Consider the following 115,943-nt stretch of genomic DNA (forward strand, 5'->3'; position numbering starts at 1 on the left):
AGGTTGAGGTTGGACCATGGCGAACTGCAGAGATGGGTGACGGTAGCGTGGATCCTTACACAATCCCAACCGCTGCGCTGCCATCACGCCGCTTCGAGCGCAGCCGCTTACGCAACTTTCTGTGCTTTATGTCGTATCTTTGTCGACTATATGTAGTTTCCAGATGTCCCTCTGATAGTAGACAGATTGACAGTATACGACGATTCAGTAATTCTTAGCAGAGAATGCCTTTGGTACCTTGTCCTCTTGGAAATCGCGCATTTTATGGATGCGTATCTGCACAATTTGTACTATTCATGTTCATGCTTTTCAACTCAAAATCAAGGAATTCTAGAATAAACTTTATGGTAAGTGAACCATGCTAAAATGCAACAAGTGCATAAGTTTGTACTTTTACTGCTAATGTCAGTCATTCTCAATCTATTTTTATCTTCCATTAACGTTGTCAAAGTAAAAGCAAAGTACATTCTCATCAAGAAAACAATTATTTCTGCTGAAATTCGTTTGAACAGTGCTATCTGGTTTTCTTACGATGCGCTACTGCTCAGAATGGTGTGATTTTCAGCTGTAGAAGTTCTGGACGCAAGGTCCCGTAGCAAGGCGTATGAGAAGCGGGTGCGCTGGATAGGCATGGGCCCAAGGAACTCATCCAGAATTACTCGAGAGAGGAAGTGTTAAAAACAGCGTATCAGGAAACTTACTTAGTGTGGACAACTGATAAAGAACATAGAGTTCAAGGTGTAGGTTACGAATATGAACGTAGCCCCACTCAAATCCCACTAGTCGTCCTGAGAAATGGAATGGGAGAGGGTGTTTGTTTCTACGACGTTGAAATTTTGCCGTTCTTTTGCACGCGCCGCATACACGAGCGAGCGGTTGGGGATCAATGAGGTCTCCTCAGCAGCCTATTCAAGTATAACCAATAATTGCTGATTGGCTGCTGAATGAACATGGACATGTGCAAAGGTGGTGCGTTCTAACGTATTAAAGTAGGAACGTATCAAAGTGGGGTCTTCACCCCATTTTTCAGGAATAGGAAGACGACCATGCAAATATTCGTAATCTACACCCCGAAATCTATATTTATCGTTCGGTTTCCACACTACGTCAATCCTCTGCTAAGCTGTTTTTCAGATTCAATAGGTATCCAGCTGTGAGTTTACTGATTCTTAATTTTAGATATGCAGCTGTAAATTTAGCAATTGACACATCACCGACAACGACCGCGTAGTATAAATGCACGTACGCAACGCCAGTGCGTGCATTTATACTACGCGGTCGTTGTTGGTGATAACCAAGCCTACGACGGCGATTTATGTTTTAGAACGTAACTGTTCAGTGCAATTCTTCGGATCTGTGTGATCAGGAAAAACGTGGAGTAGCCGGATCAATTGTGGTCCATTCTTCTTCGAAATCATGTTCATACTGCTACTTTTACTTTTAAATACCTTCGTAGGAGAGAACTCTTTGTAGAGTTGTAAGAATCCTTTAAGAAAAGGTTTTTTTAGACACCAGAGAGACGAAACTGGAAGCTACTTGGTTGTGTGGACACCATGATTCCAGCTTCATATTCTTTTCATTTCTTTACATACATTAGTTGTTTCCTAATTATTCCTATTCCCGCCTTTATGAAGCTATAAGTAGCTAGGTCCCGTGCTACCTTACTCACATTCACTCCTCCTTAATAAAGGGTCCCAGTGAATTTTTTCTCTAGTCGGGTCAAAATGACATGACACTCGGTGCAGTTGCGGAAGCGGCTGCGCTGGAAGCGGTTACGGTGGAGCATAGGGGCTAGAATCGACATGGGACCCTTGATAGCACCACTTATCAATGCAATTCGCGATTGTCCCACATCGATCTTAATCGCAAGCTTCACCACGCCGCTTCGAGCGCAGCCGCTTACGCCACTGCGTCAAGTTTCATGTCGTTTTGACCTGACTGCTTCCATCCTATTCATTCTTTCCTTCCGCCTAACGATAGAGACAAAATGGAGAATTATCAAATCCAACTTCTTCGCCCTAATAATTTTATTCAGAGGATAACTGAATTTCTCATTAGTATGCTTGGCTTCACTAGCATTTAGTTGGTTTTCTGCATTTTTATGCGCCGTCTTCCTCAAACTCCTCCCTCGATGAGGAAATTTAACCAGTGGTTTTTGAAAAATGTGGCATGCTACAAAGAGTGAGGCAAACGCTACGCTTCTGCACTGTACTATTGGGAGAAGCCGGACCGGAAGTGGGTCCCTTCGAAAATCGTCCAAAAGTGAAAGGGGACAGAGCACCCGCTCCGACTACCGCATATTTGGTCAACGCGAAAAGCGAAGACCGTTACAACTTTTTTTCAAAGTAAGATGATAATAAAAATGTTCTTAAGAGTGAAAATCTAAATATAAATCTCAGCTGCTTAGATCTTTTTTTTTTGCAGCCTAGCCCTAAGAATTTACGTTCTCAGCACAACAATGAGAATCAAAATATATTCGAAACATATTTTAGAAGCAACTGAAGTCACATAAACGCAAATAAATAGCATGAAAAGTACCATAAGGTAAAAAAAACTGAATTAATCAAATTTTACATATTGTAAATGACTGAAACTGAATGAACGCCATTAGATCTTAAAGAATAGTTAGTTTTCATCAATTTTAGAACAAAAAAAAGTGAAATAATCAAATTTCTATGACTGAAACACGAACAATTAGCTAATTTAAAAGTTTTTTCTAGTTCTTCACCTATTTTTAATGTCAAATGGAGGTAAATTGGATGCAGGTGGAGCGATTGTAAAGACAGTAACTACAAATGGCTTTCTATTGAGCAAAAAAAGTTTTTTTTTTCAAGGAATGATAGTCATATAGAGAACCAATGCGCATGTCTTCAAAGTAGAAATAATGCACAATAAAAAATAACAAAAGTACAAAAGTGAAATGTAATTGGTGGGGGGGGAGGCACTCAGTGGCGCCCTTATTTCTCGAAGTAAATAATTAAATTATTCGGGGCCCTAAGGTCTAAGCATTCATCTTAGAAGAACTAAGACATGTAACCTAGTGTTATCAAGAGAAACATTAAGTTAGAGCATCGAACAAATAAGGGTCCCACTGGTACCTCCTCCATCCCTTCTTCGTTCCCTCTCCCCATCCCACAACTACAATTTCCCCCAAAAACGATCTGAATCTTTCCTTATTTCATCCAGAATGAGACTTAAATTCTACTGAGTGCTGATTTCAGTCTTTCAGTTAGCGCACGCGGCGAGATTTTTTCCTTTTTTTTTTGTTGAAAAAATCCAATCAGCTCAGGAAAGAAGTATATAGATTGTGCAATAACAAAGTTCTAGATTTAGCATGTTGTTAGAGGTGAAGAAAAATTCCCGTCACGATATGAATCCATGAATCAGAAAGAGTGAACGAAGTAACAGGTTCCTACGCCACTATGTCATTATGAACTATACGATGTGGACAGACTTCCGAAACTACACAGAGAATTCAATAGAGTCACTAATGCGTAAAGGCGACAGCGGCGGTACGGAGGTTTCGCCTCGCTTACGAGTCCACGAAGCACGGCGGTACGAGAGAGCACGAGATAAGCAGAGAAATCGCATGCATTCCCGTAAATGGAGCAAAAATAAACAGTGACGACGAGAAAAAAAAAACTTTCGCTTCCTTCCGAAATAGGAAAACATGTTACGTGTTCAAACATGTTAGTGTTGTGTTGTTTGTGTGGTTGTGTTCAAACATGTTAGTGAAGAATTAACGTGTTCCAACTTGTGATATCTTAGGAACTTCCAGAAAATTCGAAGGACGCTGATCTTCAACCACTGAGCTAATAAATAAGTCTTGAAAATCTTATTATACTAATATTCAGCTGTATTCTAAACTATCTTGTGTTCTATTCTTCTATTACAATATTAAACTATCATTGTCAAGGTTTTTCCTTTGAATAATCCAGAACGTTTGATTTTTGATTGATACCCATGGTATATCATGTGGTAGTTGTAGAGCATTCTCGAAGCTTCTCCGCGAAAGGCATATATACCCGGATCCCCATGGAAAGCTTCTAAACAAGGTCGTAGATTGCGGAAAGTCAGGTGGTTCCGCTCATCTCTCCGTAGTCACTATAAAAAAACGGTCCGGAAGACGCCGTTTTTTTTTACAACGACTTGCATTGCAACGCGCCACCCTTGCGCACGCGCCGCATCAACGAGCCAGCCTTGGAGGATTAATAAGGTTTCCCATCAGTCTATTCATGTTATCCTAATGAATAGGGTGCTGAAGGGAACGGAATGTGTATATAAAGGCGCGTTCTAACGTACATCGTAGGAACTAATGCGATTCCCATACCGTTTTTTAGGACGATCACGGAGAGATGAACGGAACTACGTAGTTTTCCGCAATCTACGACCTCGTATAGAAACTTTCCATGAGAAATCCATACTACGTCAGATTCATGCCTGCCTTTTGAGCACAATGTCTCGAGAGCAGCTTTGCGCCGTCATCTTTTATGAACGGTGTCGCGACTCGATTGGAACGACGACATCAGTACACAGCACAACGCAACGCAACAAAGGACTGGAGGAGGGCTGTCCACCGTTCGTTCGCCAACTCCGAGGGGCGAGACACAATCTTTGAAGGCAAGCCCCAGTCTGGACATCAACATACTGCGGAAGACTCCGTCATTCTCGACGCTAGGATTATATGATTTGACTACTAATTATAAGATTATTAGTAATATTACTAGCACTAGCATGTCTACAAGAAATCCGACGTTGTACTCCTCCAGTGTGGATTCCTGGGATACACACAGGAGTTAAATAACGAATAAATCTTCAAATAGATCCTCTTCGTGATCATTTATATATCTCGATGAGAAAAAGTACGAACACCATCTTTGCTCAACAAGGTTGTTTTGCGGAACCTACGTTACGATATACGTTACATAATATTCTCTGCAACAAGAAGTACTGTCTGCTATCACTGCTAGCGCATCCTTATTAGGCAACCAACCAAGACAAGAAAACACAGGCTAGCAGCTGCTGACCAATCTAATCTTTCTCTTACGACTCCTATTGAGAACAAAAACATCCAGAGTTGTGTGCACCTTAGGTAAGGCTAACTCATTCATAGTCACCACAATCAAGGTATTGGAGTCGTAAAAACGAGTTGAGAAGAGCCAGCGTGGGGACATTTTAAAGCGTTGTTGTTATAACGACGTTGAACTGGCAAACTAAATTTATTCAATTATCGTATTAATAATTCCTTTGAATTAATTAATTAAAATAATTTTTAATTCTAGCGATAATCTCCCTGTAAGTTGTTCATTGCTATTTGGTTTTTCTCCACTTTCATCAACTTCTCCACTTTGACATTCCATTAATACTAGTCAAAGAGGATAAGAAGGTTAGCACCCGTAGTCTTGCGATGAGACTCAGATGAACCCAACCGGCAATCCTCAATCTTCTCCAGACCCTCAATTACAGAAAGGTGCTGGTTCGATGAATCCTTCGTACTTTTACGGATGGAACGCGGTATACCGGGTATCAGTCTGTCACTCTTCCCTTCTCCGCTCGCATTGAAAGGAGTCTATGGAAGGCCTGGTTACAGGAGACGAGAATTAGGCACTCTATAATTCCGACTCAAATTGTGCAGTGTGGTTTCCTTGAGAAGAAGACCCGCCCACGCAAGCTAAATCGGACACGCACCCCAAGAAGGCCCTATCCTGCTGCTTCTGGGATTCGAGTAGAATGATGTACTACAAGCGGCTTCTGCAAGTACACACACGCATATGATCACAGGTGTCATCTACAGCCCTCAGCTCCAGAAGGTGTTTAAGAAAACCGGCCAAGACGAGCTTTGGTGCGAAGAGCTAGACTGGAAAACAGTACCCCGTATCTCCTACTCTCCTAATGTAGCCCCTCTGTCAGTTATTCGTGCTCTTAGAGCTTTCTTGGCTAAGAAAACCTTCACCAGGTTCGATGACATTAGTCGGGCAGTATCCGACTTCTTGGACTACCACTCTCTCCTTTTCTGGAAGAAGGAGACCGCAGATCTGTCCATTAGATGGAGCACCGCAGTGACTACCAATCATATTTTCATTATATTGTTGATTGTGCTCCGTTGTAAGCTGAATAAAAAGAAATAAAGAAGAAAATATACGAAACTGACCCCTCTCTTATTAATCCAATAAAAACTTAAATTCTTCACTGTGAGAGAAAAAAACTTCAGTAGACGTCTAAATTTGGTCACACCTTGTAAGCATCGTATCGCAAAATTGACGTAGCGTGGAAACCTGATGGAAAGAATAAAATTCGGGTGTAGAGAACAAATATGAGCGTGACCCCGCTCAATTTCCCCTAATCCTACTGCATGACCGCGCTTGTTCCCACTATGAACACTGGAATGCAGCACACCTATGCACGTGCCGCCTGCACGAGCGAGCGGTCAAAAATCAATGAGGTCTCCTCAACAGCCTTTTCAGTTGAAGTAAGTAGCAGCAGTATTTAGTAGGAACTGTGGAGAAACAGAAACATCTCTCCGCAATTGCTTCCTTCTTTAACTTGTTAAAATTGGTTCTTTTAAAGACGTAAAAATCTACGCTTTGTCTAATCAAAGATTTTCACGAAACACCAGATTAATGGCGACGAAAACTTCTACCTTCTCTTCAAAGTCCTTGATGGTCTTACGCCGCTCTTCTCTTTCCATTGTATTTATTTAAGTAATAAATTTTGCAGATACATATCTCCTTCTGCAGGTTTGATATTTGAAATGGTTGAGTAACGTAAATATATTTAATAGAAAGAAAGTAAGTAAAAATAAAAATAGACTAAGTGAAAATTAAACAAAAACTAAGTAATTATCTACTAAGTAGACAATTAACATTAATATGAAATCACAATTAAAGAATTAAATAAGAATAAATCATTAGAATCGCTGAAGTTAGTAGGATCATCGGTATCTGACTCTTTCAGATAAGCACGAATTTCTTCGTTGGGACATTGCAAGCAGCGATTCATGTTTTCTTTTCTGACTGTTTTTATTATTTTTCCTGAAACCTAACCGGAACACTCAATATACTATCTTGAGCATAACCGTCCATATAAGTGATGGGACCAAGTCTCCAAACTAAAATAATCACTGGTACATGCTGGTCCCATTCAAATTCATCTGAAAGTTCAGCTCCTTTCTGGCCCAGAATAGATCTTTTACGCAAAACAATTCCTTTCGGGTAACCGGGCAAAGATCTCGCAAATACTAATGGGACAAATTTGATCGTTAGTTTACAGAGCTGTTTTTTCTACGGGAGTTTTAGGTGGTCCAAAAAAAATATGACCCTAAAAATTACTATTTCTAAATCTTCACAATACTTGTAAGAGAATTGGATTAGAGAAATTATTTGAAACCGAAAAATGCATTGGAAGAATCCTAAGTAAAGTGAGGTAAGAAGAAGAAGAAGAAGAAGAAGAATTTTCAGTGGATTCTGATGCTAAGGAGACCGATGAGCTATGCTTTGGAAGCCCTTTTAATGAGTAAATCCAGAGGTCCTCCGTCAGCCTCTTGAAAAACAATGGTGAAAACCAACAATTGAACAGGCTGACGGCAAAACCTAAGGACAAAAGTAACTTTATGTGATAATGTGTCATAATGTGTCACTACCAAATAACATAGCTCGGTGAAATCTGGACTATACAAATAAAGAACTGGTACAAGATAGCACAGAAGGTAACTGAAGCAAATACGCAGTAAAACTAACAGAAATGACAGTTCTATTCAACGACAATAATTACACTGAATTCGTCGCGATTTGTGATGGTCCCCTGAAGATTACAGAAGGCAGGACATGCTTCTTAGGGGTGTGATCACCACGGACGGTAAAGCGTGCTCTGCAACGTGCTCCATGCTGGCAACAAGGTTGTTAGAGGCATCACCCCACGAATCTGAGGTGGTGCAAATTTCAGGTGGAGCATTCTTATAAGGGATAGTAGATTATGAAGAGGAGGGTGATTCCGTCCATTTCTTCCTAATTGCCGTAAAAAAACGGCCCGGAAGATGCGGCGCCGCATAAGGCTGGCGCGCTCCAGTCGAACTCCTTGTAGAAAAAAGTGCGCTAGAATGCCCGAAGCCGTATCTTCCGGGCCGTTTTTTACGGTAATAAGGAAGAAATTGACGGAATCACTCTCCTTCGCATAATCTACCATACCGTGTACGAATACTCCACCTGAAATCCGTACCACCTCAGATTCATGGAGTGATGCCTTTAAGGAGTTCCATCAGAACCCTGCTGTTGTGGAGCAAGCCACGTTTGGCAATGTAGTCACGCTGACCTCATGCCATGTGAAATCCAACATTCTGTGCACAACTGATAGACTTCTGGAGAACATTCTCCCCACTTCCATTCATTTCCACTGAGTTGTTAATATTAGGTTGATGCATAATTATGGAACGTTTTTTAAAAATATTTTTATTCAACAAAAACAATAACAATATTTAATCAAAACATGTTTAAATGATCATTCGAGAGCATAGTCACCATCCACTTCAAGAACTGCTTCCCATTTGCCTGGCAGTCGGTCGATTCCACGTGCGAAGAAGTCACGATTCTTGGAGGCAATCCACGCTTTGATATCAGCCACCAAGTCATCCAAGTCGTCGTAGACTTTGTAGACTTTTTGTTTGCCAGTTTTTCAAAGACCTCTTCCCTTTTTATCCTCCAAACTAGTGTCATCTGATTTAAAGCGAATGAACCACTTCCGTACTGCACTATCAGTAATTGTTCCTTTGACAAAATGTTCGTTGAGATCGCGAAATGACTGGGCTGCGATCCATCCTTTCTCGTAGTGGTAGAGCATAATATGGCGAATATGAGTGTGATTTTCGAGACGCATTTTTTTAAAATAAATATTGAGGATTATTTTTATGAAAATAAAATAAACAAAACGCCAATTTTTACTAAAGAAAAACGCGTTAATAAAAACGTTCCATAATTATGCATCAATCTAATATATATGTTATGTTATTTTACTTAACTCGTCCTCGAATTTTGCTCAAGCAATATACTTCCATCTAGACATGAGAGGATTAGCCTTGCTCTCCTGAAATGAACTCTCCGATGTGATCATGTCATGGTGGCTGGATATGTAACAACGAATGACCTTTGGTGAATGATTGAGATCCTTACGGATCTCATCTGCACATCTCATAAGCGATGAACACCAAAAAAAAGCGGTATAAATGTAAGTGGATGCGCTGGTGATTTATGTAATCGAAATGGTTGACTCTGAAGTAGGACGACATCAAATGACATCGTTTCCACTAGCGCTACGAAACAAAATATATTACACCGAATCTCATCCCGCAAGTCCAATTCCATTTTCGAGAGGAGTCATGTAAGAAGTGCTACGTGGATGTAGTCCTAGAGATAGAGGGACCGAGTTGAGAGATGTCCCGGTTATTATTCGAAGTTTCTCTTTGAGATTACTGTATTTTTGTGTACAAACCGCAACTATTATTCACTCATTAAATCGGATCATTTGGGAGGAGTCGAATCCGAATCACAACCCCAAAAAAGAGAAGAACTTTCATATCTGGAATTTCAGTTGGATTTTCATCAAATTCGGCAGAATTTTTTTTACTAACGAGAAATTCAATTCAAGGGAAATAATTTTAATAATTTTTCGTTATAGGAACGGTATTTGGAGAATTTCTTCATTATGTTCAGTTTCTTGTTTGAAACTGGATCCACACAGAAAAATCTGACGCCAAAGAGAAACGGTTGAGGTGGAAATATTTTATTTTTTTTGTTGACTTTTATTATTATCTTTTATTATTCTTTATTTTATTTGATGTTTGCTTTGAATACGACAAAACATTTCGTATAGTCCTTAGAAAACCCCTGTCATTTCCATATGTTTTTCTAGGATTACTATTTTTTCTTTTTTTTCTTTTAAGAAATCTCATACGCTCCCTTTTCCAGCGATTATTCATTGTAGTTAGAGAAAACCGAGCAAAGTATTGAAAAGTATCGATAAAGTTTTTCGTAGGCGGCAGGGAACGACAGATAGGCGCAACCGACTTTGCGATTGCCTGATAGTGTCCGCGTTTTTATCTAATTGGTTACCTTGGACATTTTTTTCCCGAGTTAGCAACATACACACATAACCGTTTCAAGGAAAACTGGTTTTACAGTGATTTCCCCGCTAGCGCTGAAGATTTTACATACATCAGCCGGGTTTCTGAGCCCATTTTCGTCCGTTTTTAAAGACATTTTACCGGCTGTAGCTCCAGAATCCAGAAATTCCAGAACTTTCAAGTCCTACTGTTCACTGTTTTTCTCGCTTGAACATTTCCTTATATCCTTTCCATTTGTTGATTCTCTTTTCTTCTCCATCGTTTTCACTTTTTTCATCCCTACCCGCAGAAAAACCTTATTTAGCTTTATAGATTGACTGTGACTAAAGAAATGAATATTTAGTAATTCCAGAACAAAACTTATCCAATCACTTTCTGTTTGAATGCTTCCGAGTTTAATTACCGTAATCAATTAGAACAATTTGTCGTTTCTGTGTGTCATAATTGTGTTTTTCTTTTATCTTTGTCTTTCTTTCTTTCCTATCTTTTTCTTATCTCTTCTTTTTTTCTTTTCCTCTTTTTTTTTTCTTCCGACAAATGCTAGGAAAACGAAGAGCTGCTATGTGGGAGCTAATAATACTCAGAAATCTCGCAAGCTACCAAAAATTCCGGATCTGACTAATTCTTTGTCTCCTGTCGTTGTCTGCAGTCCGATTGCAGCGAACAAAGGTCCCGTATCGATTGAAACCGCCGTCTCCACTGCCACACTTTGGGTGCAGCCGCAATTGCACCACGTTTTTTCATTATACAGTGGGACTCGAAAATCGGAGTTCTGCTGCGAATCAATCGATTATTTTCGCTGCAACTTATCTGGGAAATGTATAGTTTCATCTGGATATTTGGATGTTGATACGTCGTTAAAGTGACTTGAAACTTGGTGCGGTTGCGTATGCGGCTGGACTCGATACGGTAATGCTTGCGATCGAGGTGAGACTACAGCTAAGTCCACTCGACTGTTGAGCTTGCGAGGGTCCCATCTGGATCGCAACCGTTGGCTCAGCGAGCCGCTTTGAGCGCCGCCACTTGAGCAGCTTTAGCAGGCTTCATGTTTTTTTTTTATCTGACTATAGGTCTACGGGGCGGGTGTGGTGTAGCGGTTAGAGGTTCCGCTTCCTGCACCATCGATCGGAGGTTCGAATCCGCCCTAGTGCTCACCAAGCCCTTCATCCCTCCGGGGTCGATAAATTGGTACCAGACTTGTCTGGGAGGATAAAAACACTGACTTGACACATCGGCTAGCCACCGCAAGTCATTGTATAGGCCAGTTACACGTTCGTAAACCTCAAACGATTCTGAATTGAAGTGAACGTGGGGGCGCATCCCAAGCGGATTGATTAACGCCAGGAACTTTATCCTTTATCCTTTATAGGTCTACCTTTTTTATCATTTGACTTTGAAGGCTATCCTTATTTGAAGGAACACAAGGATATTTTCTATTGACTAAACTCACAATGATTAACTCGTGACGGTGTAGTACGAAAGGTATAGTACGGTCAAAATGACATGAAACACGGTGCAATTGCGTACACGTCCTCTCTCAAGGCGGTGCGGTGGAGCGTAGTGGTTAGAAGCGCACTGGGACCCTGCCTGGCATCACTAATCGCTGCAGGTTGCGATGGTCCCACCTCGGTCCCAACTGTTGCCTCCACCGGACTGTTTCAAGCGCGTACGCAAATGCAAAGTGCTTCATGTCGTTTTGACCCGACTATAGTTTAATCGAAAGCGCAGCCGAGTCAAAAACTCAGGATAGTTCCCACGCGTGCCATAGTGCGGAGCTACGGCAGATGCTTCTGGATTTGAACAAAAACGACCCAGCGTGTGCATCCTTTCTTCATTTCACCTTCTACTGGAATTCAGCCGCCGCCCACGCAAGTCACACGTTCTCATTCACCTCAACCGATTCAACCGACCTCATCGTGCATGCCACATTACCGTTTAGACGGTATTGCTGCGTAAATCACAATTCCCGACCAGAATTCTTCTTTAATCTCTTGTGCTACAATGCAATAAACGGGCCATTTTCTCGTTCACCACCCGATAAGATGCTTCCGTGAAGTCGTTATAGGGTGTGCAAGGTCCTCCTTTCTGCGAATAACGAAATGATAACGTATGAAGTGAATTAGTGGTGAAATTAGTCGTTGAGGGAACTTTTTAACCTATGTGAATGATGGAATTCGCATCACTTCGTTTCATCCCTCGTAGGGGTACAAAGTTGTTCCGTTGGGAAAACTTATAGCGGAGAGCTTCTGTTGTACTTGACTTCTGTACTTCCAAGAGATGTTTCGTTCCTTAAAAGTACAGAAGTATTTCCCCTGCACCTGCAAACGAGGTCGCAATCCTCGTATATTATTAGAGAGAACATAAGATTTCCGCTTAAAAGAAGTATTTATACGAAAAGATTCAAGCGACATAGCCAACCGTCATACAGCGTACTTCAACAACACACTAAGACTGTGTTAAAGGCAGCATCACCCCACGAATCTGTGGTGGTGCAGATTTCAGGTGGAGTATTCGTATACGGGATGGGAGACTACGGAGAAGGAGGTGATTCCGTCCATTTCTTGCTAATTGCCGTAAAAAACGGCCCGGAAGATGCGGCGCCGCACAAGACTGGCGCGCTCCAATCGAACCTCTTGTACAAAATGGTGCGCCAAAACGAATGAAGCCGTATCTTTCGAGGCGTTTTTTACGGCGATTAGGAAGAAATGGACGGAATCACCCCTCCCTCCGTAGTCTCCCATCCCGTATACGAATACTCCACCTGAAATCCGTACCACCTCAGATTCGTGGGGTGATGCCTTTAAGTGTTCCAGCTACAATGATCTACTCTCCTGAAATGACAATTTTGAACTGTTTTGTTGGTCGATAAGGAATTTCAAATGGGAGGGAGGAGAACGAGTGAAAGCTGCTCTAATCGAACTGTGCTTAGAAAACTCTTCAAACAAGTTTACTGAAAGCGAACAGCTAAGCCATATCGTAGAGTACTTTTAACCAGAGCTGAGAAACCGAAAATCCCCTGAGAAGTGGATTCTCGGTCTCTCAGCAATCCGAATTTAACAGTCAAGAACGGTTTTTGTGCCCTAAAAACGATTTTTGCATTCCAAGTGTATTTCGATTGGAGCAGTTTTGTCTACTCCCTTCTAAGTGCTTCCTTGTCGTTCTTTGAAGCTGTATTTTCTTTCTTTCTTCAAAATATTCTTCGGAGTATTTAAGAAGCTCTTCAAAGTAGTTGATTAAACCTTATATTTAGTCTCCCAATCTGCAGTAGATGGCATCGGATAAAATGTAGTTAGAGGGAGGGGAGTACTCGGTGGAGCCCTTATTTCTCGAAGTAAATAATCAAATCAATCCTCAGGGCCCTAAGGCCTAAGCATTAGTCTCGGAGGATCTATGAAATCTAAACCGAAGTTACTAAGAGAAAAAAGAGCGCAAGTTAGAGCGTCGGGAAATAATTTCTTAGAAGTAGATTCAAATTCCAGCAATGTCTACTCCCCTTTCTTCTTCCATTTGAAAGTCAATTTGTGTTTTTTCGGTTGAAAGCTGTTATTATGAGCTGTTTCAATCTCAACCACATACTTAATTCTTGTTGTTCGTAACTTAAACTGAAGTGTTTCTTTCGGTGCTTTACGGCTGCAAATCCACAAATCCTTTATCCGTCCCCTCAAACTTAGTAAATTAAATCCATGAAAACACCAAAATAATCAGCCAGAAACGCACAGAACACGAGCACAATTGGTCATGAGAGAAATAAAGATACAAACAATAAAATTATGAAGTGTATAAGATAGAAATATTAAATCTCCCCTGATTTTACATGTAAGAACGGCATCTTGCGCGATGACAACATGGATATTGCCAGAAAGATAGCGGAAAGATTCCTTTTCGCGACATAGACCGTTCTTTGACTTTCCTTTGTGTCATATACAGGTTTTTTTTACGTCTTCTATATGGTGTTCTTCAGTATGGTAGGATCAAAACGACATGAACCTCGCTGCGAGCTGCGTAAGCGGCTACGCTTGAAGCGCTGTGGTGGAGCGTAGCGGTTAGGATCGACGGGGACTCTCGCTAGGACCCTGTAGGTCGCGATGGTCCCACCTCGATTCTAACAGCTAACTCGGCAGCGGCTCTTATGCAACTGCACCGAGGTTCATGTCGTTTTCGCCCTATCATCCTACAAATCCTATAAAATCTATTAGGTCCACTAAACGAAATGAAATTCACCGTGGAAGGGGTGGAACACGAATTGCCATCATCACAGGAGAAAGAGGTGAGTCGCGTTGAGTCGTAACATCTTCTGGACACTTCCGTGAACCTCTTCTTTTGCTTTCAGTACGGCGACGCCTTCAGAGCGGCATGCGATGCGATGGGACGAGCATTGGAAATCATCCGCTCACCTGGTACCTCGATCGTTTTTCTTCAGATCTTCAGAAAAATCCATGATCGATGGGATTTAAGGTTTCTCTGACCGCTCCAAATGGAAGGTTGATTGCAGCAATGAGCATATAACAGTACATTACAAGGATATTGACGGACTTCGTTATTTTGCTGCAAAGGTTCGGACCACTTTTTTTGTCTATCCATTTTTTTTTATTTTTATTCACGGTAAGACTTCATTTTTTTCCCTAGTAGAAAATATTTCTCCTGTTCCAGCTATGGAGTAGTTGACCAGTCGACTAGCTCTTGTTGAGAAAATAAAAAAAAAGACTAGAAAAATAAAATAAGAAGTATTGCAGTAGTTTTTCTAGACTCTTACTCCTTCAATTTGTTTTAATTTCTTTTTCTGTTTCATTTCTGTTCTACCACAACACAACATCCCCAGTAATTCTCTTTTTTTTTATTCCTCTGCAAAAATTCCTCCTCTTCCTCCTCCTCCTATTGAACAGTCTATTAATTTGCAATTGCGCACTAGAACCGGCAGCGCAATAATTTATAGATAGAGCACTAAGAAATACAAAGAACGTTTACCACGGCATCGAATGAATGTAATTAAAGTAGACGCCTGAGGCAGCTAAAATTCACAAAAAAAAACACGACTAAAAGATCGATAGAAGGCTAAAGTAAAGTGTGTGTGTCTGACGTTAATCAATCCGCTTGGGATGCGCCCTCACGTTCACTTCAATTCAGAATCGTTTGAGGTTCACGAACGTGTATCTGGCCTATACAATGACTTGCGGGGCCAGCCGATATGTCAAGTCAGTGTTTTTATCCTCCCAGACAAGTCTGGTACCAATTTATAGACCCGGGATGGATGAAAGGCTTGGTGTGCACTAGGGCGGATTCGAACCTCTGATCGATCGTGCAGAAAGCGGGACCTCTAACCGACTGCGCTACACTCACCCTGATAGAAGGTTGCTATATCAAATCAGAATAGATAGAAGACTAAAAGAGAGATTAAAATATATGTTTTAATCTCTTTTACTCTCCGTATGATCCTGAATTAGGAGTTGTTGACGAGTTTCTGTCACGAGTCCCAGGAAATGTGGTTCCCGTTCTTGTGAAATGTTCTAGGCTCAAGAAAACCTGTACGGCCGTTAATACGACGCTCACGTTTTCTAATCATAAAAATGACTAGAAATTTTTCTTTTTACTTTCCACATCAAGCTGGATTCGGCAATAGTCAGAACAACATGTAGCTCGGCACCGTTGCGTAAAAGGCTGGGCTGGAAGCGGCGCGGTGGAACGTAGCGATTGGGATCGCGGTGGAACCATCTGCTAAATGCAGGGATAGGTGGTGCTGGCAAGAGTTCCACCACAATCCTGGTCGTTATGCCGGTTACGCAACTGCGCAACCGTGCTGCAAATATCGCTGCAGTTAACAATGATCCCACATCGATCCCGCCCACGCAACTGCACCGCGCACCACGTCTTTGACTGCGCCGCGTCCGTTCGATTGAACACACCCGATACGACTAGGTTTTGATCGAAGTGACGTGTATTCACGCTTTTGACTGAAATCAACTGGGATCTGGGTTTGATTCGACCGGTTGCGGTAGACTGTCTTGGGAGTTTATGGAATAACCGATAAACGAGTGTTGGCGGCACCTAAGATAACGACGCGATCTGGATGTCCACGAATTGTGGAGCATTTTTTTTCGCTCATAAAGCGACTATTATTCTTTTTGTAGGCGTCTTCTGGAGGCTTCTTCTGGAGACCGTACTCCGTTTTCTCTAGATCAGAGGATCATTTCCGCGTGGATCTAATCCGAGAATTGAATTGTGATATTTAAATAGCTTCCCTGAAGGCTATGGAAGGAGGTGAAGAAAGAGTGAAAATTGACAGAAGCATTCGAAGAAAAACCCGACATTTTAATAATTGACACTTGTACTTTTTCGTTAGATTTCGAGAGAAGTGAATTCTTTAAATAAAATCAAGAAAAAAATTCAATCAAGAAAAGAAAAAAGGAAAAAAAAAGAAAAAAGAACTCATTTATGGAAGCGTTAGAATTTGTTCTTTCAATGTCGTCGTCTCTTTCTGTAGATCTCCTTGACGTCACATGTTAAAGGCAGCATACCACGAGTCTGAGGTAGTGCGAATTTCAGGTGGTGGTTGTACACGGGATAGTAGATTATGGAGAGGGGAGTGATTCCATCCATTTCTTCCCAATTACCGTAAAAAACGGCCCAGAAGATGCGCGCGTGCACAAGGCTGGCGCGCTCCAATCGAACTCCTCGTGGAAAATAGTGCGCCGGAACGCTCGAAGCCATGTTTTCCGGCCCGTTTTTTACGGCAATTAGGAAGAAATAAACGGAATCACCTTTTTCTCAATAATCTACGCTCCCGTATACGAATACTCCACCGGAAACCCGGACCACTCCAGATTCGTGGGATGATGCCTTTAATTTCGGGCTGAAGAGAACAATAAAAAAAACAATGGGCTGCTAAGTAGCTTATGGTTTATATTTCAACCACTTCTAAGCAGTTTTTTTTTTCCCGCAAATTTCGCATCTGCAAATTCCAATTAGTTGGTCTTGCAAAGAAGAAAATTATTGTAATTTAGAGAGAAAAAGAAGGAGCAAGAGCGTGCATTTAGGCTTTGCACGTTCAAGGCATTGGCAGCGATGGATAGTGCGATGCAGAAAAACAAATCATTATTATTTTGCGCTTATTTTGTTTCTGTTTTTCTTCTACAAAAATCCAGTTTATGAAAGCTGAGTGCAGTGCTTGTATGACAGTAACCTTGACAGATATTTCATTTAAAAAAATCAAAACGAGTCTTCATTGCTGTATTTCAACCAAAATCTCAATCATTCGATTGTCTTTGTGAAGCGAGAGTCAAGATTGTTAACACTCCTTATTATGGCTAACGCTTCGATGTCGCTGCCTTCGTGAGCGCCTGGAAAAAGTCAACATCTCAGTTGAAAAGCTTCATATCCAGAACAAGTCATGATCCTCCAGGATATTACACCCGGAACCGAAAACTAAATGAACCAAACCGTTGTGTTTACTTAATTAGGCGCGTTGCCAGTGGAGCTACCAGACCTTCGAGTGGTCGCTCCGCTAATTCTAATTAAGATGTGACCGGCATATGACCCCCCGTAGATGAAAACCCGCAAAGATTTTGGGACAGAGCCAACTCGTTGGGATCACGGCTATGTACTCTTCCTTTCTATGAATTTTCGAACTTTCAAAATTCACCCAAAACGTCTTTAGAGTTCTGCGAGCCGCAGTTTCGGGTTCATACGAAAGGGTTGGCCCATCCTCACGGGGATTAAAGGCATCACCCCACGAATCTGAGGTGGTACGGATTTCAGGTGGAGTATTCGTATACGGGATCGTAGATTATGGGGAGGAGAATGATCCTGTCCATTTCTTCCTAATTGCCGTAAGAAAACGGCCCGGAAGATACGGCTTCGAGCGTTCCGGCGCACTGTTTTCTACAAGGAGTTTGATTGGAGCGCGCCAGCCGTGTGCACGCGCCGCATCTTCCGGGCCGTTTTTTTACGGGAATCAGGAAGAAATGGACGGAATCACCCCCCCTTCCCCCCCCCCTTCCATAATCTATTATCCCGTATACGAATACTCCACGTGAAATCAATACCACCTCAAATTCGTCGCGGGATGATGCCTTTAAAGCTTCCCATATCGTTTTTTCAAAGGAGGATAAGGGGGAATTGAGGTAAGGCCACGCTCGGACTTCTGATCTACTTCCTGAATTCTGTATTTGGTCACAGAAAACCAAATTTGTTCTGCTACTTTGCTCAACAGTTAGTAAATGTGCATTTCCACTATGAACATACCATCTCTTTCTATTTCCCGTAAAAAACTACCTGGAAGATACGGTTTCGGGCGTCCCGGCGCGCTATTTTCTACAACGAGTTCGATTGGAGCGCGCCAGCTGTGTGCACGCGCCGCATGAATATGACATATTCATGAATTCATGCCATATGAATATGGCATAGGCCACAAATGAATGTCATTTACCAGCTGATATTTTTAAAATCAAATATTTTCAGACCATAATTGCTGTGCCGGCATCTGTTCTCTTCAAATCACACTGGAATGATCTCGACAAAGTCAACGAGTACAACGATAACGTAAAATTCAGCCGGTGTTTACATAAGCTCACGGACAACATCGATGTTGCCAATGTGAGTTCTTTTTTTTTTGTTTTTGAAACTTTTGGTGCGTACAGTAATCGCTTAAAAGTGAATTCGGGTGTGGCTTTTCCAGTACGCGTCAAATGAGAAGTTCATGGTGAAAAGTCGTGAGTTTGTTGTCGCCAGAATGCACGTGAAGGTCGGCAACGGTATCGTTCTTGCCGCTAGATCATGCGACATTGACGGCTTCACGCCGGCCAAAGACGCTGTGAGGTGACTAGAACTTTTTCTTATAGTGCTTTATTCAAAATTAATTTTTTTCGCCCAGCGATTTGACCCTCTAATAAGTGTACATTTACTGAAGGTGTCAAAAAATATCGAAAAACTTCTTAGATCTCAGCGCCTTAAAGGCATCACCCAACGAATCTGAGGTGGTTCGGATTTCAGGTGGAGTATTGTTATACGGGATAGTAGATTATTGAGAGGAGGGTGATTCCGTCCTTTTCTTCCTAAATGCGGTAAAAAAAGGTCCGGAAGATGCGGCGCATGCACAAGGCTGGCGTGCTCCAATCGAACTCGTTGCAGAAAAGAGCGCGCCGGAACGCTCGAAGCCGTGTCTTCCGGCCCGTTTTCTACGGCAATTAAGAAGAAATGAACGGAATCACCTTCCTCCCCATAATCTATGAACCCGTATACGAATACTCCACCTGAAATCCGTACCACTTCAGATTCGTGGGATGATGCCTTTAAATTAAAAATATAACTTTTAAGGAAAATGATTGCACCAACAGCATGAGAGACCTTTTTTCGAATATTATCTTGACCTTTAGCGCTAAGTTGGGTCAAGGATGCAATGAATAATCGAAATGAATTCCCTGTTTAAAGGTGATCCTAGAATATCTAATAGAAATAGGAAGATTCGTTAGAAACTCAACACATTTCACTTTTCCAAATTACTCCAACTGTTTTGTGGTGGCAGTAGTTTATTAGTTTATGATAGTTTTCGGAAAAAAAAAATGCACAAAAAAAAACCTAAAAATTATCCTTCTACCAAATCTTAATAATATAAGATAATAAAAAAATAATACAAAATAAATATAATATAGAGATATAATATAAGATAAATATAATATCTATAAGAGAATTCTAGATTAGAGGAGTTATCTGAAACCAACAAAATTTGTAAAAAGATTCCAAAATTACCTTTTTCCTAGTGGATTCTGACTGTCTTAGTTTCATGCAGCATGACAAGAAGGTTAAATCATGCCACGAATTATTCCTTGTCAATATATTTTCGCTTAAAGGCATCACTCCACGAATCTGAGGTGGTGTGGATTTCAGGTGGAGTATTCGTATGCCGGATCGTAGATTATGGAGAATGGGTGATCCCGTCCATTTTTTCCTAATCCCCGTAAAAAACGGCTCGGAAGATACAGCTTCAAGCGTGCCGGCGCGCTATTTTCCACAACGGGTTCGATTGGAGCGCGCCAGCCTTATGCACGCCCTGCATCTTCCGGACCGTTTTTTACGGCAATTAAGAAGAAATAGACGGAATCACCTAGCTCTCCGTAATCTACGACCCCTATAGGAACTCTCCACCTGATATCCGTACCACCTCAGATTCGTGGGATGATGCCTATAAGTTTTGCACACAAGTGTAACTTCTTTGATGAGAAGGTAAACATTGTCAAGGAAGCTTGCGGTTGCGAGTTTCCCATTGTTTGTTATTTGCACAAGTTTGAGAGGTACAGCAGAAGAGGAAAAGAGGTGCTCTATTGAATTGGGCTTTACACAAGAACAGCATCGAAGCGAGAAGTGCGACCAGCTGCTGGAACACCCCATAAATCAGTGTTCCACCGAAAAAAAAACCGTAACCTATGATGACAAATGGACCTATTTCCGCAATCCTGACTTGTGAAACAAAAAGATTGACGCAGAACAGTTTCCGGAGCCTGTGTCGACGAGGAGAAGGTGAAGACCGAAGATTTTGTGCATTTGGTAGAAGTTTAAGCTGCCTATACAGTTGAATACAGGCCTATACAGTTCTGGACGACGTAGTGTAATCGCCGAACTGTACTCTGATCAGCTTCGGCAAGTAAGAAGCGTAACCTACGTACCTAACCTCTGGCAGTAGGAGTACGTTACTGAAGAAAAGTAATACTTGGCCTCGTCTACTACAGTCATTACTGTGCGTTCAACACAGAAGAAACTCAGTCGGAAAACAAATATGGATTGTCACCTAGTACTGCATTCTTCCCACATTTTCGTCTACAGTTTTTCTTTCCACGGGAAATTCTTCAGGAAGGGAATAGAATCTAGAATAAAAAAAAGAAAAAGGAAGCGATTAGAATCTAGAATCTAGAATTTTTCTTCAGGAATCTTCAGAAACCTTAGCGAGTCTGTGTTAGGAAGTTTTTCGCGTCGAAACTTTATCGGAGTAGTACAGACCTAGCATTTGAAATTTGGCTTTAAGAAGAATTGGGTTCCATAAATGCATCATAAAGCACATGTATTTTAAAGATTGACTCTGAGACCTTTTTTGTGTTTTGATAGAGGTTTTAGTCGAAAAAAAAATCTCATCAATTTTGACTTAGGGTAGTGGTAGGTTTTTTTATGATCGCAAATCTCTCACCCTCACTGAGAAATCCTGTTTTATCTTCTTCTTTTTTCTCCTGTTTTGTTTCCTTTTCTTGTTTTTTCAGCATTGAGCTTGAGAGAATATTCTTAAAATTACTACATGAGCTGCAGAAGGCACCAAATATTTTATACACGATGGTTCTTCTTCTTGTAAGTCGCTTGAATAAAATTGGTGGGTGTTGGTCTTAACGATCCATCTTTAAGAAGAATGCATGGAATGGGTTGGTACAATAAGGAATTCAAAAAAGACGCGTTGTCTACTTATGGGACCCATAAGTCGTATTAGGATGTTCGGATAAGAAAGTTTACGCCACTTTCAAAACATCACACAAAAGCAGCATCAACGTTTTCTTCCATGATATCTCCTATCAACAACACTTCGCCAACCTAAACTTAATTTTTAGTGAAAAATTTGTTTTGAATTCTTTGACGTCCACCTAAAGATTATACGTCAAAGTGTTCAAAACTACATTTTTACTAAAAACGAAACAAGGTAAACAAAAAAAAGCTGAATAAAATAAAAAATAGAATAATAAAAGCCCCTCTCCATAATCTACTATCCCGTATACGAATAAAATAAAATAAATTAAAATAGCAATAAAATGGTGAACAAAAAAGAAACACCCCACCTTATTCCGAAATGATTTCACGAAATTTCTTCCCAGGATTAAGTGCGAAGGTCCCATTTCTACCCGAACATCCATGCACAAAACGATTCATCGATCTCGCTTTTCGAGCGATGTAATCGAGTTAATTTCGAATATCCCTCACAAAAATTCGCTAATAACTCGTACACATTTCGTGCAATGTACACTTCGAGGGAAAGGGAGCCCTAGTGCACGAGTACATATCTATTTCACATTTCTTTCTAGTTTTAATTCTTTCTAATTTTTTCTCTCTAATTTCTTTCTAATTTCTAATTCCAGCTGAATTCTTAATTCTCGCGGTCCAAACCGTTCTCAGCACTTCTCCACTGGACGGAGAGAATTCGTTTCACTTCCCAGAAAAAAAATGTCAACGATAGTAACGGGAATATCCTAGTTCCACCGTTGTGTGCTGTGTCTTTTCCCCTTCCAGTTTTTCTCGTCAATTTTGCTCAACTCTCCAGAACAGGTTCGTTCACGAACTGCGTTCGAGAGTGTTCTCCTAGCACTTTTATTTGCAATGAGTGGGTGATTCACTTCAGGGACTCAAATTAGCTCGTGTGGTGGTGGTCGAAAAGAAAAGGTGGCATAAAAACAATCATCAGTCGATTTTAGAGGATTTGTTCATGTGGGAGCCGGTTGGTATTATCCGAATCCTGAGGATCCGGAAAACTCTTCAATTTATGACTACATTATGTGTATGGATTTGAAGGGAATGATAATAAAAACGGTTGCTAATCAGGTATACGTTTTTTTGTTTAAATTTTTTATACTATTTATTATTGTTATTTATTTTTATACTATTTATTGCTTATTTATTTTATAAATCATCCCAACTGCCGAAAATCCTTAATGTTTTAGGCGCTTGGGAAGTTGGTTCTTAGTGACGTGGAGAATAACCGGACATTCGCTCACAAACTTGCCATGCAGTATTCATAGAGAATTTTCATAGTATTCTGTTGGTGAAGGAACTAGTAAATGGATTTCTATTCATGTGAAATTTAAAAAAAATTCTAATATAATTCGGCTTCGGATCGAATCTGGCACACCACATTCCTCATCGTTGTTTCAAACTAGAAATAAAAATTTGTGATTTAAAAAAAAAGTACTGAAGTGAAACAACTTGCAAGATCGATTTTGCAGGATTTATATTTTCGAATTCGTGTTCAATTTTCAACTGCAGTAGCTATAACAACAAAACCTTACAAACACGACGACGACAACAACAACAACAACAACAACAACAACAACAACAACAACAAACTAATTACTTTGTACACATTCTCTAAACTCCTTTCTAGATTTTACCTTTTCAAAATTTTACTTAAATATAATGTTTATATAGAGCGCATGTCAAATATTTCAATACTTGCTTGTACGGTTTTATACAGTTTTATATAATAGAACTGTAATAAGAGTAATTTGAGTTCTTTACGGCTCTACGGCTTCCAAATTCTAGAAAATGCATAAATTCTAAAAAAAAAAACTACAAAAACACAGCTCTTAAAAATCTTTTCGCGTCGCAATGGTTGGGGGAAAAATTTTCGGCTGAAACGAGTGGAACGACCTTCTTTACTGGTTGATACCGCACGACAGTATGACGACAGTTTTCTTCGAAATGTTTCAATTTCATGTTCGTTTCTGGCTTCTTCCACAAATCCGTGCTCTCCGTATCCGTTATGAGTAAATAAATGAATAAATATTTTGAAGTCAAAAACTATTTTCTTTGCACTTTATTAGTAGGGATTAGACAACTACGCTATTATCCTAAAGTTTTATGCGTAGAAAATTTTCATCAGCAGAATTTTTTCTTGCTATTTCTTCTGTTATTATTATTCTACTCCTATTATTCTCTGTCTGATTTTTTTTCCACAAGGAATTGTTTTTTTCACGGTTTCTTCTCTTACCAAGCGTGAAATAATTAGTGCATCCATTTTTAGAGCTCAGGATGAGCTCGGGATGAGCCAATATATCAATTTACTGAATTGGCAATGTTGTACTTATCATTAGAGCATCTTCCTGGATGACGTGGATGGATGCCGCTAACGTCTAAACTTTTTTTATACTTCATTAAGTACACAACACTAAGAACTTAACCTCACTAAGCTACCTAAGTGTCTTCCCTAAGTCTAGGTGGAATTACCTAGGCTGGAATCGTACACGGAACTGATCCTTGCTCCTCCTGATATTCTTTTTCTGACCTTTCACTACCTATTCACTGCATTTGTTTTGTGTTTGTCCTTTCCTGACTTTCCAAATCCTTTTCAGCACGCCACTGATTGTAATAAATAAATCAATAAATATGTAAATAAACAAATACAGAAAATATAATATATAATATATAATATATAAAACAAATAAATATATAAATATAAGGCCCACTTTCCTTCAATTCTCTTGTTTTTATGACAGCGGATTGGATTTCGATAGATTTTCATGGACTTCCTGGATAGCTGAACAGATTAAGATGAGAGCTAAATGAAATTTCGGATCCTTTAGATTTCAATTAAGCAATTTTATGAACTGGCTGCATTTCTAGTCAAAAAAAATCTACTTATTAAACCGACACGTGTGTTTTTTTCTTCTCACCACTGCCTCGCAACATTGTGATAGGCTCTGAATAGCGCCGTATCCTTGTTCTAATGCATCGAAAGAGCATTTTTCCAAATTATTCCCTCAGACAATCTACTATCCAATGAATTGCTGTTTTTTGGACTTTAAAATATTTTATAGATGCTTTCGGAACCTCTTGAACCTATTTTTCGGGGATTTGTAGAAATAATAATAATAATTTCTCCAATAATAATAATTTTTAATACTTTAATAATAATAATAGTGATAGTATTCTTATAAATTCTTAAAATTTTTCTTTTTTTTATCCTTTTATTATTTATTATCATTGTTATTTATTTTATCCTTTTTTATCCTTTTATTCTTTTCTAAAACTGTTAAAAGCTAAGCTCTAAGCTTGTATATTTTTTCTTTTTTCCTTTTTTTTTATCCTTTCATCCTTTTTTAAAGCATATCAGACTTCCTAGAATTTTATGCAATGTTGTCAACACATGTGTTGCACCATTGTAAACAGATGAATAAATATGAGACTCATTTTCTTAGGGAATGATGTAAGGATGAAGAAGAAGCTATTGCTTCCGGAACGACGCTCGTGTCGCATCGCGATCTTTCATTAACAGCAAATATTCGTTGCGAGATGGAAGCATGTAGGCTAAATTTGCTCATTTCAGCTCAATTGACGATAAATGAGCTTTTATTTTGAAGCTCCTTCCAGACCATGCGTTCAGGAATGGGAATATATTGCTCTCTCCTTCTTCACGTCCAGTCAGCTTTTCTCTACTAAAAGTAGTTTATTCCAGAAATTTCTTGAGTATTACACAAATACATAAATATTTTTATGTATGTGTTTTATGTTATGTTACAATTGTCCTCTAGTAAAATTAAAGTTTAGTAAAAGTTAAAATTAAGTTAAAGTATAAGTCCTCTAATTAAATTATTACCTTGAAACTTTAACAATTATTATTTCTATCATTACTGCCATATTTTAGTAGAAATAAATTCCTATAAGAAATTAACTTGAATTTTTGAAATCAATTTTGAGTTGATTTCAAAAATAAATTGAAAATAAAATAAAAATCAGTTGAAATTTGAATTTTTGAAAAGAAAATTGCATTAGAAGGAGAGATTTCGCTGAGCTAGACTAGCTAAAATATGGTTGTCAACGAGTTCTTGATATTTCTGGAAATATTTCCGAAAACGCACCATTACATATGCATATTCATAGATATTTATTTGTATGTATATCTAGGTTACGGTAGTGGGTTACGGTAAGCTTTTAACTGAACGATTGTTTCTAGATGGTCCAAAAAAACTTAACCGGAGCAGATTGAATTTTTGAGAAATAAATTAAATTCACAAATTTTGATTTCTATAGCACTTTTCGTGCTCCACACAACTGCTTAATCGTAAAATTCTCCTAAAATTGCTGGAATTTTGCTTAGTTCCCTCAAGGGATCTTTGAACACCGAAGAAATCTATGGTCTTCTGCGATTCCTCGCAAGTTTTGCTTTCCTCTTCGAAAACTGGTTTCATTACATTCCATGAACTTCTTAGCTAGAGCTACAGTAGCTCTTAGATGAATTCTTAGACTTATGTCTGATCCTGAAATTTGTGTATATTTTTAGAGAGTTGTTTCTATTACCACGTAATTTTACACTAGGTTTACCTATGGATTTATTCCCTTTCCCTAATCGTGGATCACGTGATCCACGATTTGACGCCGACGCGATAAAAATTGGAGTATTTGCGTAGCCACTCGGACCGAAGTTTCAAGTGCTCGATAGATTGCAACAAAAAAAAGAGAGTATTTTTAATATAGCACTCGGAAATAGGAAAACACTAGCAGATTATTTCTGGAATAAGCCATCGAACGAAAACTGGAACCCTCTATTTATGGACATCAAGATTTTTAAGGCGAACTTTTCCTGTTATGCTGAAGAGTCCTGTTCTAGACGAAGATACGGTTGCATCGTCTCAGCAGGGGTTAGGTCTTGCCTTTCGAGAACAGCTAAGAAAAATCCGAATACTATTTCAAAGTAATTTGCGGATTTGAATGTTTCCTATTCATGTTCAATTTCAAATTATACAAAATATTGATTGGTTCGAACGTTCTCGTGTCTTGAAACCTCGACATACGTCTGTCTATGTTTTCTAGTAATGTCCCGATGCGATTTTTTGACGGAACCTCTATTTCCCTTACGTTTCAGCTTCCTCACCGTCTTTAGAGGCTCAAAGACATCCGCGGGAACACTACGTAAGACTATTTGAATGTATATGGGTTCCTTTTCACCACCTTAAACGATTATCGAAACAACAATGACCCGAGGTGATGTAACACTTGACGGAATAAAAGTAGCATTGTTCCTATCAACCACTGTGTACACTTCTGAAAATAGCTGAATGTGTACGCTTCTGAAAAAAAAGCCGAAACGTCAGGCAAATAAAAGTTGCATCTAAAAAACCTCGTAGGCGAACTATTAAAAAACATAAGATATTGATTATATTAAATATTATTATGTTACTATTATATTGAATACTATATCAGAAGGAAGGATAAAGTCACAGGCTTATCAATCCGCTTGGGATGTGCCCTTTATCGACCCCGGAGAGATGAAAGACATGGTTTGCATTAGGGCAGTTTCGAACCGTCGATCGTGTGGCTACAACGGACCTCTAACCGACTGCGCTACATCCGTCCCAATACTCTTTTACTAAATTGAATCATTAAAAAAAACATAAGATACTCTAGTATTAAATTATTAATATATAATTATTAACTCGAATGCTGAGCATGACCGCCCACACCGCACAAAACCCTACGAGGAAATTGACTATGCTGGGATCTATAAAGGAAGAAATAGTATTAGGGGCATAGATCACGAGTATAAGCGTGACAACGCTCAATTTCCTTAATCATCCTAAAAATCCTTGAAAATGAAGTCGAAGACTGCCTTCCTGAGCCAATTTTCCTACGAGACACCTTCTGACGCGATGTGTCTGTAGACGCGCCGCGTCTGCACGCAAGTGAGCGATAATCGGTGATGTTTCCCCTGGGATGGCCTATCTAAGAGAAGGATACGCCGCTGAAGGAAGAGGCGCATGTACAGAGGTGGTGTCATAAGGAACGTCGTAGGGAAATTCGTACAGAAGAGCGTTTTCTATCTCGGTTTTCAGGACAATTAGGGGAAGTGAACTTGATTTACACTTCTAGCCCTCTCCTTCTCTGGAGAGGTCTCAGCATCGTCAATTTCACGGTCTAGTACTTTTAAGTAGATTCCTGAGGTTTTTCTTCTGGAATTTTCATGAGAGTAGCTCTAGGAAAAACTCTCATTTCTTCAGCTGCTCCATCTCCTGCAATCACCCTTCCGGGTTAACAACCCTCAGGTAAGGAAGGCACTGCTGGTACTATCTAGAAATCAGCTGAATTTTCCTAACATATTCCGACTCTCATGGGTTTCTGACGCCTGCTGCGGCTTCGGGATTGTCTTCTGACTCATCCCTACTCTTTGTCATCGGACTAAAGTATTGCAGGAAAGTTCAAGACGAAAAAAAACTACTTTGCTAGATGAGATCCCCCCTGCCAACTCAGGCAGCCATAAATTCTCACACAACGGGCGTAGAGCAGGGATGAATCGAAAATTCCGTAATAAAGGATAAAAGGGGGAAAAAAGGGAATAAAAGGATAAAGTGCATCCATCAATTCCTTTGGGATGTACCAACACTTTCAACTTTAATTAAAAATCGTTTAAGCAGCCTTACAAATACGTGTGCAACGTATAAAATAACGTACAGGAAAAGGACAAACGGAGGCAGGTTACGCACAAAATTGATGGGTTTTTTTAATGTCCTCGGACACGTAAGGTATAAATCCATCCATATCGAGGGACTGAAACACTTGAGTGGATCCAGTGTATTTCCGAAACATCACAGTCGCTGCTGAATCTCCTCGCCACCGCTGTGCTGCATGTGCACTTGTTTCTAAATGATTTTATATCTAAATAATTAAATTTTCCAAATTTTTAAACTAACTTTCTAAATAATTTTATATCTAAATAATTAAATTTTCCAAATTTTTAAACTAACTTTCTAAATAATTTTATATCTAAATAATTAAATTTTCCAAATTTTTAAACTAACTGACGTGGTTTGGTTTCAAAGAAAGGCGAGAGTTGTTAGTACAATTCTTTTTAAATTAGTTTTTTTCTGAGTTTTTAAGTCTTTTTTGTTTTTTGAGCAATATAATGGATAGTTTTGAAGTTCTCGGAACGATTGGTTCCATCTACCAACAGCTGAAAACTTTCTGCATGACGTAGCCATAGAAATTTCACGGCATTAAATGGTTACGTAGAAAATAAGTATGTAACTAAGGAGTGCTCAAATTTTTGGAATATTTTTGGAGAATACACACGGACGTTCATCTTTTGGGAATTTTCAGGGAAAAATTGCTTCTCATCAAGTTTGACCGCGTACTTATACTGAATTAGTCACTCAAATTTCAGTCCCTCAGGAGAGTTAACCCAAACCATGTATCGGTACGTTTAAATCTATGAGAACCATCATTTTAAATATGTAAATATTAACTAATTACTTGCTTGGAATGCAATTAATTGTTCGAACAAAAGTTCGCTACATTCATATTTGACGCCTGAACGAGTTTACAGCGCTTTTTACCAAGTAATTTATTTAATTACGAGTCTGAACGTCCAGGCTACTAAAGCCGGACATTCAGACTTTTTATGGTGTTCGCTTCGCACGCCTTCATCGATCAATAAAAACTAATAGTGGTGACATTCTCTCTGAAATTAGAATTGCATTTTTCTAACAACACTTTCTTCTTTTTTTATTTCTCAAAAATTTAGGCATAGACGAAAGATTTCATAGTTTTCTTCCTAAATGGATCAGTTCTGCATTTGGAGAACATTCAAATATGATTTTACATTTATATTTCTTTGAAATTCCAGAAATTTCAAAATTAATTCAAAATAATATTAATAATATATATTAATATATGAATTTCCTCCGTTTTTTCCCAACAATTAGCACAGAATGATGTGTTGACGTGAAATTGACGTTCATTGCACCGCAACACACTAATCCAATTAGCCGCGGGACCCATACCACCCCCATTTTATCGCTTCGCGATGCCGGCGCACCAATTGCGACGCCGTGGGACCCATGTCAGCCAATATTATAGCTTTCTGGTAGTATTATAGCTGCAGCACGACGCCATGGGACCCAAGTCACTGCTTCTTTCTGGAATTTCGTATGACACACTGATACACACTTTCAGAATTTCTTATTAGTTTTGTCAGCAGAATATTAAGATAGAAAATAAAAAAATATTAATAAAATAGAAATATTAAAAGAAAATATCAAGCTATGTGGGCGGGTGTGGTGTAGCGGTTAGAGGTTCCACTTCCTACACGATCGATCGGAAGTTCGAATCCGCCCCAGTGCTCACCAAGCCCTTCATCCCTCCGGTGGTCCGGATAAATTGGTACCAAACTTGTCTGGGAGGATAAAAACGCTGACTTGACCCGTCGGCTAACTCCCGCGAGTCATTGTATGGGCCAGTTACACGTTCCTGAACCTCAAACGATTCTGAATTGATGTGAACGTGGGGGCGCATCCCAGGCGGATTGGTTAACGCCAAAAACTTTATCCTTTAACCTTTATAAAGCTATATTTTTCATTTTTCCATTAAACGCTCCCTCATTTTCACTCTCTCTCTCTCTCTCTCTCCGCTTCACACATGCTCTCCCTCTTCTCTATCATGCCCTAATCGAAGACGCATCACCACCGCTCGCTCGATTGACCCATTCGACGCAGAAAACAAATATGAATGAATCTCGTCACGCGAAGAGAAATGAATAGAAACTCGAGAACGTTCTGAACGGAACCGGTTTCAGAGCTTAGAAGTAGAATGATTGTGTAACTTCCTTGACGTCTTCGTGTGTCCTTACGACTTTTTCCTCAATAGTTCTTCGAACTTCATTTACGCTTCTCCTTGTTGATCACTAATCATTAAACTTGCAGCGGGTTTCACGTAGATTTCAGAAGAACTTTTAGAAACAAAAGTGTGACAATCACATTTAAAAAAAAACAGAGGAGAAGTGCTATCAAACAGGAAATTGTCTTAAGTGTGTTCTTGTCCTTATATAACCAATCCGAACAGATGACCAACCATCAACAATCCATCCGACGTGGTTTCCCGTCAATTTTCCGTAGTCACCTTAGGTTTCATTATAAATTATCAGAAAAAAATAAGATCTTTCAGCTTCTGCTCGCTCTAACTGGAAGTAGCGCCCTTCTGACTAGACTGTGATCGTTCCTTTTTGCTTTGTTTATACTTTACCGTCAATTTTCACCAATTTTTTTTTCAGGATTTACATCTTTCATCAGGATTTCATTAATAATTGTTAGAAAAATGAGATATTTCGATTCCAGCTGCACTTAACTCGTCTCTCTCATTACCTTAAACCTTAAAAGGTTACTACCTTAAACAAAGCAACGTCCACAAGATACGAGTTTATGGATAAATTGGACAAATTATAAAAAAAAAATTTGGAAGTAATTCGAGCTCCGAACCGTTTTGCAATTCCAGCGATTTTTTTCTTTTTGAATGTAGCCTCCATTGATAAAAAGTTAATTTAGAACCGAATTTTGCATTTGAAAAAAAATATGCGTATACCATAAATGTTTTTACATGTAGTTATATTGATTTAAAATAAAAAAAAATAAAATAAAAATAACCGTAATAAAATAATAATAAAGGTTAAAATATTGATTAGAGCAACATTATGGTCGTGTCCACGCCATTCAACATTAGTGCCCTTGACCCCACGTGGGCATCAATCATTTTCTGATGCTATGGTCTATCTTTTTGGAAACACTGTATCTGTATCTGTAATCTAAATTTTGTGGAAAAAAATGTAGATTTGGGTCCTCCACACAAATCCCAGAATTATTATTACATTTTTCTTTGGAATAGCAGTTGTTTTCTTCTTTTTTTTTTGAAATGTTGATAGAATCGCTTAGAAATAGACGGTTCATTCATATGTCCAAATCCCACCTTTCAAGGATATTTTAAAATAAAATAAAGGGCATCGAAAGAAGAAAAATGTGATAACAGTGGAAATTTTGGAAACCTTTTTTGGAAAAATTTTGGTATAAAATAAAAAAGAACTAACATAAGAAAAACGACCATAAGAAAAAATCTTACCATAAAATTAAGGGCATCGAAAGAAAAAATGAGATGAAAAATGACAACAATGAGAATTTTGACATTTTTTTTTTGGAAAAAAATCTTGCGACTTCATAAAATGCAACATTTCAAAGTGATTTTAATCTCCTAATAAAAGAAGTAAATAAAATATTGAAAAGTTAATACATATGTAGAGTATATAAAATATTCACTGAAATAGAAATCAACTGCATCTCATTCGACATTTTCCAAATAATCTTGAGAGAAAAATCCAGAAGCAATGTTAAGCAATATAAATTATTATTAATTTTTAATTTATATTACAAATAATTTTTTCAGGCTAATTTACTTACACTTCTATTCCTAATCTTAAGAAGAAAAGATGGAGAAATCTCCCCTACAGATCCTCTGCGCGATTTTCTCGAATCTTCTTCGTGGATAACAGCAGACTTGTTTTTTTTCTTGGAGTCTGACGGCGACGGGGGCTATTTTCGGATAAGTGTGCTAAGTGTCAAAGGGCGGCGAGTGTTTCCTGAGAGAGAAGAGAACGAGAAATTGCACTTTAAGCTGAACGAGAAAAACAAAAAAAAAGTGGGAAAAGTCCATTAATTATGTTGCTTTTTCCATAGAAATTGATCCACAAAATTTTTTCGGATAGACTCTTTTAATTTTGGAAATAATACTAATCAAATAATAGTAGAAATAATAGAAAACTTGCACTAACTTCTTCTTTGATTGCTTTTGACAGTTCTAGATTTTTTTCTGAAAGCTAAAAATCTTCTAATTTGATAGAATTATTGAAAAATCATTTGGGAATCCATGGCAGTGCGTTCTGAATGGTTCCCGCATTCCGGACTCAGTAGAAACATTCTGGAATTTGTTGTTATTTCTGAATTCTCAAAATCCACAATCCAAATCCATTGTGTAGAGAGAAATTTGTTTTTAAAAAAATGCACAAAATATCAAAATGAATCCTCCTCGAACAGGAATCAGGAATCGTGAAGCGTAAAGCTCCCACTCCATTCTTTTCCCATCCTCGCAATCCTCCTTCCGGTGTTTGTTTGTCTAATGAGGCTCAATCCGCTGTGTGACGGGTTATCCTTTTCCATTTTGGATTTCCCACGGCACTCAGTCCCACCGCCATTTTTCTCTGCTTAACCATAACCTCTCGCCCCCATGTTCCTAGTTGTGTTCTTTTCCAAAGGCAGCAAATTCTCACATCATCTCACGCGGGGCGGTTAGCACGTTACTGCTTTGAATGGAGAGAGCTTCTTGGATCCCGTAGCGTCGTCATGTGTTTTCGGTAGCGACCGACTGGATTTCCCGGCTTTTATGAAGCCGTCAAAAGAACTCCTCAGCCGAGCCGACAGCAGCAGCCGGCGGCAAACAAACGCTACGCTCAGCTGCTGCTGCTGTTGCTGCTGTTAGCCGTGAGTAAAAGTGACCACCTCAGTATGTTAGCTGGAGCGTCTTGCTGCTCCTCCTCATCGTCCTCCTCCTCTTTATGTATCTTGGCAATCTCCCTGGTGTTTACCGAGCACACGGTAGGTAGGAGACACCCGATTCAATTCGAACGAACGAACGAACGAACGAGAACTGCGATGATGATCGATTGAGTTCGAGTTGGCGTCTGTCATCGAAAACGATTTTACTCCTCCATGTACGTACGTACGTACGTACATACATCGTCGTCGTCGTCGTGACTTAGTCTCGATGACCGGTCCTTGTTGGTTCGCTGACTCATTCGTTCGATATCTAGCCTTGTCCTCTGTCTGTGACGGCGGCCGACTGCCTCCCCCCCTCCAACGAAGATCGCGCGATCAGAGTTTCCTACACACACTGATATCCTACAACAATTCGTCAGTTTCCAGAATTTCCGGCGGTGATTAGGTGAGGTTTGTCAGCGGCGATGCGAGTAACGATGTCTTCGCCTGATGAGCTTGTTGCTGCCAATTTCTTTGAAAACCCGCGTCCTCTACATAATTACATAGCAATTAAAGCGCACAGAAACGTTGATTTGTACACTCGTTGTAACATTCCACTCTCTCTCTCTCATCGCTTTTAGTTCTAAAAATGTTTTTGGATTCTTAAAAACTCCTTTCTCTCTCGAATTTCAATCTAAAACATCTAATACGTCCTCCATATAATATGTAGTTAAGACTGGAACTTGTTCCATGTTCTGAGGAATTGAGGAATGTGACGAACAATCTTAAAATTCTTTAAAACTCCTCTCTCTTTCTCGAATCTCAATCTAAAACATCTAATATGCCCTCCATCTAATATGTATTTAAAACTGGAACCTACATAGTTTTAAGTTCTGAGGATGTGGTTAAATCTGGAACTTTTTCCAATTACCTGAGGAAATTAGGCGGACACTTCTTAAAGCGCAGGAGTGCCTTTAAGACAGGCGGGTGGGTTTATTTGTACGGGGGCACCGACCGAGGTTTGCCAGAGGTCGTCCGACTCGGACTCGGACCCTCCGTACGCTGATCCTCCATCACCATTCACCGCCATTCATCCTCTCCATTGCTACTATCCTCACTCTCTCCGACAATACCTCTATTTCCGGCTTCGATTTGTCAAATTATTTTTATTCGCTCTTTAAACGGATTTATTTAGTGATCTGTACATATCGTTAACTCGTGAAGAACTATCAGATTTAAGTTAAAATAATATTCTTTGAATATCGGCGAATTTTTCCTATTATTTTCATTTTTCAAAATTCTCCTTGAATTTCCTACATATTGAATAAGCGCTAGGCTTCTCTTTTTTTTCGCGTAGCGCTGCAGAAGCTCGAATTTTATTCGAAAGCCTGGAGCCCTCTGGACTTCACTCATTCGTTTCACTAAATGGAACGCCCTTCATGATGTTTTTACTTAAATGGATGGCTTTACGCGATGAGTCCAATATCTCCAATTCCACCAATTTCCGAAAACATATCTTCACACGCCACCTCACCTTATCCGAACGATTTTTATTATAGCGTCATTTTCTTATTTTTTTCCCCCACAACACACATTTCTTTCCATTTCATACGACGATGATATTTCGTTAGGGAAAAAAATCGTCTTCCCACCGTCTAAATTCCTCCGAATCCAGTCAAGTACCTCTTTTGTGTCACTTCTATCCGATTCCGGTTTCACACGACCTCCTTTATTTCCTCATGAGAGTACCTTCTAGCAATCTCTTCCTTTTTTCTCTTTCTCCCTCTCCTCCTTCTTTTTTATCTTTTTCCTCGCAATTTCTAGCAATTTTTCACATCAACAATCTGCTTCACATTTGAACAGTGATTGAATACGTCGCCGGATGTAAAAGCGATCCGCTGCCGCAGATTCCGCAACGAGGAACAGGCGCTACACGAGGAGCGGTGAGGGAGGGAGATGGATTACATATCGAGTTCTTCTCACGAACCGATATGTTGTTCATGTTGTTATTCTCTCATTGAGGTCGATTCGGATGACTCGAAACCGGTCCGCAACAAATCGTTTTCATTGCGAATTTCGGTTCGTTTTTGAATTCTCCCCCTCCCCGCCGCACTCACTCGATTCGGTGCACCAACGGGTTCATCGCATTCATCGTTTTGTTGCGATTGCGAGCTGACGTCAATTGCTGTTTTCGGCTTTTCTTCACTGGCTAACGTTTCCACCTACCGCACGTGTCGTTGTACGTTGTTGGGTTCGTTCAGTGATTTGTACGGGACGTGACTGGGTATCGAGAGGACTGGTTTTCCACCGCCGCCGCCGCCGTCAAAGGATTTAGATTAAGGCGAACAAGTGGGAGAGTGGGTGATGTAGAGAGAGGTGATGTATTTGGTCACACCAGAACCGAATGTGTATGTATGTGCTCCCAATTAAGTGTGAATCGTCACCAGCTGCATCCAACCGACCATTACTCGGTTTTATGCGCGCCTGAATACGCAAATCCCATCGTGGCAATCGTGATAACTTCGTGCGATTCGCAACCAATCGTAAAAGTATTCCATAGATCCCATCAGAACCTTTTTGCAGCGTAGGCAGCGGAAAAAATTCGTTCCCCCGTGAAAAACTATGAGTTCTTGAGAATGGCGTGTTGAGTATTTAAGTCGACCGCAGTCAATTGCACCGGATAAATCAAGGGTCCCAAAGGAGTCGCTAATGTTTGCTGTACCCATTGTTGTTTGTTCATTGACCTTTTCTCGGAGCGCTACATCAATAGTAGCGTAGCCATACCCATTTACGACATTTCACAGACTTACGACGTACGTACCTACGCGTGTAATTTTACGTGACGTGCCACCAGAGAGTTGGTCGACCTTGACGGGAAACTCTTAGAGGTTGTGACATCATTTTGCTGAGTACGAAAAGCCCCGTCACACAAGTCCAACGTTATCGATTGATGTCGATGTTTCTCAACATCTGGCACCAGCACACTCAATTCTTACACACAGAAACCTCTTCTCGAATTACCTCGCTGATGACGGTGATAGGTTCCCGCGATGCCCTCCCTGAGAAAATAAGCATGGTGGAAGTTATGGATAGGTAACGTGGCGTAGGATTTACCCCCTAAGCTATTCAGAAGAAAGATTTCCGGAGAAGAAAAGTTCAAAAGTTCGACATGTGGTCAGGAAAAGCGCCACCATATCCCTTCCATATGACCTTTACGCTCGTTGAGGGGGTTTGGGGCGAACAGCCGCCGCCGCGTTTCAGCGGTTGCTGCTTCCCTACGCTAATATTTCCTCCGTCGACGACGAGATCATCACCGTTTAATTTGTTCGCTTGTTTTCCTGGTCCCTACACGCTTCCACGACGTCATTGTTTTCTTCCTGGAACCTACCTGGAAGTAATGACATGACCGAGAGAGAGGAGTCACTCTCCTCACTCACTCTCTCCCTCTCTCCCTCTCTCCCTACCTCTCTGTCAGCGGAGAAGCGTTCACCGGAAGAGCTGTAATGTTTTCCGGTCCATTGCTTGGCGCATTCGCATGTGTATATGCATGTAGCCATCATCACACTAATCGACGCAGGAGAAGAAAACTTCGTAATTCTTATCCGGACTGGAATAAAATCTCTAATCGTCGCTTAAACGCTTTTTTTTTCATTCTCATTTTCTCGTTTCACTTTCTTTTTTACACTTCCTGAGAATCACTAATTTCCAGATAGGATCAGTTGGAATTCTTTTCGCTGAAGTGTGTTCCTACTGATTCGCCAGAGCCACGCAAAACGTTCTTCTTCATTCCACTCACCATGACAGCTCTAAGCAATGGGCAATGTGGAACCAATGGATCACATCGATGGGATGATCACGTTCGTTTTTCTTGTGTTTTATTTCGCACGATATTAGCCGGAGGGAAGGAGGTGGTGTAGGCGTCCGAGCCGAACTTCTCCGAAGGATGTAAAAATAACCATAATCACATTACAATTTTACGATTACTGAGAACTTTGTGATTCACAAAAAAAAAACAAAGAGAAGGCTGGCACAAACTTTCTTCTCCTTCTTCTTTATGGGGAAAGTTCTTCTTGAGAACTCTTGTGTTTTTTTTTCTTTTCCAAGCTCTTTTGTCTCATTCAAGGAATTTCTGCGAGTTGGACTAGAAAGTTTAGCTAAAATAACAAGATTTAAATACCGGAGAAAATGGAAAAAATAGTTAAAGATGGATTTGATTCCTAGAAATAGACAATTTTTGAAGTATGTAACCAATGAAAGAATTTTTCTTGAAATTTTTGATTTAAAATAGTATCTTTGACATCTTTTAATATCCTTTAATATCCTTGACACTTAAAATCTGTGAAAAAAGTAAAAAATTAAAATTTAGGCCTAGATATCAATTGTTATTAGATTAATGCTCTTATTTTAACCATCTACTATCTGCAGAAGAGTTCGGTAACCAGTAAATTGAGCCAGTAAGATCAAAATTATGTTACGCCTCTTACTCATTTTTTTCTCTTTTTTTCAATATTTTTCTGAGTAATGATCTTCAATAAAGTGTCATTGAACGTGTTCGTCTTTTCTTTTTTCGTTTTCACTGATTCGCTTCCGCTTTCAAGTAGAAATAAGTAGTTTTCATTCTTTTCTAATAGAAAATTTCTTTACTCCTAAACTTTACTTTCGGTTGATTGAATCCATTGCTGTCTTCAGGATTTTTTTTTTTTGCTTTATTGCATGTGAACATGTAGTTAATTTGAGCTGTGGACAACTCGAGAACTAACAAATTTCAAGAATTTCATTTTTCAATTCACTTTCTTCAAGAAAGAGCAAGAATTTTCCAACAACAAAAAATAGAAGCATTTGAAGAATATCATTAAATTCTCTATAGAATTCGTAGATTTGACTATTTAATCATAGATTATTACTTATTATTCATTAATTAAAATCCCAAAAAAAAACGGAACGTTGGTGAAAACTTACCGGAAACCTTCACTCAAATCTAAATCTTGTCCTAGATGAAAACCGAAAAGTGCTTCCGATACATCCTACGCTTTAAACTCGAACTTTTCCTTCTTCTTTTTTTTGTGTGTGACCGTTCCGGCTTTCAATGAGTTTTTTTTTTTTGTTGGGAATTTTCCAGAATGGAAACTTAAGCAACTTGATGAATGTAACTGCAGCAAAAATAACTAAGAAAAAAATGATGAACGAATATAAGGGAAAATTCCACGACACTTCGAATTTGCAGTTCATCACTTTCCAAACATTAAAAGCATGAAAATTCAGCAAATTTCTGAACTTACGCTTATAAATCTTTAAATTTTCTAGGTAAAAGATAGGTTTTCCTTGTATCCACCTGCTCGAATAGACCGTTATCCTTGAATTCTTAGGTCTGGATGTGATTTTTCTGAAATTTTCATATTTTTATGTCTGAATCAACCGGAAAGTACCTACCTTTACAAGCCTCTGCCCTCATTCGAACCTCACTGGCTTTCACGATCCTTTTCATGATGGGAGTCTGTGCACTCTTTTTAAGCACTCCTAACTTTCCCCAAACTAATTAATTTCATTGAATATCGAAACATACGACAAATTGTGGAACACGAGAACAGATCCCTGCATACTGTGCGAGAACAGGCCCCTACTTCCAATTCCGTACTCATTTCTCCTGATATCCTATCTTGGATTATCTTCTCGCCCGATGTGATATCCTTATCCGCCGTCTACCGTTTCCGCCCCTTCATCACCGTTGTTGACACAGTGACGTTTTTGCCACTGAAATACATACACTTCTCTATACATAGTGAGATTTCTTGTATGATTCCTCTTCTGGGTTCCTTTTTTTTTCTTTTTGAAGAAAAAGGAAAGAAAAATAAGTATGGAATGAGGGACGGAACGAGTAATGCAGCAGAATTCACATTTGTAAATAATACGAGGAATTCGTGGAATAGGAATAGAATAAATGGGACCAGGTTCCAATTTATGTAGTCACCGTTTACCAAAAAAATGATCTATGAAATTCCACCCTATTCCTGAAAATTTTTCCCTTTTTCCTGCATTGCGCGTACTCGAGCGTATTCCATGATTTTAACGGATTCCTTATGAATCCAATCCATGTTCGTCCGCTGTCGCCTTTCAGACTTTTCCTGAACTGCTTCTCTTTTCCCTGCAACTTGCACTAGTTCGGGTCTTCTGGATGGTTAATTAATGGCTGATACGGTCCTGTACCGACATCAAATCTGAATTTTTCGATAGGTTCCGTGTCCATTCCAATAAATACTGCTTTACTGACTTGTTCTGTGGGCCGAACAGCAGTTTTTTTTCTTCCTGTCAGCCGACTACAAATTGTGTCACCTCACTGTATGAGTGTTGACAGTACGGTCATTAGTCGCCCTGATTAAATAGGCGCTAATTTGCACTGTTAATGAATCCTCAAAGAATAGTGTAGTACTGTTCTCAGCCGGCTAACATTTACAGTTAGGTAGTTGGACCGCACTAAGATGTTCGGTTAGTATGTCTGGTACGGACGAGACGTACAGTCGCGTCTCACAACGACCGACCTGTTTCCTTGCCAGAACAGGAATCGTCGTAATGGCAATGGCGGGGGGCTTTGTCTCGCTCCCTTCCTAATCAAACCACTTCTCCCCCCTCTCACTCCACTTCTGCTCTACGGAACCAATGTGACACGATTTCGTTCTCAGCCTCAGGGAGTGGGAAGCGCACTTTTTTTTCTCTTGGTTGACGACGATACAAGCGCTACGGTACGAGGTCGAGTCGAGGTGAAGCAGCAGGAGGTAAGTGGCTCGCGACGACGAGACACACCACACCACACACACACACTCTCGGTCCTCGGGTTAAGCGCGTTGCTCAGTCAACATCTAACGACGAGCTCTTGCGGCGCTGTGTAAAACATCGCAGCGTTCGTCCTCTGGCCCTCAATACGGCGTGACTCGTTGCATTTGTCTTTTCTTCCCGAACTCACGACACTGGCTATAGGTGTTCGGAGATGCTGATTAGATCATTGTCTCTTCCTCGCCTTCCCTGCCGGTTCTCAGCACCGTCACCGCCTGTCGCTGCCCTCCTCGTGGTCGCACGGCATGTCCACATATCTGTACACAAGTTCCCCAACAGCTTCGTTTCTGTTGAAGGTCGTCGTCGTCGTCGTCGTCGTCGCTGATAGTCATCGCTGGTGCGGACCGCTCTCGCGTTCCTCGCCGCCACCTTATCCGTGTCCCCATCTCCTCCTATCTCTATCTCTTCCACGTCTACGATCGGCCCCACCTGAATCCTACCCATTCGCCGCCGGTCCTCGGTCGTTCCCATCTCCAGCTCGCACGTGCTCAACTGCTCCTAACTATCCGTCCCCATCGAGTGATCGTCGTACTCGATCCGAGCGCTGTTTGCCTGCCGTTCACCACCATAATCCGTTTGCATTGAGTTCCGAGTGGGACGTACCTGCTACCGCGTGCAGTCATCTACCGACGATCAATCGATTCGATTTAATGAACGTCTGAGAAGTGTCGAATGCCTGCTGATGTTTTGTCCCGCGTCTGTGTGTGGCGTCAGGTGTTGATCCGGTCAGGATCAGAAAATTTCCAACAATTTATTGATGTACAGTACTGGACGTCTTGATAGATCTTGTACGTATTCGATTTCTCACGATTTCTCTTCATCATTAATCGATTAACGCAACTGTCAGACCATTTGACGATTGGTGCGTAACCGTATAAACTGATTCTCGGATGATGATTAGGACACTATTTCTCGATCTCTCCTCAAGAAATGCGTCCAAGGTCACTGATCGCTCTTTTTTTCAATTCAAGTCAAACTAGTGAACCCACTAAGTACCATCATTTTACCTCCGCCTCTCCGAGTTGATTCGATCTCCCAGTTTCTCATAGATTTTTCACGTGTATGCTTCATAAATTTTTATTTTCTGCGTTTACATACCGTATATTTATACCGTGTATTTACATTATGTTCACGCGTATTTCACGAATTTTCTTCTCTTGTCTCGGTTTTCGTTTTAAGAAGTATAAATTGATTCCACGTTCAGTCATTTAGATGCTCCAAAAGAAAATATGCCATGAAAATCTGTATATTTCCGCATTATTTTCCCCATTTTCATTTCTTCCAACGAATAATTTGCTAACTAGAACCATTCATTCATTCATTCAATCGTTCATTCATTCATAATCATCCCCTTTCTCACCTTAATTCTGACCTCGACTGTAAAAGAACGCGATACATAGCATCTATAGTTGGCGTGGAAAAGTCGTCATCATTGTTAAGAATTGAACTTTATTGATTAGTAGTCATAGGCAAGCGTTAAGACGTGCTAATTCCACCGAAACGCTAGATTCGCCTTATAGCGACGTCTTTTTTTATCTCGTTGATGAAATTAAATGTTTAGAAAGAGTAAATATTTAGAATGGAAACCATAAAGTGTTGGGATTTTGAATATGAGAGATAAATAAGTGAATAATTCACCACTAGTAGAAATGTGTCGTGCGCCCGGTGTGCACAGGAGAGGCGATGCAGCAGCCGGTCTCGGTTGTTGTTGGTCCCGTAACGGGGCGAGGGGGGAATGTGGTCGAGGTTTGCCGATAGATAAAAGGTTTCTATAGAGTAGTGTTTATTTAATATTTTTCACAGCTCGTGTAGAATTAATAATAAATAATAATAGTTAGGCTAACGTTTTTAACACTACCGTTGTTGTGCTATATAATATGTTGTGTCTTTCTCGCGTCGCTCGTGTGTGGTTGGCTGTGCTAACGTGGTCTGCTTTTCTTACAGAGTGGTGGCGGATCGAGATCTTCACTCACTCCTCCATCATCAACGGACGGCTATCAGCCGAGCATTGCTGCTCAAGGAATGACCGCCGACTCTGCTGCCGCCGCCCTACTACAGCAATCCCATCAGCACCACGCTAATGGTACCCACCTTACACGATATCGCTTCACTTATTAATCATTTCTTCTTCAACCAATTACACACACACACACACACATGCACACAAACATAAACACACATACACTGCACCACCACCTACTAATTTGCTTCTTTGCGCTGATCCAATTCAAGTGTTTTTTTTTTAATAGAAAAAAAAGCTTCATTCGGTAACGTATTTCCCCCGTTGTGCCTTTATTTCATCCGCTTCTAACACTGCAGGGGCGCAAAAGTTTCTCGTTTTTTTTTTCTGTGCTGTAACTGGTGATGTGGTAGTGGCTTGCAGTGGAGTAGCAAGCTGCATGCTCTCTTTCTTAGAACAACTAGCGCTAATCAATCTTCTGGAATGGGGATCATTATTGTTCGCTGATTTTTCTTCTTTTTTCCCATTTCTCTCTTCTAAGTGAGGAACCGTGAGCAGTTGTTAAGTGCTGTAGAGAACTAACTAAACGTTAGCTGTCCGTTAGAGAGCGTTAGAGGATTCTGATTAGAGCAAGACCTTGACGGTTTTACGTACGTAGTGTAGAGATAATTGATGTGATATCTTCGGACATCTCTCTTGCGTTGCGTTGAACGACGATAAATGGCGTTTCACATGATTTCACAGATCAATTTTTCTTTTTTTTTCTTTTGCGCTGCCGTAGATATAGGATTGTAAAGTTTTGAACTGTGCAAGGATGTAAGAAGCTTTGTGAGTGACGCGTCGTAAAAACGACGACTCGTCTCCAGACTGTGGCCGGCTGACTGGCTATCTGTCTATTAGGAGGAACAGGCGCGTAGCGAGATAGATACAGAGAGGGCACACCGTCGGTGTAATAACGAAAGCTGTGTACCCAGTTCGGGGTCACGTTGCCAGTGTTCCCTCCAGACTTCCATGACTGAGCACCTTAGCTCGAATCTGCTTATTCCAACTGCAGTAGGTAATATTTGCGCTCCTTTCCCCCTGTTATCGTCGGTGACGATCGAAACAATCACGTGGCTCTGCCGAGATATATTTCTAATCCAAGATTTGTTCAGGCTCCAGCGTTGCTACGGGTCAGCAGTATTCAGTAGAGTATTTGTCACAGTTGCTCAAGGACAAGAAACAATTATCCGCTTTTCCAAATGTCTTCCACCATCTGGAACGACTCGCAGATGAAGGTATGACACTTTGTTTCTTGCTTGATCCAAGTAAAATTTACTAAAATTCTCAACATTCTGTAGTTATTCCGATAGTTATGCGATTTTGAGCCCTTGTGCATCATTTCTATTTCAGAAATCAGCAAAGTACGGGTGGCTCTGTTCCAATTTGAGTTCACCAAGGAAGAGATGAGCCTTCCAGAACCAGAAGGAGATATTCAAATCACTACCGAAAAAGTTTTCGTTCCTGCGAAAGAACATCCCGATGTGAGTAGGATTCTTTAGATTTCTTCTATTCTGCTTTTTTGTTTTGAATTCGTATTTAACGACGTTAATACTGATGCTTTTTACTTTAGTATAATTTCGTCGGGCGAATACTTGGACCACGAGGGATGACAGCGAAGCAATTGGAACAGGAAACAGGTTGCAAAATAATGGTACGAGGGCGAGGATCAATGCGCGATAAAAAGAAGGTATTCGACAAAAAACCTTACATCCATCGTTCTCCGTTTTGACTTTAATCTTCGTTTTTTTCTCCTATAGGAAGAATTGAATCGCGGGAAACCAAATTGGGAGCATCTATCTGAAGATTTGCATGTGCTGATTCAATGCGAGGATACACCTAATCGAGCCCGGGTCAAGTTAGCTAGAGCTGTTGAAGAAGTCAAGAAACTCCTAGTACCAGCTGTAAGTTTGCCGATTTGCTAAGAATGGGCTGATTAGGAGAATAGTTTTCTCATTACATCTAACAAGCGCCTTTTTTCTTTTTTTGAGAAACTGTTACAACCTCGTACGAAGTGGTACGTATAGAAAGACTTAGATCTAGGACGGAGAGTGAAAGTGCGGCATGAATCTTGTGAGCCTTCGCAGACAGCTCCACTTTCCAAGAAAAAGTTTTTGAGTTACTTCGCCCCTGCACGTTCTTTTCTTCACTAGTCGCTACTAGTTCGTTAAGTTATTGCCCTCCTCCACGAACGCTGTAAACCAAACAAAAACGATAGATTCTTCGAGCAAATCAAGAAGAACTCTAGTAGCAGGAGTTACACACCAAAGTCTTTTTTTTTCTTTTTTTTTACTCTTTTCTTCATTGCTCCCGGTTGCGAGAAATTCCGGATCACGGTGCGCTCATCGCATAGGATACATATGTTAGCCTGACGATGGTTATCCATTAAAGATGAACGCAACGGAACTTTGCGTGGAAGCGGAGAGAACTTTAAACACTAGGTGTAACACAGAAATTCTCAGCTCATTATCGCAATTGCATGGGGAAATATCTCTGCGATCTTGGAACGCGCACTTACAAAGAATACACGGTGATCCAAACTTGAGCGGAACTAATTGCTTTTAGAATTTTCATTCAAGTTCAAAGATGTGCTTCTAAGCGGGAAGTGTTTTTCACTTTACTTACTTACTACTCTTAGTTACTAGTTTGGAAAGGCCCAAACTTATTTCTTGGAAGTAATACGTAGGAGTATTAAACACAGAGTAACACCTTGCCAAAGTTGATGTGGTATTAACTTATTTTATTGAAGGGTTTTTGTTCATCTAAAGAACTTTCATGGGCGGGTGTGGTGTAGCGGTTAGAGGTTCCGCTTCCTGCACGATCGATCGGAGGTTCGAATCCGCCCTAGTGCTCACCAAGCCTTTCATCCCTCCGGGGTCGATAAATTGGTACCAGACTTGTCTGGGAGGATAAAAGCACTGACTTGACACATCGGCTAGCCACCGCAAGTCATTGTATAGGCCAGATACACGTTCGTAAACCTCAAACGATTCTGAATTGAAGTGAACGTGGGGGCGCATCCCAAGCGGATTGATTAACGCCAGAAACTTTATCCTTTAACTTTAAAGAACTTTCATTTAATCGAGTACGTAATAAAACAAAAGTTACTTTCTAAGCTTTCGAATGAATTATCAATTTGTGGCATATGGATCCTATTTAGCAGTCGTGATATATGAAGTGTTGGTCCAAGTTTAGAGAACATTAATTCATATTACTTAGGTAAAGAGTGTACTTAGGTAAGATAATTGCTTTGCGTTCGATGATCCCGCTTTTGTAAAAGGATAATTGTTTCCACACATCACATCACGATTCACAGATTATTAACTTTTGTATGGTTTTTCTCTTCTTGTAATCATGTGGAAATAAGTCCCCAAATTCAAAAAAAAAACGAGCAATTGATCATTAACCTCTCAATACCACGTTTTCTTTCATCTGTTATTGAGTAAATGGAACAAATAATTCAGTAATAACATCAAACGGATCGGTGTTTTTCATATCTAACACTTCAGTTCGGGTGCATTCAATGTCTTTTTTTATCACCTTTTAATTTTTTTTGTATTAGTAAGGGATACGCTTTAGTTTTTGTGGTTTTTCTTTTTTCAAATATTTTCTGATGATTATTAAACATTCACGCAACAGTCAGAGGTACGAGGCTTCAAAGCGGTATTTGCTCCTCAATCGGGAGATGTGTGTATGTGCAGACAGAGCTCGGTTGGTACGCTCGTTGCTGGTTTCTTTTTTTGTTTATCGGTTACACAAAGTGAATCAAATTTGCAAACACGATTTCGCCACAGTAAATAGAAGCGATGTTTTAATTTTGCATCTAACTTTTTTCACTTCTGGTATTTCAAGGCGTTCTAACGTCAAATCCATACATGTTCTCATTCACAGTTCGTCGTGTAATTTAAAATGCGTAATTTAACACAAAGAAAATAGAACGGGGCGGGGTCTGTAAAGTGGTATAAGTGGTTTGATACATTATCCTACTGCATCATTATTAGTCTACGTTATCAGATAGCTGTAAATTGTTCCCTCGCTCATTTTGAGTATCTAAAGAAAAGGTTGATGAGTTTCTGAATTTCTGTCTAACAAATAAATCCTGGAGCACACACACATTTTCCGAAACCTTATTACTACAGCAATCATTAGAGTTTTACGATGCGATTTCTTTTTTCGCCAAAAACACAATTCTTCGTGTGCTGATCTAGTTGTGACATGGCTTGCAGTAGCAAATAAATAACTAATGGCTATCCTCCGACGTTATATTTTGTGAGGGTGACTAGTTATACAAGTTCCTTAAACCAGCGATACGTGTGTGGAACAAAAAAAATTATGCATAACAATATTCTGTATTCTCGATGTTAGTATTAAAAGTGCGAATCCAAAATAGTGAGATCTTAACGGTCATATTCTCATAAATATTAACTTTAGAGCTGATGTTGTAAATGTTGACATGAAAAACGCTTCAGAAGCACTCTTCATGTGTCTATAGCGCAATGAAAAACTTTTTTTTTTTTTTGAAAATATTCTTAAGAGGATAAATACCCTAGCAGGAAACGACGGCTGCCTATTTGCACATGTGTATTATACCGCATCAAAAATGTTAGCTCGAATTTCTCGACATTGAAGCACGCATTCGAAACTTTGAAATGTTAGAAGTACCTTATTTAACGTTTAGCGGTTCATGTTTTTAATATGCTTGTGTTTCTTATTCGGAAATATTTACTCGTGCTTATTGTGAAATAGTCATGAGTTGGCAGTTCCTTTTACCGAAAATTCTAGAATACTTAGAGCTGAGAACCTTGCGGACACCCTATGCAAACTGGTGTCATGTTGTTCATTGTAATTTCTTCTTGGAAATAATTGAGAGGAACAAACAGCGGGTTCGGAAGTCAACTTTTTGCAGTTGTCTGTGTGTCGGTTCAAATTTACTGTTTGCAAACTGACAGTTATTCAGGACAAGTATTAATGTTAAATTGTTTTAATTAGAAAAATTGCGTCAGTTTTTTTTTCTCCATTGATACAGATAGGTACAATATGGTTGATGTATAGTATGTCTTTCGTCGAAATATTGCGCAAATGTTTATTTTGAAACGTTGTTGCATAACTATATCACATTTAGCTATCGCTAACTGCAAAATATAAGTGCTGAGACAAGCAGCTTTATTAGATCATTAAATAAAGTTGCTATTTGATTTGGGTATTACGCAGGCATTGCAACCGTAGTTGTTCGCATAACATGGGTGCTGGTGTTAATAGCTGGCAATAATTCAGCTTTTTAACTTCAGCATTAATTTGATTAATCGTAAATAGGACCTAATTATTTAGCTCTCTTGATCGAGGTCCATTTGTCTTTCGTTTTATTCTTATCTTTATATTTATCATCATTTTTATTATCTATTTTTTTCTTTGTTTGTTATTTACTTGTGTCTCTGTATTTCTCTGAATCTGGCAATATAATTAGCATTAAAAAGTAATCCCGTCAACATCAATTGTGCTGATTGTGGCGGAATTTAATCGGTCATTCATCGCAAAAAAAGCGTTGTGGACTGGCTTTCTTTTCGAAAAACATACAGTAATTTAACCGATTGTTTTTATTTTCTTGTTTGATATTGGAAATGCGAATGCGATATGCGCAGAGACACAGAGTACTTAGTTCTAAGTTGATTGTACATGAGCTGTTTAAATTAGTCTTTGCCGAATCTACAAAAAAAAATTGGATGAGTTATGCTATATTACGACAGTGATAAGCTGCATTATTATCATCCAAGTAGAGGAGGATTCAAAATAGTCTCCACTGCTCTGTACTTAGTTGTGTAAGACTCATTCTATTCCAAAATTTGCTTCCCTAACAATTGGTACAAATGGTTAAAGGCAGTGTATGACGGAGTTTGACGCAGTGTGGAAACCTCATGGAAAATGTAGACTTTGGGATACAGCTATAGCTGTAGGTATAAGTAATACGAGCTTTGAGAATACGCGCCTTAAAACGCGCACAAGCTCCGATCTCGTCATTGGCCCTTTCAGTGGTTTTACTTGAATAGACTTGCAAGGATATTTCATTAATCGTCGACCGCTCGAACGTAAATGCGGCGCGTGCACAATAACGGTGCGTTCCAACTTATTTCGTGGGACAAACGTCGTTTTTAGGATCAGGGGAAACAGAACGGGGTCACGCTCATATTCGTTATCTACATCACGATCTCTATGCATTCCATCAGGTTTCCATACTGTGTCAGGTTTGTGGTACGCTGCCTTCAAAACCGCTGGAGAATGGCACAAAAAACTGGTATTTCCTTCTTGTGAAGTGGTAGACTAGGATGCTTTGAAACTCATTATCTCCATATAATTATAAGATAATTAGATAATTAGAATTAGATGAGATATAGTAGTTTCAATAAATGAAGTGCAGACTGCGTAATAGTCGCGTTCCAGGCAATAGATGGCTTCTCAAATGCCAGAATTTTTGAGTACCCTTTACAAGCACTGTTTTCTGTCTTAATTCAAAGGTACATCTTATTTCAAGATTTTATTTTCACCCTGGTATTGGTCTAGCAATTGGTGAAGTTCGAGATAAAATCGTGTTCATGTTATCTCCGTTTAGAATTATGTCATCTCTACAGTAGTGTCTAAAGTATTTCATTTGCATTTGCTATTGAGAATATTTGTATTTGGTATTGAGAAGCAATTCATATATAGGGTATGGTAGAGTGTTGTGTGTGGGGTACGGTGGAATGTGTTTGAGTATATTTGTCACACAAGATTTCAGTTGCTTGGCTAGTTTCATCCTCGTATTTGTGTTTATTTACAGCCGGAAGGTGAAGATGAGTTGAAACGAAAGCAGCTGATGGAGCTAGCAATCATTAACGGAACCTATCGTTCGGCAACCGAACAAGCAGCTGCGGCTGCAGCAGCGGCGCAACTCAAACAACCTCTGGCTGCAGCTCTTCGTGAGTTTCAGTTTCTGTCATTAATTATGGAACAGCAAAGAACGCTCAGTACAACTGTTCTTTAATGGTTTTCCCTATGTCATGCGGATAGGTTATGGATATGAAGATCCAAAAATGTTCGATAGTACCTTTATTACCGAAAAAAAGGAGAAGAACAGTGATATTAGATCTTTATACTGTTCCCATGTAGCCGAGAAGTCATTTCGAATAAGTTCAATTTCAGAAGCTGCCGCCCTATCTGCTCAAGCCCGAAGTGTTCTACCGATATTAGCCGCTAATAATCCGGCTTTAGCTAGGTCACCAACGATGGCGGTTGCCGGTGCACCCATAGTGATGAGCCCTGGACGAGGAGCTGCTGGACAGCAGACTCAGATGTTAGGTTTACAATCACAACTGGGCGCAGCCGTCGCAGTCAGCAGTAATGCCGCCGCTGTAGCAGCACAGCAAGCTGCAATATTGCAACAGCATCAGCAGCAAGCTGCCGAATACCAACAATTGCTTCTAAGGTACGTAAAGAAGGAACTTAAATCTTCATAGGATTTTCTTCTGCAGACCAACAAGGAATGACGAAAACAGAAGCGCAAAGTAAACGCGTGAAACATTTCGCAAGAAGATGTGGTGTTAACAGCGTCCATGTATCACATGTGAATTTGCTTTTTTTCCTGGATTCGTGCTGACACATATTCGATAGTAACTACCAAGATAGCAGATCTTGTAAGAAATCAGAAGGAAGATCTGTTTTTTTTTTTCATTTGTCGAATTATTTGACTCCTTTCTCCATCAGCTTCTCCTCTTGTGAGCACGTGTCATTACAGATGTTTTTTTAGTGTTATTTCTAAGTAGAACAAATGTGTCTCCTTGTTGTGATCTGCTGACCACACGGTTATTTCTTATTTGCTGTTTTGCAGTCAGGGTCTATCCTACGAGAACTTGGCAAATGTGGCCGCCTTGCAGCAGTTCCAGCAAGCCCAAGCACAACAAGCAGCCGCCCAACAACAGTACAGCTTGCTGGGGGGACAGTACTCAGATTACGCAGGTGTAGATATAGCCGCTGCTCAGACAGCTCCCGGTGGGTTTCTCGTTCGGAAGTGGGCCTAAGTCGCAATTTTCTGTATTATGAAAGAGGATCGATGAAGAAGTGTAAATAGTGAGATTAGCCCGATTTTTGCTCACTCAGTATTAGAAATCATATTCGGGATGCACGAGGTCATCATACCTATCGTCATTGTTTTTCTTTTCAACCTTTTATGTGATCGAAATATTGTAGTGCTATATCATCTTTTTTGCAATAATATTTCTGCTAGAAAAGCATTTTAAGTTGTATTTTGGCGTTTTCTGACATGTTGTGATTTTGAATCCAGATACGTGTACCAGATGTCTTCCTTGTTGCATATCGGTGACCGTGATATCTGCTGCAATTGTGATTACTTGCTTTTCTGAGTTTAACTTGATCTCGTCTGCATATTTTCCATCTCAACATCGCTTAACACTTTTTTAATTATAACATTATCTTATTTGAGCATATGGCTAGTGAATGCATGATACAAACACTAAGATTTCGATATGCTAACTTTAACCGATATGCTGCTGGTCGAGCTGCGCACTATTTAGCACTTAAGGTCAGAGAATAGTTGCTAAACAAAGGTTTTGTGTCTTATATAGACAGGGTTGAGTCGCTCAGCACATAAGTAGAACCAGAAACCACTGCTGATAACCTCTCACTAACCGAAAGTCAGTTATGGCTGAGAGAAACGCAGCCGATGTTGTGCTCTCTTCAGCAGTGGTTTTGGTAGAATCCATGCAACACTGTAACGTTCAATGTTGCTAACCGTGCTAACGTTCAGGTGCCATGATTAACCAACGTCGTGTCCTCGGCACTTCTCGTGACCATCCCTACAAGCAGTAGGCGAGACGAGCCAGCTTCTTCAGCTAGGGACATCCAATCGGATGGGGATCCGATCGATTCGTATTGGTTGGCTTATCAATCGGTTGTAGCTAACGCGTTGGGATCATAACTGACATCACCATAACCAGTTGCAGATCACTACAAGCCGGTGCTATCATCTTTTTTTTTCTCTCACTGTCCGTTTCTCATCTGTGGTTCGTTTAGTTTTTTTTGTCTCGTACTGCAGTCATTTTGCATAGTCATTTTTGGGGAAGATTTGCATCCTCGATTGCCTTAGTCAAAGTGTCCTCGGACTATATCCCAATTGTGCCTTGCTTTTCTTGAGTGTCTTTTCAGTTCCTTTCCCTACTCGTTTTCCTACTTGTTTTGTTGTTACATTATGTGCGTTCTTGCATTAACAAATCGAGTTAACTTTGTTATTCTTGGTAATGAGCAAGTTATGAACTTGTACGGCGCCTATAGAGTACATCCGTGCCCTCATCTACCTTTGCGCTACTACTTACCACACATGGGAATAGCTAGGCTATTCCCTTGTTAATGCATGAAATTCACCTCTTCTTTCGAGATTTCACGCTCACATTTTTATAGCTTGTTGCTGCTTTGCAATAGCATGCGTTATATTGCATATCTCTTAACGTTTGAAGCATAATTGAAAAGTTCTATTTCTTCCCAGAGATGTACATATACATATTTATTCTGAATGTTCAAAGATAATAAAATTTCTATTCGTCGTTATTTGTTGAGAAGGCTGCATCAAATTTAGGCTCGAATATACTGATAACCTCCTACGAAGTGCATTTGAAAGAGTATTTGATCTTAAAATACCACTGTTATGGGCTCCAAGTGCACGCCCGATGGAATCTTAAAGTTGGTTACCTGCATGAAATGTTTTCGTGAGATTCTGGTGGCTTTATCCTTTTGGATAAAGGCTTTATCCTTTTGAATCACCGCCAAAAGTCCAAAAATGAACGGGAAGGATGAGTGCATTGCGATCACAAACGAGCTATCCCCAAGACCAAGACCTGTGCGGGTTTTCATCTACGGGCCAGAATCTCAGGTCCCTATATAAAACCCTTGTGACTCGTAGTTGTGGTACGTGGTGGGCTGTTGCGTTACCAACTCTGGCTAATGATTTAAGCACTAGTCAATGTGTTGCTGTTTGAGTTTGCCTACCATTTGGATGCTTTCTGTAGGGTGATGAGGCGCTTGAGAGGATAAATCACTAATGACTTTGATTTTTCCAGGCTCCGACGAAGGTGATAACGCCGAAACGTTAGCTGTTAATAAGTATCAATACCAATCTTAGCCACAGCTCAAGCAAATCAATGAAAAGGCTTTATCTCTCACATGTCCCAGACAAAGTTCCTGCACCCTTTACCTTCATTCAAGTTTTTTTGGTTGCTTACTTTGGTTATTAATAAATAATAAAGTGCATGGCGTTAATCAATCCTTGTGGGGATACGCCTACGCGTTCGACTTCAACTCAGACTTCGGGTTAGGTTTATGAACGCGTGTGCAGCCTTACAATGATTTGCGGTAGCTAGCCGAAATGTCAAGTCAGGGTTTTTATGCTCCCAGACAAGTCTGGAACCAATTTGATCACGGAGGGATGAAAGGCTTTTTGAGCACTAGCGTGGTTTCGAACCCCCGATCGATTGTAGCCACAGCGGAACCCTTTACCGACTGCGCTACACCGCCTCAATACTATATCACTATAATGAATTATTACTTTTACATTGAATATTATTGTATTATTATTACATAGAGTGCTGACTTTATCAATAAGTTATTTGTTGTTTAGTTAAGCGCACCGAACGGTTGGCAACGAGTCACTTCCACAGAAATACGTTTCTTGGTATTTCGTTTTTCACTAACTATCTATGGATATGTGTGCAACCCAGTGTCACGGATTTGGGTCACTATTTCCCGTGTTTCATCACCACGAAAGTGACGTGGGTCGTTGAAATTGGGTCATTTTCGGGAATGATACGATAGTGAATACCGGCGGTTGTCGTTTACACTCGTTTCACGTTTTTATGGACAAGTTCTTCAGAAATCATCAACTTCGAGAGATTCTATCGTTTCTTTTCGTCGTAAATACTACTTTTTTTATTTAATTTTCTTTCATTCACGCGTTGAATTATACGAAAATACAATAGTTTGATCAAATCTAACTCCTCCATATTTGGGTTTAGAGCGACGTTAATCTCACTTCCCTAAGCAATGCCGGTGATAAAGGAGAAAGGCCGTTTTTCACCTTGACAGCCACCGTAAACACGGCGCGAATCAAACGCTAAGTGCACAGGTGCCGCCAACGCTACTGTAATTACTCATTTACCATCAAGCGTTATTACAAGGGGAGAAAAATTTGGAAATTTAGGAGAAAAAAAAGAAATATAATGCAACTTTTCTCGATAATTCTATTCTGTTCACATTCTTGCAATGTCTACTCGAAGCCAAGCAAGAAAGCAGCTCAAGGATTTTTTTTTTTTTTTGAAGCGTAAATGTAAATATGTATATGAATTTTGATCAAGGTCATGAATTTTTGGCGAAGGGGAAATTGCAACAAGAGAACGTTTCTCATTTCATTGATAAGGGTTAATTTCTTGAAGAGGGGTTTTTTCAAGCAGGTTTATTGCAGAACTATAGATGTTCCTTATGATGTGCACCATAGATATAAATGAATAAATATATAACTCACACTTAGCGACAATAATGTGTATCTATGTGATTTTTCCTGGAGTATACTTGATACTTATTTTTGTTTCTGTGATTCCTTTTGGTTTTCCAGATTGTGCACAGACTTTACGTCTACGATTACTGCGTAAGTTGAGCAAAAATAGGTCAAGGAATTTATTCCTGAGACGTATCCGAAATGAAAAACAGCTCAATTAGAAAAATTTAGGAGGACGAGGAAGCGCAGGCGACATAAAATTCTCTGTGAGCCATTATTAACTCGATTTCTATGTTTTTCCTACATTCGTCAACGGTCATTCATATAAAGAACAAGGATCAATCAATGATACATAGTCTTTTTTTGTTCGATGACCTTTTGCCATCTTTTGAGCGAGCTTCAAGATTCCTCGTTCTCTCTGGAAGAATCTGTCTTTATTGACGAAAAACTGAGTGAGGTGCTGCTGCTTTACAGCCTCATCTTAATTTAATGTTAAATAACGGAAGGATTTTTGAAGAGAGAAAAACGAATAGAAATTTGATGGTGCAAGATGAGGCGATAAAAGGATAAAGAACAATAAAGATAAATGATAAAGACAATAAAGGGATAGAAGGTAAAGGATAAAGAAAATAAAGATAAAGGATAGAGGACTGGCGTTATTCAATCGGCTCGGGATGCGCCATCACGTTCACTTGCGCCATACTGGTGATACTCCAATAATTCTCGACAGATGGTCAAATTTATGTGTGGTTCCGCGTTGTCGTGATGGAACAGAACTCCTCAAACACAAACTGTTGGAGCTTGGATGGGATGTGTGGCTACACCCGCCGTAATCGTCTGTGCTGCAGAGGTTGTGGAAAATCGAAATCGGACGAAATTTACAATGAAAATGCCCTTCAATAATGTCAACGCCATCCAGAAACGTCCAGACCTCGTTAATCATAAAGAAGTTGTGTTTCATCACGACGGGGCGAGGCAACACACAAGTTTGATCACTGGTCAAGAATTTCTGAGGCTTAGATGAGATGGGTCCCCCCACCCACCATACTTCTATGATCTTGCATCATTAAGCTCCCACTTGTTTCACTCTTTTCAATACTCCTTTCGTTTTATAAAATTATATTCAGACGAAGCTGTAAATCAGCACATTACTCATTTTTTCGCCGATAAAGACAATCCGATCCTTCTAGCCAGAACGAGGAACTATGAAGCTCACTGAAAAATGGAAAAAAAAGTCATCGAACAAAATGGGCAATATATCATTGACTAATTTTTGTTTTCTAAGCGAATAAATGACTTTTGAAAAACATAGCAAAAACACGTCATCCCTTTCTCGACATCTTAGTAATATAAAAAGTGGATCAATTGATTGACTGTGTAAGTAAAAATGCAAATAAAATTAAAGGCATCACCCCACGAATCTGAGGTGGTACGAATATCAGGTGGATTATTTGTATACGGGATCGTAGAGTATGGAGAGAAGGGTGATTCCGTCCATTTCTTCCTAATTGCGATACGATACGGCTTCGAGCGTTCTGGTGCGCTCCAATCGAACTCGTTGTAGAAAATAGCGCTCCGAAATGCTCGAACCTGTATCTTCTGGACCGTTTTTTTTAGGCAATTAGGAAGAAACAGACGGGATCACCCCTCTCTCCAAAATTTACGATCCCGTATACGAATAGTCCACCTGAAATCCGTACCACCTCAGATTCGTGGGGTGATGCCTTTAAATGCAAAGTATAATATGTATTATATGTATATATAGTACTTTGTTACTTATTCATGAACATTAGTGGCTTCAAATTATTACTTCAGATCTCGAACCTTTGAATCTTCAAGATTTTATGCACATCTTTTTTATTACATACAGTGCCGCGTCTCCTACAGAATCGTCGCGATTTGCGGGATTCGTGGGAAGGCCACAAAGTTGATGAGATAGCGCCGAGAGTAATTAGCTAATTTAACCAGCCTTGGTGATGGGTCTGCACTTAGCGCTTACTCTCCACTCCCTGTCTACGGCGATTGCCGCCGCTGGAGACGTCACGACTCCTTAAAAAAACGAAAGCTGGGTTGTGAAACGTTATCGAAGACATTGAGAAGACGAAGACTCAGCGAATAAACGGGAGACGAGACCGCTGAGCGAACAACACCGCTTTCTTTGCTGCATACGAGAATAAGATTTTTTTTTTTCGAAGAAGGTGCTGATCCACTGTGTCAACGACGATCACATCGATTTCACGTTTCACGGCGTGACTACTATTCCATAACAAAGAGGAGATCTTCTAGAATTGTATTTTTCTCGGTATTGTTTTAGTCGTTATGATAAACTCTGTCCGTTCGTTTATAACCCGTGGGTCCCAATATGTTCCCTAGAGGTCCAATTTCTGTTTCAAACAACAACAACGGCAAGGATGACATTGAAGAAGATATAATTTTCTCTGTTAAAGGCATCACCCCACGAATCTGAGGTGGTACGGATTTCGGATGGAATATTCGTATACGGGATCGTAGATATATGAGAGGGGGTGATTCCGTCCATTTCTTGCTAATTGGCGTAAAAAACGGCTCGGAAGATGCGGCGTGTGCACAAGACTGGCGCGCTACAGTCGAACTCCTTGTAGAAAATAGCGCACCAGAACGCTCGAAGCCTTATTTTCTGGGCCCTTTTTTACGTCAATTAGGAAGGAATGAACGGAACTACCCCCTCTTCATAATCTACGATCCCGTATACGAATACTCCACCTGAAATACTACCTACCCCAGATTCGTGGGGTGATGCCTTTAACCTATCTCGCCCCTAAGTCTTGCACACATAGTACAGTTTCTTTTAAAATTCCCGCCCATTCAGTCTCTTAGTGTTTTCGCTAATTGGAAGAGACTAGCTTGATTTGGAAGTGCGCTTAAGTGCTTACGGTTACGTAAACGTGTTTTTTTTTTGTTCTGGAATTACTCCGCAGCTCTTCATTTCTTTCCACATCAGAGTTTACCTTCTCTCATGAACTTCGTTACTCTAAACAAAGTATGGCCAAAACGACAGAAGCACGTACGCAATCGCGTACGCGGCTTCTCTCAAGGCGGTGCGGTGGAGCGTAGCGGTTAGGAGCGTACTGGTACTCTTGCTGGGGCCACCCATCGCTGCAGTTTACGAAGGTCCTCGGTTCCAACTACTGGCTCCACATCACCCTTTCGAGCGCGTACGCAAATACACCGTGCTTCATATCGTTTTGACCCGACTTTACTTGGTGTCCCCTCATCGTGTACATGCTATATTACCGGAATATTGTTGAGAGATTTATTATTTCAGAGTTTGCAGTCTCGTTATTTGCCTTCTGATCCATAAGTGTATGCTTCGTTTCCTTCAATTGTTGATAGTGGTCCACCTCGTGGAATGCTATGAAGAGCTCCCTGGGTACACATCAGGTGCCAGACCTGAACTCAATTACGATGGGAGGAAATTGAAATTTGGGATGGGTTCGATCAAAGATTCAGACGTTGCCGCTTCCTACATGCAGGTGATGCTTTGTACGTGAATCGGTCAACAAACATCTATGAGTGCAAATTTAGATTCCTGTAGGCGATGGTTCACATCTTCGCGTGCCGAAAGCATTTTATCATTACACGGAACGAGACGCAGGAGCAGATGCCGGCTGGGGAATTCCCAGCGACGGCCGACTCATGTCTCTGAATTCGATGGTCAAGAATAACAGGAAAGAAATCAATGGGATGTTCCTGCCGCTTCCAAATATGGACCCAATCAATCTTCACTTTATCACGCAGAGGTGGTTCCGACTCCGCTAGGTTATAGTGAATGAGTTACTATGAGCAAGGATGCGAGCTTTCTTGCAGAACTTTCGAGAAAGGGATCGACACTTCCGCTCACGACCAAGAAAGCACTCTCGAAGCGGCAAAACGGTACCAGAATATGTATCCAGCTGTATTTGAACGAAAAACAGCCTGATAAGAGGTCATTTCACTTTCGCATCTCATGACGATTACAACTTCCAGTGTATGCCTGACGTCATCCGAAATTGAATGCGAAAAAGCTCTTCTCCATTACCACCGAACGAAAGCGCAGTCCATTCGCGAACGAAGAAGGCCTTTATATCAACAACTGATGAACCTGGTGTGTCTCATTTACGTGCTTATAGGCGGGCTGAAACGACATGAAGCACGGACAGCTGCGTAAGCGGCTGCGCCAGAAGCGGCGCGGTTGGGATCGTGTAGGGATCCTCGCTACTGCCACCCATCTCTGCGGTTCGCCATTATCCCACCTCAACTCCAACCGCTGTCTCCACCGCACAGCTTCAAGCGCATCCGCTTACTCAACTTTCCGTGCTTCATGTCGTTTTGACCCAACTATACCTCAAGCAAAATTCCATTAACTTTTCTTTTAGGGTGATCTTACCTCCTATTCAACGTTGCGTGATCGAGAAGGTAAAGGAATGGGTGTTGTGGTTGGAGTACCCGGGTATGACCCGTTGTATGTTGGTGCTGCCCTGGATTCGAACAAGGATAGCAACTTAGGACTACGATTTTCACCACCGCAATAAGTTCCATGAGACAGCTAGAGAATATCGAAAGTAGTTTAATAATTGAGGACGTCGCTAATAATTATAGCTAGTAATAATTAATCATTGATAATAATTAGTGTTAATAAGATGTAATAAAGACTTGGTCGAAAAAATAGTAACGTTTTTCGTTTTTATGTTAATGTGCTCTCAGTTTCCGAACATATAGTATCGCCCTAACGCGATCCATCTTCGGCGGAGGTGACGTCTGCTATAGTAGAGTCAAAAAGACATGAAGCACGGTGCTGTTGCGTTCGCGATGGTCCCACTTCGACACCAAACACTATCTCTACCGCTTCAAGCGCAGCCGCTTACGTAACTGCATAATAATGCAAAACTCCATAATAATACTCCATAATGATGCAAATACTCCATAATGATGCAAAACTCTGCAGCCGTGATATGCCGAACCATCGCCACGCACGTGATAGGTGAGCACACTACCTCTTCACCATTGTCCAAAGCTAAGCAGAAACGTCTGTTGTGTTTGATAAGGCAAGTTAGTTTCTCTCATATGTTAGTGAGGGTAAATAAACTTTTATGTGAATGTATACTTCCAAATTTGCAAACTATCATCCTGTATAATAACGGGCGTAGTCTGTCACCTGTGTGCGTCTGTGTATGTGTGTATCTCAGTCAAGAAATCCCAAAATGAGAGGGAGACGGTTACCATGGCGTAGGTTTGATGCGCTGGAGCCCCAACGCGGTGAAATTGGGTTCGGTTTGGTGCGCTGGAGTCCCAACGCGGTAAAATTGGGTGAGACGGGTCCTACGGCGTCGAATTCGTGCCCTGGAGCCAGATAGCTGTAAAATGGGGTGGGACGGATCGCACAGGGTCGAAATGGTGCCAGGAAGCTAGAGAGTGGGGAGAGACGGGTTCCACTGCGCCGAATTGGTGCGCGGGAGCCCCAAGGCTGCAGAATGGGTTTCTGTGGTCCCTTCGCATATCTATTTCCCAACATGTCTCCTGATGCTGCTAACGGCTGATCAAATACAACACATAGTAGCTAACAGTTTACGCGATCTGACGTAGAACGTTATTTTTACCACTACGATAGTGATATTCACATGTTAGTCTTCATGTTAGCACATTATTCTTTGCTAATAACTGAGAACGGAGAAAACTCGAACTACTTCAAATAATGTTTCTAAATTGTGAAGGTTTGAGAGAAACATATTCTCCAAATATGGAACTGAGCGTTTAGGGAAAATCGTTCATCTATGCTTAAATTTTCGACTTAAAAAAATTGAAGGAAAAGTTGATCGAAAAAAGCAGCTCTAATTTTACAAAAATGTCGCTACTGTTATTTCTCATTGATCGATGAAGGCGAGCGAAGCGAACAGCAAAAAAACCTGAAGTCCGGCTTTAGTCGGACGTTCAGGATAGTTAATGCATTAAATCACCTATCAGCAAGTAATTCTAACTGCCATAAACCCAATAATTTTAACATTAGAAGAAACGTTAAAACTTAAAAAAGCGTCAAGTAACTACAACTGTACAAAAAAGCTGGCAGTTAAGCACATCCTGAGCACCTATTCATTGAACACACAATCAGAGTCGCTCCAGTGAAGAAAGAAAACGATGTACAATAGCGTAGTACTCTTTTGGATGTTTTCTGAAATGTTCCACATGGTCGGATTCGGTTAATCTCAGCACATCCACTTTGCGATCATCCTGTTTCACTGCCTCATGGAACTCTTGTATGGTCCTATAAAGAGCAAATGGTGGCGAATCTACGATGAATGGAAAATGTACTTGATGAAAATTTACAGACAAGAAAAATTCAGCTGCACTTCCGGCACATTTTACCTCTGGAATGCGAATTGGTTTAAGGCAACCGTTGACGCTCCATTTCATATTTGCAATCTGATGGATCATGCATTTAATCTTATCTATGGAGAGAAAAAGACAGTTCCAAACATCTTTTCAAGTATTTTCAGCTTCAGTTACATACGCTACAGTCGTTTGAATTTTCACACACATTAGGCGAAAAAAAACGCACGAAAATATGCTCTCAGGATCAGAAAATAAAGAGGATAAAAAGCTCAGATCTCGGGCGTATCAATCCGTTACGGATGCGCCAACGCGTTTCACTGCAACTCGGAAGCATTGTGGTTTTATGAACGTATGTTGTTGGCCTAAACGACTTCCGCGGCTTGCTAATGTCTCAAGTCATTGTTTTTATCCGCTCAGACAAGTCTGATACTAATTTATCGACCCCGGACGGATGAAAGGTTTTGTTGGCGCTAGAACGGTTTTCAACTATCGATCGATCGTAGAGTCACAGTTGGGCCTCTTTCCTACCTACGCTACAGCCGCCCTGACTAATTGTGTAATTGTGGACCTTCATCGATGGGAGCCACAATAATACCAGCTCCTATACCACATCAGAATTTTGAACAGAAAAGGACCTCACCTTGGAGGACAAATCGGATCCTTGTCAGAGTAGATGAAAGAAAGGTATCGAGGTAGTTGAGGATGATCAAGAAGAAAGTGATAAGGAGTAAAATTGGATAAACGAATATTCAGTAGAGTTCGAACAGCCTGCTGGAAAGAGATACAATGAAAAACCACAATATTTGACGAAGAAAATGAATTGAAAAAGAGTAAATCTTCAAAATTGCTTGCCTCTAAAATAAAAGCACGTATCCCAAATTGGAAATATGCTTTCCACAGGAAAAATTTGATTTTCTCAACGATAGATGCATTCTCCAATAGTTTTTTGGAAAGAGTATTCGCCAAATTGGTGAAGTTCTGGGGACTACTGGCATCGAAAAGTACTGGACAGCTGGAACGAATCAAATTATCCATAAAAGTGGCGATATTTCCTTGTTTACAAGAACTCAAAAAAAATTTGCTGGAGACATTTACAACTTTAGATTCCGCCAGAAGAAAAGAAATTGGTGAGCTCTGAAGTCGATTTTGTTACAACGGCTAAATATAAAGAGAAATGATAGGAACCAAAGCAAAACCGCGCTTTTGCACTTGAACAGATTCCAGAAACTAAAGCGGAAGTGTAGCAAATCATTTAACGTTGTGTGACTCAGTTCAAAACTTTTTCCGAAAAATCCTAGCACTGCTAGTGGCAACACAAATATAATCGCAGAACAAAAAAAAATGCTAATATTTTTAAATCAAGATATTGGAAATAGTAATAATTCGAAAGACTTTCTTTCCAAGTTTCAAAATACACAAAGAAATGAAGAAAATAGCAAAAATGTTTTATTAGAATAAATTTTTTTTGCTCCAGAAGATACAGAGCGTTTGAAGTTGTCTAAATTGTTCATTATTGTTAATTTAATTAAATTAACTAACTAATATCTAACTGTTTAGTTTTTTTTTTGTTTTTCATTGTTTCTTGCATTTAATTTTTGTATTGAAGTGAAGTGTTAAGTGGATAAAACCAATATTTTCGACAACCATTCACTCTTTGGGTTTAGTCGAAATGTTAAGGTTGCCGAAGCTGCTCGGAAAATTTGCGCTGTGCATGCAGGCGGTGAATGAAACAAAGAAAAAACTTCTAAGAAAAAAAAAGAAATGAACGAAATATGTGAAAGAATTATTTGAGGCAGCGAAAATTTTATTTCACGATGAGAAGAAGTCGCAAACGACAATAGATTTGGAAAAGTCCACGTGAAATATTTCTCAATCCAGTGCTCAACCAATGAGTTCGGTACCTGTCAAATATGATTCCATCTGTTCTTCTGAACACATCCAACTCTGGATATTGCAACGACAAAGCACAAAGCGTATATACACCGTTCATACTGAAAAGATGCAATGCAAGGCGAGAGTCAGGATGGACGAGCACCGATCTCAAATGAACAACGATACCGGAGACATCGCGACAATGCTGGAAATAAGATAAAGACTCTGCACATCACTGGTTGAAGGACGGTTTCTGGCAATGAATAAAAAAACTCACTTTTAAGCTTCGTTTGTGTCCTGTGAAAGGGCTCGTGAAGCGCAAAGTGGACAACCTGAGCAACAAAGGCAACAAGGTGTATCAAAAGCAGCATATGACGAACGTAGATTAAAGACATCACTCCACGAATCTGAGGTGGTACGGATTTCAGGTGGAGTGTTCGTATACGGGATCGTAGACTAAGGAGAGGGAGATGATTCCGTCCATTTCTTCCTAATTGCCGAAAAAAACGGGCCGGAAGATACGGCTTCGAGCGCTCCGGCGCGCTATTTTCTACAACGGGTTACGATTGGAGCGCGCCAGCTTTATGCACGCCCTGCATCTTCCGGGCCGTTTTTTACGGCAATTAGGATGAAATAAACGGAATCACCCCTTTCCTTAATCTACTATGCCGTACACGAATACTCCACCTGAAATCCGTACCACCTCAGATTCGTGGGAGGATGCCTTTAAGGAAACGAATGTTGCTCCGCTAATAATCGCGTAATCGTAGTCAAAAATGGTGTGGAAGACGACGCTCTTTGCTATGAAATCAGTTGAAATCGCGCCGCCCTCATGCACGAGTGAGGCCCAAGATTAATAAGATCCCCTCACCAGTCTACTCAAGTAGAACCAATAGATAGGCTGCTGAGAGGACCAAAGTGGGTACAAGTGTGTGCGTTCTAACGTGTCTCGTTGGGAACTAAAGCCGTCCCACACCACTTTTGAGGACGAATAGAAGAAATTGCGCAGGGTTACTCCTGTTTCCGTAATCTAAGACCCGAAATCTACGTTTTCCCTGTGATTTACGTAGCACGTCAATTTCCTGACAAGCTGCTTTTAAAAATAGCGAAATAGAATAGAGGAGACGACTTACCCTTCCTTTTCGTAAATTTCCGAGTATTTAGCGAGGTTCTCGTCTCGTGCTGTGGCCCAGCCTAATAACACCACCGTTGTCCTTTGTGAAACTTTTGGATATCTGGCAGTGAGTTGAGTATGACGTACGAGGGCGCTGGTGATCCTCTCTATGCCTTTCATATCTTAACAACAACGAAGATCATTGGATACGTAGGTCAACTGGTGAACTCTTAACCCCGAACAAAACGAGTAACACTTTACACATAAGCAGAGTCGAAGATAACTAGTTGGAGAGAACAACTGACTCTCGAATTAGGGTTTGAAAAGTTGTGAAAGAAGAGAGGTCTAGAATCTAGAGTTGACGACAAAGTCTTCCTCAATCATCATTACTTCTCACTTTATTCTCGTGGATTACTTGTAACTTGAAACCGTGTTAGTTACAGCAATCAATAGGATTCTGTAGCAATTGTTTGGAGATGGTGAGCATTGATAGGAGACTAAGTGGTGGGAACTTCTGCTGCGCGGCGCTTAGACTTCAGATGCTGCTACAGTCATTCCTTTCTTCTCGCTTGAGCGCGGATGGTTGCGCTAATACTTTCTTAGTGCATTGATTTCAAACCTTTCAGTTTCTGCATTTATCATCATTCTATCCATCCTCTCTTATATTCTTAACTTAACCACGTATTCATTCTCTGATGATCACTTATACTCTGAATCGTGGATCACTTACTGATATGCTCCCATAATATTCACTTGAACTCTGTTTTCCTTTGCTACTATCCGTACTTTCGCACTCTATGATACGTACGATTTAAAGGCATCACCCCACGAATCTGAGGTGGTGCAGATTTCAGGTGGAGTTTTCTTTTACAGGATGGGAGATTACGGAGAGGGGGGTGATTCCGTCCATTTCTTCCTAATTGCCGTAAAAAACGGCCCGGAAGATACGGCTTCATTCGTTTTGGCGCACCATTTTGTACAAGAGGTACGATTGGAGCGCGCCAGTCCTCTGCAGCGCCGCATCTTCCGGGCCGTTTTTTACGGCAATTAGCAGGAAATGGACGGAATCACCTTCCTCTCCGTAGTCTCCCATCCCGTATACGAATGCTCCACCTGAAATCTGCACCACCTCAGATTCGTGGGGTGATGCCTTTAAGCCTTAGCGACTTATATCTCAATTATTGGTGCTTTGGTCATGTGCTTTAATCACCAGTTTTGCGCTAACATTTAACCAGTGTTGTTATTTGTATTTATTATGGAGATAAAGGTTTAATTACCCAGGCTTTAAGTCTGAGGTAGCTTTTTGATTGATATGCATTCCCACGTGGCAACCTAGTGAGGTTAGGGCGAGCTATAAATCGCGTAGAAGACTATTTTAAGACTTTCATTTAAAAAAATTCAATCTTGAACTGAATTCTTAGGACAAGTAAAAAGTTCACATAGAAACAGAGACATTGCAAGTCCGTGGATAATTAAAAATCGTGTCCAATAAAACACACCAAAAACAAACGACAAAAGTTCATCATCAAATTCATTTCACGGTTGAGCTATATATTTACAAGGAATTCAATCAACAAGAATTTGTTCCGATCATAGATCTCAAATCCAACTCAAATTGGTGCCAGTTGTTCAAGATAACCACGGTAGAATCCAACTACCCTACTTTTTTTTTATTATTTTTTCCTATTATCTATGTATCTTATTTCTTTGTCTTCGAGCTCTTTCAAATGGATAGTGATGGACATTTTTGAAACTCTTTTGAAATAGTTTTTTGGGTACATGAATTCGCAATATGATATGATAACGAATCCATTCATTTTAAAGTTGATTCTATGCTGAAAATGTCTGCTAAATCGTACCAGCAAATCTGATCAAACTAAACTATTTCCTAAAGGACTTTTGATCGAAAACCGCATGTGATTAAGAAATCGCTGTCCAGCTACCGTATATCACCGCTTCGAAAGAGCACATTATTCACTCAAGATGAGTTAAAACGAAATGGTTAAAATTACTCAACTAACGCCACAAAAGCTTAAATTTATGATAGTTCTTGAGTACTTTCAAAATCTTGAGCTGGAAAATAATATTCAAATGGGAACATGGATAACTAATGTCTTTCTTCGTATCAACACTCGATTAAAGGCCACCATCACCCCACGAATCTGAGATGGTACGGATTTCAGGTGAAGTATTCGTATACGGGCTCGTAGATTATGGAGAGTAGGGTGATTCCGTCCATTTCTTCCTAATTGCCTTAAAAAAAACGTCCCAGAAGTTGTGCGTGCACAAAGCTGGCGCACTCCAATCGCACGCGTTGTAGAAAATAGCGCGTCAGCCCTGTGCGGCACAGCATCTTCCGGACCGTTTTTACGGCAATTAGGAAGAAATGGACGGAATCACCCCCTTCTCCATAATCTACGATCTCGTATACGAATACTCCACCTGAAATCCATACCACCTCAGATTCGTGTGGTGATGCCTTTAATGCCACTCATACCTGACTCCTGCGTCGAACTTGTACAAGATATTTTTTGCTTTTGTTTGTCACTGTAACTTTTGTTCTACAGATCAATTTCTCCTTTAAATTATATATTTCTTTAACATTACAATACACTTCCTAGTTCGAATGTGATGCCAAACAACAGAAAAGTTACGTATTCAATTTCGATCCGATCGCTCGACTTTCAGACTGTACCAATACAACAAAAAATGTATAGAACATTTGTGTTGCTTGACCAACGGTATTAAATGTCTGTGACTGATAGCTTGTTTTTTTTTAAATGTTAGTTGTAGTGATAATATAATGAGCAGTAATGTTAGTTTTTTTTTTTCAATTTGGCACTACATAGTACTTTCCTAAATTTCTGCACAAGTGTGGCATGTTTTCATGTACGTCGTAGGAATGAACGCCGTTTCCCATGCGGTTTTCAGGGCGATTAGAGGGAATCGAATGGGGCCACTTATGAATTCGTAATCTACACCCCGAACTCTATATTTGCCAACTCCAACATCGTCAGTTTCTTGATACCTGCCTTTGAGGGCAATCGTGTACTCTATAGCTTCGCATTCAAAGTTTTCGGCTCAACGTACCAACGGTGAATGCGCTTCTTCGAAAAAAAATAGCTAATCGCTGAGCGGTTAGACATTATTCCCCTCTAATCCTGTTATGTCTGGGAGGATAAAAACACCGAGTTGACACATCGGTTAGCCACCGCAAGTCGTTGTATAGGCCAGTTACACGTTCGCAAACCTCAAATGTTTTTGAATTGAAGTGAACGTGGTGGTGCGGGGTCCCAAGCGGATTGATTAACGACAGGCACACATACACTTCAATCCTAATATTTAGGAGAAAAATCTGATTACACTGACACAAAATGACTCCTTTGCATATATAGCACAGCATCCGATACGAAAAAAATGATTACTGTAGCATTTGCTGCAGATAAATAGATAGATACTGTAAAATAAATGAACAGACAATTCTAAAAGTAGTTCATTGCAAATAAACTTTGAATCAAATAAACTCCAGTATGAAAAAAGATAAATGAAACACATCAAAGCCACAGCGACACAAGGGGGATTACAGGATCGAATTTCTGGCCGACGCGATATGAAGACTAAAAGGCAGCATTCTGAGAGGAGATAAAAACTATATGCGAAGAAAGCTACAGAACAAAAAATGGTTCCACTCATATTTTCTTCAGCAAAAAAATTGAATATTTGAAAAATTCCCTAATTTGCGGCAATTTCTACATAAGCACCGGGTACGTGAAACTGAAGCAGTATCGAAGGTAAAAAGTGTAGAACGGCTGGTGGACATAATTTGTCGCCATACAAAGTGAAAGTTGTGCGACTTTACGTAGGTTCTGTTGCACACTAACAAGTACAGAAAGAAAATGCAAAGATTTCGATCATAGTTACACCACTAGAAGAAAATGTAGGATAAATGACTGGGCGTGAGCGATATCGAACACCTAAACAGAAGCAAATAGACTATTTGTTACGGTAAAGCTACTAAGAATGTTGGGAACACTTCCGTAAATCTATTCTTAAGCGAACTGAACGAAGATGCTGAAGTCTAGTTTTTGTCTAGACTCTAGTTACATCAAGTAAGGCCCGAAATTTGTTGTTCAATCGAAGAAGGCGATTCTGGGAAGGGAAGTGCTCTAAAGGGTAGGAATATTGCGAACGATATCACTATTTACTGACTTTTTTGCGCACTCATACAGAAGAGCTGTAAAATTTGCCTTAAAGTCTGTTGAAGGGATCGGAGCCCGTACAAGAGTGGTGCGTTCTAACGCACTCGTAGGAACAAACGGCGTTCCCACGCCTTTTTTCATGACGACTAGGGTAAACTGGGCTAACTAACTCTCATATCGTGATCTATGCTCCGAACTGTGTATTATCCATGATGTTTCCGAACTGCGTCATGGTACACTGGCTTTAGCTTATCTGACCGAACTCCCAAGACACCATCGCATAATTAGGACTTCAATTCAGAGACGCAAAAACAGCAAACGTTTCCCAAACTAACAAACTACGAGGAGATTTAGCGAATTATCCAGTTAATTATCCCACTTTTTATGGCGACGTGCACTGTTCTAAACCGCTCCAATGAAGGAAAAAGATGTTCTAATGAATCGGGCGAGTTTAAGAACGAGATTTCGGTCTTCTGCAGTAAACCTTCGACTACTGTTTTGTAGAAATGAATGGAACTACAAAGTAGCGAATGTTCCCAGAAAATGTGGGCAAATATTATTTTAAAGTAGTTTTGGGAAGTATGAACAAAGACCTATTTAAAGTACATATTTAAAGTGCATGAACCACCGATTATTGCAGAGGATCCTTATGTACACAGTGTCATCAAAGCACATACTGCACTACATGAACTGAAATTTCACATCTGGCATGGAGGTCGTGTCATTCCGATCACGATCAATGGGATAGAAGAGTGAAATTCATTCTCCATGTAGAGCGCTGCCTACATAACATGTTCACGACTTCAAATCCTCGATTTTACGCAGAAATTCCAAGCATGCGGAGCGATACTGTTCAGGGAACTTGCGGAAGTGTTGCACGTGTTCTGACCCCTCGAAAACAACTTCTTCGACGTCTTTGCCCAACTCTCTTTCGTGCTCCAAAAACCACTCCACGTATCTAAAAAAATTAAGAAATGAGAAATTTGTCGATTGCCGACTCGGAATGCTCCAATCCAAAATGATAGTATCTGTACGCAACTTGTAAAAAAGTTTTGGAATTTTTGCCAGAGCGCATACAAATGACACAATTGAACTTGAACAACGAGCTTGTCAGGATGTTTTTTTTTTATCAACCAAGGTTCCATGTGTTCCCGATTTTCTCAAAGCAGTTCGATTAATATGAGAAGTATTGTAGGGTCAAAACGGCATGAGCATGGTGCAGTTGCGTAAGCGGTTAGGTTCGAAGCGGCGTGGTGAATTTAGCGATTAGGATCGACCACAACTACGGGGTCATTGCGAACTGCAGCGATGAGAGATGCTAGCAAGGGTCCAATTCTCCATCTTGACTGCTACGCTCCACTGAGCCGCTTCGAGCACTACCAAATACGCAACTGTACCGTGCCTCACGCCTTTTTGATTCGACTATGCGTACAAACCTACCCTTAGCTGTCGCTTTTGATAAAACAATTTTCGCATGGAGCAGGTCGAACATGAGTATCCTCTCATATGCAGTGGTTTACACAGGGTCACATATACAAGTCTGATTATTACCTGCTCGGTCCTGCTTTAACTAAGCGCATACGAGCAACTGAGTAGACGCCTTGAGAGCGTATATAACCTGCACTGTTGTGTGGCACAAATTTCCCATTTCATTTTCTCTCGTAGGTAAGATGCCCAGAGAGAACCTGGAATCTTTGCCTACCAACATCAGTTTCGTAGCGCTGAAATGTCGATCGCTGTCGAGTGAACTCCAACAAGTTGCTCTCTCCAGACTGCTACGATATCTTCATGCGCACTTTGCTGCGCTGCAGGAAACGCGCATCGGAGACCTCCCGTAATCTGCATCAAAACTACACCTATACTCCGACAATGCTGATGATGAGAAACTAAGATTGTGAGGAACGACTATAACATCCTGGAGGACGAATGTGGAATGTAGCTCAACGTCGTCAAAATACGCATTTTTACGACTGCAGGGTCGCGGAGAACACAAACTCTGGATAGTAAGTGCTCATGCAACTAGACTGCTGGAGACTATCATCACAAGCATACTCTATATGATGAATTCAACACGATGATATCAGAGACACCCATCCAGTAGGCGGTTGTCGTCAGAATTGATGCGAACGCAAAAAATGGCTCTCGAAAAACAGTCCGATGTGCCTGGAAAATGGTGTTACCTCGCAAAGCAAACATCGGACAACGGTAATCGTCTAGTAGATCTTTGTGACAGACGAATCTCATCATTGCGTCCACATTTAAGAGGAATCAACGATGCCATCAGCTTACATGGCAAGGGACAAAGTCTTTAACAGCACAAGAGCAACACCAGACACTCCTTAAACTGCACCTCGACTACGTTTTTACAAAGAACTTCCCCTTGTCGGATATTCGAAAATCTAAAGATGTGTGGGACGTCGGATTCGATTCCGAACACCGCCCAGTTCTCCTCAGCTTGAAGATAGGGCTTCAAAAAAAGTTCAGGAGTTTTACCTCAACCGAGCATCGACATGCTGGTCTGAGGGACGAATGTAGAAAAGGAATTCCGCCAATGGATTTTGATGGACATTGGAGTGTAGAACGAGAAGAAGCTCGAAGACGCCGACTTTCTCATCATTTGTACTGAGGATGCTGCAGAGAGCACGCTCCAGTTTTTGATGCTGACAAAGAAGTTCGCCTTTGCATGTGCGGAGACTAGATCTGCTTCCTATTCTGAATGTGTCGCCCTCACTACTGGCGATCTGAGCCAGAAGTAACGTCCGAGGAGAACGCGTCGCGTCGTCAGCTGAAGCATGATCGCGAGAACGAATGGACATCAAGGGCGAGGGTGTTTGGATTCTAGATGTACGAAATGAGTCGTTGACCGGATTTTGATTTCATTAGTTACAAAAAACAATATATCACAAGAGGTCGTTTGAAACAAAATGCTGTATCAAATGTGCTGACTTAAAAAAATGAACGAAACACTCCCAAAAAAAAAAGCCTTGACGTTAATAAAAAAAACTAGGGTATAACGCTTCGGATGCTTTTTCTTCAGGGATTTAGAACCCACCTAGATTTCACGCATTTATCCTCGTGTGAATAGAGATAAAGCTGAAATTGGGGCAGATCCACACACTCCATTAAGTAATAATACATAGAAAGTTGAGAACGCAGAGGGGGATACAATGTTGAGAAAGAGTGCGCCTAAGGATAAAATCAAACTCGATGAAATCGTTGAATTCAACTTAAACTGCTGACTGGAAATCACTTACTGTCCCCTTCCTGATATGAAATGCCAACTTTATGAATTTCCGTCTCGTCTCTTTACTAACCCATTCCAATCCTTCAATAGGCGGCGTTGAGTCTACGACAGCATGCGAATCTGGACCAGCAGAAGTCCGTGCTGGTGCACTACAAACACGAGTTTCTAGATTAGAGCAATGCAACTGTTCAAAACAAATTCCGTTCGAAAGAAAGCGGATAGCTCAAACCTGTCGAAGATGATTCCTTTGATTCTCTTGCGAAGATACGTAACTTGTTCCGCTTCTGTCCACTTCCACATTGATATAAGCGAGCGAACACCATTCATCGAAAATATATGGCAGACCAATGGACTAAAAAAGAAAGTAATAAGCGCAACACAGGTCTAGGATAGCATTTACAAAATCATTTATGAAATGTGCAGCGAAATTATCAGCAGCACTTATTTCAATCCACTTAGGCGAACCGCGTATGCAGATGTGAAATTGTTCAGTAACTTATTCGGGACTTGATACCATGTCTATTTTTTTAATGATTGGCAGGCTTTGAATGCCAAGGATGGACATTCATTTATCTTCCATGAATGCGATATCCTCATCTCGATTTCTGACAACACACGCCATAGCTGAAGCGTCTAAAGCGCACCACACTTTTCGGATATTTCTCCTTACCAAGCTCGATTCTTAAATCCTACACGTAGCAGGAACAACTAATACAGGAGTAACGAATATCGCAGTAGTAACGAATCCAAGTAACCCCCAAACGCACAATTTCATTGGACATGTCTTTCATATTCACTTAAACAGCCTAGATAAATCACGGCTTCGCGACAATGTTTTAGATATTCGAAAGATATCGACTGCAAGCGACCACATATTCAGCATTTAGCTGCGATGAAGCGATTGTAGTTATTAAAGTCAACGCATCAGTGAGTTGGCGTAGTTGAGAAACTTGTCGAAAACTATGAAGTTACGGATGTAGACTACGAGAAAGAGTATAGCCCCGCTCAAGTCATCGTAATCGCTCTGAAAAATAGCGTCAGTAACGGTGTATGTTCCTACGAGATTCGTGAAAACGCTCCACCTTCGCGCACGCGCCGCATCCAAGTGTGAGCGATCAACGATCGATTATGCCTCCTTGCCAGCCTATTAACGTGAAAACAATGAATAGGTTGCTGAGGATACCGGAACGTGCACGTAGAGGTGCACTCTAACTTGTCTCGTATAAACAAACGCTCTTCCCACGTCGTTTTTCACGACGATTAAGAAAAAATGAGCGGAACCTCTCTCGTTCCATACTGTACTATCCGAATAATGTATCTACGCTTTCGCCATGGGTACCGCACCACGTCAAAATCGTGATACGCTGCTCTTAAACTGCAACAATCAGGAGAACTAGTAGAACTATGCAAAAGGACAAACTGACTTACCAGTGCCTGAAGCTCTCGAAATTGCCTGGTTTGGCATCAATACCTCGCAGAACTGGCGATAAATAAAAACCGCAACGCGCATTAGGTACGGTATAACGATAACAAGGTGCAATGAAAGCAATTGTCCGGTATCTGAAATAAAGATTCTAGATGTAAGAATGTTCTGATAGAATTTTCCAAAATATGTGAATCAGCAAGAAGATTCCCATTTACACTGGAAAAAAGAAATGCGGCTAGAAAGACTTGGCTAGGATCTGACAGTATGTTAATAGCAATTTAGAAGCGGACAAGTTTTGAAAATTCAGTAGGTGTGGGATTAATTCTGTGGAACACTTCTGTACGAAAGTAAACAGTAAAGAAAAAAGCAGACTTACCCTTGTTCATTATATATGCTGCTGTATTTTGCCAGGTGCTCATGCTCCGCTCCAGCCCATCCAATCAGTAGCACTACAGGCCTCCGATGATCAATCGGAAGAGGTTTCTCTGCATATCAAAATGATTAAAGACAAAAAACATCAAGAATTCATAAAAAGTCCTAGGTCAAAGAATGATTACCGAACAACCTATGTTTGAATTTACTCGTTTAATTGATTTAGTTTCATTTTATACCGTTATACCAGTTCTAATCTTCTTTTTTTAAAAAAAGACAAGGACTTCGTTAGAGTTTACCGTGATTATTAAACTTGGTGTGGCATCTGCTCACATCCAAATAGAGGACCTCGAATCAATCAACCAACACAGGATAACAGGGATAAAAGAAGTTCTGATTTTGCAAAAACCACGCGGCAACTTTAGATACGATCTTTATTTTTACAGATGCCGAAGTCACGGTGAGAACCTAGAACTAGTTGATTAATATATATATATATATATATATATATATATATATATATATATATATATATATATATATATATATATATATATATATATATATATATATATATATATATATATATATATGGAAGGGTTAAAAAGGCATGACGCACAGTCCAGTTGCGTAAGCAGATGCGCTCGAAGCTGCGCGGTGAAGTGTAGTGGTCAGGATCGAAGAAGGACCTTTGCTATGTAGGACCCTTGTTCCCTTCTCTGCTCCAACCGCTTTATCCACCTACTGTCTACGCAACTGTCTACGTTTCATGTCGCTTTGACCTCACTATATGTACACTACCGTGAGAATTCACTTTTCGGTGGTTGTGAGCTAGAAAGACCTGGAACTGGTGTTGTAAACGCTGGTTGAACAAAAAATATTGCAGTATTATAGGAATGGAACGATGAGTTTTCAAAAGAGTAGTTTTGATTGATGTGCAGTCAATATTCGGGGTTAGAATTTCGTTAGAACTCTAGAGCCATAGGATTATTTTTTAATCAAAGAAAGTGTAAAAAAAAGTCCGAATATGAAACAAATGGATGCTATCGTGAACAGCTTTCCATAACTGTTTGGATGAGGTCAGAAGTTTGTTGACAGCGCTAGCAGCCACCCAGCATCAAGCTGCAACTAACAACACTCCCTTATCAGAAACATAACGGCTTATACAGCCCGTCCTTTTCACATACACATATGAATCAATATATATCAAGATTTGGAACTTATTCACATTAACCAATACATTCATTGAAGGGAGAACTTGAATTTCTCATCCATTTATATTTGGCGAATATACAGAGGCGATGAAGTCTAGGAAGTCCCGTTCGCCGTATAAGCAGAATTTAGAGTCCTGCAAACACGTCAGTGTATAGTCGGTTCAGAACCACCTGAAGCTCTGTGCAGTTATGTAGGTGGGCGCGCTGGAAGCTGTGGGTGGAGCGTAGCGGCTAGGATTGAGAGGGGACCCTTGACATCACAACTCATCGTTGTAGTTCGCGGCCTTCCACTTCGACCCCATCCGCTGGCTTCTCCGCGACGTTTCGAGCGCAGCCGCTTACGCAATTGCACCCTGCTTCATATAGTTTTGATCCAATCGTAGCAGAGGGGAGAAGATGTTCTAGGTATCCCTTTACTACGTCTCTGTTCTCATTTGCAGTCTCCCCATCGATTGAACTTAAAGAATTTCGCAGTTCCCACAACTTTCGCAATAAAAATAACTTAAAAATATTTCACGTTTTTCATTCGCGCCTGGCCATGTTTAATTGCCCATCTGTTCTTGCTGATCAAAATCTATATATCGTCTCATAGTTTAAATAGGTACTGGAAGCTTAAAGAAGTACCTTAGATGGAAAAACCTAGAATGATACCTCCCGAAGATGGACTTTTCATTCAGAGCATAACATCACACGTTGCGGATTCCATGGCGAATTAAAAGACAATGTTAACATTACACACAAGACTAAAAAATTATTCAGGTAGGTTGAACGGATCGTATTAATTATGAAGCCTAATTTCTAACTGAATGTGTTTTACTGCACTCCCAAACTCGTCTAGTCCAGTATTTTTCGGAGCTAAATCGAGACATATTTTCCAGAAAAGTGACAGTGAATACCTCAAAATAATCCGTTCTTAAATTGTCTGCATACTTCTAGTACTGGACGTTGGAACTGACTTCAAGAAAAAACTGAGCATGCATGAAAAAAAGTTCGAACACAATAAAAGGCATACGAAGGTAGAAATGTAGAACTGACTATCTTTTCCCTCAGGTAATCTGACGATCAGGGGAGGTTCGTATACGTGTCGGGAAAGGAAACTTCTGATTTGCTCTATGCCGCCGAGGAGCGAACGACTGTTCTTCGTTAGCATTTTCCTAACAAAGCCAATTCATTAACAAAAAATTAATGAAATCAAAAAGACCAAAATTCATAGCATCGTAACAAACATCAGTGAGGCATTAAATTTAAACTTTACGTTAAGCTTAAGCTGATCATCTACACTTCTCAATGTGCATTTTCCCTCTTATAGCTATATCTGATAGCGCAAATGAAAAAAAGACTCATTGCCAACACAATATAAGTATAAAGATATAAAGTAATATCGATGCTAGAAAAGAACACATTCTCTCAAAGCTAAATGTCAGATTTGGCCACCAAATGATGGTTAGTTAAAGATCCAAAGTACGTAGATGAACAATTCTTGGAAGAATCCAGCTATTAATCTAACTTGAAAAAGAGCCATAGGACACCCCAACCAATTCTGTCCCCGTACTTCAGCGCTGACAACACCATTAGCAGCAGTGTTTCTTGCCAACCATCTGACGAGAAGACGTCTTCCGATGTCATGTCATCTGGTGTCAACTCATCCGTCGCAAACCCAACAATTCCAAAAGACAGACCTGCGACTCAACATTAATCGGGTACGTATTCCTTCATATTTGGCTGCTAACGTTACGATCGCCACTCGGTAATTCGGAGAACGGAGTATGTGAGAGGTTCTTTGTCTATACACCCTTACTTTCTGAAAGAACCTAAGCCACTCATCTTCGGGTTGTAGGTCGTTGACGAAATTGGCTCATTTGCACGTTTGGATCTCATATTTGTCTGAGTTTGAAATCTGGCAGAACTACCCAACAACTGTCTAAGATGATCGAGAATCTTAATCAATCGCACTAAATGGTCTAAAAAATCTATGCTTAAAGCTGGCACTATTAGTTCCCTACACAAGGTTTCTAAAATCCGTATCCTAGGGCCGACATTCATTCGGTGACAGAATGCTGTCGTTTTATGCATAGATGGCAAAATCGTCAGCAGCTAGTTCCCATCCTTGCAGAGAACGAAGCAGAACTAATGGCCGAAGTCACGCAACACCAACCATCCGGTACTATCAAAGTGCTTGTTGGTTACTTTACAAACTTTTTTTACTAACACGCATCACTACCTAACACCAGAAATCACTAGCAACAAGCATTCTTCTCCTCTTATCAGCTACTCAAGCAATAAAAGGTGGTATGTTGGTGCAGCTCGCAACGCAGCTCATAAGAATGAAACGACAACTGGGGTCAGACAATCCTTTGCTCGCTCACCGCACCCAAGTAGGTTTAGCACACTCGGTGTTGAAGTGTATCTGTTTTTCACTACGCAGATCTAGCGGTAAAACTATGAAAAGTGCCTTAGAAGACAAAATCCAGGACGTTATGACGAAGACCACATCCCACAACTAGAAGGATTCCGTTAAAACTGAATCAATAATGGAATACTAGGGGTGCAGGCAACATGTTAACCATGCATTTCAACTGCAGAACCCAGAACCAGGTCCTATAGATTGGCTGAGATTCTGTCGTTTTTATATAGCTTTTGATGCAGCAGCTAAATCACTTGCGTAGTGTAGCGGCTAGAAGTTCCGCCATCTGCACGATCGATCGGAGGTTCAAATCTGCCCTACTGCTCACCAAGTATTTAATCCCTCCGGTGTCGATAAACTGGCATCAGATTTTTCTGGGAGGATAAAAACACTGACTATACACATCGGCTAGCCAAGTCATTGTATAGGCCAGTTACACGTTCGTAAACCTCAAACGATTCTGAATTGAAGTGAACGTAGGGGCGCATCCCGAGCGGATTGATTGACGCCAGAAACTTTATCCTTTATTTCTTGCGCCACAAATTCGTAAGTAATCATAATTCGAAAATTCAAACTGCTACTCGACAACTCCAATATCTGATGAAGCTGAAGTAGAATTGAAAATTTTATCAGGAACTGGTGGAATTGATCTGCAGAAAGAAGTCCTTTCTCAACTTCGTTGTAGTAGATCCTCCACATGTGTGAAGGTAATTGAAGAGAAGTGCATTATCAGAGGATTCGGATTAAGAATCCAGCACAAAATAAGCTATTATCTGACCAGACTAACTCAAAAGAAAACAAAAAGAAGCTAATAATAATGCACTATTATTAGCTTTTTTGTTCTCTTTTGAATGGAGAGAGAACACGGTCTGTGGACAAGAGAATCATGGAATAGTACGCCGGACCTACCATGTATTCATCGAGCGAAAATAGAGTCCACTTGATGTCTCAATAGTACCACCAATGACTCTGAACCTCTCGACCTACCCATGAGGTAAAAATGAAAATCTGCTTATATTATAAAGAGAGAGAAGTGGCATACGTTGATGAATGCTTGAAGACTCCCTATCGCAGCGTGATTGACACATCGAGGGTGCAACGAACTTAGCTCTTCGAACTTCGAAACCGAATAAAACAAGCCAAAGTTATGATAATAACATGTCCCAAGAGAACTAATTGACGAGAACAACTAACAATATAGAAATTGTAAATGGAATTGGACACAGAACTCAACTCTTACCATGTTCAAAACAAAACTATTTCTTTTGTTTTGAACATGATAAGAGTTGTTTTGCAAACCAACTTAAAGATGCAGCGCGCACCAAACGCAAACTTTTGCCAGAAATTCATGACAGAGAGACCACAAGCCGATGCTGCTCTGCTCTTCGAAAAAAAAGTACAGTACACCAGGACTTGAAGCCACCCAACAAAGAAGCGAAAATGGATTTAAAAATCTCTTTATTACCATTAAGAGAAAATTATTATAAAGGTAGCGATGAACATAGAATAAACCCGGAAAACTCGAAAAGTTGAGGACAAAATTAAGAAAGACAATTCTGCGTACATTCAAATAAACAGTGTCAAAAGATTCGCTTCCTCAAGTGCAATAAACTAGTACACATTTTCTAGCAATGGTGGTGCAGGCTCACGTGCCTTCGGAAGAATCCAGCAAACAACTTTCCAAAGAAAAAATAAGTAATTTCATAATTGTGTACAACTTATTTTCTTTTCATAATTGTGTATAACTTATTTCCTTTGGCTCTTTCTCAACCATACTTCTTAAGAACGCAAACGTGTTTCGTAAAGACAAACAAAAATTCCTGCTACCGCCACTGTTTTCAAGAAAAAAGACAACAACAATAAACACAATCAATCATCAATACATATCACTTCGACAACGTCTGATGGCGACACACTATTGGTGCTGTTAGCAGACTTTTTGGAACAGCGATGCTTGGAACTGTTCGAAACTGCTCCGCTACCTGGTCGCAAAACACAATTAAGCCTGGAGGAGAGAGCCCCCGCAAATAATTAATCCCTGTGCTTCTAGTCCAAAGGCTGACTATAAGACCATACAAACTTTAAGAAAAAAATCGACAAGGGAAAAAAGTAGGCTCAACTTCCAAAATCTTCATCAAACAGCTCTACCTGGAGATCGATGGAAAACTCCAAGACATTCAATTTCTCCACTATCGCTAAAATCCGACAGCTGATCACCGTTAGATTGGTTTTCAGTAGCAGGCAGTTCACGCTTTACACTATTTACATTACACTCATTCATGCACGAGTCATCATCAGATGATACTTCTATGAGTGCCATTTTCGCAGGTTCTACATTTTGGAGCCATTCCGCAACACGCTTGACAGCCTAAAGCGAAAATCCAATAAATTTGGAATGAAAAAAGTGAAAGAGAGGTTCTCGTATGCACTCATCTTCACCATTCACCTCTTAAGCAAACAAAACCTACCTTCCTCTCATCTCGCATTCCATACGGCTCGCATTCGTTGCGGTATCCGTGTTCAGAAAAAACCGAAGACGCAAATACACGGGTCTCCTAAAAAGATCTTTCAATAAAGTCCTCAGCAAAAATGAATACTGCTCCATAATTGCTTCAAGCATCAAATTTTTTTCGTGGCATGTTTGAGATGTTGGTCACAAAAATTATAATCACTTCGCGCTGATTCCTTCTTCAGTTCACGGTCAGAATATTCAAATCCTACGTTCAGGTCTAATGGTGAAACCAAGCTAACACAACTTCGAAAAAAAAACTTCTTAGTGCAACACTGAGTAACAGCAAGAAAAAGGTTTGCTCCCAATTTGAGTTGCAATTGCTATAAAACAATTACACCAATTACAAAAAAAAAAAACATTACATAAAGGATTATGGAAGGATCAGCTCCTCAAATACCATACTCAAACAAACCTCAACAACTTTTTTTGGTCTTTTTTCAAGAAGTAATCATAATATATCGTCTAGCCATATCTAGAACAGGTAAATAATACCTGTAGCACGATGGATGCATCAGCAGTCTGGGATTCTAACCGTTCTAAATCAAAATCCACAGAAAGTGTTGGGAAATCTTCAGACTCTCGAGTTGGTTCAGGACCTAAAGTTATGCATTATATTTCGACTGTTCCTCTGTTCAATTTCAAATAACAAGTAAGTGATATTCCAACACGAGTGCCAAAATTCGAAACACCTTTAATGGCATCACCCAAGGAATCTGAGGTGGCACGGATTTCAGGTGGAGTATTCGTATACGGGATAGTGGATTATGGAGAGAGGGTGACTCCATCTATTTCTTCCTAATTGCCGTAAAAAAAGAGTCCGGAAGATGCGGCGCGTGCACAAGGCTGGCGCGCTCCAATCGAACTCGTTGTAGAAAATAGCGACCCGGATCGCTCGAAGTCGTATCGTCCGGGCCGTTTTTTTACGGCAGTTAGGAAAGTTAGGAAAAGTTAGTTAAGAAATGGACGGAATCACCCTTCTCTCCATAATCAACGATTCCGTATACGAATACTCCACCTGAAATCCCTACCACCTCAGATTCGTGGGGTGATGCCTTTAAATTCAATTACGCTCGGCCCACTGAAGGCCGCATGTGATGATAGGTATCGCTGAGCTTGCGTGTACTTTTTCAATCTCATACACTGTAAAAGCTACTCAAAATTACACATGATTTACAAGTTAACACAAAAACTTGTGACAAAAATAGGTTCCAAGTCACAGCAATTTGGTGTCTTTGTACCATTCGCAGCCATAGCTTTTGATGAAATAATTGTGTTGTATGGCAAAAAAAAAAAATGTGGTGAAGAGCACACAACTGTTTTCATGCTTACTCTAGGACAGAGAGAGCACTGTAGATCGCCTCCTTCTAGATTCTTTCTCACCATGTCGCTAGAGGTCCGCCTGGAGATGCTGTGCCTAGTCGTGCTTCACCCAATTTCTTCTCAATTGAGAAAAAGAAGTCTTTCAGCATGCCATATATTTTCTAGTAGGATGTCATTTCAGTGTTCTTTTGGAACGCAGAGGCTACTACTCTGAAAACAAAAAGCCGAATCAAAGCCCGCTGAAGTTGCGCGAGCGGGCGTGCTCGGAGTAGCGCGGTTAAACCAACGATGGTGATCAACGTGGGACCCTCGTTAGCCACAGTCAAAGTCATTCGCAACGCTAGTTCAACACGCCGCTTCGAGCTAAGATGCTTATGCAATTGCACTAAGGTAGTTTTGACCCAACTACATAGGTGCTCAATAATAAGCGGCAACTGCTCCATCGTATTACATGTTCATACACAGCTAAGTCAGCGATATCTACCACCTTCTTGCTCAAATTTCTCAACCCCTAGCTGTATCATAAAAAAAAAGAAAGTTTGAGACAAAATGGATTCACCATCAGCAGTCTGTGAAGGAGAGTACTGTCCCGGTGACGAGCCGTGAAGATCACAATCCTAAAATGTTAAGGAATAAGGTGAGCATATGCTGACAGATTCAAACGAACTTATTGAAGTTACTGCTCAAGATCTGACTTTTATTTTACATATAATAAATGCTAGGACATTAATCTGAACCGAGAAAGACGACATATGGGTCTACTATTTGGAACTTATTTAGAATTTGCTTTAAAAAGATTGACGCGAAGTTGTCAAAACTTAGTGGCTGCCAAATCTATTCAGTAATCCACCCACAGTTGCTACTTCATTTTTTTTTTGGCATAAGGCCGATCTCATCTAAACGGAAAGAAAGGAGAGCAGTTGTGTCCTGACATTTGTATCAGGACCCCAATTCTGTTGTGTTGTTGTTATGCTATACTTTGCGCACAGTATCACATATCCGTTGTACAAAACATTCGGCATTGTAAAGAGTTATATTTTGGTGGTCATCTTATCGAGATGACCGTCCACGAAGTTTGTTTGTTCAACGATTGCTGATGAGGCTATTTTATTAACGACCGTCCACAACGGGCATTCCTGTGTTTTTGGCTCCCAGTGAGCACACCGTCGTTCGCCTATCAATAAATTGTCACTACCACTGAACCACCTGTATTCTGAGGCATTAGCCTTAACGCTCGACTAATAGGGCAATAAGAAGGAATTATATAACTCCATCGCACCACTACAAGTTGTCTGCTAAGTGCAGCGCATTCAGCCTTCGGGAAGAAGAAAGTGTTTGCGCTAAGAGCGACCGCATCTAGTGATACTCATACAGAACAAATTTAATAGCTAATTCAAATAAATAGCGTTCAAAGCTTGACTTTTTGTTTGTTAGCCCACACCGACCGATGATACAGTGGAACAGATCAATAATTTTGACGTCTGCTTCTGAAGTAAACAGTAACAAGTAAGTAATTGTGCTGTTCCATCCACTGCCTAATCCACATGTGCTCACTTGTGACAATACAAAGTGACGTTTTCTAACTTGGATTGAAGTTCTATCAACAAATGGTAATTGTAAGAAAGTAATTATTCAACACATTGTTTACATGATGTAAGGATTGTTGGAGAAGTTCATTCTGCTTGGTGGTGGGTCTAACAGAACTCACATTTTCATCATATTCAAGCTCATCATCACTCAGATCTTCTCGTCCAGAATCAGCATCTCCGTTTAACATCAAGTCAATCTCGTCCTGAATAGCGGAGCTTCCTTGGCTATCTGCCAACTCTTGCCTCCCAGCTACTTTCATTTCCTGGATGTAAAATTGACCTCTACCAATGCTCGAAACCATCGAAGAGGAAATTTTTAGGAAAACGCACCATACGAAATATCTCGTCCGGAAGACATGAAGCGCTTCCACTAGCGGACAAGAGCTTTTCCATATCCGTGTTGAGCTCAGGTAGTTTAGAACAACGGGGACGATCTGAAAATGTAGAAAAAAGAGGCATTATTTCCTTTGCAGCTACAACTGAAAATCACCTTCTTCGGGTACATACAAATCTACATTCTCCAGAAACTGAGTGCTGATGAAGTTTTGATGAGACCGCACAGTTACGAAAGCGATGTTTTCCAAGCGATCCACTAAATGTAAAAGAAAATAGATACAGAACAATGGATATTACCGCAATGTTGCAATGAGTTAGGGACGAAAAAAACTCTCATGAAAGCACACAGCGGATCATGGCGCATAAGGTGCACAAAATTTACTGTACTGGACGTATCGGACACGTGACTACAGCTTGCGCAAGTGCAGCACCGGCAAAAACGCGGAAATATCAATGATGAACAATTAACAAGACGTATGCGCAAATTGAACTAGAAATAAGAAATGTTCTTTCAAGAACGACAAAATGAGGGAGTTTTTCAAGAGAATAATGAAAACGTTCTTGGTGGAGCAGTCACAAGCAAGATGCAACCAAAATCACTCACAAAATGCCTCATTCTCCAGAATGGGGTCGGGGATTCCAGACGCTGATCCTTGTTCTTCTCGAAGTTCGCACATTAAATCTCTCAATTCGTCGAAGGAGGGAGTGCTGAAGTGAAGGTTAAGACTCAGATGCAAAATAAGAGACATCGGTAAGAAACGAAAAATTTATACACAGTTTTCTCCTTTTTCAAGTTTTTCTGACTGATCAGCTTGTTGAGTCTTTGATTCAAAAACTCGTTGCCAGTGTCCATAATTGATATTTCCACAGAAGCATTACCGTTGTGACTGGAAAAAAACTAGCACATAAGAAAAAACCTCAGAATGCATAAAGAAAATAGAGCACTTTCAGGGTACGACGATGAAAGCTAGTAACATATTAGGCACAAAAAACCACTCGCTTAATCCAAAAAGTGCTTTCGTACGGGAAAGAGGAGGGAAAACTATCGAAAAAAAGGAATATTCGGCTAATAAGGGATTCCAATTGAAGCACTGTTTGGTGCGTTTGAAAACTGTCAAAATAAGAGCAAAAAGTGATTATCACAGCGATGGTAGCGTCTTGCAATGAAGCGATATGCAATAACACTACAATTTTCGATAGAAACAGATCTATTCGATAAATCCAGTGCTTCATACAAAAGAATCCCCGTACTAATGAATAAGGCTTACGAGTAGAACTAGACTAAAACTAGAAACTTCCAGAGAAATGTGAAATGTCAATGAGATAAAAGGAAGAAAACTAACAATGCTTGTAAGTTCTCATCGAGATCTTCTAGTGCACCATGCTTATGAAGTGTCCTTTCTATATCCAAAATCGCCTTCTTCAGCTGAAACATTTTACTGTGAAATAGATAATATTTAGTCGTTCGAGGGGAAGGGGAGATGTTCAAGAAAAGCTCTTAGGGACTAAAGCTTAGTAGCATTAGGACAGGTCTTGGCTAAACCTACTAATCCCAGGGACTTCTAACCCTATCAGAGTAACGGCTCCAAGGTCTGAGCTTAGGCTGAAGCCCTCTCACTGTCTCCTCCAATAAAAATACGATCGCGAAGTAATTTGACAGAGAGGTGCTATAAGTCACGGGTTCCGGCGAAAACAAAAAGGCATTCCTTGAAATAACAATACTGCGAGTTCAACATAAGTTTAGTCTTCCCCCAAAAGACTCTCCTGAAAGTAACTTAAAGGCATCACCCCACGAATCTGGAGTGGTACGGATTTCCGGTGGAGTATTCGTATACGGGGCCGTAGATTATGGGGAGGAGGGTGATCCTGTCCATTTCTTCCTAATTGCCGTAAAAAACGACCCGGAAGATACGGCTTCATTCGTTTTGGCGCACCATTTTGTACAAGAGGTTGGAGCGCGCCAGTCTTGTGCGGCGCCGCATCTTCCGGACCGTTTTTTACGGCAATTAGCAAGAAATGGACGGAATTACCTCCCTCTCCGTAGTCTCCCATCCCGTATACGAATACTTCACCTGAAATCTGCACCACCTCAGATTTGTGGGGTGATGCCTTTAACATAACATAATCTCATAATAACTTAATAGCTTATGCGGTTAGCACCTAAAAAAGGAATTGTCTCCAAATTAAACAAGTAGTATTAAATAAAATTAATGACAGAAGAAAAACTCTTTCTTGTAAGCTGCGCTCTTCAATTCCACAAAAAGGTTTTAAAAGCTTTTGTTCGTATGGCATAACTAATGACTATAACTTCGTTTCAGTGATTTGTCTCTATATTCGTCGATAACTGCAAATTGCAACGTAAAATTGGGAATACATATAAAATATCAGGAAAAAACCGACAGTGAAGTTGAAAAAAATAAACGAATAAGAACAGTAAGAGGAAACCTTGCGCTCATTGTTGATGTAGAACAACTCCTTTGCCTCATCGTCAAAGCACACCTCACGTTCTTCCAGCTGTTTCAGACGCCTTAGTAGCTTCTAAAATTTTGGTATGTGCAATGGGTTCCCATAATTCCATAATAATTTCCCATAATTGTAAAAAGCTCACCTGACGCATTTTTATCAGACTGTGGAATTTGGGAATTGATAACGGCTTTGAAGACGAAGAGGAATGCTCTTTCGGGGCGCATACCGTATCGTTGTTGTCCATATCAGCTAAATTCAAAGCAGATGATGTTTGCTTCACGTTTGAAAAATGTCTCAAAGTGTCAATACAGCAATAAAGGGAAAGTGATTTTGTGAAGTGGAACTACGTACATGGTAGTGAAGGTGTCGGAGAAGTTGCACAAGCTCCGCTCGTGTTTTCATCTTCCAAGTTACCGGGGACGTCCCTTCTGTGAGATTCCATTTCCTGTAAAGATCATTCAGATTCATCAGATAACGACATTTTTCCCAAGATCAGTACTAAGAGGAAAGAAAATACACACACACACACACACACACAAAACTAAACCACTGGAAACCCTACACCACCGGAAAACCACTAAAAATCAGCGCTGAATTCTAATATGTCTCAGAGAGGACAACAGAAAGATTGCATCAAAACACTGAGAGAAAAATATAGAAGGAAAGGAGATAGTAGTGCATCTTAGTGAATCCAAATCCAGAGTTTAGAGTTGGTTCCGCGCATTCATAGTCGGCGTTGCGCTTCGATAAGATGGGCGCGATGCGTGTTCGATTAGGGCAAAATTGAAGGAAAGGTTGAAGGGAGAAGAAGCCACCACCAATCCATCACAGACGCGCAGACTTTCTATCGGCGGCTGCGTCGCCGTGCGCCGTTTCGGAGCACAGCAACTTCACTCCAAACGTTTGTCGCTGTTTGCAAAAACCTCGAGGACTTTGGTATACGTTCCAGTAGGATTCAAAATTATTAAAATCTAGTTGGATGCTTACGTGCTTACGCTTTTATTTAATATGTTGCTGAGTATTTAATGTCTTAGTATTTAATATGTCTCTGAAGTGCTTTGTACTGTGTTCAAACCCGATTTCTTATTAGAAATTTTTAGAAATATTGGAAATTTTCGTGAGTACTACTTTTAAAAGACGTCATGCGAGAAATCAATGAGTATTTCTGTTTCAGTGATTTCGAATTGCCGTGGACTCTTTCCAGGGTAAACGAGAATCAAGAAAGATGGTAAAGAAGAAATCACTTAAAACACAAGACAATTTGACTCTGATGCGACCACAGGAATCTGAAGAAGAGGAAGTAAGTGTATGTCGGAAGTGGGTGTTCTTGCTTACCTTCACAAATTTCTCAATGTTTTCTGTGCTCCCTGTCTCTTGTTTTATACTGGGCACCTCTGAGGTCAGCTGTGGGGGAAAATGTAGTTGGGAGGAGGGTGGGGACCCAGTGGCACCCTTACTTCTCGACGCTACAGCTTACTTTTTTCTCCTAGTAACATTAGCTTACATCCCTCTAAGACTAATGCTTAGGTCTTAGAGCTTCTACTGCTTCAATTATTTACTTCGAGAAATAATTGCGCCACTGAGTTCCCCCTTCCCTCCCTCCAAATTACACTTTCTCCAGCTCTGTAATAGAGTTCATCTCCGGACCCAAACACATGTAGATATGGGGAATCTGGACCTATCAGTTCTCTGGAATGAATTGTCAGAGACCAGACCAGATTCAATCGAATTTGGCCTACCATTCGTTCCAGAAAGGATTCAAAAGAAAATAAAGGATGACCACAATTTATACTTCAGGATATAAACCTTTTTGCACCAAGATTGTGGTATCTGTTGGAGGTTCACCCGGTTCATCATTCTTGCTAGGAAGCCTCGATGTGCTACTAACACAAATGGAGATCGTTAGGTTGGCTCTACTTTCCATCATTCCTGCAATAGGCGCGACAGTAGCTAACCTAACCTAATGCAAAATCGATATCCTTCTAAATTAAAATCGTTATCGTCGATACTTTCATCGTTTGCGTGGGCCTTCCTTCGGTTAGCATTACTGTGATGAAAGAGAGTAGTTGGTGGAAGCCTCTCCGATATTCTCACATTTATTTTTAAATTTTAGAACCTTCTGATATTACTTGTGGAGTTATTTCACACACTGAGAACAAATACGGAATCCATTCAGCAAATAAACTGAGTCTATGAACTATTTTTGAAAGAAAAAAATCGAAATCAGCGAGAACTACTTCTCGTTGCTAATCTAAGCCTTCTCAAATGGGAAGTCCACGAGAAATCGGACCATTTAACACTGACGTATCGCAGAACTTAAGTCTGAAGGCAGTTTTCGTGCAAAAAAAAAAGAATTCGAGTAATTTCCCAAACTCTCGAGCCACGAGTCCCACGGAAAGCCTTTCTAAAGTTGTTCACAAATGATTTCCCGACACGTTCTAGGAAATCGATTTCCAGGTTTTGAAAATAAGTCTATACAAGAGAAGCGGGAGCAGGCGTAGCGCTGTCGGTAAAAGGTTTGGCTGTTACTGCACAATTACTCGATGATTCGGAACCGGCCCACTGCCAACGAAGCCTCTCATCTCACCTTCCCAAGTCATTCTAACGGTACACGCGCGTTCGTGAACCTCAAACAGTTCTGTAATTGTTGCGAATCTGCCATTTCTGCACGACTTCACATTGATTTCGACATAGTCGCAATTGGCTGCGTTCACGAAAATTGAGTTAGACGAATGGCTCCCCGGATGGGGATGTCCACCAAATCAACACTGGTGCGGGCCGGCAACCTAGAATTAACAAAACGCTCGAGGTTGGGGGAAAACGACCGTGCAAAGTGATCATCGGTTCCGAGATATGCTCGTTGAGTTCTACACAGAAAATGTTGTGTAGCCAAGTGGATGGAATACCATCGTGCACAAGGTCAGCACACAAAGGGCACGTGGTCTCTTCTGAAGAGGAGATTTGCGGAATGCACTGCCTTATAGGCGATATTCGGGATGATCACTTCTTCGAGGTTTCTCGGAAGTATCAACGCAAGTATCAACCCTCCGTTGGTGGGAACGTTTAAACCAAGTACCCTTCTCCTATGGTACACCTAACCCAACGATCCTCTTTAGGATCATAAAAAAGGATTTGTCTTATCTGTCTGTCGAACTTCACATTACTTTACATTACAACATATCCCCAAGACTCTTTTCTAGAACTATGACGTCGCGGATCTTTCTGCAATTCCAGCACCGAAAATTGAGTTCGTCATGCCTAATCTTACTCCAATGGATTGTTCGGAAGTAAAGCCAACTCAAAAGGTTTTCTTCAGCTTTTTTTCTTCTTATTTGAATGTCTGTCATACATTTATTTCCTCTTGTTTTGCAGCCTAAGAAAGCAAAGACGAAGTCGGAAGCCGAAACCATATTAACGTCGGAGCAGCTAAATATCGAAGTGAGTTGTCATCACAGTGTTTCCATATTTCTTTTTGGCTCTTCAACTACGTTTTACAGATTGTTCGTCTTCGACCTGTCATACAAAAAGCTCGGCAATTTTTAATTCATCGTCTTGTAAGAAAGATGAAACGCATGGAACTGCTGTTGAAAAAGAAAGCGAACGATACTACGAAAAGGAAAGTTGAGAGATATGAAGAAGAAGTCCACTTCCTGAAAGTAAGCCGTTCATCAAAACTTGTATTTGTTCATGTGACAACATTGAATATTTGCTGGTGATTTTCTAATATAGCGGTATGTCGTTTTGAAGTGCTCTTCTCCTTACATTTTTCATAGGTTTTAATCGTACACTCTTGTTGGAATCTTGAAATCGTATCAGTTTTGCTAATATGATCTAGTCTGGAATATTGGTGGTCTGTACCAGTTATAGTCCTTACTGGTTTTTTATCCGCAAGTTCAAGACCAACTGATTGTGACGGTCATTTGAGCCATAAGCTTGGTGTTAGATACATCTCGTTGCATTTAAACATAAAATCTGCAAATTTTCGGCAACATGTGCAAACGCCGCAATTAGAGACAAAAACATGATCAATTCCCCGATTTCAGCGCATTAAAAAAGACGATGTTTCCAAATTTGCGCTCCTGAATAAGAAGAGTTTGGATGAATTGCGAATTACAGTGAGTGCTTACTCAATCCTATCTTATAAAGTTATGCATCCTTGTTTCTAAAAGTGATTTAAGGACAAAACAAACATCAGGGAAAGATGCATCTACAAGCTTGCATGTGAGCCTTCTGTGGTCAAAAGTGTGCAGCAATATAGGTGTGGTTTCGTCGCTCCCTTTTTACGATTTTGGTTGTTTATATTAGACTTCAGACTCCTAAAATATATCTTAGGTAGTAAATGTAGGATATAGGATCACAGAGGAAACTCGGGTTTTTGTTATCATTATTGACACTGTCAATTTTAGACGTCGTTATCCATCCTGGGAGACAACAACAGCGTTTCTGCTGCAGCGACTAGGAATCCAGTATGCATCAGCAGAAAAAGGTGCACATGGATTAGTCCCAAGCGGTAGCGGAGAGGACTATAGCGACGATGAGGATCCAGAATGTGCTCAAGAACAACTGATACCGACAAAAATCCATTCGGATCCAAAACGTTCAAAGAAGCCAAAGACAAAACCTTCAGCTCAAGAATCGAAGTGTGCAGATGAACAAAGTTATGCCAATAAGTCTTCAGAAGATATAAACGAGGGAGATTCTACCGATTCTGGAGATTCTGGAGACCGTGATGAAGCGATAGAAGAAGAAAGTGATGATGATTTACAATCAGCTGAAAACAGTAGGAAATTGGTGCGTGATGATCTACATTGAACTGGCGACAAATTTGTTCAGCCGGGTGATCGCTTTGCCTCAGGCGCAATTTCCAGACTTTCCGTGCTTGACACTCTGCCTACTCAGCTCGTCCTGTGTCCTTGCCTTTTGGGCTAATCGAAGGCGCTTCGCGCTCATACGGTTGAACATATTTGAGGCCGACTCTGTTCACGTTAGAATAAGCAATTCAAGGCAAAAAGATAGAAAGTTAAAGATGTCTTTATGTAGCAATTCTATGCGTGCTCTTACGTGGCTCTGAAATCCATTTCTTAAGGTCCAAAGGTCTACACATTGAATACGTTTGTCTTGTATTCGAACTGTGATTTCGGATCTTTAATGTCTTAATACTGTATAGTTGGAGGATGAAACTGTTTAAAATTGCAGAAAAGGATAGAAGTCATTTAAATGTTGCGAAACCAATTCCAGTGCTGAAATTTATTATGGTTAACCCTTACAACAAATAGAACTGTCAGTTTTTCGCATTTGTCAGGTTTTGTTTTTTTAAGAGAGGGCAAAAGTATACTTATATCTGAAGGATGCAGTCTTGGTGTGCTAATTCTAAACCGTACAAATAATTAATGTGCAATGCTTTTTGTACGCAACGAATTGCAACATAAAGACAAATGCGCTTTTGATTTTTTTTGGTTCTTTCGATCAGAGGTTTTTCTTCTAGACAAGAATCATTAGCTATAATGTATTTGTACATGTGTCCACAGTGGATCTGCTATCTAGTTCATCTGTTTCAGCTCGTCGGTTCAACAAGTAAGAAGTCTGTTGTTGGAAAAAATCTTGTGGTGAAAAGGAAGGGAAACTCTCAAAGAGGTACCCCCAATGATCGCAAAAATGAGGTGACAACGGTACGATACCTTCTTTCTCAATTTTTCAATTTTGTTTTGAATTGGAAGCGTGAATTTAATGAAATATGAATTCCCGTTTTTTAATGTGGTTTTTGGTTTTGTAATAAGGACAAACATTTTGGTTGGTAATTCACTAACTAATGCGCTGTAATGTTCTACTCTGCATTGTTTATTAGTTAGTTCAATCAAGCAGCATTTGTACAAAAGCTGCGTTTTAATGTAAGTTAAGAATTTGGGAAGATCACTGTTTCACGGTGATCTGAAAGATAATTCCCATACACTTCCGTAATAATTGTTTTTCACCAGTTTAAATTGAAATAGTACTTCTAAACAACAAAATTGAGCGAGCTTCCGAGAACATTGAGAAATAAGAAGGAGAAAGTTTTTGCACCAACTAAAATACTACCAAAGGGCGATGTATCTCTGAAATTTAAGTTTACTTCTGTTATAGTTTAAAAGAGGACCAACTTTCTTAATTTCCATCATTCTTAAATCCGTCTACATCAACCAAACAGTGGGCGTGGGCATAGCATTTTGTATTCTGTTTCGCAAAATAACTCAGTGAACTCGACATTTACTGGTCATCCGATTCTGGAATTTTTGTTAACATCGTGAAATTTTAAGTCTGTTAATTTATTTGAAAAATTTTTTCTTAAAAAGCAACAAGAACAGAAGGTTCGATTTTTCGTAAATCTCTGTATAATGACCAAATCCGAGTACAACCTTGTGATCTTTGGTGAGCCGTGAACAATTTGATATCTTATTGAGTTTCATTCTCATTCTCACAATGAACCGTGTTTATGTCCATACTTAGTAGTTTACTGTCGCTATATTCCAATGCACAGTTTCTTAGGCTGTGGTGAAGAAGCTGAAGTTGAGTAAGATGGCTTCAGTCGAACTCGGCAAAAATCCTGTTTTGACCCCTGATCTGCGTCAGCAGAAGAACACGCCAAGCAGTTCAGCTTCTGAGCCAATCAGTTTCTTCCTTCCGGCTGCATCTGCTTCTACCGTGCCCAGTAGGTGTTGTATTTTTTAAAAAATTTTCTTCATCGCCAACGGAAATTGTTTACAATTATGACAGTAATACAAACTAGGCAATCACATCCCAGAGCATGCTTTCCAGAATCGAAAGAAACCGATATGGCTCCTTCCAATACCACATCTGTAAAGCAAATGAAGCTGGAAAAGTCCGAAAATGACAATACCAATAAGAGCAACCGCAATACTAGAGTGAAGAAAATGAAGTCGAAGTGTGAACCGTCTCATCCAAAGTCTGCAAAGTTGAATGAATCTTCGGGTAAGTGCACTTCAAATTATGGTTGTAATACCTAAAAAAAGTCACACTATTGAGTGCTTAGAGGAGGCTTTTTACTTCTTCTGCTTTGAATAGACTCACTGTGACTTTGCAGAAGAACTCCATCCGTCATGGGCTGCTCGACGGCAAGTTAAGGAACGTCAGCTATCTGCTCCACAAAGCAAAAGGATAGTTTTCAATGAAGACTAATAGTTTGAAATGTGGTTGTTGTTCTGTTTCATTTGTTGTTTGTTGTTCTTGTTGCTTTTCAAGTATTGTAGATATTATGTTCTTAGTGCAACACGCCTCATGATTGGCGCAGATTATATTGAAATTGTGCTTTTTCATACTATATCTGAAATGAACCTGATAACGAATCAATTATAGACGTAGAAGAAACTTGTTTCCGCTGAAATTTTTGGAATTTCTGCCGAAAGACGCATCTACCTTCTCCCTTACATTATCAGTCTTGCATTTTTTATTCCTATCAACTATCACTCCACATTTAACGAATTTGCTTGTGTTTAAGTGATACCACTTGAAGAATAATTTTTTAAAGTGCGCCTTAAAGGACATTCACAATCCCAAAAATTTGGCGCGGTTTCATCGCTTAGATCCTGATTGTTTTTTTGTTTTGTATTCAACTTTACTGGGAGGCTGGTGTAGTGTAGCGGTTAGAGGTTCCGCTTCCTGCACGATCGATCGGAGATTTCGAATCTGCCCCAGTGCTCGCCAAGCCTTCCATCCCTCCGGGGTCGATAAATTGGTACCAGATTTGTCTGGGAGGATAAAAACACTTACTTGACACATCGGCTAGCCACCGCAAGTCATTGTAGAAGCCAGTTATACGTTCGTAAACCTCAAACGATTCTGAATTGAAGTGAACGTGGGGGCGCATCCCAAGTGGATTGATTAGCGCCAGAAACTTTATCCTTTATTTAAATTCACTATAATCAGAAGATTTGAAGGAACGCTGGCTTGTATTAGAGTATAACTATGATGCACTTCAAAAACCATAACATAGTCGATTCGTCGAAGAACTTCGAAGACGACTGTACGTAAGTCGGGCAGGTTGTAATGGTGTGCAATGCACCGCTTAACGGCAACTTATGACGAAATTAACCTTGTATGAAAACACCATGCAAAACTCTTAGAGTTCAGATAGTAGATTATGGAAGGCAGCGTTGATCCGCTCAACTTTCCGTAACCGTCGTTTAAAATACGGTATGCATGACAACGTATTTTTCTACGAAATCAGTTCCAACGGCTCACCTTTGTGCACGCTTCACGTTCACGATCGTGCGGTGGAGGGTCAATGAGTCCTTCTCACTCTCCTATTCAAGCGAAACCAAAGAATTAGCTGCTGAGTGTTTTTGGGACCATAAGAGCGACCGTTTTAACGTACCTCGTAGGAATTGAAACAGTTCCCACGCCATTTTTCAAGACGACTGGGGGGAATTGAGCTAGGTCACGAACGTTACTGTAGTCTACAACATGAACTCCACGTTTTTCCTGGTGTTTCCGTATCCGTACGTCATATTCGTGATACGCCGCCTTTAAGAGAAATTCATATTTTGTTTCTTCCTTTCAGATCTTTTTTTTTCGATACAGTTGATAGAAAACAAAGAATTCATTGCATAAGGCTGCCAAATGTTTGTGCTCGATGTTTAGAAGCACCCAGTGTTGTACCTCTAAGGCATGAGATCCAACAATCTTTTGAACTTCGGAGAACGTCCTTCTTCTAGGACATCTTTTTCCCCTTAATTTGATATGTTCTTTCTCCTCTCTCTCTCAATCCGTCGGACGTCTACCGCTGAAATCATCCTCTTTCTGTCAACGAACGTATAGTATGTATCGACTCTATCATGTTGCTATCAATGTCTGCAAATCGCAGCGTTTATGTGTGGGCGGACCAGCACCGTTGCAACGTCCTGTTACCGCATCAATAGCCTTGCCCTCGCCAGCGCTCGTTACCTATCGAGTAAACGTCTCAAGATGGTGGTGAGTACCCGCCTTTTACTTCTCGCTCTTTCCTGCATTGATTTCTTTGCCGATTCCACAAAATGTTTAGAGGTGGTTATATTTCGTGTGTTGTGAGACCATATGCTAGCAGTGTAGCGAAGTGAACTCAGCTAATAAAACATTTGATATAGAAATTTATAGAAACTAACAGAAGATCAACGCAAAGAGGATCTGAACCCTCTACTTACACACGGTTGGAAGTTGGTTGAAGGCCGTGACGCCATACGGAAGGAGTTTCAATTCAAGGACTTCAATGAGGTATAAATGGCCAGTATGCTCAATAGTTTAGTGATTTCCAATTTGTTCAAACAGAAGTGTGTGTGGTTCTGGCTCTAGCTAAGTGAATGGAAATCATATCCTTGTGAAATAACTAGGCCCCCATCCGGATGGTTCTCCAATCCTCAAAATGATTCGAAAAACTTAACTCTAGAACGATGAAAACGATGAATAAGAGAATTTCCACTGCTATTAGTTTGTTTTGTAACTTTATAAGCCGTTGAAGAATCCGATTTCAGCGTTATAGTTGTGCTCCGATTTGTCCAACCGGTTCGCTGGCTGTCACCGGATGAATTTATGATATTTACTGGTACTGTAAAAACATGAATCCTGCAATCATGTATTTCTAATTCAACTCTAGGCTTCTTCGTTATTTTCCCCTACTGCTTCGACTCATTTAGGACTATGTTCGAAAGTTAAAAGTTTGAAAATTCGAGAGTTTTGAACCTCACTCTAAAAGTACTGCTGCTCTTCTAATGTTTGATCAGCGTAACCTTTTATTTCAGTCATAGAACACACTCTGTATCCTGTGTTTGCGGTTGCTTTGAAAAAAAATTCCACGAACGCAATTTTCATTGGCACCCACGTACCGTATCCTTTACACTGCCACTTGTAACTTCTGTTTCCCAACTGCAAACTCAGCGCATCACAAAACTGACGACGCTAAGGTCTCTGTGGGCCAATATAGAGTTCGGGATGTAGATTACGAGTGTGAGCATGTCCCTGCTAAATTCCCCTTGGTTGTTCTGGAAAACTGCGTGGGAAACTTTTGCTTTTGCTTTTGTTCCTACGAGGTACGTAGAAACGCTGCACGTTTGTGTTTTCGTGAGCGAGCGATCGAAAATCGATGATCTTTTCACCAACTTCTTGAAATAGAACCAATCAATGAATGGGCGGCTGAGACCGGAGCGTATACAAGGCGGCGCGTTCTAACGTGCTCCGTAGGAACAAATTCACGCTGTTTTTTAGGATGATTAGGAGGAATTGAGTGGGACCGCGCGTGTACTTGTAATCGACAGTCTGAACTCTATATTGTCGCACAGAGATCTCAACATAGTCAATTTCGTAACACATTGCCTTCAATGTTCGGCTGAACGCGCAAAATTGAAGAGGTAGTCGTCACGTGCAAATTTTGGCGAGGCCATTGTACATTAAACTACTAATTGCATGAACTGAATGGATTAGAAGACAGCTAGCGAAGTACACCAGATTCTGAGTAGATTTTATGAAAAAAATGGACACCAAAGCCTACATGTATGTGATTTCTGTATAGAGCTCAAATTTTTCCCTTGAACTTCTCACTCACTTCCCCTAGACCAACTCATGCAAGTAAACGAACGTTCAAAAAATTGCGAACGAAAGTCAGAAAACTGCAAATGCATCATTTTGAATAGCCTTCCCAGCGCTCGCTGAGAGCGAAGGTGGCAACATCCGTGATTATTTATCGCAGCGTGTGAGAAAAGTCCTTTGCATGTTCTTGGAAACATTTTGCGACGCGACAGTTTCTGTTGCAAAGAAAAAATCCCAAGAGCATCGTTTGGAAGCAAGAGGATGCTCAGTTCAGGAGGAGCTAATAAGGGCGAATTCATTAGAAAATGTCCAATTTCAACAATGAAAGCAGTTCAGTTGCTAAACGGAAAAAAGACACTTTAAAAATCTTTGAAAAGAGCCTTAGGGACTTAAAACTAAAATAACTAAAAATTAGAAGAAAAAACTCTTTAAAACTTCAAAACTTTCTTTTTTAAAAACACTGTAGAAGCTTTAATAGCGCTCAATGTATTTTTTCTCTTAAAATTCCATTGCGTGAATACGAAAAAACCTCTTAGTGTATTTTCTTCCCCAAAATCCACTGCGTGAGCGCGACCCTTCTCTCTCTCTCTCTCAACAAAATGAAACACTATTTTTTTATTCTGAAAAAAAAAATTACAGCTGTGCATTGTAGATCTTCAATCACGATTTTTTGGTCGGTTATCTTCGCAAGCGTTTTTTTTTTGTCGAATGACGATTTCATATATTGAAAATGATAAAAAAAGGATGTGTGCTTGTTTTGAACGTTCCTTGTTTGCTCAGGCCAGAGAAGCACCATGTTGGTCCGATTTATTAATTGTTGTTTTTTTTTTCTGAATTGAGAAGAATTCAGACGTGTTTTTGCTTTTTCTTTCTGCTGTTGTTGTTTAGTTCTGATGTTTTTTTTTTTCTCTCAGGCATTTGGATTTATGTCAAGAGTTGCGTTGAAAGCAGAGAAAATGGATCATCATCCTGAATGGTTTAACGTCTACAATAAGGTGAGCAGTTCGCCTTGGATTTATTTGAGCATGTAATTTCCTTGTTCTTTCCCCGTAGGTGGATATCACACTAAGTACGCACGATTGTGGAGGATTATCACAGAAGGATATCACATTGGCGAAGTTCGTTGACTCGGTGCAAAAATAACTTGTTTACAATTTCTTACTCGCTGTATTGTTACTTCTTTTAAGCATAAATTTTTAGTTACAAAGTTTCTATTTTCTATAGATTGTATAAATGTACTGTGGTGTAGTAAATAAGTATTAGGACCTTCAAAAACTCGTCACTTTACTCATGAAGAACATTGTTCAAGTACCAATCGAATCCTGATTGTTTTTCTGGACGAATTTTTGCAAATACAATGGAATATTTATGACAGGTGAATCAGTATGATTCTACTGGACTAGTTTTACATTACCGAAAACATGGAAACGAATTGCACATCATAGATATGAAGAAAATCTTTTCAGTCAAAGAACAGTATCGTCGTCGTCGGGTGACTCAAGTTGGGCAAGTGGTTAAAATCTAGAGTATGTATATCACAGCGGGATAGAAACACAAACCGGAGAAAAGACCAGATTGTTTCGACTTTCACACATAGAAGCGAGAAAAAAAAACACTATTCGTTAACTGCAGAATCGATCTAAGCGTTTCTAAAAAACATGAAAAAGGAAACAAACAAAAAAAAAACTGCTCTGGGTCATCAACCACCGGTGAACTCTTTCTGAAGATCGAGAATTCGTTGGCACAATACTTGTGAATTGGTCTCGTATGGATGTGCTAACATGACCGAGATCACCAACGATTCGGGGAAAATTTTACTGAGATGGTACTGTAGTTGAGTTCGATCCGGGGGAGCTCTGCAAGGAGATTAGCGTCCTCACCCGAACAACTACCAATATTACCAAGAAAAAAAATCGAATGGAAGGGAATCAAACATACTCCTTTGTTGTTAGCGGTCCGACGCTCAATTCACTACGTCCCCAAACAGCTGTAGATGGCGTGAATAGAGTCCCACTTTCGGGTTCTTTTTTCGTATAGGACAGAGGAGCTGAGGCTATCCTACCCACAGTATTATGCCAAGGCGCTTGTGTCACGTAAGAGAATTCTCGTGGCTTAAACGAGTAAAACGTCGCCTTTCTTTGAAAACACTATCCAAATAGCTTTACTCACAGAAGAAAGTCCACTGTCGTGAACTACCGAGGTTTTTTGATCAATATTCAACGAACGTGTCCGTCCCACGCCACGATGATCCATCTTTGGAGCGTCTAATTGTACGGAAGAACCTGGAAGGACTTATCTTGTTGGATGTATTCCTCGTTGCTGATTCAACACAAAACCGTATAGTAAGGTCAGAACGACGTGAAGCGCGGTGCAGTTGCGTAAGCGATGCGCTCGAAGCGGCGCGGTGCGGAAACAGTGGTTGGAGTCGAGTTGGGACCATCGCGGACTGCAGCCACGGCTGATGCTAGAAAAGGTCCCACCACGATCCTAACCGCTACGCTCTACCGCGCCGCTTCGACCGCACCCGCTTACGCAACTACACCGTGCTTCATCTCTCGGCTTGACCGTAGTGTACACCTCCATAAGCGACTCTCAAACACTCACGTGTGGCCAGACTCCTTTTCTGACCTTTCTCTCGCATCAGACGGTCTGTGACGCTTAGATGGATTCCATTAGGGCGTTCTGGATGGTAATATCTAGAAATAATGTTTGGTTTTCTTACTTTTTCCAACATCACCCCACGTCGAGAGCACTGACTTGCATTTGCTTCCGTAAGTACATTTTCTAGCGTATGGGCAGAGCAGTGTAGTTGAAGGTGTAGAACTAATCGATAGGAATTGCTGTAGACGAGGACCGTATCGTCCGAGTGGATCCTCAGGTGGCATGAATCTGAGGAGTTTTTCTTGAAGCGGTGGTTCATTGGTGAGCAAAGGCGGAAGAATAAAAAGCGCCTACTTGCCATCGACGAAACTGTACATAAGAAGGCGCTGCTCTACTATTCGCCGGTACTGTGGGTGTTCTCGGAGAAGATCTCTGAAACTGCTACTCTTGAATGAATCCTTGAAAAATGTGTGAACTTAAACGCATCACTCTACGAATCTGAGGTGGTACGGATTTCAGGTGGACTATTCGTGCACGGGATCGTAGATTATGGAGAGGAGGGTGATTTCGTCCATTTCTTCCTAATTGCCGTAAAAAACGGCCCGGAAAATGCGGCTTCGGGCATTCTGGCGCACTATTTTCCACAAGGAGTTCGACTGGAGCGCGCCAGCCTTGTGCGGCGCCGCATCTTCCGGGCCGTTTTTTACGGCAATTAGGAAGAAATGGGCGGAATCATCTCCCTTTCCTTAGTCCACGATCCTGTATACGATTACTGATCACCTGAAATCCGTACCACCTCAGATTCGTGAGGTGATGCCTTTGAGGGCAGCTGACCTGTAGCCATCATTTGATACTATCACTGCGTCTTTTTCTTCTGCAGTTCGTAAGATGTACAGATCGTCGTGACATACGATTCGGCGGCCGTTAATTCGTCTGAAAAGAACAACACTAACTCGAACAAACTAAAAACAATAATATGGAACAAAAAAAAAAACTGAAAATGGAATAAAATAACAATGGCAACATGATAATAACCTAACTAATATATCTCAGCAGAAATTTCTAGTGACCTGAAGCGTTTACACACGAATGTGCACTTAGCCAGCCCTGATTTACAGGCAATTCTGAGCAGTCATGGTTCGGCTCTGTTCCTAGCCTTTCCAGACCGCCGTAGCAAACAAACGCCCCAACCACATTCATGAAAGAGCTCAAGAAAAACAAAAAGAAAAATCTCTGAAAAAATGTCGGGGTCCAAAAGAAGTCGCACACGGCACTACTAGGATTTATGGAACATTTTCTTGCTAATTATCCAACCTTAGCATTCCTGGAAGATTATGTATGTGCTATTTGTGGATTAACCCCCATCCGTATCCAAATGAATTATGAAAGCTTCGATCGAATAGAAATGGAAACCGAAACCAGGAAGTTAAGTATGTAGCGGCCAAAAATCGATTGACCAACGGTTTTTTGAGGTTTTCTCCTCTGAAAATCACTGAATCGCTCCCAAACGTGCACCATTTCTGCCATTTGGGATTGACAACTTTTTTTTCAAAAGTGAGTTCACTTTGCTTTTTTCAGGATAAGTTTTATTCCCAAAAAAGTGAAAATTTTTCCTTTACTTTTTCAATTTCTGCCAAGTGGTACCGGTTGCCGGTCGCATTTTTGTTTTAATATGTAATATAATATATGCGAACTATTTTTTTTACTTTTTATTATTTGTATATTTTAATTTTTTTATATTTTTTTTTATTTTCCGAACCCTATTTGCTACTCGAGGAAAAAACATTTTTAAAAAATTATGGCAATAAAAAAACAAAAAAAAAACTGCTTCTAAGGATAGGCTGAGATCCTTTGTGGGGTTAATGTGCATAGAACGTGAACTACTCACCTCGACGGAGTCCAAACGATTCGCCTCGCCGCATCGAGTTCATTCAACAGGTGCTGATCTGTGATTGGACAATCGGCTCGAGCCGTTTCACGTCTAGAAATTTCTACCGTACACTTTTTTCTCCAGCTTAGCTGTTATTTCAGATGTTTACCTGAATTGTGGAATAAAGACAAGTACATCGTCATGGCCTCTATCCGTGAAGAATCGTACACAATCTCGAATTCCAGCACAAGAAAACACTTCTTTCCGTCCATGGCTGAAATAAGACATTAAGAAAATTTTTTCTTTATGGGAAACATTTTTATTTATGGGAAATCGCATTGTTTACACAAACAGAAGCATCGGGATCTTACGTAATTCTACTCTGATCATATTCTAAAGAACAAAAAAAAATTGTTTGTCAACATAACATGCTGATTATTTTCTATTTTTTTATTTTTCTAATAATTTAGTGCAATATTTAGGAAATTTCGTTGCGCCATCATTTCAAAATGTTACATCTTTGTTTTCAAAACATCTATCAAGGTGAAGATACTTCGCGCGTGATCCTGACGTTGTGGAATATCTGGTCTACATGGAGGGTGGCAATGAGATATCCTACAAAATTCTATCAAATCCCACACGGTCCCTATAGATAGGGGAAGAAAATAATCGTTTTGTTTTATCTTTTCACACAAGGATAAGGATACGGAATGACGTAAAATTTTTCAGAATGTTTTGTAAGTATTTAGAAATTACAATTTTTTTTTCTGAAAATATTCGTCTTATTTTCTAGAACTCTTCTCGTTAAAATATGTGAATGTATACTGAAAAAACTGTAATGTTTAAAGGCATCACCCCACGAAACTGAGGTGGTACGGATTTCAGGTGGAGTATTCGTATACGGGATGGGAGACTACGGATAGGGAGGTGATTCCGTCCATTTATTCCTAATTACCGTAAAAAACGGCCCGGAAGATGCGGCGCCGCACAAGACTGGCGTGCTCCAATCGAACTCCTTGTAGAAAATAGTGCGCCGGAACGCTCGAAGCCGTATCTTTCGGGCCGTTTTTTACGGCAATTAGGAAGAAATGGACGGAATCACCCTCCTCTCCGTGGTCTCCCATCCTGTATACGAATACTCCACCTGAAATTTGCACCACCTCAGATTCGTGGGGTGATGCCTTTAAATGTGACAATACTCTTGACAATACTCCAACTCACTACGTGTCCACGTAGGTGTGCCAAAAAAAAAGAAAGGACCCATTTAAAGGCAGTACATAACGAAATTGACGTTGTAATGGTTTCTGTGAGGACATGTAAAGTTAGAGTTATCGAGTGTAACCATGGTCTCGCTCAATTCTCCCTTATCATCCTAAAAACTGTCTTGCGGGAACTGCTGCGGTTCCTACAAGGCACACCACCTTTACCACATCCACCGTTTCGCCCAGAAGTTTATTCATTGGTTTTACTTGAATAGACCGTTGACGAGACCCCATTGATTTTCGACCGCGTGTTCTGCCGTACCTCATCAAAACTAAGTTTCTCAAACTCAAATTCCAGGACAATTAGGTGGGATTGAGCGTATCCTCATATATATCCATAATCTACTCCCCGGATTCGATGTTCTCCACCAGATTTCCACCCCCGGTCAATAACGTGATACGCTGACCTCAACAACTTTATATATCAATAGTTCCTTTTACTGTCTTAGACGTGGAAAAATCTCAAAAAAAAATCTAACACAACAAAGCAAGAGAAAAATTGGAGGAGAATATTAATAAGTATAAAAGAAAAACTATCACAAGATGTATAAAATCCATTACGTCCTTGAATTTCTTTTTCCAGCACTTTTAAAAAGAAAATTGAATTTATTCTTTTTTTCAGGTACTAATCAACAGTAACCGCCATCATTATCAGCAACATCTATGCACGGGGGAAAGTCAATCACCCTCCAACAAAATTCTATTCCTTTTTTTGAGAAAAAAAGCAGGATAACAATTTAAAATCAAAATTGGCAAAAAAAAAGATTTGAAAAGGCCCAATAGAGAAAAAGAGAGTGAACTGAAACTTTTCCTATCCAAGGTGTTTCTACTTTGATTTAGTGGATAGATCAAAAAGATAGACTAAAAATTCCAGATAAAATATGGAGTAGAACAATAAAAATAAAAATTAATAGGTGTTGTTTTTGAACAGACATGAAAGTGGGTAAAGTGTAGTTGGGGAGGGGCGTACTCAACCGCGCTCCCATTTCTGGAAGCTCTATCTTTCTTCTTTCCTTTCTTCTCTCTCTCTCTCTCTTTCTTTCTCCCTCTCTTTTTTTCGATTGATAGCTTTAGTCTACATGTCATATAGTCACCAAGCTTTGGTTTTAAGGTCCCAACTGACTTAGTTATTCACTTCCAGAAATAAGAACTGCTTGGGACCAAACTCTCGTGAATCGATGGTCCATTATGTGTTATTTCGTAAATTTTCCATATCTTTCGTTGAATTCTCAGCTTCTCATGATTGTTGACATAAAAGTTGAGTTCTCCCCCCACCCCAAATATACTTTACTCGATGAACCCATGAAAGTATGTATACTAACGTCATAGCGATATTTGAACCATCAATAACGATCGGTCTCAACGAAGAGGATGGAGTCGTTATGAAAGCGGTGCTTCCTTCATTCTGTTCCGAGCAACCTCTACCCATCTGAACGAGTTCTGCCAGAATTCGGTCCTGAACAGAAAGAGGGACTTTTTTATTTTCTAGAAATTTTTTTTCTTAATGTTACTCACCTGGCCAGCATCACATCCGACTCTCTTCAACACTGCAATCAGACGTTCTTCAGAGTAGCCGAGATTTCTTGCGAACTCTACGAGATGAGCAGGAGCGGTGAATGTGGTGGGAGGTTTTGAGTTGTTCTCTTCTGAAGACTTACAGTTACTTTGGATGAGTTGACGACCAACAGAACACTGATACGAACCTATTTTTAAGCGGCCGAGCCCAAATTCAGAGCCTACGGTTTCTGAGCTCTCTCTGGACAAAGATGGATGTGATTCTTCTGAGCATGAACTGTAGCAGCTGTCCTCCTCGTTCAATTCTATCCGTCTGTTAAATTCGGCTCCTTGTGCTGCTCGGACGTTTTCACCTACGGAGATACTGGCCGGTATACCGCGTGTGACACGACGAAGCGGTGGATGCTTACGCTCCATTGCTTCGCTTACTTTTCTCCTGAAATTGAAGGCTATGAAGATAGAAATGGCGGTAGATCAAAACATTTATACGGACGAAATACGAACGAGGCACTGAAACAAAGAAAAAAAAGCAAAAAACTGGGAAAAGAAACGTATTAATAGGTCTCGGAGGTGTATTCGAGTGTCTTCGATCTTCGATTGTGGTAAAACGCTTAGGACAATATCAGATAAATTAGGATCCTTCTTTAAAAAATAAAAAAACGAAACTGACGCCTCATTGTTCTTATAAAGAAATTCCGGGTAAAAATATTACTATAGAATAAGAATAAAATAAAAAATAAAGAATAAAAATAAAAAGTGAAGGAGATAGGCTAAGACCTAATTATCAGTCTTAGAGGATCTATGATATGTGGGCTAAAGTTATTAAGAGAAGGAAGTAAGATAGAGCATATAGAAATAAGGGTCCCACTGAGTCCCCCAACTACATTTTCCTCGATTGGAACCGATGAAGAAGCAGTAAAATCCCCTTTACAATTTTTTATTCTGTCAATTCTACGAGCGGCGTGAAAAGCTGCAAAGTAAATAGCGAAACATTTGAATTATTTTAACGTTTACTTCGAGCGGGACCCACTTTCGTGGTCCAGTGAAATATATTCGAGTGTGTAATTCTGAGAAAAAAAATTTATCTCTGGAAGCAGAAAATCATCGACAGCTAAAGTTACTAAGAGAAAGAAGTAAGATAGAGCATATAGAAATAAGGGTCCCACTGAGTCCCCCAACTACAAAACAGAAATAGTCGTGCCTACTATAAATGACAGCAAAAGTTTGGTCATTTCATAGGTGGTTTAAGGTCACTACGATGGTCCCGTAGGATCTACTGCGGGTCTTCGGCCGTCATCCACTCGCAAACGCTACTGATAGCTTCAATGAAGAAAGATTTCAAATAATATTAGGAAAGATTTAAAGATAGAACAGAAAAAATAGAACTATAAAATAAAGATGAAAGGGGGAGAAATATGCCCTCCCCGTTATATATGGGAACCTCCACAGATATTAGGTTCCCACAGTATTATACAAAGTATATTCTACGTTACTTTTCACGTTTCCCTGCTAAACATAGGCGAATTACTTGGGTCAATCCATAAAATGAGTAATGAATGAACTAAGGCTAAAGCAGGGATTGAAGGTTTTCGGTGAGTATATTCCGTTTGTCTCTTTTTTCGATCGTACGACGTCAAATCCCAAAAAGCATCGATGATTCCGAGTAAATGGGCTCTGCTACTATAATTAGGATAATCCTAAGTTCTTTCAAAATTAGAAAGCAACGTGACAACAGGATAGTCGCCCTCGTGTCTGCCGAAGCTTAACTATTTCTTCGATTTCGTGCGGTCAAGACAGGTTTTTATTGCTTTCTAAATTCGTCAGCGGCTTTATGAGAGCCGTAGTAAGACGAGGCGTTTGTAGCGCAGTCGGTAGGAGGTTCTGCCATGATTGGAGGGTAGGTCGATAGTTCGAATCCGCCCTAGTGCCAACCAAGGCTTTCATCCCTCCGAGGTCGATAAATTGGTACCAGTCTTGTCCGGGAGGATAAAAACACTGACTTGACCCGTCGGCTAGCCCCCGCAAGTCATTGTATAGGCCAGTTACACCTTCGTAAACCTCAACGGGTTCTGAATTGAAGTGAACGTGGTTGTGGATCCCAAGCGGATTGGTCAACGCCAAGCACTTTATCCTTCTACTTTTACTGGGACCTCGGAGCAGTCAATCTCCACACAGCTTGTTTTCTTAGTTTATTCTACGAAAACCTTCAGGATGACACTCAAAGGAGATACGTAGGAAGATAGAAATCCCATCAAACATTTAAGGAAGACGAGAACTTTTGCCAAAACAAGTTGATTTTAGAATACGGGGAGGCAAATCAACGCAAAAAGCACAACACCCCACACAAACACTTCAACCTCGTTTGATTTGCGACCTGCACGAATGGATGAGAAGCATATTGCATATCATCCACAAAAAGACCAAGTTGAGTGGAGTTAGTTGAATGGAAGCAAAAAGAAATCAACTTATTTATCTGTTTATTAATGCATTCAAGGTTCTCAATAACGTTTATAGGACCGAGTGTGAAGAATTCCTCAAAAAATCCTAGTTTCATCTCGTCCAAAATATTGTGGGGATACAAAAAATAAATAATTAAAGTAAATTATGAATGAAATGAATGAATTATGAGGTAAATTATGACAACCGAATATTTTGAAAAAAAAATTATGAAAATAAAAATCAGTAAAATAGCATAAATCAATATATAGAAATAAATATATATATATATATACTTATAGAAATATAAATTATCGAGGTTTGGGGTGATACAAAGTGACAATGGCATCTTGAGGAGGATTCGGTATTGAAGAGGTTGCCCAAATTTCACAGCACTACTTTGTTTTCAATATTTTAAGAAAGATAGAACGCAAAGTTCCCAAAAGAAGGAAACCTTTGGAAATTTCGATACCAATAGAACTATTTTTATTGCAGACATTTTATCTGAAAAAGAAAACAAAGGAATTGCTCCAGAAGATCTAAAGTAAGAATATAAGGATCATAAAGTATGTATGCTCTTAAGTGGTGTCCTTAGTCGTGTCCCTATAGGTTAGGGATAAGGTTTTAGACTAATTGAAGAAACTGACTAATTTACTTGTGATGCTTTACGATTCGTTCAACTTCAATTCAGAATCGTTTGAAGGTAGCGAACACGTAGAAGAGAGAGAGAGTAAAGAAGAGAAAGAAAGAGCGACAGGGAGGAAACGAGAGAGAGAGGGAGAAAGAAAGAAAGAAGAAAAGAAAGAAAGAAAGAAAGAAAGAAAGAAGAAATAGGGGTCCTAACCAAATCTGCTGAGAGTTAATTATTATTTATTTATTTGTTTTTGTTTCATTTATTTATTCACCTTAATGTATTTATTTACTTCTTTTTTAATTTGAAGGAATGCATAGAAAGCTCGATTGACATCAAGCTGTATTGAATGGTCGATCACACGGAAACGATACGGTGATCAAAACGAACGTATTTTTTTCGGAGAGCCACCTACTTCTGTGGTCTCCTGACGTTGGTGGCCATAGGCCCGTTTCTCGAAGAAACCTTTTATCCTGAATTTGTTGGGAGTTTTTCTAGGTAGGACCATCTTGAAGCATTCCCATGTTCTCATTAAACTTTCCAGCCCAAAACAGCTACGAATGATACAATGAAACAATCCATTTAAAAAAAAAACTGGTAGACAACTACAAATTCTACTTTTTAGAGAAAATCAACGCAAAAACCCTTTAAGGACGAACCTTGATGATGATTTTTGATGTGGGACCTAGACGCCGAGACGATTCGAGACTTTTCATCAAGACGAAAAACGTAAGTAAAATAAGTAGAAAGCGCAAAAACAAGTTTAAAAAAGTAGGTAAAATAAGTGAAAAGACGTGAAGCCAGTAGCACAGATCAAATTCATCAAAATCAATCCTATTTTGCAAAATCCCTCTAAATTCTAGACGACGCGTTACTCACAGGAACCCGTTGTTTCCTAAACAAACAATTCAGAAATGCAAACACAATGAGACCATGAGAACAATAGAAGAAACAATAGAGAGGGCAGCTTTTATTTTTTCACCTAAAGGAAAATTCAGAGCCGTAGATTATCGTCGGAAAGATACAGAGGAGTATTTCGTGATGAAACAGCAGCAGCAGCAGCAGCAGCAACGAAACGAGCGAATGTGGCTGCTGTTCGTGTAAACAAACTTTTTGCCGGCTAGTAAAATTACCATAACTAATTTATTGGATGTTACTGGCGCACGTGCACCTCTTAACGACGCATTTATCGAGAGGATACTTCCGGATGTTCCTCAAAGAATATCAGCGAATTCTGAAGGTGTGCTGTTGATGTGGGACCTAGATGCTGAGACGTATGTAGGGATGTGACGGCGGTGAGCAGGGACCACCTCTTGAAGCAGTCTCGACCGGGGCTTCACATCGGAGCTTCGGAGCTTCGGAGCTATTCACAGCGACTGCTCATTGATCACTAGCGGAGCCGGCGGCGAACTGGTTCCAGACGGCCGCTGATCCGTTTTCCGTCCTATCCGCTATATGTGGTGGCTGTCTTCATTGACTTCAAGAACTGAATCAGATGGTCCCATGAGGAAATTAAGTGTGGTGGTGGTGTATGTGGGACGATAGGTTCGTCGCGTCCCATAGTCCCACAATTAATTGCATTCGCGTCCTCAACTTGCATTTCGCTATTGGAACGTCTGAAAAACGGGCGAAGGCAAACACGACGACAAAGCAATGACGACGGGCACAAATAGCAGCAACGCTGAAACCGGCGTCCGGCGGCGTCCGCAGTCACATCCACAACGATGCCAAAGAAACAGCTGCAGAGACCACATCGATTTCTTCCTAGCCCGTACGTCGAGAATAAATTCCGTTGAAACATGGAAATATTGCATTGAAGTCGCTTGCTTGAATCGACTGAAAACCCTAAAATCCTTCACTGAAGATGAAAAGGTTCCACCTGGTCTACTGGAGTCTGGAAAAATTGGCATTATGAATTCTGAAAGGCAATTAAGTCTTGTGAACGAATGTAGGGAGGAAACAAGAAAGAAAAAAGAAAAGACATGGCCACAGGAAAATAGAAGTCATTCATTCAAGGACTACATTTGAATCACATTCTACACACAGCTGACTGGGGTGTAGATGTTTCTGTTAGTCATGATTGGTTCCATTTCCATTTCTACATTTCATTCATTTCCATTTCATACATTTCATTTCTTTCGAGGGTGAAAGATTAAGTCAGGAGCACTAACCCCTTCCATAAAGTCAGAGGCATCAGGCTAACCCGAGTTATCGGGTCTCCATAACTAACGCATAACTACATCCATAAAATTGACAAAAATTAAAGTGTGCGAAGTATATTATTGATAACTTTAAAAATATCGAGTCCGAGGATCCCAACACTGCAGAAACTTTATGTTGAGTTGATATAAACAATATAAAAACTACCCTAATATGAAAAATTCAACAAAAAAAAGAGTAATCACTTATGCGGAAGAGATTACATTAGTAAAAATGAAACGCAGAACAAATGAATGTATTTAATTATAAATCATAAATAAACGTAATGGAAAAATTCGAGAACTGGTAGAAAAAAAAAGGTTTTGTGAAATCATTATAGAGAGCTTTGCTGACGGCAATAGGTGAAAATCCTAAAAACTTTCACTGAAAATGAGAAGGGCCCACCATAAATTTCTCAAAATTCAGTATTGTTTTTTTTTTACAAATTGCAAAAATAGCCACTGAATAGGTGAACTCAATAGTTTTAGGGTTTCTGCAGATACTGATAGATAGATAGATTTTTTTTCAAAATATTTCTAAAGAATATGAATTTTAGCAGGTTTTACCTTGCCGATATACATATTATAGAAGTGTTTCATTGAGAATAACTATAGACCATAGATCCTAGAGACTCTACTGCAAAGGAAAAATCAGTGTAGTGAACTAGAATTGAAGAAACGAAAAAGAAAAAAAAAGAAAGAAAAATTTCGTAAAGAATTAAAGCGAAAGCTCTCCATCAGTTCAGGTAACCTGAAAAAAATGTTCAGGTCCCATTTCAGATTCCAAAGCACAACTGGAGACCATTTATTGTGATTATTTACGTAGAGAATTTGAGTATTTTCCTTTTCCGAAGCAATTCACTAATTTACGAACAAAAAAGTCTGTGAAATCCAGAAAATTCTGCGTTAACTTTAATATTTACGAAGTGGCACAAAAGTAGGCATGCGATAGAAAGCAGATATACATAACCTATCATTATTTTCTTAAAAATAATAATTTTACTGAGGAACAATAAGAATAGGATACAGGTTACAACTAAGTGCAACTTCTTATCACATCCTACTTAGTGGAGAATATCCATAAGTAGTAATTATTGAAGAACTATGCGTTTTCCATAAAATTAGCTGTGATTGGGACCTTCTCTGGAATTTTGAGATGCTCCTAAGAGGAGAAATGCTTCCTCCTGAGACCAGAGGTAAAGTTTCTCGAGTAAACTCCGTAGAATATTCGTCTTACCTACGCCTACGCCTACAACTGGAACGTTGTATGCTTTCTAAGAAAAAATTTCTGTTCCTAGATACCAAAGCCGAAAAATCGTGCTACCTATAGAGCAGGAAAACTCTTCGCTTCTCTGTTATAGGTAGAATCCAGAAATTTATACGAGATCCAAGAGTGAGACGAAAAACAGAAGAACGTCTAGAGTGCGCAGCCGACAAGCGGCTGGTTTCTCTTAGCAAATAGAAGGACCGGCCGGCTGCCAAAACGTCTATACGTTTTCGAGGATGCCGGACGGAATATACGTCTGTTTGAGTCGAACGTTCGCTCCCGCGCAGAGAGATTTAGCTGAGAGTATGGATGAGAGTTCTATGCTTCAAAACTCTGGATTCCTAGCCATATGTCTGGAAGAGGCCATGTAGAAGCCCGTCTCAACAACCATAACATCAAGTGAGTCTGACTCTGATCGGTTCTGCTCAATGCAAAAAATGGAAACAAAATCCGTAAATTGTTATCTGTGGGTAAGTCGCATTACTGTACAATTCTACAGTATCACAGAAATGGTGTCCTCTCCAAAAGAGAGCATTCAAGATGAACTTCTCAGCAGAGTTTACCCAAATGTTTTATGTACTAAATTACTGTAATGAATAAAGATCAATAACAATCTTGGTTCAGCTTAAGAAAGTAGTACACAATTAAATTACTGTATTTTTGTACTACACAAACCACATCGAAATCTTGTGGAATCCACGGATCTGATCTCAATGAACAAAGGATTTTCAGGTCAACATATCCATTTGTTGAAGTTCTGTCGTCAATTACTTGGCCTCCGGCCACCCCTCCCCCGCTCAACTCCCTTTTCCTCCAATATTGTTCAGAGTTGTTCTGTACCCTGACTGATATTCAACTTAGTCGGCGCTCCGCACATGTTCAATCAAATGAATGTGACATGCATTCGAATATTTCATATTTCGATTAGGCTTTGAACGAAAGAAGAGAAAAAGCGTGTGCTATGCAGAGAAGGAGCGTACGTTGCAGCAGACGCATCGCGGCCATCTGGTTGAACATATTCGTTTTTATACGAAAGATTGTACATTTAGTAGTAGATTCAAACGCCTGTGGCGCAGTCGGTTAGAGGTTCCGCTACCTGCACAACAGATCGAAGGTTCGAATCCGAAGGTTCGAATCTAGTGCTCACAAAGCCTTGCATCCCTCCGGGATCGATAAATTGGCACCAGACTTGAATGGGAGGATAAAAACACTGACTTGACACATCATGGCTAGCCACCGCAAGTCATTGTATAGACCAGTTACACGTCCCAATAATCTCAAACGATTCTATTGAAGTGAACGTGGTGGCGGGTCCTAAGCGGATTGATCAACGCCACAAACTTTATCCTTTATCCTTTTAATTTCGTTCTACGGATGTGACCTTGAATGACGAACCAAGGAAGGGGAAGGGGTTTTCGGGCTTTAGACTTCGATGAAGATATTTTGAAGTCAATATTGGAGCAAAATCCACGAGAGGAGCCCAATACGTCCAATTCGAAATCCAAAAATCCAAATAATCTAAACCCGAATCAGATCAATCAATACATAGGTTGAAAAACAAAATGGAAGTTGTTTATTTTATAACCTAACAAAAAGTAGACGTTATCTATGCGATCTTTCTCCATCAAAGAACACGAAATAACGAAGAACACTCTGGTCCAACAGAATGCTGAATGAATCACTAAAAAACTCGAGAATCGCTCGCGTATAAAAAATGGTCGCCGTCGTCGTCGCCGCCGCTGCCGCTTGATAGCAGCGCTATATGCTCGCTGTTACGGGTTGCATTGGAATGAACGCACACGGCACAGAACCGCATTGCCCAGAGGCGAATTAATATTGATGAGAGCGCGGCAATAAAGAAAGCAATAGCAGATAAGCTGCTGCTACACACATGCACACATACACAATCACCTAACACTTCGAAGAAGAATGACGACCGTCTCCATGGACACAAAGTTCTCATGTACGTCCCTCACTCCTATGCATTGCACAATATCCTGACCACGCTTCGTGGACGATGACTAGCTTATTTATTAATATTGTGGCGCGGTGAAATATTGGCTAATTCCATAAATAATAATACGTAATAATATTTAATAATAGAGTTAGTGATACTACTGCAGTAATATTTTTAATAATAATAATAATGATAATGTTAAGATCGTGATGCTTCAGTTCGAACACCAGCCGGAAGTACAACACTGTTTGAGGTGGTAACTGGAGTAAGACAAGGGGCACTAGCAGGACCCTTCCTGTTCAATTTCGCCATCGACGAAATCCACATTATGCGAAGAACAGTAGATCAGTGTCCTGCCGATATCATTCTAGCACCATCAGGGCGCCCCTTGGCTGATCTCGAGTACGCTGACGATGTTGTTATATTCGCGGAAAGCAGTACGAAACTTCAACATGTTGTCAACCTTGTATCGAAGCTGGCTGCAGCCTACGGACTACGCCTACGCCCTGATAAATGCAAACAGATGTGTACCTCTTCGATACCTCGAACGGGAATGAGGATGGACGAACAACCGATAGAACTCGTCGATGAGTTCTGTTACCTAGGCTGTACGCTGAAGAACGATGGCAGCTACGAGAGAGATGTTCAGCAAAGATGCGCTAAGACCACTTCTGCATTTAACTCCTTAACGAAATGTCTGTGGTCGACCCCCATCACCAACGAAGTCAAGCTGCGAGTCTACCTATCCGCAATTCGCTCCATCATGATGTACGGATCGGAGACTTGGGCAGCACCATCAACGGTTATGGAGAGCCTTGACTGCACGGAACGAAAGCTGCTTAGACGGCTACTTGGCTACTTTTGGCCTAGGGTATGTCACAATGAAGATCTTTACGCAGAAATTGATGTGGTATACCGGCAGATGACATCAACATCAACATCTTGCACCGCCATCGAAAGTGGCTAAGGTGAATTGTCTTCGCTTCTTTGTTCATATATTAAGGAGACCAGCAGATCGACTTGTTCATGAAGTGGTGAAAGAGGACCGAAGAACACTCGGCGTGGATAGGCAGTTCAAGCGAGACGTAAGGTTTCGCAGAACATGGAATAGCGACGAATGGATTGATTCTGCGCGAACTCTCGCAGAAGATCGAGAAGGTTGGGCAGAACTGTGTTCAAGGACGGCACACCTCGGCGAAGATGCGGGTAATCGCGTCAGGCGATGACATCAGCATGCATTAGCCCGTCGATTAAGTCAAGTAAGTCGAGATCGTGATAATAGTATTTAAAGATTCTACCCCAATTTTTTTTCAATTGGATAAGTTAAAATCTCAGGGGAAGAGTATAGAATACTGGAATTTTTCTAGAAAAATGAAATGAAGTTCTAGAAAATGGAGGGTATGCTTTAGATTCTTTTTTTAAAAGTATTGTTCAGCTCAACCTCGAAAAACAGGGATAGAATACGGTATTGTTTATGGGATGACCCAATATGAATGAACTACTAAAGAATAATCACATTTTCACACAAAAGAGGAAAAAGGAGCGGTTAGTTGGTGTTAGAGGACAATTGCTCGTCAGCTGTGTAAACTTTAGGATCTTCAGCTCCAACTTTACGTGTAAATTACATGGACACTTCAAAAATATACATAGAAGTAAGAAAGAGAATAGAACAAAGAATTAGGGAGTTATAAAAACATTGTGGCTCAAAGCGCATATCACATATGTACAGTTCTACAGCAATAAGAAAATGTGTGTGATCGTGTATGTAATAAGAGAAGAACTATAAATTTAAAAAGATAGTACGTTGAGTCTCAAAGAACTCACGAATCTCATCGCATTCCTAAATAAGAAGTAAGCGACTGGCATCGCAGCTGAGTTGTAGCTGGTGAGATTTGTTGGGAAAGATCTTGAGAAATTTTAGTTAAGAACATTATTAAATTATGTAAAATATATGCAAAGTATGTGTGTAAAATGTACGTACGAAATGTAAAGAAATGTAAAAAGTGTAAAAAAAATGTAGAAAAAAATGTAAAAGTTAGAAAAATGTAAATGTAAAATGTATGTAAAATTATTATGCATTCGTTAAAAACGAATAGACATGCACACTGTAACAAGGAAAATGCAAAATACAGAATGATCATTTTGTGATTGTTTACAGATTTCATTCTACTCCTTCTCCACCCATTCTTTTCCTTCCTCTGAGAAAAGATTATGTGATTTAATAATCCTTAGCGAAAAATTTCCGTTTTCACATTGTTTTCACATCAATAACACCTGTAAAGTCGATAAATATGTACAAGACTAAGGGAAATTCAACAAATAGCTCAAAAGGAGGCAAATACTCACGGAATCGTAACTGGAACTTACGTACACAACAGGAAATAATCTACTTTTTTGTGTACATTTTTACTTCACACGTGAGTCCTAGTTGGGCAATCCTTGCCTGAAGTGGAACTGGTCCATTCCTGTGGCCAAAACGTGCTAAAATATTCGTTCAGTTCGTCCTACCAAGAATGTTGAACTTCTTCCCAAATTTCTGGATTTAATACTACCACTTCGTGCCATTATAGCATAGCTGTATTGCCCTTTCATCAAATTTATTATGTTTTTTTTCTGCTTAATGTTTGCTATAACTTTTTAAAAAATGCCCGACAGATCTGAACACCGGTGATAAAATTTATTTTCTTCGATTTATGAGTTGTACTTCAAACGAGGTTACTTATGGTTCAACAGGATAAAGGATAAAGTAACTGGCGTACTAACCCACTTGGGATGCGCCACCACCTCCGCTTCAATTCAGAATCGTTTGAGGTTAACGAACGGGTGTTTAGCCTATACAATGGCTTGTGGGGGTCAGCCGATGTGTCAAGTCGGTGTTTTTACCCTCCTAGACAAGTCTGTTACCAATTTATCGAACTCTGGAGGGATGAAAGGCTTTGCTGGCACTGGGGCGGTGTCGAAACATGGATCGCATGGCTACAGCGCACCTCTACCCAACTGGGCTGCACCCGTCCCACCTATGGTTTACTGGAGTTGATTACACTGGTGTTCTTTTTATTGTATAGAAGATATATGGTCGGGTTAAAACGACATGAATCACGAGTTTGCATAGTTGTGGTGCGGCATTTGCGTACGCTCTCGAAACGTGGTGGTGGAGGAAGCAGTTGGGACCGAGGTGGGACCGTCACAAATTGCAGCGATGGGTGGTGCCAGCAAAGGTTTCACAACGATCCTAGCCGCTACGCGCCACCGAAGCGCCTCGAAAGAAACCGCTTCATGTCGTTTTAAGTATAATGAGTAAGTATCCTTTAGTTACGATGTTAACACAGGAATAACTACCAAGAAAAGAGCTCAAAGGCTTGTAACTTCTCCAGTGGAATAGAAAAAATGCCATTCTTTTCGCTGCTAAAGTGCTATGCTTGAGATATTCCAGATTCGACGTCCAGAAAGTCCCCTTGAGATACCGAATAGCATCCCGAATAGAATCCGAAAATGTTGGTGCATATCGCCTCAGGGGACGAAAGCAATGGGAAAAATTGAAAAGAAGGTTATTGTCGACTGATTTGTTATAAGCACTGGCAAATTCCTCCTGATATTACCCAGACTTTACAATATCATAATTTTAGGAATAGAAAAACAATTATAACGGACATTTAAAAGAGAGAAAAATCCCTCAAATATTATTCTGTTGTTTCCTCCGTCGCCATTCTTTTATACTGACGAAATCGTGACCAATTTTACAGTAATGTAATTTTACAGTAATTTACAGTATGTAGCAGTGCATAGTATACTGTTGCATATGCAGAGCATAAAGGATAGTCTGTGGCTGTTTTTTTTACGGATTTTACACACTAATCCAATATTTTCTCCATTTTTCTTCATGAAGAGATGTTAAAACAAAAAGATTTTTTCAAATAAAAAAAGCGCGGTTATTTAACATAGCATTTAGCAGAGATTAATTTCCGAACTATCTACAAATCCTCTCTTTTTGAAACCTCGGCGTTTGACAGTGTATTTATGTTCTCTTGTTTTTCGGGATATGCATGGTAGACCTCGAACCATTTTCAGGCCTTTGAAAAAGACGAGTTTGTCGGAACGTCAGGCCAATAAAAAAGTTTCACCTAAACCTCGTTGGCAAAACAAGAGAACATAAATTTCCGAACTATTTCTTGGAGAACTATCCATCTAGAAAAAGCATTCCTTTTATTGAAAATGCCATGAATTATATTGAAATACATATAGTAAAATGTTGGTGGAATTCATTAAATCTAAAATTTAGAATTTAATAAATTAAAACATTTAAAATTTATTAAATGTAAATATACATACATTGAGGAATAAATTAAACTAAAAAGAAGAAAATAAATTTAACAATTGACACAAATTTAACATAAAATACCCTTGCAAGGCGAGAGGAGGGGTTCGAAGGCGGGTATGAATAGCATCAAAAGATTTCGGGCCATTTTCCGGCATTTGATAAAGACGAGTTCATCGAAACGTCAGTCCAATAATGAAATTTTACCAAAACCTCGTTGGCATAATAAGAAAATATAACTACAAATATTTGCACTATTTTCTGGTTGAGCGACATGGCAATAGCATTTTGTGGCATTTTTTTTTGTTATTTTTTTCTCCAAACCGTCAAGAAATTTGAAGAAACGCTAGTTCAGCAACTAGCGCTTTATCGGACATAAAATTTTTTATTTTCTATTTTTTCATTTTATCGTATTTTATTATTTATTTTTCTCAAGAGAGAGTAGATTAGAAATAATTAGAGGAACTTCTTCAAGGTTACAACACAACAAGAACCACAATGAGTAAGAAAAGTAAGAAAAGAAAAAGAGAAGAGGGAAGGTGGAGAGAGAAGTATGTAACATTGAGTTTGTGGTTGGTAGTTCTACGGTTCTAGTTTCTTTTTTTTTTTTGCTTTTTTTGGCACCTCTTCAAAAATTTCGCTCCACTGTTGGCTGTGAAATTCTCGAGGTCCAGCCGTCTTTGTGGCGGAACGTGTGTACAGAGGAAAATTGTACGCTGGAAAGTAGAGACCCAGGCCAATAGAGAGCTCTGGGACCCTAGCCAGCTAGAATTGAAGCGTATATGTCGATCAGCAGAGATCGACAGAGCCGGCAGCAGGCAGCAAACGGAAGCCAGCACCAGGATGAGGTGCCGTGACGTGAAGCAGCGCTTGAGTACCAGTTCGGGTCCTCTCCTCCTCATGTTGCTGCTGCAGCTCTTTAATGCCAGATCAATACGAGGCCGCCGAGCCCAGTGGGTCTTCTAATCACCTCCCTACCTCATTTTCCTCAATTTTTTCCCCCTGTTCTATCAATCTCTAACCACGAAAACCTGACAATAGGTTGCTTTGCTCCTCAGTCATTTTCACATAACTCAATATAATATAATACAATAGCAATATAATAACAACAATATAACAACAATATAATATAACAATAACAACAATATAATATAATACAACAACAAACTATAACAAACTCAATATAATACACATAATGAGCCAAAGGAGTCCATGATTCTCGGGATTCGACAGTTTTCTCAACCCTCACAAAAATGCACCTCATAAGGGGTTAACGTTAAAATCAAAAGATTTTTCTTGTCTAGAGTTAGAATTAGTTCCTATAGATATTAAATAAATGTATAGTCTATTAAATAACAACAAATTAAATTAATTAATTATTGCATATGAATATATATGTGCATAGTTAATTAATTAAAAAATTACAATGGCGATGTATTAT

At 40.1% G+C, this 115,943-nt stretch overlaps 12 protein-coding genes across 17 annotated transcripts; 7 read left to right on the plus strand and 5 right to left on the minus strand.

Moving 5' to 3' along the window:
• Positions 1–8,493: 8,493 nt before the first annotated feature.
• RB195_007397 (uncharacterized protein) lies at positions 8,494–8,868 on the minus strand (the record flags this gene model as incomplete). The annotated part of the gene is made up of 2 exons (XM_064180997.1): positions 8,494–8,639; positions 8,700–8,868. 2 exons carry the CDS (start codon positions 8,866–8,868, stop codon positions 8,494–8,496), a joined length of 315 nt encoding a protein of 104 aa, XP_064037824.1.
• A 5,453-nt stretch (positions 8,869–14,321) lies between these two features.
• Positions 14,322–22,869, plus strand: RB195_007398 (uncharacterized protein; the record flags this gene model as incomplete). The annotated part of the gene is made up of 7 exons (XM_064180998.1): positions 14,322–14,378; positions 14,442–14,508; positions 14,567–14,664; positions 18,566–18,700; positions 18,783–18,922; positions 22,546–22,672; positions 22,792–22,869. The coding sequence occupies 7 exons, from the start codon at positions 14,322–14,324 to the stop codon at positions 22,867–22,869; spliced, it is 702 nt and encodes a 233-aa protein (XP_064037825.1).
• Positions 22,870–36,926: 14,057 nt separating this feature from the next.
• RB195_007399 (uncharacterized protein) lies at positions 36,927–50,812 on the plus strand (the record flags this gene model as incomplete). 2 transcript variants are annotated; one of them, XM_064180999.1, is made up of 10 exons in its annotated part: positions 36,927–36,986; positions 41,902–42,040; positions 43,072–43,194; positions 43,310–43,440; positions 43,530–43,646; positions 43,717–43,860; positions 48,768–48,906; positions 49,130–49,412; positions 49,815–49,975; positions 50,751–50,812. In XM_064180999.1, the coding sequence occupies 10 exons, from the start codon at positions 36,927–36,929 to the stop codon at positions 50,810–50,812; spliced, it is 1,359 nt and encodes a 452-aa protein (XP_064037826.1). The 2 variants fall into 2 exon arrangements, with proteins under 2 accessions (XP_064037826.1, XP_064037828.1); XM_064181000.1 differs by lacking the exon at positions 36,927–36,986 and adding an exon at positions 41,641–41,703.
• On the minus strand, positions 40,096–40,428 carry RB195_007400 (uncharacterized protein; the record flags this gene model as incomplete). Its single annotated transcript, XM_064181001.1, has 1 exon — positions 40,096–40,428. The coding sequence occupies one exon, from the start codon at positions 40,426–40,428 to the stop codon at positions 40,096–40,098; it is 333 nt and encodes a 110-aa protein (XP_064037827.1).
• A 6,018-nt stretch (positions 50,813–56,830) lies between the features above and the next one.
• RB195_007401 (uncharacterized protein) lies at positions 56,831–58,036 on the plus strand (the record flags this gene model as incomplete). The annotated part of the gene is made up of 5 exons (XM_013436181.2): positions 56,831–56,998; positions 57,051–57,265; positions 57,333–57,398; positions 57,492–57,609; positions 57,881–58,036. The coding sequence occupies 5 exons, from the start codon at positions 56,831–56,833 to the stop codon at positions 58,034–58,036; spliced, it is 723 nt and encodes a 240-aa protein (XP_013291635.1).
• A 1,570-nt stretch (positions 58,037–59,606) lies between these two features.
• On the minus strand, positions 59,607–62,997 carry RB195_007402 (uncharacterized protein; the record flags this gene model as incomplete). Of its 2 annotated transcripts, none has more annotated exons than XM_064181004.1 (8): positions 59,607–59,763; positions 60,472–60,602; positions 60,684–60,843; positions 61,733–61,822; positions 61,890–61,908; positions 61,981–62,000; positions 62,033–62,035; positions 62,837–62,997. In XM_064181004.1, the coding sequence occupies 8 exons, from the start codon at positions 62,995–62,997 to the stop codon at positions 59,607–59,609; spliced, it is 741 nt and encodes a 246-aa protein (XP_064037829.1). The 2 variants fall into 2 exon arrangements, with proteins under 2 accessions (XP_064037829.1, XP_064037830.1); XM_064181003.1 differs by adding an exon at positions 62,575–62,662 and having other exon boundaries at positions 61,981–62,035.
• A 4,814-nt stretch (positions 62,998–67,811) lies between these two features.
• On the minus strand, positions 67,812–84,341 carry RB195_007403 (uncharacterized protein; the record flags this gene model as incomplete). Of its 3 annotated transcripts, XM_064181006.1 has the most annotated exons (22): positions 67,812–67,974; positions 70,069–70,202; positions 70,271–70,409; positions 70,490–70,612; positions 71,689–71,820; positions 72,063–72,171; positions 74,308–74,426; positions 74,825–74,951; positions 77,593–77,658; positions 77,825–78,044; positions 78,145–78,231; positions 78,681–78,784; positions 80,068–80,125; positions 81,217–81,360; positions 81,428–81,531; positions 81,588–81,689; positions 82,038–82,141; positions 82,207–82,320; positions 82,777–82,859; positions 83,879–83,971; positions 84,042–84,148; positions 84,251–84,341. In XM_064181006.1, the coding sequence occupies 22 exons, from the start codon at positions 84,339–84,341 to the stop codon at positions 67,812–67,814; spliced, it is 2,523 nt and encodes an 840-aa protein (XP_064037831.1). The 3 variants fall into 3 exon arrangements, with proteins under 3 accessions (XP_064037831.1, XP_064037832.1, XP_013291640.2); XM_013436186.2 differs by lacking the exons at positions 67,812–67,974; positions 70,069–70,202; positions 70,271–70,409; ... (3 more) ...; positions 74,308–74,426; positions 74,825–74,951 and having other exon boundaries at positions 77,546–77,658; XM_064181005.1 differs by lacking the exons at positions 77,593–77,658; positions 77,825–78,044; positions 78,145–78,231; ... (9 more) ...; positions 84,042–84,148; positions 84,251–84,341 and adding an exon at positions 75,084–75,150.
• A 783-nt stretch (positions 84,342–85,124) lies between these two features.
• RB195_007404 (uncharacterized protein) lies at positions 85,125–91,072 on the plus strand (the record flags this gene model as incomplete). The annotated part of the gene is made up of 11 exons (XM_013436188.2): positions 85,125–85,199; positions 87,100–87,204; positions 87,272–87,337; positions 87,397–87,555; positions 87,943–88,014; positions 88,078–88,157; positions 88,306–88,690; positions 89,458–89,568; positions 90,422–90,584; positions 90,692–90,865; positions 90,978–91,072. The coding sequence occupies 11 exons, from the start codon at positions 85,125–85,127 to the stop codon at positions 91,070–91,072; spliced, it is 1,485 nt and encodes a 494-aa protein (XP_013291642.2).
• A 1,689-nt stretch (positions 91,073–92,761) lies between these two features.
• On the plus strand, positions 92,762–95,593 carry RB195_007405 (uncharacterized protein; the record flags this gene model as incomplete). 2 transcript variants are annotated; one of them, XM_064181007.1, is made up of 4 exons in its annotated part: positions 92,762–92,935; positions 93,026–93,142; positions 95,365–95,445; positions 95,504–95,593. In XM_064181007.1, the coding sequence occupies 4 exons, from the start codon at positions 92,762–92,764 to the stop codon at positions 95,591–95,593; spliced, it is 462 nt and encodes a 153-aa protein (XP_064037833.1). The 2 variants fall into 2 exon arrangements, with proteins under 2 accessions (XP_064037833.1, XP_013291643.1); XM_013436189.2 differs by having other exon boundaries at positions 92,762–92,863.
• A 556-nt stretch (positions 95,594–96,149) lies between these two features.
• On the minus strand, positions 96,150–102,115 carry RB195_007406 (uncharacterized protein; the record flags this gene model as incomplete). Its single annotated transcript, XM_064181008.1, has 12 exons — positions 96,150–96,306; positions 96,389–96,561; positions 96,620–96,732; positions 97,055–97,146; positions 97,208–97,339; positions 97,406–97,483; positions 97,886–97,984; positions 98,940–99,032; positions 99,091–99,195; positions 101,506–101,639; positions 101,699–101,829; positions 101,887–102,115. The coding sequence occupies 12 exons, from the start codon at positions 102,113–102,115 to the stop codon at positions 96,150–96,152; spliced, it is 1,536 nt and encodes a 511-aa protein (XP_064037834.1).
• Positions 102,116–104,080: 1,965 nt separating this feature from the next.
• RB195_007407 (uncharacterized protein) lies at positions 104,081–111,154 on the plus strand (the record flags this gene model as incomplete). The annotated part of the gene is made up of 2 exons (XM_064181009.1): positions 104,081–104,132; positions 110,391–111,154. The coding sequence occupies 2 exons, from the start codon at positions 104,081–104,083 to the stop codon at positions 111,152–111,154; spliced, it is 816 nt and encodes a 271-aa protein (XP_064037835.1).
• Positions 110,516–111,154, plus strand: RB195_007408 (uncharacterized protein; the record flags this gene model as incomplete). Its single annotated transcript, XM_064181010.1, has 1 exon — positions 110,516–111,154. One exon carries the CDS (start codon positions 110,516–110,518, stop codon positions 111,152–111,154), a length of 639 nt encoding a protein of 212 aa, XP_064037836.1.
• Positions 111,155–115,943: the final 4,789 nt, after the last annotated feature.

The sequence above is a fragment of the Necator americanus genome, chromosome I, assembly GCF_031761385.1.
Source record: "Necator americanus strain Aroian chromosome I, whole genome shotgun sequence".
Classification (NCBI taxonomy): domain Eukaryota; kingdom Metazoa; phylum Nematoda; class Chromadorea; order Rhabditida; family Ancylostomatidae; genus Necator; species Necator americanus.